Source organism: Onychomys torridus, chromosome 19 (genome assembly GCF_903995425.1).
Source record: "Onychomys torridus chromosome 19, mOncTor1.1, whole genome shotgun sequence".
Classification (NCBI taxonomy): Eukaryota; Metazoa; Chordata; class Mammalia; order Rodentia; family Cricetidae; genus Onychomys; species Onychomys torridus.
In genome coordinates, this window is record NC_050461.1 from 65880132 (window position 1) to 66005817 (window position 125686).

At 38.7% G+C, this 125686-nt stretch overlaps 2 protein-coding genes and 1 pseudogene across 2 annotated transcripts; all 3 read right to left on the bottom strand.

Annotated features, from left to right (window-relative positions):
• Nucleotides 1-4814: 4814 nt before the first annotated feature.
• LOC118570348 lies at nt 4815-6876 on the bottom strand (annotated as a pseudogene).
• Nucleotides 6877-16144: 9268 nt separating this feature from the next.
• On the bottom strand, nt 16145-98755 carry LOC118570349 (vomeronasal type-2 receptor 116-like). Its single transcript, XM_036168725.1, has 9 exons — nt 98567-98755; nt 97788-98325; nt 74687-74765; nt 42349-42534; nt 29114-29405; nt 28001-28807; nt 27091-27309; nt 25509-25632; nt 16145-17073 (listed from the first exon to the last, which is right to left on the bottom strand). The coding sequence occupies exons 1-9, from the start codon at nt 98753-98755 to the stop codon at nt 16145-16147; spliced, it is 3363 nt and encodes a 1120-aa protein (XP_036024618.1).
• Nucleotides 98756-104428: 5673 nt separating this feature from the next.
• LOC118570475 (vomeronasal type-2 receptor 116-like) lies at nt 104429-118328 on the bottom strand. Its single transcript, XM_036168995.1, has 6 exons — nt 118321-118328; nt 112666-112957; nt 111502-112308; nt 110628-110843; nt 109217-109340; nt 104429-105357 (listed from the first exon to the last, which is right to left on the bottom strand). The coding sequence occupies exons 1-6, from the start codon at nt 118323-118325 to the stop codon at nt 104429-104431; spliced, it is 2373 nt and encodes a 790-aa protein (XP_036024888.1). The 5' UTR covers nt 118326-118328.
• Nucleotides 118329-125686: the final 7358 nt, after the last annotated feature.

Below are 125686 nucleotides of genomic sequence, written 5' to 3' on the forward strand. Positions count from 1 at the left end.
TTGACTCTTCAACCAAAGAGCTATGTAACTTGTTTTCCATCCTGAATGTTCGGACTGGATGTAATGAATAGCATGATTAATCATTGTATAGTACAGGGCAGGCATCAGAGGCATGTTTGAGATGGAAGATATTATTCTTCCATGTAAAATCTGCATGCAGATATTCATTTAACATGAAAAATACACTACAAGGAATGTCTGAATTGTTGATAAAAGCATTTTCAAGATTCATATCAGTGCTTAAGTCCAAGCTACTAGAAATGAGAAATAATTATACCATATTTCCTAAGAGTAAGTTTGACAGAGAGTGCCGTAGTATACAAGTTGACTTTTAGAATAAGGTTTTTGAATCACAGAATGTGTGAGTACCAAAAGGCATTGAAATAATAAAAAATAAGTGTAAGTAATTTAAGGAAATCTCTAAAACAAAAACCAGATTATATATTTTTATCTGTTTCCATGGAATTATAACACATGAACTTTTCCAGTTGCTCCTGTCAAGTACTGATTGATAATATTCCAAAGAAATGCAGATGCTGACACAAGAATATAAATAGAGCAAGAAGTAAATTAGGTTTAACAAGATAATAACAAAACATATCAAGAAAACATCAATATAGTTGGTTTTGTTAGTCAGTTTATAGTGTAACAGGAAATTTTATTTTAGAAATCTAAAATTGATATTTATAATTTTATTTAAACTTTGTAGATCACATATTGTTGGGGGAGGCTACCCACCATCACCATATTTCTCCAGAGTGCTCTAAAGAGGGAGCAGCAGGAAATATTAGATAGAAGGATTTAGAGTGTGGAGGTAAGTTGATAGAAAATACAGGATAGACTCAGGAGGTACTGGAACATATTCCATCAGGCCCTGACTGTTTCTTCCCTATGGTATTTATAGAAATGCCAAAGGGTGGAGCAAAAGACCTCACCTAGTAGAGCCAAGTGCAGACCATCTCAGACACCTGTACTCAGGCCAGTGGCCTAATAATCCTCCTTATGCAGACCTGCTGGATAAAGCCATTAGGGAACATCAAAATGGGCTCCCACAGGTCGCCCTTTCTTAATATATAAAAAAAAACTCCTCATTAATGGCTTACAGCAATCTCCATAGCTGTCACACCTCCCAGTATAGAGTAGAGTATAATAAAGATGGCATTTTTTTGGTGGATTGGGTCCAGGCTGACTCCAGCAGTCTTTAGCTGCATCCAGCCCTTTCTAAACCAAAAACTCTTAATGCAATTGCAAACTTAAAAAGTCCCTTACCTTCATCATTATTATTAACATAAATATTACTATACATAGTTCCAATTCAATTATTTCAATCTTACATCTCAAAGTAAACTTTTAATTGAACCATTTGAATTAACATAAATGATGCTATATATAGTTAGAATTTTTTTCAATCTTACAATTTAAACTGTTTTTTCTCTTTGCTTTGCACTAAATAGCTTTTTAAAAAAATATATATTTATTTAACTTTTTTCATACACATATTTGTGTTTTAATTTTACATATCAGCCATGGGTTCTCCTGTCCTCCCCCATCCCATTTCCACCCCCACCTTCCCCCCAGCTCTCCCCTCCATTCCCATCTCTTCCAGGGCCAAGACTCCCCTGGGGATTCAGCTCAACCTAGTAGATTCAGTACAGGCAGGTCCAGTCCCCTCCTTCCAGGCTGAGCAAAGTATCCCTGCATAAGCTCCATGTTCCAAACAGCCAGCTCATGCACTAAGGATAGGTCCAGGTCCCACTGCCTGGATGCATCCCAAACAATTCAAGCTATTCAGTTGGCTCACTTATCCAGAGGGCCTGATCCAGATGGGGGCTCCACAGCTTTTGGTTCATTATTCATGTGTTTCCATTAGTTTGGCTATTTGTCCCTGTGCTTTTTTCCAATCTCGGTCTCAACAATTCACACACTTACAGTCCCTCCTCTTTCTCAACAACTGGAGTCCTGGAGCTCCACCTGGGGCCTGGCTGAGGATCTCTGCATCCACTTCCATCAGTTATTGGATGAGAGCTCCAACACAACAGTTAGGGTGTTTGGCCATCTGTTCACCAGACTAGGTCAGATCAGGCTTTCTCTCAACCATTGCCAGCATTCTACAGAGGATATATCATTGTGGATTTCTGGGGACCTCTCAAGCACTCTGCCTATTCCTGTTCTCATGTGGTCTTCATTTATCATGGTCTGTTAAAACAAAATCTTAAACCTAGATAGAAAAAAAAAAAAAAAAAAACTTACACAACTCCTACAAACCCATATATAAAAGCAATATTCTAAATCTAACCATTAACACTTTGAAAACTTTTAGCAAAACATCCAAAAGCAGTTTTACACTTTAAAGTAATCTCTTAGTACACCCATTTGTATTTCTTTCTTTTTTTTTTTTTTTTTGAGCTGAGGACCGAACCAAGGGGCTTGCACTTGCTAGGCAAGTGTTCTACCACTGAGCTAAATCCCCAACCCTCCATTTTTTATTAACAAAACATAACATTAATCCACTCAAATAACAGAAAAGCATTTTCAAAATGAAATAGACTATGGAATATTAACTCCCCCTTTTTGTTATAAAGCTTTTAAATAAAATCTCAAGCCTAGTTAGAAGACAACCCAAACTTTTCCATTTAAACAGTTCCATTTGTAACACAAAGCCATGTATATAAGTAATTCCATTTGTACATAAACAGTTTCATAAAATAGTTCCATTTTTAACACAGGATAATTTATGAATCACCAGCATATATATTCATACACAAAATGGCATCTTGAGCCTAGATGAAAAAAATAAATTTCTTCATTTAAACTGTTCCTAGGTTATTACTGTTGACAGTCTAAGTAAATATAAAATTGTCCCATTGCAATGAAACCATTGTTCATTTCATTTCCTAAGTCCCAAAATTCAAATAATAAGTTCTGGTACCAGCCTTCCAAATATGAAGAAATTCATAGCCAAAATCTTTTTGTAATTTCATCTCTTTTTTAAGTTCAAAAAGTTCAAAAAGTAAATTCTGGTTCTAGACTTTTACTTCCAAATATGAGTAAACATTTTTATAATCAAAAATTCTTTGCAAGCATCTCTACCACTTTCGTTCTCAAGCCAAAGACATGTTTAGTTATAGAAGCCTTTTAAAATCGCACCATTTTTGCTCATAGCTCAGGTTTTTCTGTGTTGCGTTGATTTTCCAATGGGTCTAAATTGCTGATGTCTGTCTGTGGTTGTTGTACTGTTTCTGGCATCCACCATTCTTAGCTTCTTAGAGGCTTCTGGAGCTTTTGAAAGTGCTCAGACTGCCAGCTTTGCAGTCTGCTTGGACACTACCTTCTATGTCACAGGTTCCTTGACCATGAACATTAAGCACAGACTCACAATCAACATTTACAATTTTCACAATCTCACATTCAACATACCTTGCAAAGCATTTAAACTCACATTCAAACATTTATACTTTTTTACAAACTCACATATAACATACTTATTTATCTTTTTCTTACATGTTAATATTCTTAAACTATATAGGACTACATTAGCAAATATACTTATATATTCACTTCTTATATTCTTATTTAAACTTACATTTAAAACTAGCATCATCCTTATATTCATTTTATTTGAACTTACATACTTCTTATGAGCTTATTATAGGACTACCTTAGATATTCTTAAAGAAACTCTATAGGACTAACTTAGCAAATATCTAATATACTTCTTACTTAAACTTACATCAGAGCCATGTTTACTTCTTACAAGCTTATTACTACATGTCTTAAAGAAACTCTATAGATCTGTTAGCAGATATTTAACTTAACAAACACCTAAATAGTTAACATTTTCTAACAAGGCAGAGTAATTTTCTACTTCTTACTCTTGATTATTATCACTATCTCTATTAGAAAGGCCTTCTTAACAAGACAGAATCTTTTCTAAAGATGCAAATCATTTCTAAAATTCAAAGGTTATCATTCTGAAAGTTCTCGACCATTTGAAACAAAAGTCTGATTTTTTAATAACGCTCTCAATTCTGTGATTTAATGAGTTCTGTTGCTAAACAATACTTTATGCATTCTAGATCTTTTTCATTTCTTGCCTTCACTTCACACTGGACAGATTGCTTCAACTAATAGGAACTCACTCTCACTTTCACCAAACACCCTGTAATAAATCTAAATATTACTATTATTATTTTTTCTTTGTCTTCAGTCCATATTCATGATGCCATTTTATGCAGTGGTGGTACCCACCACCCCACACTTCCCCAGAGTGCTCTTTAGTGGGAGCAGCATGAAGTATTAGATAGAATTTAGAGTGTGGAGATAAAAAGATAGAAAATACAGGATAGCCTCAAGAGGGCCTGGAACCTATTCCTTTGGGCGCTGACTGTCTCTGCCCCAGGGTATTTATAGAAATGCCAAGAGGTGGAGCAAAAGACATGCCCCCCCAGCACAACCAAGTGCAGACCATCTCAGACACCTGCACTCAGACCAGTGGTCTAATAATCTTATCTATGCATACCTGCTAGCTAAAGCCACTAGAAAACCTGAAAAATGGGCTCCCATAGCATATATAACCAACAACCTGACAAATACATTGCATGAAATAGGGTAAACACAACCTGAGAGAGAGTTTTTATGCCCTTGCATAAACACAAGTATATTAAAGCACATACACACATTACAACACAAAAGTTGAGGCATGCACACCAAAGTTGTTATGTGATAACTGTCCTCAATGTGCATTCTAAAGTTAGGAGGATTAATTAAGAAAGATGAAGAGGCTTTCAGTTAATGTTTTTAATCATAGCAGGGTATTATAAATTTCTCATCCAGGAAATACAGTGACTGGACATTAGGGAATAGAGAGTCATGAGTCAAAAGGGACTCACAGCTGAGAAACTCCATGAAATGACTATGGATGTGTTTACTAGGAACCAGTTAGGATTATACAAGAAGACCAGGATCAGTTGAAAGAGGTAGGTTATTATATAAAAGAAAATAAATGTACTAACCTGAAGAAGAATGGTTTTGATAGCCCTTGACTCAGTGGAAGATCTTGGGGAAGTTTTGATCCTGGGCATGTGTTGCATTCTCTGCTTATGCCTACACAATGTGAGAATAGTTGATATGCTTTCCCAGACTTTGAGGCCGACACATGCAGCATCAGGGAGAGGCAGGAACACAGCATGGGAAGTTTTGTCAAGAAAAATAGGTCAGTAACCAAAGTCTTGTATACTTGTCATGTTCCTGTCTCCCAATTTTCTGGTCATGTAGAGGATATTTTAAGATCTCACAGAGATGCTCAAAATGCAACACAAGTCTAGGAAGAAGCCAATGTGCTTGAATGTTTTGTCTTTAGACTCTGCCCACCTGAAATCCCTGTCCCTGACATTGATGACTTGGAAGAAACTCATTAAGCTACAGCAGCAAATACATGAACCCCTGTCCAATTTATGAAGGTAGAAAAAGAGCAAAATCAGTTATGGAAACTTTCAACACAGAAGCTGTGTGGTCTGGGGCACTCCTTTACACAGCAGAGTTAAGAAATTGGCTACAATAAAGTAGTTCAGAATCCAGTCTGTAGAATTCAGCTTGTACCTTGTGAAGTAAAGCAGTAAGTAATTGTAGAAGATAGAAGAGTTGCCCAGAAGTCCAAATCTAGTTTGTGATATGATCATTCCTAGCCAAGGCTCCCATCCGGACGATCAGTGATTATCTGGGATCATACCAAGGGAGGCCTGCCCCTAGGTCCCATCCCTGGGCACCAGCCATTCCTGGGGAAGACCCACCCAACTTGGCCCCAGTTTCTGGACATCAGGCAGGGCCACCAATGGAAGGTTCCCTCTCCATGCAGATCCTGCAATCTATATGCCCTGCCCCAACACCCATCCACATGAGAAACCCGACACTTCCTGAGACTTGGAGAGCAGCCCCCAGCTCCCATCAGGATCAGAGAACCCAAGTGGACCCGACAATCTATACACCCTACCCCCAAACCCATCTGCCCTAGACCCCACACACACACTTCCGGAGAATTGGAGACTAGACCCCAGCTCCCATCCACCCCAGAGCTTCCATCCAGACCAGAGGTGAGTGTCTGGGGCCATATCCAGGAAGGCCTGCCCCTAGGCTTCATCCCTGGGCACCAGCTATTCCCAGCAAAGACCTGCCCAACTTGGGCCCAGTTTCTGGCCATCAGGCAGGGCCACCAAGGGAAGGTTCCCCTTCTCCAAGACCTCCTAGAGACCTTACAATCTACACACCCTTTCCCAACACCCATCCACTTGAGACCCCTGCCACTTCCTAAGACTTGGAGATCAGCCTCCCAGCTGCCAACTGAACCAGAGCTGAGTGTCTGGGGTCATACCCAGGGAGGCCTGCCCCTAGGTCCCATCCCTGGGCACCAGCCCTTCCCAGGGAAGACCTACCCTATTTGGCCCCAGTTTGTAGCCATCAGGTGAACACTTATGGGAAGGGTCCCCTTCTCCAAGACAATCCTGGCAGACCCTGTAATCTACATGCCCTGACCCCAACACCCAACACCCATCACCCAAGACCCCCACTACTTCCTGAGACTTGGTGACCAGACCCAGCTCCCATCTGGCCCAGAGCTCCCATCTGGCCCAGAGAGCTCCTATCTGGCCCAGGGAGGTCCCATCTGACTCAGAGAGCTCCCATCTGGCCCAGAGAGCTCTCATCAGGCCCAGGAAGTTCCCATCCAGCCCAGAGAGCTTCCACCCTGCCCAGAGAAAGAGAGAGCTCTCATTGGACAAAGAGGCATCATTGGTCCAAGAGTAAACACAAGAGACAGGGAATCTGCCAGCCCTGATTAGACCAAGAGTGGCTTTCTGAGAAGCAAAATTTACCATCTCCCATTGGACCAAGAGAGGCTTCCTGAAATGCCGAATCTGTCAGATCTGATTGGACCAAGAGCACTGATAAAACCAAGAATGAATCCATGAGAAGATGGGCAGATGTCAAGGCAGAAATATGTACGACAATATACAGAGCAATACAGCAAATACAGCATCACCAGAATGTAGCCCTCCTCCAACAGCAAGACCTGAACATCACAAAATGGAAGAAGCAGAAGAAAGCAACCTTAAGAACAACATTGCTGGGCAGTGGTGGCACCTGCCTTTGGTCCCAGCACTTGGGAGGCAGAGTCAGGCAGTTCTCTGTGAGTTGAAGGCTAGCCTGGTCTACTAAGTGAGTTCCAGAAAAGGCATAAAGCTACACAGAGAAACCATGTCTCAAAAAAAAAAAAAAACAAAACAAAACAAAAAACCACAACATCATGAAGATGCTAGAGGTTATTAAAGGAGAAATAAAAAATGAAATGGAGGAAAAGACAAACAAAAAAGTGGAGGAAATCAAGCAGAAGAAAACAATAAACCCCTTAAAGAAATCCATGAAAAAGCAACGAGACAGGTGAGGGAAATAGTCCAAGACCTGAAAAGGGAAATAGAAACAATGAAGAAGACAGAAACAGAGGGTATGCTGGAAATAGAAAAACTGAGTAAATGAACAAGAAACACAGATGCAAGCATAACCACCAGAATACAAGAGATGGAAGAGAGGATCTCTGGTGTAGAGGATACAGTAGAGGAAATGGATCCATCAGTCAAAGAAAATACCAATGCCAGAAAAAAAAATTATAACACAAAATGTCCAAGAAATTTGGGACACCATGAAAAGACCAAACCTATGAATAATAGGGATAAAGGAAGGAGAATAATACCAACTCAAAGGTACAGAAAATATATTCAACAAGATCATAGAAGAAAACTTTCCCAACTTAAAGAAGGAAATGCCTATGAAGATACAAGAAGCCTAGAGAACACCAAACAGATGAGAACCCCAAAAATGTCCCCTCACCACATAATAATTAAACAACTAAATGTAGAGAACAAAGAAAGAATATTAAGAGCAGCAAACGAAAAAGGCCAAGTGACTTATAAAGGCAAACCCACCAGAATAACACCAGATTTCTCAATGGAGACTTTGAAAGCCAGAAAGACTTGGGCAAATGTAATGCAGACACTAAGAGACCATAGATGCCAGCCTAGACTAATATACCCAACAAAACTTTCAATCATCATACACAGAAAGAACAAGACATTCCAACACAAAGCCACATTTAAACAATACTTATCCACAAACCCAGTCCTACAGAAAGCACTAGAAGGAAAATTTCAACCTAAGCAAGTCAGATACACCCACAAAAACACAGGCAATAGATAACACCACAGCAGTAAACCCCCCAAAAAAAGAGAAGTACAGACACACTACCACAAAAAAAAAAATAAACAGGAATGAACCATCACTGTTCATTAATATCTCTTATTATCAATGGACTTAATTCACCTATAAAAAGACACAGGCTAACAGAATGGATACAAAAGCAGGACCCATCATTCTGAAGCATGCAAGAAACATACCTCAAATTTGAAAATAGACACTACCTAAGAATAAAAGGCTGGGAAAAGACTTTGCAATCAAATGGTCTTAAGAAGCAAGCCAGTGTAGCCATCCTAATATCCAGCAAAATAGACTTCAAACTAAAATAAATCAAAAGACATCAAGAAGGTCATTACATACATAACAGGAAAGATTCACCAAGATGAAGTTTCAATTCTGAACATTTATGCCCCAAACACAAGGGCTCCCACATATGTAAAAGAAACATTACTAAAGCTTAAATCACATATAAAACCCCACGCATTAATAATGGGAGACTTCAACACCCCACTTTCACCTTTGGACAGATCTTTCAAATCGAAATTTAACAGAGAAATAAAGGACTTAACTGTTGTTATGACTCAAATAGACTTAATCGATAACTACAGAACATTCCAACCTAACGACAAAGATTATACCTTCTTCTCAGCAGTCCATGGAACCTTCTCTAAAATCGACCATGTACTTGGCCACAAAGCAAATCTCAACAGATACAAAACAATTGGAATAAGCTCCTGTGTTCTATCAGACCACCATAGTTTAAAGTTAGATTACAACAACAACAAAACTACAGAAATCCTACCATCTCATGGAAAATGAATAGTGCTCAACAGAATCACCAATGGGTTAAGGAAGAAATAAAGAATGAAATTAAAGACTTCCTAGAGATCAATGAAAATGAATACACCACATACCTAAGCTTATGGGACACTATGAAAGCAGTGCTAAGAGGGAAATTCACAGGACTGAATGCCCACATAAAAAAGTTGGAGAAATCACACACTAGTGACTTAAAAGCACACATGAAAGCTCTAGAACAAGAAGAAGCAAAGTATCCCAGGAGGAATAGATGCCAGGAAATAATCAAATTGAGAGTGAAATCAATAAAATACAAACAAAGAAAACAATACAAAAAAATTAATGAAACAAACAGTTGATTCTTTGAGAAAATAAACAAGATCGACAAGCCCTTATCCAAACTAACCAAAAGAAAGAGAGAGAAAGCATCCAAATTAGCAAAATCAGAAATGAAAAGGGAAATATAACAACTAACACTGAGGAAATCCAGAAAATCATCAGTTCATACTTCAAAAATATCTACTACACAAAATTGGAAAATCTAAAAGAAATGGATAATTTTCTGTATAGGTACCACATACCAAAGTTAAATTAAGACCAGATAAACTATTTAAAGAGTCCAATAACACCTAAGGAAATAGAATCAGTCATTAAAATTCTCCCAAGCAAAAAAAGCCCAGGAACAGCTTGTTTCAGCACTGAATCCTAAGAGATCTTCAAAAAGGCGTTTATTACCAATACTCTTTAAATTGTTCCACACAATAGAAACAGAAGGAACATTACCAATCTCCTTCTATGAGGCTACAATTACCCTGATTCCTAAGACAAATAAAGATGCAAACAAAGGACCAACAAAATACTGTGAAACTAGTGAAGAGCTTTCTACCCTGCTCCCTTGTGCTACTTCCTTCAGAACATAACTAGGAATGGTAATCTACTAAGCTATTGCTTGTGGAGACATTCTCCTTGTGTAATTTTCAGCTTAACAGTAATAGATAATACAGCATTCCATATATACAATTGTCTGGGTAACTAAACTCTGATTCAAAGAACTGCCTTCCTTTTGTTGTTATTTTTGAGGCAATGCATTAATTAGAATATGTCTACACAAAGGGCTCTTTTCCTGAATTTTAGGACCTTACTCCTCATATTGGGTTGCCTTACCCAGCCTTAGTACACGAACAAGTGCTTATATTTATTGTAACATTATAGGACATGTTCTGTTGACATCCATAGGAGATCTGCCCTTTCCTGATCAGAAAAGGAGGCAGAGTGGATTTGGGTTTGGGCAAAGAGAGGGGGTGGAGGGAGGATCTGCAAGGTAGGAGGAAGGAGAGACTGAAACCAGGATATAGAAGAAAGAAGAAAGAAAGAAACAAGGAAAGAAAGGATGAAAAAATGTTTCTTCTTCCCTTTCTTTAATATTTTCTTTATATCATGCCCTGATCTTCTAATTCAAACTATCCTTTTTGAAGAATTGTTATCACATGTACATATATATTCAGATTCACATAAATAGCATACTGAGGATATGTAACCATACATGTATGCATATTTACAGGACTAAGCATTTGGCACTGAGCAAACACTTTGTATACCTGAAGGGTGATACCGCCCATGATCCTAGCTTTACTCATTTGTCTGTAGTTATTTGTGTAGGGTTGAGAGTCTTATTGATGCCCTACATGGCATAGTAACCCAATGAGTGCTAGAGTGACAGAATTATCTTGGCAGTAACAAACACATCTCTAATTAGTCTCAAATCTAGCTCAAACAAGAGAAATATCATGCCAACAAACTGCCTCTTTGGGAATTGTATTTATTAAAGTTCCCTTGCAAAAATCTTTGAAGCTGAGCATGTTTACCATTATAAACTGTCAAGTATGCATGTGTCCTAGCAAAGGAAACATACACAGAGAGAGAGACAGAGACACAGAGATAGAGAGCTAGTGATTGATGGATAGAGAGAGAGGAGGGAGGAAGGGACAGAGGAAAAGAAAGAGTATTGAAGAAAATTAGACAGGAGGTTCATCTATGTGTCTAAGAGCCCTAATCCCTCCTGAAATAGACATTTCAGGTGCAGTCAGGTCCACACACCAGTGTTAAGAACTCCTCATCTCTATTCTGTAAAGAAGCCCAGTAGATGCAGTAGGTCCACAGCATGGATTTTAGAGGAACTGAACCTGTGGTTCCTAATAGTACCTTAGAAGGGGTAGATGTAGCTTATGGCTTCCTTTGGGAATGACATTTAGCAACAAAACAATTTTAAAATTGTTTATGGTACTTTCTTTTTGAGAACATGGATTTTGTTATTTTAAGTTATTTTGGCTTGAAGGAAAGTACTTCCTTTGTAGATGCTCCTTGTTGAAAAGCACTAGGGTGTTAGAAGAATGTTAGGTTGACCAGTCCCAAAGTAAAATTAATAAATTATTATTCTCACCTTTGGCACAGCCAAATCTAAAAGAATGGCAGAAGTCATAAAGCCAGCACAGCTGCTTGACAAAGATCCAGCAGAGCTGAACCACATGATGGCTGCCATGTCACCTTTGGTTTTCATCTCCACCTGTTACATACTTGAGGTATGTTGGATTTATGGAAAATTCCTTATGAATCATTTATGCCTTTTCCCAGGAATGCTGCTGCTAAGCTTCTCCAGGAAAGTCCTGAACATACTATCCCCCAACCCCCACTTTTAGGGCAATATTCTTATCTATTTGAAGGTCTTCCTTACACCTTGGAGGTTGTGACACATAAAGAAGCCAGAGTTCTCTTCATGAGGTTATGAAACATTCTTTAAACATCTGTCCCTGTACTTACACTGGAACAAGATATTCAAAACAACGTAAAATTTAAAAGGTCAACAAGAAGCAATGGGCTAGAGGAATTGTCTGCAGTTGAGATTACAAGGCTCTTCCCACTGTACACTCTGAAAATTATGTGGCATACATAGAGACATATTGATAAGTAAAGTATGGAGTGGAAAGATGATAAAATTATGAGGTGTTAAGACCTCCCTCTTTTAGAAGTTAACTCATGTAAAGCCACTATAATGACATATGACCAAGGAACAACAGAACACCAGCATTAGACATATATAAAGATATAAATGTGAACAATGATTGTATTATTCCAGAATTTAAATAATAACTGCATCAGTTTTAGCCTGAAGATTTTTCCTGGGCAATCTGACCATTAACAGTTAATAATACATTGCTTGAGACATAGCAAAATGCTCAGGGTGGTTGACTGATTTTGTTTGGGTCTAGTGTCCTTGAAGCAGCCAAAACAACCAGCCTGAGCACAGGCTGTCATATGCCTCTAGATTCTCAAAATATGGATTATGGGTTTTATGAGTAAGAACGATAACTCTGTTTAGTAATGATGTCAAAACTTGAGGGAAATGATTGGAAATGATAACTCTGTTCTGTCATAGTTTATTAATAATGACTAAAAGATGAGCAAAAGGAAGTGAAACACATGTCCCAAACCAAAAAGGATATGATCTATGTTTTGAACATCATGAATGTATCCGTGTTAACTAAATTCTGTGTAAATAAAGAAACACTCTAGATGCTAGTCAGTCAGGCTGCAAGATTCTCCCAACCACCATGGCCTGGCTCACTTCCATCTGGTGCCAACTCCTTACATCCTTTGCAGGACCCATTCACTGCAGGGGAATGACTCTTGGTACACCATGTTTCTAAAACGTAAAATGTCTATACTGTGAGGAAATTTTGTCTCAATATTTACTATTAGATCAAACCTGAGAATAAAAAGAAATATCTCCCTGCATTCATTGTCTTTCAAGTATGAATTAATTTATTTCCTAAATTTTATTTGAGGACAACTCTTTAAAGATATGATTGATGTAAATTTCAGAACATATCTAATTACTTAGTAAAAAAAACTAAGAACAAATTTAAAAACATAGATGACTTATATCAATTTTAAATGCCAATGAATAGAAAAGCATTTTTATTTTTGAGATTATGGTGAAATCACATCATTTTCCATTCTCTTTTCTCCACTGAAAGCTCCTGTATATGCATTCTTTCTCACTTTCAAACTCATGAATTGTTTTTTATAATTGTTATTACATGTATACATGTAGATATATATAATAACTACATAATATATAACTCACATGCACAAATAACCTATGCATTTAATAGAAATAATATATATATGATCCATATATATGTACACACACACACACACATATATATATAATCTTAAATTTTGTATGATCATCATTTTGTCATACAAATTATTTAGTTTGCTTTGTCCCGTGGTAGATTTTTTTCTTCCTCTGTCTGTAGCACAAATGGTTAGAAGGTCTTACTAATAAAAAAAAAACCAGTGCCTGTCATAGGGGTGAATGCTGAAAGATCAGAGAAGCAGAACAAGCTACAACCATGAACGATCTTTCCTAGAAGAGAATACCTTCACAACAATTGCTCCCCACCATTTGTCTTACCAAACTTTTCCAAATTGACCTTTGCTGATGATTTCTTATAACATGATGGCCCTGGCAATTCTTCTCTGAACAAGCAGTAGTAAATCCTTCATCCCAGGTAGCAGCATCACCACAGTAATCAACATGATAAGAAGGAGCCAGCAACTCAGAGCAGCAGCCTCTGCCTACATGGTCCCACCACCGTTGTGGCTTGGCCCTGGCTAAAGCTTCTCCTTAGCAAGCCTCTTAGGCTGGCCACCAACTCAGGATCCTCCTTCCTCTCCCTCCTTCAGTAAATCCAACCAGTGTGCCAATACAACCAGCAATGTGTAGCTCAAGTCTGAGCTGGGGCCCCCAAGGCCACTGTCAAGTAGCTTTTTCTCGAATTCATACCACAAACGTTGGGCACCAGATGTAGCATGAATCTTAAAAGTCTTATCAATGAAAATAAACCTGGAGCCAGGTATTGGGGTGAATGCTGGAAGATCAGAGAAGCAGAACAAGTGACAACCACCTCACCTTGCCAATTCCTCAGCTGATCCTGATTCCTCAGAATGGAAGTCTCTGAGTCCTCATCTGAATGGACCTCAGTTGAACTACTGCTAAAAGCCTAAAAGCTTAACCATCTCTAGTTCCTGGTTTTTATGCCTTATATGCCTTTCTAGCATCACTTCCTGTGATTAAAGGTGGGAGTCACCATGTCTGGCTGTTTCCAGTGTGGCTTTAAACTCACAGAGACCCTTATGGATCTCTGCCTCCCAAGTGATAGGAATAAAGGCATTTGTGCCACCATTTTCTGACATCTATGTCTATCTAGTGGCTGTTCTGTTCTCTGATCCCAGATAAGTTTATTAGGGTGCACAATATTTTGGGGAACACAATATCACCACACTCTGTCAACATTACTTTATTCACTGTTCTTTATGGTTGAGATCCTGTAAGATTTTTCCCATTCACATCAGGTTGCCAACAGTTGTGGTCCTAGTTAAGCTCATATTTAGGAAGTCATGTTTATCAGACTTTAACTATCTTTATGGGCAAGGTATGACATTCCTAAGAGACATAATCTCACAGCAAACTCCCTAGTCGTCAGACTCTTACATTCTTTCTATTCCATCCCCCTCAGTGAAACGTGAACCTCAGGAGTGGCAATAGTATTTAGAACTGGGATCCACAATTCTTCATTTTGATTGGTTGTGAATTTGTATAATTGTATGCATCTTTTCAATGACATGCCCTTAAAGAGATGTGAGGAACAGACTTTAAGTGTATGTATTGAGAATCTTTAGGGGCTATGCTGCTTTAGTCAAATGGCAGTAACAGTTTCTCCTATGAGATCCAAGGCTTCACTACCTCTTGGTAGTTGGTTTGTTTTTCATAACTAGGCATGGTTTCACTCTTGATCAGCAGGAAATCTGTTCATTTACAGCTAACAACTGCATTTGTGAAAAGAGCCAGAACTAGGATAAATCTCACAGTAGTAAAGATCAAACAATTTTATAGAAATTTACTTTTATTTAATGATGTGCAAATGAAAAATATTTCACTTAATATATTGTATGTATTTTGTATATTGTATTAATATATTATATGTGTATTTAGGAACTGGTGATGAATTCTGGAAAAATGTGAAATAATAAATTTGCACATGGAAACCTATTCATGACTTTAGATAAAGAATACATACCAATTCAAGGAAAAGCAGTGAACTGGAAGAAACTTTCTAGTAAATTATGTGGAAATGTCCAGATTTAAAGAGAATTGGGGGTGGTCGTCTAACCTTAAAACAATTGGAAATGTTACATATGTCATCAGAATGTAAATAAGGAAGGGATACATGTAGTTAGACCTAGTTTTGTGTGCTGAGTGACTGACATTTGTCATTGAGTTACATAATTCTTACTAAATCTACATTATAACTTAGCATGTGATATGTTATGCAATGACTGATGAAGTATTAAATTCACCAAAGATTACATTTACATTTTGAAAATTCTGTGATTATTCTGCAGAATAATCACAAAACCCCAAATGAAAGCATGATCATTTACTAAAGGGCCTTGAAGAATTAAAAACAGATTGATGATCTTGTACAAACCTAGTCTATTGAAAGTTGACCTTAAAATTATATTAAAAATAAAATTATAATCTACATATTTTACCACAGTGATTGGAAGGCAAGATAAAAATTTACTAGGATCCACTTTTAAAATTTAAAACAACATGTGGTTAACACAATTGGATAAGAAAATATGCATGGAGCTCTTAAGAAATTTAAATCTATAACATGAATATTAACAGTCTATATTAGAGAAGAATGCAGTGTGGTGATGTGACTGGCTATCTTAAATCTCAGAAGAGCAGAGGCAGGTCTCTATGGGTCAAAAATATCATTATAATCACAGAAAGTTTCAGACAAGCCAAGATGTACACTGAGGTCCTGCTCATATGAAAATACAACCTGAATTTCAATCATAGATAACGTCATTGGCTCCAGTATAAAGAGGCTATAATGCAATTGGTTGAAAACATAATAGCTAAGTGAATCAAACCCATACTATAATGGTGTAACACAATTTGCACAAAATATCAACTGGACTTCATCTTTGAAATTCATCCCTTTTCATAAGAACTATGTTTAGCTTTGAACTAGGTTTTGAGAGGGTTTTTCCATTCAGAATGTGGCCTATTCCTGATATGATGAATAGAATTCTTATCTGGCCTTACTAAGATAATGTAACACTTAGGGCCAAAATTGAAGCCCAGGAGGGATGCACTAGAAACCAAGATAGAGAAGACTTCCATAGCCACCATGACCTTCCCCTTGGTGCTGTGGTAGACAGGGAGGAATGTGACCCAAACACAGAAGAACACCAGCATGCTGAATGATAGGAACTTGGCTTCATTGAATGTGTCTGGCAGATTCCGGGACAAAAAAGCCATAACGTAACTTCCAAGTGCCAAGGAGCAGAGGTATCCCAGTACAGCATGGAAGGCAAAATCAGAGCCCTTGTTACATACAAGGATGATATGTCCATGCTGAGCTTGAACATCTTTGTCAAGGAAGGGAGGGGAGGTTCCTAGCCAGATTCCACAGAAGACAAGGTGGACAAGAGAACATATGGGGATTATAAAGTTTGGAGCCTTTGATATTATTAACCACCTCACCACCTTCCTTGGAAAGGTGACCTTGAAGGCAATAACCACAGTGATAGCTTTGGCCAACACAGTGGCAAGAGCCACAGTGAAAGCACCTCCAAATATGATCTGCTGCAGGATACATGTGGTAGTGTTGGGACGGCCAATGAAGAGCAAGGAACATAGGAAACAGACATTGAGTGTGATGAGCAACATGTAACTGAGTGTCCTATTATTAGCCTTGACAATTGGAGTGTCTCTGTGCTTCACATATAATGCAAGAACCACAGTTGTGAGGACAAAGAAGCACAGAGCTATGATTGTGAGAGACATCCCCAAGGGGTCCTCATGATCAAAAAATGTCGTAGTTTTCTGGAGGCACTCTTTCTTCTCTGTGTTTGCATAATGACTGTCTGGACACTTTATGCACTTTACCATATCTGATAAAAAATAAAAGTGATATTTAGTTCAAGCTGAAGTTATCCTTATAACTGTCACCTATTTCTCTGTACCTGTTAATAGGACTGTTATTTACACCAGTTTCCTTTTTCTTGGGGACAAAGAAGTATGAACTCTGTAGTGAGTACTTTCATATTCATACCACCAATCTTCCATATTAGATATTTCAGTTAATATTTATATGCACATATAAATTCTGTTTTCCAACTCAGCCCTTTTTCACCATGCTCCATTTCTCATGTTCTCCATCTCTTACTTTATTCAAGTTTATGTGCTATCTATGTCTTCTTTTTACATTTTAATAGACAGTGAGTCTCTTCAGTGATGCTAGTAACTACAAGTTTCAGGGGAATCTACTGGAATTTGGGTAACATTTTCAGAATCCACAACCTTAAATAAAAGTGATATCCCTTTTTTGTACATAGTTATCAATTACCAGTAGCTTCTCATACAACCCCTCTTCTTCATAGTGGTATAAATTAAATGCACCTTTTCTTTCTTACATTCTTACAGTGCCTCTTTTGCTATTGGTGTATCTCTTTTGGAAGTCTTTGGAATTCTGAGTTACAGTGCATAAACCTCCTTTATGTCTGATAACACATCATTAGTTACATCAATGTTATGAATTTGAATAGTGCAAAAAAGGGAGAAGACCCATTGAAATTATTTTCATAAAATCCTGTTCTTAAACATAGGTTCCCAAATTTCTTATCATTATAAAATTGTTTCCATTTTCTAAATTGGCTTTATAGGCATTATTATATTTTTAGAATATTGAATAATGTACTAGTGACCTGTTGTCATTCCCATTGGAGAAAGGTCAGAACTATTTTGGAGTATGGAATAAAATAGTCCTAAAATATTCTGCTCTTGAAAATTTGCAAAATTCACCATGAATTTGAGGTAATTAAAATTGATTCATGCAATCTACACGCTGTGCCCCCACACCCATTTGCCAGAGACCCCTGCCACTTCCTGAGACTTAGAGACCAGCACCCAGCTTCCATCTGGCCCAGAGAGCTCCCATCAGGCCCAGAGACTCGCATTCAGCCAAGAGAGCTCCCATCCCACACAGAAAAAGAGAGAGCTCTCATTGGACAAAGAGCCGTCATTGGACCAAGAGTAAATTCAGGAGGTAGTCTGCCAGCCCTGATTAGACCAAAAGTGGTTGTCTGAGAAGTAGAATCTGCCACCTCTCATTGGACCAAGAGAGGATTCCTGAAATGCCAAATCTGTCAGCTCTGACTGGACCAAGAGCACTGATAAGAACAAGAATGAATCCATGAGGAGATGAGCAGATGTCAAGGCACAAGTACATACAACAACATAAAGAGCAATACAAACATCACCAGACCTTAGCCCTCCTCCAACAGCAAGACCTGGACATCAGAAAGTGGAAGAAGCAGAAGAAAGCAACCTGAAGAATAGTATCATGAAGATGCTAGAGACTTTTAAAGAAAAAAAATCAAAAATGATATGGAGGAAAAGATAAACAAAAATGTGGAGGAAGTCAATAAAGAAAATGAGAAAACGTCCAACAAAAAATGGGAAGGACTGCATTAAAAAAAAAAAAAACTAGAGGACAAGACAAATAAAGCAGAAAAAAAACAATAAATCCCTTAACAAAATCCATGAAAAAGCAATGAAATAGATGAGGGAAACAGTCCAAGACCTGAAAAGATAAATAGAAACAAAGAAGACAGAAACAGAGGGTATGCTAGAAATAGAAAAACTGAGTAAATTAACAGGAAGCACAGATGAAAGCATAACCGCCAGAATAAAAGATATGGGAGAGAGGATCTCTGGAGTAGAGGATACAATAGAGGAAATGGATTCATCAGTCAGAGAAAATACCAATGCCAAAAATATTTTAGCACAAAATGTCCAAGAAATCTGGGACACCATGAAAAGACCAAATCTACAAATGATTGGGATAGAGGAAGGAGAAGAATACCAACTCAAAGGCACAGAAAATATATTCAACAAGATCATAGAAGAAAACTTTTCCAACTTAAAGAAGGAAATGCCTATGAAGGTACAAAAAGCCTATGGGACAGCAAACAGACTACACCCCCAAAAAATGTCTCCTTGCTACATAATAATTAAACAAATAAACCTACATAATAAATAAAGAATATTAAGAGAAGCAAAGGAAAAAGGCCAAGTGACTTATAAAGGCACACCCACCAGCATAACACCAGATTTCTCAATGGAGACTTTGAAAGCCAGAAGGATCTCGACAGATGTAATGCAGACACTAAGAGACCATGGATGCCAGCCTAGACTAATATACCCAGCAAAACTTTCAATCATCATAGACAAAAAGAACAAGACATTCCAAGACAAAGCAACATTTAAACAATACTTATCCACAAACCCAGACCTACAGAAAGCAAAAGAAGGAAAATTCCAACCTAAGGAAGTCAGATACACCCACAAAAACACAGGCAATAGATAACACCACAGCAGTAAACTCCAAAGAAGATTAGTACACACATACTACCACCAAAAATAACAGGAATGAACCATCACTGTTCATTAATATCTCTTATTATCAATGGACTTAATTCACTTATAAAAAGACAAGGACTAACAAAATAGATATGAAAGCAGGACTCATCTTTCTGCTGCATACAAGAAACACACCTCAAATTCAAAGATAGACAGTACCTCAGAATAAAAGGCTTGGAAAAGTCTTTCCAATAAAATGGTCTTAAGAAGGAAGCCAATGTAGCCATCTAAATATACAGAAAATAGATTTCAAACTAAAATCAATCCAAAAGGATTAAGAAGAGAATTATCACAGGAAAGATTCAACAAGATGAAGTTTCAATTCTACATAGTTATGCCCCAACAAAAGGGCACCCCCCATATGTAAAAGAAATATTACTAAAATTTAAATCACATATAAAACCCCACACATTAATGGTGGGAGAATTCAACACCCAACTTTCACCACTGGACAGATCTCTCAAATTGTAACTTAACAGATAAATAAAGGACTTAACTGATGTTGTGACTCAAATGGACTTAATCAATATCTACAGAACATTCCATTCTAACCAAAAAGAATATACCTTCTTTACAGCAGCCCATGGAACCTTATCTAAAATAGACCATGTACTTGGCCACAAAGCAAATCTCAACAGATACAAAACAATTGGAATAACCTCTGTGTTCTATCACACTACCATGGCTTAAAGTTAGATTTCACCAACAACAAAAACTACAGAAAACCTACCATTTCATGGAAAACGAATAATGCTCAACTGAATTACCAATTAGTTAAGGAAGAAATAAAGAAAGAAATTAAAGACTTCCTAGTTAAAATGAATATACTACATACCCAAACTTATGGGACACTATGAAATCAGTGCTAAGAGTGAAATTCATGGCACTAAATGCCCACATAAAAAAAGTTGAAGATATCTCACACTAATGACTTAACAGCACATGTGATAGTTCTAAAACAAGAAGAAGCAAACTCACCCAGGAGGAATAGATGCCAGGAAATAATCAAATTAGGAGCTGAAATCAATAAAATAGAAACAAACAGAACAATACAAAAAAATTAATGAAACAAATAGTTGGTTCTTTGAGAAAATCAACAAGGTAGGCAAGCATGCATCCAAACTAACCAAAAGGCAGAGAGAGAGAGAGCATCCAAATTAAAAAAATCAGAAATGAAAAGGGAGATACACCAACTAACACTGAGGATATACAGAAAATCAACAGGTCATACTTTATTTAAAAAAAATAATAAAAAAAACCTATACTCTACAAAACTTGAAAAATTAAAAGAAATGGATAATTTTCTGGATAGGTATCACATACCAAAGTTAAATCAAGACCAGATCAACTATTTAAATATTCCAATAACCCTAAGAAAATATAATCAGTCATTAAAAGTCTCCCAACCAAAAAAAAAGAAAAAAAAAAAAAAGCCCAGGACCAGATGGTTTCAGCACAGCATTCTACCAGATCTTCAAAGAAGACTTAATACCAACACTTTTTACATTGTTCCATACAATAGAAACAGAAGGAACATTACCAATCTCTTTCTATGACCTACAATTACCCTAATTCTTAAACCAAAGATGCAACAAAGAAAGAGAACTACAGGCTGATCGCCCTCCTGAACACTGATACAAAAATACTCAATAAAATACTGGCCAACAGACTCCAAGAACACATCAAAACAATTATACTCCATGATCAAGTAGGCTTCATCCCAGGGATGGAAATGCGATTCAACACAGGAAAGTCTGTCAATTTAATACACCATATGAACTAACTAAAAGAAAAAAAAATGCACGATCATCTCACTAGATGCTGAAAAGGCATTTGACAAAATCCAACACCCCTTCATGATAAAGTCTTGGATCGATCAGGAATACAGGGAACATACATATACATAATAAAGGCAATTTACAGCAAGCAAGAGTAATAAGAAAAAATAAGCAGATCAAGAGGATACAAATTAGAAAGGAAAAAGTCAAACTTTCCCTATTTGTAGATGACATGATAGTATACATGAGTGACCCCAAAAATTTGACCAAGTTATACAGCTTATAAAAAAAGCTTCAGCAATGTAACAGGATACAAGATAAACTCAGAAAAATCAGTAGCCCTCCTATATACAATTGACAAACAGGCTGAAAAAGAAATCAGAGATACATCACCCTTTACAATAGCCACAAATGATATAAAATACCTTGGGATAACTTTAATTAAGCAATGGAAGGACCTCTATGACAAGAACTTTAAGTCCCTGAAAAAAGAAATGGAAGAAGATGTCAGAAAATGGAAAGATCTCGCATGCTCCTGGATAGGTAGGATTAACACAGTAAAAATAGCAATCTTACCAAAAGCAATCTACAGATTCAATGCAATCCCCATAAAAATACCAACACAATTCTTCATAGACCTGGAAAGAACAATACTCAACTTTATATGGAAAAACAAAAACCCAGGATAGCCAAAAGAATCCTGTACAATAAAACAACCTCTGGAAGTATCACAATCCCTGACTTCAAGCTCTACTATAGATCTGCAGTAATAAAAACAGCTTGGTACTGGCCTAAAAACTGACATGTGGACAAATGAAATCAAATTGAAGACCGTGATATTAATCCACACACTTATGAATATATAATTTTTGACAAAGAAGCCAAAACTATACAATGGAAAAAAGAAAGCATCTCCAACAAATGGTGCTGGCATAACTGGATTTCAGTGTGTAGAAGGCTGCAATTTTGTGCACCATGCACAAAAATTATGTCCAAGTGGATCAAAGACCCCTACATAAATCCAGTTACTCTGAACCTGATTGAAGAGAAAATAGGAAGTAATCTTGAATGCATTGACACTGGAAATCACTTCCTCAATATAACACCAGTAGCATAGACACCGAGAAGCTTTTGTAGAGCAAAGGACATAGTCATCAAGACAAAGAGACAGCCTATAGAATGGGAAAAGATCTTCACCAACTCCACATCTTACAGAGGGCTGATATCCAGAATATATAAAGAACTCAAGAAATTAGACATTAAAATGCCCAACAGTCCAATTAAGAAATGTGTTATAGAGGTAAACAGAATTCTCAACAGAAGAAGCTCAAATGGCTGAAAGACATTTAAGGAATGGCTCAACATCCCTAATTATCCAGGAAATGCAAATCAAAATGACACTGAGATACCACCTTACACCTGTCATAATGGCAAAGATCAAAAACACTGAAGACAGCTTATGCTGGAGAAGATGTGGAGCAAGAGGAACTCTCTTCCACTGTTGGTGGGAATGCAAGCTTATACAGCCACTTTGGAAATCAACATGGCACTTACTTAGAAAATTGGGAATCAATCTCTCCTAACACCCAGCTATACCACTCTTGGGCATATTCCCAAGGAATGCTCAATCATACCACAGAGGCACATGCTCAGCTATGTTCATATCAGCATTGTTTGTAATAGCCTGAACCTGCAAACAACCTAGATGCCCTTCAACTGAAGAATGGATAAAGAAAATGTGATACATATGCACAATGGAGTACTACTCAGCAGACCAAAGCAATGACATCATGAGGTTTGCAGTCAAATGGATGGATCTAGAAAAATCATCCTGAGTGAGGTAACACAGACTCAGAAAGACAAACATGGTATGTTCTCATTCGTGGGTTGATACCACATATAAAAGAAAGGATGACTAGACTGCTTCTCACAACTCCAGGGAGGCTACCTAGTAAAGAGGATTCTAAGAAAGACACAGATCATGCAACAACAGTCAAATGGATGTGATCTACATGAGCAAACTGGATGTGAGGGGGAGTAATTAAGGGCATGGTTGGGGGAAAGAGATCTTAGGGGAGCTGGAGATCCCAGCTGGATCAAGAACAGAGAGGGAGAACAAGGAAAGATAGCTCATGATTAATGAAAACCCCATGGGAATAGGAAGAGGGAAAGTGCTAGAGAGGTCCCCAGAAATCCACCAAGATACCTCCACAATGGACTACTGGCAATGGTCCAGAGAAAGCCCAAACTGACCTACTCTGGTGATCGGATTGCCAAGCACCCTAACAGTCATGGAAGAACTGTCATCAAATGACTGATGGAAGCTGATTTAGAGATCCATGTTCAGGCCCCAGGTGGAGCCCTACAAGTCCAATTGGTGAGAAAGAGTAGGGATTATATGAGCAAGAGATGTTGAGACTATGATTGGAAAAAGCACAGGGACAAAGAGCCAAAGTACTGGAAATACATCAACTATGAACAAATAGCTAAGCAGCCCCCAACTGGATCAGGCCCTCTGGATAAGTGAGACAGTAGATTAGTTTGAACTGTTTGGGAGTCACCCAGACAGTGGGACTAGGACCTGTCATTGGTGCATGACCTTGATTTTAGAGCCCGGAGCCTATGCTGGGGCACTTTGCTCAGCCTGGGTGAAGGGAGGAGGGGACTGGACCTGCCTCAAATGAATTTAACAGGTTGAGCTGAATCCCTAGGGGAATTCTTTCCCTGTAGGAGATAGGAATGGGGGCTGGGTAGTGGGGAGGGGGGAACAAGAGTAGGGAGGACAGGGGAATCCATGGTTGATATGTAAAATTAAATTAAATTATAAAATTAAAAATAATAAAATTGTTGTATGTATACCAGATTACCAATGTCATTTTCCTGTGTATATAAAAGAAACATATCCCTAGACTGTTAATTCTATTTTATGATGAATTTTATTAACATAATATTGAACAAACTTCAGTAGAACAAATTGTATTTTATAAATCTTATAAATATTGCTTCCTTCAGCTATTGTGACACATTGTTATACCTGTTGTCAGGATCTACTTTCAAGGTATTTCCTCAGACCCTGTTATTTCCTTCTCTTTTATGTGGAAGTATTTATTTTCTTTTGGTGTTCTACATTTCAATGGATGACTAATATGTATAACTCCATTCCTTGCTAAAGGCACATGGTACATGTAATAATAACTACTATATATAAAATAACCATATTATTACAAGATACTATAAAAATTTTTGATTGAATTGGTAATCTATTCTCAAATATCTGACATAATTGAGCTACATAATTTTAGGAAGTATACTAATTAATTAGGAGCTGTGAAGGAATTTTCATGGATAAATGAACCATTCCTAATATATATGAATGTGTACCTTGTGTGCATAGATATTCACTAAAGGAGTTTTAAAAAGAGTAACAGATTGAGGGTAGTCTATTATATCTCAAGGTGAGATATCCATGGAAGAAGTTGCAGAAAGATTCTAAAAGTCAGAGGTCTTGAAATACTGGAATAGAAGTTTCAGACAAAAGCAGAGCAGTTAAATATATAAATGTAGGTATGATATCATGCATATAATATGAGAAAACCCAGGGAAGACCAAATATCATCAGGCATATAAGGTTGGCTGGCATAAAGTACTACCCTTAACTGAGAAGCTATTTGGCCTCATAGCTGCTATAAGAGGAAGACACATTAATCTTTAAGAGTGTGGCCAATGGTAATTAGTTTATACTCCACCAGGGGACTGGACCTGCCTGTACTGAATCCACCAGGTTTAAATGAATCCCCAGGGGAGTCTTGGCCCTGGAGGAGATGGGAATGAGGGGAGGGGCGGGGGGAAGGTGGGGGCAGGGGCGGGAAGGGTTAGGACAGGGGAACCCATGGCTGATGTATAAAATTAAAACACAAATATAATAAAGAAAAAAAAGGAAAAAATTAAGTCAATTATAATTTTCAATGCATACTCTGCACTATTTCAAGACATGGTGATGCACATTTAATACCCTAAATAAGAGAAGGAATAAATTTGTCTGACTTCTCTCTGCATATTTTTCAGTTTTTAAGATAATGCAGAATTCTGTAGAAACGTGGAACCATTTCTGTAAGATTTCTGCTTACCTGTCTCATTGGAAATCTCATTGTCTGCACAAGGAGTGCAATCATAGCAGCAAACAGCCTTACCCTCTAGGGAAATTTTCCTGAATCCAGGTCCACAGTTCTCACTGCACACAGAATGAGGAATCTGAGAAAAATGGGAGCAAAGTTAACAAATGTTCATGGTTTATTGAAAACCTGATTAATATTGCTTTTTAATATCACATAATTTGCAAGATTGATTCCTATAAATGTGGAAGAAGAGTCTGAACATTTGTGATCTATACAAGAAAGTTCTGAGGATTATCACACTGTTAAAGTATGTGAAGCATAATGAGGTAGGGAAAATTATGATGCAGGTAGGTCATAGAAGCCATGACCTAGAAGGTCAAATCGTCCTGTCTCTATACTTACTTTCTAATGTGCTGAAAAACTTTTATTTTCAACATGATTGTGGATCTTGCTAGTCAACTTGACAGGACTTATAATCACCATGGAAAGAAATTGTTGGGCATCTCTGTGAATACTCTTAAAGAGAAGTTTAAGGGGTTCACTGTATAGGTTGTTGTGTCTGAATGATTGACAACAGGAAAAAAGGGTATATGTGGTATTTGCTTTTTTATTGACTGAGGATATGATGTCATCAGCAACCTCATGCTCCTAGAGGAATACATTTTCAAAGATAACGGCTGCATTTTCACACTGTCAGCCAAAAGAAATAATGTCTTAAGTTTTATTGGGTATTGAAGCAGCAGAGTAGGAGAGAAAATGCTCACTAAAACGTTTTCCATTTAAGCAGTGAATAAAAAATGGTAATTGTTTATGGTCTGTAATTTTTAAGCATGGGATCAACATGAACTGCTGTAGCTTTAGATACAGTGAGTGAATGCTAATAGGGACAGTGTATTGGTTTGAATGAAAAGTGGCAAATATAAGCAGAAATAGGTGACTACATATTTCCTTAATGGTGGTGCTGTCTTGAGAGTTATTGATACTTTAAGAGTTGCAGACCTATTGGCGGAATTATTTCAGAGGTGGCAATTTTGAACATTTATGAGCCTGAGCTAATCCAGTATTCACTCTCTGCTTCCAGTCTGCGAACTGAGACATTTTGTTTCAGGTTCCTGCCATCACTCCATCAATGACACACATTGGCATGCTTCCTGACCATAAAGGACCCTCAAACCTCTAGAAGCATAAGCCAGATAAACTCTTTTTTCCAAAAGTCACTTTGGTGATAATGTTTGATCATAGCACAAAAACACAACTTATTCAGTTTTGTGTTTTGAAAGTAGAGATTTTCTACATCAGAGTGTCCAGGGAGATATTATGAGAATTGCTTGTACCACTTCTCAGGTGTACTTAATTTGTGTCAACTTGACAAAAACTAACCCATGCATCAGTTAAACAATCATTTAAAGCTAAGAACTTCCATTTTTAAGAATGAGGGAATGATAAAACATGGTCTTCTTTTAGTTTTATTTTGTCCCTCTCTACTCAGAGTTTTATGGTAATATGATTTCAAAACCAGAAGTTATTATGCTGGGGGTGGATATATTTGTGTTATTGTGATAATTCGAATACACTGTGAGAACATATAACCCACCTTGGAATATATTTTTGGCCATTGTACCATCTGCTCAGATAAAGACAACTGTTGACCACGGGGAGCATTGGGCAAAAAGGTTCCTACTTTCACTTTTTGTCCAAGACCCTTTGGAAAATTCCAAAAGTTGAGAATATCATACTTATTATCATCTAACTTCTGTTTCCATTCTAAAGCCATGTTGACTCCCACATGGATATTCCTCAAGAAAGGATGCAGCTGAAAGTGAGGCAAGAACATACTTTAAAATGGTTGTGAGAAGTTGATCAGAAATGAATTATAGAGGGACTATCACTGTTCATAATCTCTGGTGTAAGATACAATATTTTTGTAGTATCACTGAGGGTAAGAAATGGTTACCTAAGTTAATGGAATGCTATTCTACCTGGGAAGGACAGTCATCCAAAAAAAAAATCTTCTAAACAAACTCAGGAAAAGAATCAATGAGCACTGATTAAAGCAACTTTCAATTTCTTTAAAATAAACTATGCCCATTTACATTAAGGGTGTATCCCAAAGTTCAGTCTATAAAATGTTGGTACAAATGACTAAATGGTAGTTAAACAAAATCATTTCATACTGACACCTTGTGGTAATGAGATGTCATCATTTCATTTACTGAGAGAGTTCTTAGTTTTCTAATGTAATCTATTACCACAAGAAAATTGTGAAAATATTAGTGACAAAATTTATATTCCCTAAAATCATTTTCTCCTTATCACTAACACCCTATTCCTCAGCAACATGCACACAAAGATCTGCACTGACCTGAAACAAAAGATAACAAATGAAGATTTTCCTGTGGATGTAAAATGTAAAGTGTCGATATCTGTAATACCCAGTTTTATGCTTCTGAAACCTCTCAAAATATCACATTCTTGATGCTCTAATACAACAGAAGGGATATTACCTGCCAGGGGAAGAGCACCATGCTTTCCCTATTTCCAAATTGTTGCATTTGTACTTGCTGAATACTCATCTCATGGAGACTATGGGCCACAGTATAAACAGCCTTGTATGTATTGTAGCTGTCTTCATTCATTGATATATCAAAGATATGTCTAGGTAGGAATTCCAAGGAGGCATTGGGTTGGCAGTTCTCCAAAAGTTGACAATCAAGCTCTGAAAATGAACACTTGAAGAACAAAAACCACAATTTAGGAAGGTAATTGTCTTTTGGGTATTTATAAGGATTAACTGTTTGGATAAATTCTTTAAACTCAATAACCTGCTCATGGTGTTGTGAAAAAATGAGACTTCCATGGAATGAATCTAGCAAGAAAAAATCAGCAATATTAGTAAAGTCCCATTGAGAGGTCATAACCCAGACTTTCCTTGTCAAAATCTGTTGCCCTAGATTTCTCATTAAGCCTTGTAGTGAATCATTGTCACCATAGATAATGATGATATTGGCCAATGACTCCTTGACCATGCCAAGACTTTTCCAGTATTTGTACGGAAATGAATTCCAGGTGCTTTGGATCATTTCAACAAAAGCTAGGCAGACTTGATTATTCTCCACATTTTCTGTGATATCTGATAGAAACTGAGTCCCTCTGTGGTCATCTGAGATAAGCAGACCAACCCAGGACCAGCCAAAATGAAGCATCAAAGAGACCATGGCAAGAGACAGAGATGTGCCTTTGGGTGCCATCTGGTAGAGAGAAGTAAACTGACCTCTGTCACTCAAGATAGGATCAAAAGGACCAACAGTGAGCTGAAGAGAAAACAATTGGGAACAAGAGAAAGAACAATGGCATTAGGAACAATCCTTAATCTGCAGAAATATATGGAATGGTCAGCATAATGATGGATTCATCCTGAAATTAAAGGCAAGTTTATCTGACAGAACTTTTCAAAAAATTACTGGCCTCTCCTCCACTTTTATTAATCCTCCTTGTCTACTCCATCCTCCCCTTTCATTCCTTTCCAAGCTAACTAATTAAAATGTCTCATTTTTACTTTTGCATACCCAAAATGTCAGCAAAGGAGATCTGGCTCTTTTGCCCACACAACACCTCACCTGTGGAAATTTGTAGAGCTGAAGCAGTGTCCCAATATGGGCGGATTTTGCCCATGATGGTCCTGTTATTGCAGCAGTTGACTTTCTCTCCTTTACACAGTTATAATTAAGGTAAGGACTATTCATGCCTGTGAGCCAAATAAGGGCATTGACAAGAATGTTTTTCTCACTGTATGGGACATTATAAAAATCAAATCCCAGAGATATGTTGGGTAAAATGTGAGGGTTCCTGTTGATCTCCTCAATGCCAAATATGAGGGACAGAACCAACTCATATATTTTAAAATTATACCTGCAAAAATGGAATAAAATTATACCTGAGGAGAATACAGACCACACAGAACTGAGGATTTTGTGCAATGATTTTCTAGTTCAAATATTGTTTATATAAAATACACATTTAAAATTCTCCACTGGAATTCAAATTACTATGTTACCTTGTTAGGATTGTGTAAGATCCTGTAGGTGTGACCCACATAATTGTCAGTCGCATGACTGCTCACTGTACTTTCTATTGTATTTGGTACATTAAAATTCTACCCATAAATGTAAAAACAGTCCCTTACAAAATACTCTATATCTTGCTTCATTGTTCTTTAATGTTTATCTTCAACAATTAGAGGAAAACAAATAATCTGCTATTAAGACACTCAGCTTTCCAAGATAACATCTTAATCAAAGAATACTACTTGAATAGTGTGATTCATCTTTATAAATAATTGTGATACCTTGACAATATTATCTTTGTGTAAATTGATATTTTGTATGATTTATGTGTGTGTATGTGTGTGCTCCACTGTGTGTAAAATGTTATAATACAAATGTTATGATTGCAAGACAGAGAACAACCTCCACAAGCAGTTCTGCCTATAATGTTCCTTTTAACAGAGGCTTTACAGTTTCCATTGCATTTGCCTGGATATCTTCATTGCATACTTCCAGGGCTTCTTGTGTAAAAAGTCTCATCTCCTCTATATGATGCCTAGATCACAAATATTCAGTCATGAAATTTCTGAACTCAGGGAATCACACTTTTACCTGAAGCATTTTTACCTTCTTAGGTTTTCCTTATTTTATTGGCATTGCCTGAAATTCATTAGAATAGCATAAAATAAGGGTTAAATAACCCCATTGCCAGACAATGGAAACCTTTTTTTGAATTGTTGTTTTTAGAGGAGTCCAACAGACTTCCTCCAAAACTGTAGGCTGATGCCCATGCCCGTCATGCCTTTTAGAAAAAGAAGATAATTTCTTATTGCTGAAGACATCACACACTTCAGACATTAGGTGAAATGATTAATCTGTTTTTACCAGCCTCCCTACTGAGGACTGGCTCCCAATGTTACAGAAGGAGTCATACAACCTCACAATGAAGAAAAGCTACCAGTAATCCTATCCGTCTGTAAGGACAGTGAATGACAATTATAGTAAGCTGTGTCAGATATTCTGATAGGTGTAGTAATGACACTTATATTCCTGAATAATTCACAGTTACCTAATAGGACTTAAGGCATTATGGGATATGAAGGAGGCTATGCCTGTAAGTGTAATTGTACATATAGACAAGTACCTATGCCAAAAAGCATGGACTCTAGAGAAGAACTTACTACTGTCAATTTTCTTAACTAGTATCATCTATACTATAACCTAAACTTAATATTATACCCACAAATAAGTATAGTTCCCTCCCCTGTATAAAGAAGCTTCCTTATATGGTAGATACAGATCATCACAGCATTAAATAACTTTTAATAATACTGCAAAGTGTCTACCCCCAACGAATATATTTACCATACAATGCCTAAACTTAAAGTCCAGGAAACTTCATAGAAGATGGGTCAAAAAATGTTATGAGACAGAGGCCAAGACAAATGTTGCAAGATATTATTTTCAAATTAAGAGAGATAACATGAAGAGGAACTGAGGAAGTGAATTTAAAGGATTTGGTTGGAAAAGTCAGGGATTAATATAGCTGATATATATTATTTGAAAATGTCCAAGTCTTAATAAAATTTTTTTATTTAAAATATGGTATTTGTTCTTCCAACACCTGATGAAAAGATGGTATTGCTGAAGATAATAGCTGATTCACAGAATAGGGAGATATCAGGCTGCTACTTTACTACAATCTTCATCCCTACTGGATAACTTTCACAGTTCAACTACTGTAATAAAAGCCCATGCCTTAGTAGATGCTTAGACCTTAGCATGACTCTTCAGTGATGGAGATGCCATTAAGGCTGTAAAACTCAGCATATAGAAAGTACTACCTGCCAAATATGAACACAAAGATGTAATTTATCAAAGTCCATAGTTCTGGAATGTCTCTAAATGTACTAACTTACTTTTGGCTTAGGTATTCTGCTTCTGTCTAACTGGTCTTGTGAACTGAAATATATCAACGCAGAAGATTACTTTTGCACATAATAGTTCATCCTGATAACATTTCAGTGCTAAACTGAGATGCTGATCACATAGCATAGTTGTAAGCTAGCTAATGACTTTCACTTGCCTTGAACTCATGTCCAAACAGTATTCTATGGCTAATACCAACAAGGTTCTAGAGGGTCCATCAACATATCAGAGCAAGACCTTGAAACATAAACTCCCTCCTAGCCCTTCAAATCAAGGAAGAGTTCAGGGGTCAACAAACTCATAGGAGGTGTGCTGCCAGAGGTCCATGTACCCAGGATTTCCTTTGATCAATTTCTACCTAGGGAATCTAAGGAATCTTCACACAAAATGAAACAAATTAGAACGTATCTTGGTCTGTCACCTCTGCAGGTAATTCTGATTAAGGTGCCTTCTGTTTGGAAACATAGTAGAAAGGTCAGATACGACTGCTGGCCAAGTGTCCAGGAACCACGTGAGATGACAGTGTGTTCCCTTTGTCTGTTCAGTTGTATGACTGTGTCGTGGCCAATCCAAGTTGCTTTTAGTGTGTGTGTGTGTGTGTGTGTGTGTGTGTGTGTGTGTGTGTCCTTCTATGTGTTTCTGACAGTTTAGTTTTGTTTCCCTGTATTCACCCCTGTATCTTTCTGTGGTGTGACATCCTTTCCCAACATGTCTTAAGACCTGTGCCTTCTCCTGTTGGAGACCCAAATCCTTTTGGCTCTCCTAGGGCCCTCAGGGAAACAAACAAGCAAACAAATAGTTCCATCTGTCTCACACTAGGAGCAGGAACACTTTTTCTTTCTTGTTTTGCCACCCAGCTGGAAACAGATATTACACAACTTTAATGAACTTCAAAGATTCTAAGTTGTATAATTTAGGTATTAGGTGTTGGAGGTATCTCAAAGTGTGATTAACAATAAGGAATTGAGTGGGGATAAGCCATTTTGCATAAACTGAAAGCCACTATCATTTTGAATCGTGAATGACACTTTCTATAACCCAGTACTATCTGAGATTGCATGGTAAAGAATAATGGTCAGTGCATAATTAAATGTTGTTAGAGGATACCAGAGGTAAAGGTCATTCTCTTGGATATAACTGTCTGGACACTGGTAACTAACCTTCACCATGCTACTCACTCATCTGGGTACCACAAAACTTTCTGATTTGTTCAGACCAAGGTATGTTATACCTCTACCAGGCACACTAACATGGGATATCTCAGCCATCTACCATGTTTGTGTTAAGTAAAATGAAAACAGAGAGCACTTACCCAGTAAGGGGTCCAAATAACAGAATAGCACCATGTCAAACTTTGGAAAATTTTACTTTAAACAATATCTGGCTTGCAGGATGAGGATAAAAATACTTTCAACTTCCTTGAAGATACCATTTTTAAGTGATTAGAAGTGTTCCCCACCTAGACTAAAACTGCTCTAATTGTAGCTAAAAAATGAAAGCAAGAAGAGGTGCTCTGATTTGGCTTCCTTCTAGCAATAGGGTCCAACAATTGCCTGATATTCATACCCCAAACCCTCTTAAGTAATAGCTATGAATATTGACATAGAGTGAAAACTTCACATTTAGACCTCAGAGTTCTGAGTTGGTAGAAAGAATGAAAAGGACATTGAAGAAAACTCTAACAAAATTCTCATGAGAGTACAGAGAAAGATGAATAGACCTCCTACTTTGCCTCAGTTTACTGCATCCCATATTGGGAGGAACTAACAACCTTTGAGATTATATTTGGAAGAATTCCTCACCTGCTTCCATGGCTCAGAGATAAGCAGTTTACAAAACTCTAACCATTCCCTTATCAAGTCACTAATGGCCTTCCAGGTCCCCATACTGAATTATCTGACAGAACAAGCCAACCTCTGTGTCCACCACCAATTTCACCTTGCTGAAGTAGAGTGATATCCTCGGTTTCAAGTGAGCAGCCAAAGGGACACTGGAACTAATCTGGAGAGACCCTACAAGGCGATTCTCTCCATGCTTCTAGTGGTGAGATAGGTGCTCTAACACCATAGAGCCACTACACCCAGATAAAGAAACTGGAAGCCACAGATGCTGCTTTCAAATGGACTGTCTCTGAACTATTGTCCCATTAACAATAAAGTTTTATAGGTCTTCAGGCCCTTCCATTACATGCCCTTATACTTCTTACTGAATCTTATGTTTTCACTATGGATATGAACACAGGGTTATGGTCCAAACCCCACTCCTCTCAGGGTTGGACTTGAAATTGTGGAACATAAATACATGGAAGGTATAGCTAGTGTGGCTACAGACCAGCAGACTTCATCCCATCTTGACCTTTACTTGCTGATACCTACTTTAAGTGTTTGGTTTTATTCAAAAAATGAAAGATTTTGGAGTTTATTTTTAGATAGGAATCCAGCTTTTATGATTCCATGAATGTCTTGTGTCTTGGTCCCCTAGTTGCCAGGAACAAGTGGGTTTCCATTGTAAAACTACAGTTTCCTACAATGATGGATTTAAAAAGATTCCGGTCTTTGGGAAATAGAAATAACCCAAGGAATCAGAATTTATCTTGCATAAAAGGACTCTAGGGATAGAGCTAATCATTCACAGCCAAAAATCAGCCAGGATTGATTTTTATCCTTATACACCTGGCACCCCATTCTACATAGGAATATACTTTAAACAGTCAGTCAGCCCATTGCTGACAATACTTACAGTAACTGGGGGTATCCTTAATTAACATTAAGGGAGTTACAAGGGTGAAGAAATACAATATGCCAAACTTTTAACCTACATATTTTCCTTTATTCTGATAGCTGCTATTTAGCATAATGGGTTAATTTATATGCATAGAAGCAATATTACTGGTCTTCTTAGACTACTTGGCGGACTTGTACTAATAGTTTGACTAAATGGCTCTTCCAATGCTTTCCAAACTAAGTAGGTAGGTTGACCAGGACTTAGAGGCATTAAAAGTTCCAGTCTCTGAGTAAAATTACCTTAGATTCTTTTGCAGAAATGATCCTACAAAATTGGGATGCTTAGAGGTCTCATGTAACAAAGGAACATATGTATGGATTTGGGAGAAGCCTGTGTTCTCTTTGCTAATTGATAAGGAGTAATTAGAGAAGCTCTTGGCATGGTTGGGAAAATGGTGGGTCCCTCTGGCTAACTACTCAGCTATCAGCACTGGCTGGGCATCTAACTTATTCTATTTGTAGTAAGAGTAGGGCCTGCATCATAAATTAGAATAGTTCTGATTTATCTCATACACTAAGATCAGTGGTGAATGTAAGTTCCCCTGTACTTAGTAGGCCTCCACACCTTAGCACAACTGACTTCACAGTAGCCATGCCTTTCAACTTGTAAAGCTCAGCAAATAGACAGTACACCTGACAAAAATGGGAGAAAAAAACACATAGTGTTCAGAAGGACTCTATATGAAATAAACTTGGTTTTGGCTTCCATAGTTCCACTTCTAGCTAACTTTTGACTGATACATGTTAAACAAGAACATGTTTTTTGTACTTAAAAGCTCATCTTGAGAAATTTCCATGCTAATCTGGGATCCTGATTACCCAGTATAGTTGGAGGCTCGTTAAGAAAAATTTTCTATTATTTTAAACCATATTCCAGCATTATTATCTGGTGAATACTCCAGAACATTAAATACTGCACATAAAACCAGGAATAAAAGGTAATCAATAATATCACCAACCTATGAACCCTGCAAGATTAAAAAACAACTGACCTAATAAGACATGCCCTCTGGTGCAATAGCAAAAGAAATAAAACATGAATATTCCAGTAATTTTCTGTTTTAATCTAGGGCATGTTCCATGAGAAGAAGCTCATTGGTAGCATAGTTACTTGGAACACAAGAAGAAAGTGCCTATGAAGGTACAAGAGGCTTACAGAACACCAAATAGACTGGATCCAAAAAAAAAAGAGAACCCTCACCACATAATAATCAAACCATGAAATACACAGAATAAAGAATAAAAAATATATTAATAGCTACAATGGAAAAAGGCCACGTAACATAAAGGCAGACCCATCAGAATAACACCTGACTTCTCAATGTAGACTCTGAAAGCCAGAAGCTCCAGGACAGATGTTATGCAGACACTAAGAGAGCATGGATGCCAACCCAGAATATTATATCCAGCAAAACTCTCAATTGCCATAGATGGAATAAGCAAAATATACCATTGTAAAACCAGATTTAAACAATACCTACCCACAAATCCAGCCCTACTAAAAGCACTAAAAGCAAAAGTCCAACCTAAGGATGTTAGATATACCTATTAAAATACAGGCAATAGATAATCCCACACCAATAAATACCAAGAAGAGAAACACACAACACTACCAATAAAAAATACCAGGAATTAACAATCACTGTTCATTAATACACATTAATATCAATGGTGCTCCAAGTGGAATGAGAACAGAGTAGGAGAGCAAGGAAAGAGATAAAATGATAAATGAAGACACCATGGCAATAAGAAGAAACAGAGTGCTAGGGAGGTTCCCATGAATCCACAAAGATGACTCCACCATAGACTACTGGCAGTGGTCAAAAGGGTGCCTGATCTGGCCATCTCTGGTGATTAGGTGGCCTAATGAATACCCTAACTGTCATCATAGAACCCTCATCCAGTGACTGATGGAAGCAGATGCAGATCCAGGGCTGTGTCCCAGACAGACCTCCAGGAGTCCAATTGATGAGAGATAAGAGGGATTCTATGAGCAAGAGATATTGAAACCATGACTGGAAAAAGTACAGAGATAACTAGCCAAACCAGTGAAAACACATGAACTGTGGACCAATAGTTGAGGAGCCCCTATGGTACTGGACTAGGCACTCTGGATAAGCAAGACAGATGTTTAGCTTGAACTGTATTGGGGGCACTGAGACAGTGAGATCACGACCTGTCACTAGTGCATTTGCCAGGTTTTTGGAACCTAGTGCCTATGGTGAGACACTTTGTGCACCTTTGTTGCAGGAAGGAGGGTCTTGGACATCCCTCAAATGAATGTGCCAGACTCTGCTGACTACTCATGGGAGACCTTGCCTTGGAGGAGGTGTCAATGGGAGGTGGGTTGGGGAGAAGTCTGAGGGGCGGGAGAGGGAGGACACAGGAATCTTTGGTTGGTAAGTAAAATGAATAGAAAAATCTCTTAATAAAATATTTATTTTTAAAAAAAAGTGTGACTAGTGAGGACATAGGCCAAAGCAGAGAATATAATAGAATTATTCTGCTGAATGAACATGGAATTAACATGATTCCAAATAATTTATTTGTGAAATCACAGATCAAAGCATTAATCCATCTTTGTCAGAGAAACTTCTCCTGGGAGATATAAATTATCAGAGACTTTCAACTGGTCATTGTGGAGAGAATCAGGCACTGGATAATGCTCAGCTCTGGACAGGGAATATATGTCAAACTCTATCACAGAAATCTCTGTAATCTTCCACAGATTGTAAATAATTACAGGTAAATTATTTTTCAGAAAGAACAGAGTCATTATGCATACAAATGCATGGTTTTTGTGACACCAGACATGCCAAAGCTCATGCTAGAAAAAAATCCCAAGAATGAAGAAGAGAGTTAAGTTTGAAATCTCACCACTAGCCATGGAGATTTTATATTTGATAGGTTTTTTTTGACAGTTAGCTATTATCAAAATTTTGATGTTTGGTAGATTTACCACAGTCCAGAGAAGGCTCAAGTCCTATGAGAAACTCAAAAATATAAATAGGACTCTTTGAGGAAAAAGAAGAAATTTCAAAGTTGGGTGAATAGGAGCGTTAGTGTGGAGAAGTACACATGCATGGAGTTAAAGGAGGCGTGATTACAATCAAAACACACTGTACTTAATTTCTCAATTAAAAACCAACAAGAGGCCGGGCGGTGGTGGAACCCATTTGTAATCCCAGCACTGTGGAGGCAGAGGCAGGTGGGTCTCTGTGAGTTCAAGGCCAGCCTCGTCTACAGAGCGAAATTCAGGACAGGCACCAAAAAGCTACAGAGACACCCTGTTTCAAAAAAATAAAATAAAATAACCCAAAAAACAAAAACAAACAAACAAACAAACAAACTCCAACCTGGATGGGCAGTGTAGTACATTCCTTTAATCCCAGCACTTGGGAGGCAGAAGCAGGTGGATCTCTGTGAATTTGAATCCAGCCTGGTCTACAAAGCAAGTTCCAGGACAGACTCCAAAGCTACAGAGAAGCCCTGTCTTGAAAAAACAACCTTTGTGTCATTCTATGGAAAGATTTTCTTCTGTTATTTCCAGTATTGAACTTTTGACTTTATAAAAATCCTAAAAAGGCTCAGATTTCTACACATAGTTTTAAGTCAACTTGAAAATTCTGAAATAGTCATAATAGATTGAGAGGACTGGCTACTTTTTTGGGGGTTATCTCTGCATCTGTCATCAAAGAAGATATTCATATTGCAGGTAAGTGATAAATGAACAAAACACTAGGTGGGGAGGCTTCAAATTTGGTCCACCCACGTGGTTATTTGTTTGTTTGTTTTGTTTTGTTTTGGTTTGGTTTTGGTTTTGGTCATGTTTCTTGATTTAATATGTAGATGTGCAAAAACTTAGGCCTTGTTATTACAGCAATTTAAGAGAATTGTATTCAGGCTGGTTGGATATTCTTGACAACTGAGGCAATCTAACAAAGACATATAGGGAACTGATATGAACAAAAAAACAGTCCAGAGAATAAATGAGGAAGAACTGAAATCTGTTTAAGAAGCCTGGAACCAAAAGAAAGTGCAAGGATTGACTTCTTTGGCCCACCACCCAGGGCTCTGTGTGTTAGGTTGTAGTGGAAATGAGCTCTAGGTCTGTTTTGCTATAATTTACCCAGCTAATACTTGGAAAATCTGGCAAGTACAACCCTTTATATAGAATATGGTATGATTGTTGTACTGCCTAGTTTTATGTTAACTTGACACAAGCAAGAGTCTTCAGAGAAGAGAAACCTCAATTGAGAAAATGCCTTATAAGATCAGCTGTAGGCCAGCATGTAGAACATTTTCTTAGTCAGTGATTGATGTGGAAGGTCTCTCAAACCATAGTGATGGAGCCATCCCTGGGCTGCTGGTATTGGTTCTATAAGAAAGCAGGTTGAGCAAGCCAGTTTTCAGCACTCCTCCATGGCCTCTGCATCAGGTCCTGCCTCCAGGATCCTGCCCTGCTTGAGTCCCTGTGCTGACTTCCTTCAATGATGAACAGTGCTCTGGGCATGTCAGCTAAATAAGCACTTCCCTTCTCAAGTTGCTGTGATCATGGTGTTTCATCAGAGCAATAGCAGCCCTCATTAAGACAATTGCCATTTCAGTTAAGGGACCTTCTGGACATTTTTTTGCTGTGGGCTGTTTTGCCATAGCATAAGAGTATGTTGCAAGGGTAAATACAACTAAATAAAATTGTTCAAAACTTCCAAAAAATTGATTTTGGATTTGAATATATTTCATGCATATTTATTTTAAGACTTTTCACTGATACGTAATCCCTAAGAAATTGGTAAAAATGGGGAGAAATAAAAATACAAGATTCTGACTCTACAGAAATATATTTTAGTATTGTCAATGGGTGATAACTATAGATGATGGACAGACATACTGGACAACTTAGAAATCTTAGAATGTGATATAGGAATTACTGTCCCTGAATCATGTAATTTCCACTGGACATCAGAGATGTCATTATTTATTTACTCAAATATATTAAATACAAGAGTGACATTGGATAACTTAATATTTTTTAATCTTATCAGACAAAATCAATCCAAAATCATCTGAATTATTACTGAACGTGAATGCAGTGTTAGATAGACACATGTATTTCTGGAAGTGATACACTGAGATAAATATTAAAAGAATCACCACAGTGCTAAATCTGACAGCCATCAATACTACAATAGCATGAAAAACATTCTAACACCAGGTATGTTTGTGTGTATCTGAATGGCTGCCTGTATGTGTGATTCTGGCAGTGTTTTAATATATCAGGGCAGAATACACATTCTTTGTGAAACACCCTAAGAAAAAGGAGGCTAGCACGTAAGATCTCAGTGCGAATGAAAAGTACATACTGAGGATGAACAAAGCACAGTGGCTACACCCAAACATCACCAAAGAAGGGCTTTTAAAATAAATTAATGCAGTCCACATAGACTTCACAAAAGGATGTAGAGAACATTCAGTGGTCACCCCGCTGATATGAAGAGAAAAGGCCACAAAGCTTCAATTCATGGAAAGAGGGAGAATGATTATGAGGCCACAGGTGACATTGGAGGGAAGAGCTCAGAATCATGACAGAGTTAGGTGTAGGGACATTTTCACTGCTAATACTCAGAAGGAGGACACATTGGGAAAACATACAGGGTGACTTTTTTTCTATATGAGTTATGCTTCAGAAAATTGATAGTTATATCTCTTTATTGCTTGTTTTTAAATTCTGGAAAAAAGGTTCTTATATTTATATGTATACAGTGTTACTCTTAACTATTTGTCCTAAAAGGATAATAAAACCATTTATTCCTATTATTAAAAAGCAATGTTAATAAACATTTGTCAGTCACAGTTAGAAAATTTATTCAAAAATTTTATAATTAATGTCTCATATTGAAAATTTTGTGAGCACAACTGCCTAAACCTGATATAAATGAGGAGAGTATTAAACACACCAAAGTGGTTGGGAGAAAAATCATAAGGGCTTAATCTTAAACAAAGAACTATAGGCAACTAAGGAATGTGAAGAATCAGAGAAAGACTATTCTACAGAAAAAAGCAACCCAATCGAATATCAAATATCAAATGGTCACCCACAAAAATATAAAATGAGGTAGCTTTATATATTCTGAACTGCCTGTATTTAGGAACATATATATACATTTATGTGTTTGTGTACAAACATATGTCTATGTAACATTTTTTAAATAGTATACGAATATGAAAGGGAGGAAGCAGAGTTATGTGGGAAAGTTTAGAGGTAAGGAACGAAAAGAGAAATGTTCCAATTATATTAAAATTTCAAAAAAAAATGAAGTGATAAAAATTTTTAAACAAGCATCCTATTGCAAGATATTTTAGAATAAGTAGCAAGAAAATGCTTTTGGATCATGATGTGTGAAACTTCACACAAAAGGGCATATATTTATAGTAGAAGAGAAAAATTCTTAACCTCCAAATTGTGCAAGATAAAATTCACAAGATGCATGAATTTATATTACATCATAAACATAAGAAATGTTTGTAGATTTGGGGAAATCAACTTTGACATAACAAGTCAACCACATTTTTTAAGTAAATTGGAGGGACATGATCTTCATCTCATACATTTCTAGAGATAATATCAATTTTAATTTGTAAGGATAACAGTGACCGTGTATAACAGGATTTGCCATATGGGAGAAAATATGGTTCACCCAGAGAAAAATCCTGGCATTGAGTATGGGATGAGTTTGATCTTCACACACACATGGTGGGAGGTGAAGTTGTCCTTCCACAGAATTTCTCTCTCCTGCATGTGAGACCTAAGGCATGAGTGAGCATGGACACGCTCAAAATTTGTGGTAAAAAATGCTTTGGAAAGTCTGTACCATATGCATTCCAATAGACTAAGTCTTGTTCCCCCTAAAAGATAATTTACATTAATCTGGAAATTGATATGTACTTTTAATGTTCATATATCATATTATCTGAACTGTTATGAAAGTCTTAAAGTAGAATCCAGTTAGTAATTTAGAACACAAAAAACAAATGAAATGGAGCAAAATTTCTGCATCTAACTTACAAGTTTTGTCATCTTGATAATTAAGATGATTATTTCTAGGCATGTAAAAATGCAGAAACAATTGAAGAAAGACAAAGAGACAGAGCCTTAGAGAGATGACACATTCCCTCTTTGAAAACAGATATGCATGCACACTGTTAAAAAGGGTGTAATCAGAAGCCCTAAGAATGCTTTCAGCCTTGACATACATATAATTCTTGTACCTGAAGTTGTATGAAAAAAAATTTAGGACAGGTGCTACATAATGGTAGATTTTGAGGGAGAAAAGGAAAGGGGAAAAGACACATATTAATCTTTTGTAGTAACAAAAATATTTCCCTATCACAAACTCAGTTTGATTTTATTTCTGAATTAAAATGAAACAGTCCTATGTGGCCAAAATCATGTCAATGAGTATTATGTACACACTCATGAAAATGAGATAAAAACTTAATAGAAATGTATGGAACAACCATATAAAAAGGGAAAATGTGTCTGAAAGTAAAAGATTAGCAAATAATTTAATTGAAAAACCTTGAAGATAGGCAGAGATATTTTGATCATAATGAAATATTTCCAACTTATAACTCTGACACCTGTACTCCTACATGAGTGGCATGTAACAGATGCAAGCCTGTGACCACCATATCCCTTCACAGTAACAGCTTTCAAGAACATCACCTCTTTTGTCAGCAGTACATATAGATTTCTAGACTGCTCTGAAGAGCCAGGTTAAACTAGATAAAACCATCCTTCATCTAAAGACCTAACAAGAGAAACATGTTGCAGTAAAGGCATGGCAAGTAAGATCAAAAGATTGCAATTATCATATTTAGAGACAATAATCAATAAACAAACAAGCAAACTTATTTTATCATCTTTGAGAAAAGAAAATAAATGTAGAGTAACATAAAATTAAATAAGGAATTTTGGATTAGAGGAGGGTTTATATGATAAAATAAGTAGTATAGAAGTTTGAAAATATATATATATTCACCTGGGTCATATATAATATGAAATCTGAAATGGGATAAATGAACAACAACACTTACTGTGTGTGAATGTCGGTATAAAAGTATGGCAGGTAAGGATGTGGAACTTTGTTGCCTGTGTAGAAAGTATGAACTGGGAAAAATACACCAAGGACCACATCTCCTTCATGGTGAAAATCTTCTTTGATTCTGAAATAACACTCAGAGGAGCTATAGGCATATGCATGGCTGTGATTAAACAAGATCCTGAAAATAATATCCAAAAGAAAACATCCTACCAACATAGGTGTCTGCTCAGACATAAGTCTGATGGATCCAGATCTCACATTGTCCTGCAGGTTTATACTTAGCTCAAGTGTCTGTGACCACATGTGCTTCTAACTTAGTTGATGACTGAGCCTGTCCCAATGATCACTCTGAGCACTTTTTGATACCTCCTCCACTACCACTGAGAATTCTGGAACTCTTTCTACCCTTGGGCTCCACATCTGAGGCTCTGCATTCAGGTGAAAAACAAGCTGGAAAATATGTTTGTAGATTTTCTTCTGTACCCTTAGGCATCATGAATTCAGGTAAAACAACAGGCAGTAAGAGATCAGGGATGAACTTCTCTTTATCTAACTTGGCCACAAGAATGAAGCAAGATACTTTTCATGTGAAAACAACTGAGGTTTGTGTAAACAATTCAGATCAGAGGATGACATTCTAAATGTGGTAGGAAAGAGAAAAGCCCAAAATCTCATGCTAGACAAATCACACAAAGTGATAGAGATATCATGATTTCCCAAACCAAAGGAAACCAGTGGATTCTACCTGGTTACTTAGTATCTGTGTCTTAAAGTTTCCTTCCTTCTATGATACATATGTATATGCATATCAGTATAATGTCCACACTCAATGCAACCAATCTGTTTCTCACTTTGAAAAAATTAATGGCCCTGTTAAATTATTCAGTTCTAAATGTGCCACCTAATTGAGAAATGAAGTTTGCAGCTTAGATTCTTGAGCTACTGTACTCCTACTGTCCTAGTTAATCCTCAGTAAACCATTGAGTAGATATATTATTCTAATCCACACCTAGTGGATTTACCAGCTACTTACCCTGTTCTAGGAACATTAAGGTTATGGGAAATCCTTCTCTTTTCTGTAGAAAGCATAATAATGCTTCTAAATGTATCTTTCACCTAATACAAGGAAGGAAGCTGTGCTGAGCAGGGCTCTATTTCCTAGTTCACAGGACAAAGTAAGACAATAAAGTACTTTGTCTTATATTGTATCAATGAATGCATGCTTCCACCCATAAATAAAATCCCCGAGGAAAGGACGGAAGAGTGGATTGAATGACAACCCATAGATCCATCTTTGAGGATTGATAAGCATTATCATTTCTTTCTGATTCATGTGTAGTAGGAGGAAGACTGATACATCTGAAATAATTCATTTGTCAGTGAAACAGGGAAAACCCTCCACCACTTGTGCTTCTAATCAAGAACAGAGCAAGCATTAGGAACTGAGATAATCAGACAAAAATGGTGGACAGGTCCCACCCCTGGGCACCAGCCATCCCGGGAAGACCTGCCCAACTTGGTTCCAGTTTCTGGCCATTCGGCGGGTCCTGCAAGAAGGTTCCCCTTTTCCAAGACTGCAGAGAAACCCTGCAATCTCCACACCCTGCCCCCACATCCACCTGCCCCAGACCCCAGCCACTTCCTGAGACTTAGAGACCAGCCCCCAGCTCCCATCCACCTCAGAACTCCCATCTGGATCAGAGGTGAGTGTCTGGGGTCACGCCGAGAGAGGCCTGCAACTAGGACCCAGCCCTGGGCACCAGCCATTCTGGGAAAGACCTGCCCAACTTGACCACAGGTTCTGGCCATAGGGCAGGACCCCCCACAACCCTACCAAGAAGGCTCCCCCTCTCCAAGAACTGCCAGCGATCCCTACAATCTCCATGCCCTGTCCCCACACCCATCTGCCTGAGACCCCAGCCACTTCCTGAGACTTAGAAACCAGCCTCCAGTTTCCATCCTGCCCCTGAACTCCCATCTGCACCAGAGCCCCCAGCTATCATCCCACTCTGGAGCTCCCATCTGGACAAGATACAGAGACCCCAGCCACTTCTTAAGACTCAGAGACCAGCCCCCAGCTCCCATCCCACCACAGAGCTCCCATCTAGACAGGATAAGGAGATCCCAGCCACTATCTGAGACTCAAAAACCAGCCCCCATCTACCTTCAGCCCCAGAATTCCCATCTGGACCAGAGACCACAGCCGCTTCCTGAGACTCAGAGACCAGCCCCCACCTCCCAAACTGCCCTAGAGCTCCCATCTGGACAAGATACTGAGCTCCCATGTGGACCGGATACATAGACCCCAGCCACTTCCTGAGACTCAGACACCAATGGCTCCCAACGTGGCAAGAATTCATTAAAAAACCGCTTGCCTTGGCAGTGGGTCCCACTTCCCGCCCGGGCGGGCCCGGCTCCTTAGCTCAGGCTTAGCCCCGGCCTAACCCGCGCCTAGCTCAGCTTAGGACTCAGGCCCAACCTGCCTTAGCTATGAGCGGTAACAGCCGCAGCTGGAGTTACTTACTTAAAAAGCCGGTGCTACGAACCACTCAGGCCTGCAGGAGCTACTGCTAATTGCAGTAGCTACACGCAACTGCAGATAGGCTGCTTTTGGCTGAAACGCCAGCACACGCGGTCGGTCGGAGCTTAAGGAAACCAGAGCCCAGGCTCTACTCGGCTCAGACGAGAACATTGAAGCGGTTGGATTCAAGCTTTTAGCCAGAACGTGGCTACGCTTTCTCTCTCTCTCTCTCTCTCTCTCTCTCTCTCTCTCTCTCTCTGGATTCCACCTCGGATGCTAGGTAGCTGTTTGGAAATTCCCTGGGATTTCTACTGTTCTGCGCAGAATTGGTAAGTCATTTATATCAGATATTTTAAAGGAAACTATTTAAAAGAGATTTTTTTCACATTAAAAAAAAATGGGTTTTATGTGTACATTGGAAGAAAATAGGGCTTTGTTTGAAATTTTAGGCAGTATGGTAATGGAACAACTATATGAGAAGATTAATGTTGATCGAATTATGTATATTATTAATCTTCTTATCCTTATTTTACTATTTAAAAAGATGGTCAATTTAAGTGCCAGGATAAAAATTTTAGAAAAACCTGTTAAACCTGTTAAACCTGTTAAAATGAATTATAGAGATATTCAGATTCAGACAGAAGAAATTAACAGTGAAGTTGTTTCAGGATTGGATTATAAGGTTAGAAAGAAAGCCTGTTTTCACACAATCACCCTTAATTTATCTAGTAACCATACAACAGCAACCTGGTCAAGTGACTACACAAAATATTTGGACTCCAGTTGAAATGTTAGACTTACGAAGGTTTAAGGAAGCAATAGTATCTTATGGCATGCATTCTCCATATGTAAAACAAATGTTAAACTCCTGGTCAACTTATAATAGAATTATACCACAGGACTGGCGGGAGCTGGCACAGGCGGTTCTGGAACCCGGACAGCAGCTCCAGTGGCAAATGTGGTTCAAACAGGAAGCTAAAAACATAGCAAAACAATGTAGTGATAGAGGTATACAAATCTTCCAGGATCAGCTTGTTGGAGAAGGCCAATATGCTGCAGTACAAACACAATGTTTATATGATATGCAAACTCTAATTCTATGTCAAATGGCAGCCTTGAATGCATGGGAGAGATTTGAGGAACCAGGGAAGAAAACTGAGTCATTTACAAAGGTTATACAGGGCCCAAAAGAATCTTTCACAGATTTCTTACAAAGACTGACTTCAGCAGTAAAGAGAATGGTCCCAAAATCAGAAGCTAGCCAGATAATAATTGAATCTTTGGCTTTTGAGAATGCAAATGAAGCATGCAAGAGAATAATCAGGCTGTTAAAGGCGAGATCTGCACCCTTGGAAGATTGGATTAGAGACACGGTTAATGTTGAGGCTCATGATCATGATAATATGTGGGTAGGAGAAGCAACTTCAAGAGGTTTGAGGAATGTTAAATGTTTTGGATGTGGAAAGCAAGGACATTTGAAAAGGGACTGTAAACAGGGCACTTCTAGAAACAATGTTTCTTCAAGGAACAATGGCAACAGAATGCCCCTTCCTTCAGGAGTATGTAGAAGGTGTGGTAAGGGAAGACATTGGACCAATGAATGTAGATCAACAAGGGACAGACAAGGTAATACTTTGCCTCAGTCTTTGGGAAACTCCCAGAGGGGCCTCAGGCAGGCCCCTACAGTGAATCCAGTTCAGACCTTTCCTGCAGTCGTAGAGGAGACCCCTACTCAGAGCAGTTAAATGACCAAATGCCTATTGGAATAAACCAGGCTACTCAGAGTAATGGAACAACTGAGACAGAGAGAACAGAAAATTCAGGAGAGACCATAAAGAAAATTTTTTGGCAAACTTCTATAAATGAACAAAGACCAAAATTAACAATAAAAATAAATGGTGTTTTGTTGTCTGGTCTGGTAGACACAGGTGCTGATGTTACCATAATTGCACCAGAATTTTGGCATCCATCTTGGCCTCTTCAGGAGGTAAATGTTCAACTGTTAGGAATTGGAACATTATCTCAAGTTAAACAGAGTGCAAGATGGCTCGAATGTATAGGCCCAGAAGGACAGAGAGGCAGATTAAAACCATATGTGGCTAACATAGCCATGAACTTGTGGGGTCGAGACCTGTTACAACAATGGAATACTCAGATTAACATCCCTCCAAACTCAGAAATAAATAATAAACTAGCACATGTTTCTGAGAGAAATATTAGAAGGTATTATTCTAATGAGTGGTCACCAGCCATCCATATTATACAAGAACAGGGCAGAAAAACTGATGATCTTCCAAAGGCACCAACAGCTCTACCTTTAAAATGGTTAACAGACAAGCCTGTATGGGTTCATCAATGGCCTTTAACAACAGAGAAACTCCAGGCTTTAGAAGAGCTGGTAGAAGAACAGTTAAATGCCCAGCATATTGAAGAATCTACTAGCCCATGGAATTCTCCTGTATTTGTTATTAAAAAGAAATCTGGTAAATGGAGAATGGTAACAGACCTTAGAGCAATTAACAAAGTAATTCAGCCAATGGGCTCTCTACAATCTGGAATTCCTTTGCCTACTCTGTTACCTAAAGGATGGCCTCTCATAGTTATCGATTTAAAAGACTGTTTCTTTTCAATACCCCTATAAGAAAAAGACAGAGAAAGATTTGCTTTCATGGTGCCTACTTACAATAATTCTCAACCGGTTAGAAGATTTCAATGCAGAGTCCTCCCACAAGGAATGTTGAATAGTCCAATCCTGTGCCAATATTTTGTACAACAGCCCTTGAAAGTGATACGTAAAAAATTTCCTAAATCTATAATTTATCATTATATGGATGATATTTTACTAGCTGACTCAAGTGCAGATACTTTAGAAAGAATGTTTGAAGAAGTAAAGAAAATATTGCCTTGCTGGGGATTACAAATTGCTCCTGAAAAGATACAAAGAGCCGATTCTATTAATTATTTAGGATATAAAATAGAGCTACAAAAAATTAGACCTCAAATGGTACAAATTAGGAGAGATCGCCTACAGACTCTTAATGACTTTCAAAGATTATTTGGGGACATTTCTCATTTACAAACTATTGTTGGGGTAAAAAATGATGAACTGAATAATTTGTTCAAAACCTTAGAAGGTGACAAGGACTTAAATAGTCCAAGAGAATTATCACCTGAAGCTGAGAAAGAATTGGCCTTGGTAGAAAAAAAAGTACATGAAGGACATGTAGATCGTATTGATCCAAAGCTGGATTGCATTTTGGTTATTTTACCTTCTAAGCATTCTCCTACAGGAATATTAATGCAGAGAGAAGATATTATATTGGAATGGATATTTTTACCAAATAAACCAAATAAAAAATTAAAAACTTATGTGGAAAAAATCTCTGACTTAATTTTGAAAGGAAAATTGAGACTTCGTCAATTAGCAGGAGTAGATCCAGCAGAAATTGTTGTACCTTTAACTAAAGAGGACATTGAAAAATTATGGACAGAAAGTGAACCTTGGCAAAGAGCTTGCAGTAATTTTTTGGGAGAAATTAACAGCAAATATCCTAAAAGCAATAGAATTGATCTTATAAAGAGAGCTGATTGGATCTTGCCTCGAATTGTACGTGAAAAACCCATATCTGGAGTTCGGACATTTTATACAGATGCCAACAAACAAGGATAGGCAGGTTACAAATCAGAAAATTTAAGTAAAGTGGTTCAAAGTCCTTATAATTCAGTTCAAAAATCGGAATTGTATGCTATTCTGTTGGTATTAATGGATTTTTCAGAACCTCTCAATATAGTTACTGACTCTCAGTATGCTGAAAGAGTGGTATTACATATTGAGACTGCAGAATTTATCCCTGATGCTTCAGAATTAACTTCACTATTTATTCAATTACAAGATACAATCAGGGAAAGGAGTCATCCTTTATATATAACTCACATCCGATCCCATACTGGTCTGCCAGGCCCTCTAGCACAAGGTAATGATGAGATTGATAAATTATTGATAGGAAATGTGCTGGAGGCCTCAGAATTTCATAAGAAACATCATGTCAATAGTAAAGGTTTAAAAAAGGATTTTTCCATAACCTGGCAACAAGCCAAGGAAATTGTAAAGAAATGTCCTACTTGTTCCTTCTACAATCAGACACCATTACCAACAGGATGTAACCTAAAGGGTACTCAGAGGAATGAAATCTGGCAGATGGATGTGTTTCACTTTGCAGAATTTGGAAAATTGAAATATGTACACCTTACTATCGATACTTATTCAGGATTTCAATGGGCAACTGCTTTGAGTTCTGAGAAAGCTGATTCTGTAATCACTCATTTGCTAGAAGTTATGGCCATCATGGGTATACCTGTGCAAATTAAAACTGACAATGCTCCAGCATATGTCTCTATTAAAATGAAACAGTTTTTTGCTTATTATAATATAAAGCATATTACAGGTATACCACATAATCCTACAGGCCAAGCAGTTATAGAAAGATCCAACAGAACTCTAAAGGACATGATAAATAAACAAAAAGGGGTAACAAAAACCCCCAGAAATAGACTGCACAATGCTCTATTAACTTTGAATTTTCTCAATGCTAATGAGAAAGGAACAACAGCTGCAGAGAGACATTGGTTAATAGAAAAAACAACAGAATTATATCAGCCTATAAACTTCAAGGATGTGCTGACCTCAGAATGGAAACCAGGGTATGTGTTATGTTGGGGACGAGGTTTTGCTTTTGTTTCTGCAGGAGAAGATAAGCTGTGGGTACCATCAAAACTGATAAAGGTTCGATTTGAACAAGAGAGACCTCTTAATTAGAAGAGGTGATAGTTCATCAACCAACATGACCATCCAGTTTAAACTCATTTATACCATTAATACATGCCTTTTCATTTAATCAGATGTAACTTGCCAAAAGGGGACCTCCCCAAAATTAGTCTTGGAGAAGGGTTTTTGTTTTTGTCTTTTAGGAGAATGAAGGCTAAGGAATCTGTAGAACACTGGACAAATGAGACAACTGAAGAAAAAGGACAAATCATCTGTTCCAGGAAAAAAGAGTAAAATGGCCTATTGGTATATCATCTACAAAATTTCATAAATCTTCCTAAATGTTTGTTTCTGCCCTTCTCCAAAAATTTAATACTCTTAGTCTTCTTGTAGTCCCAGTTCAATTAAAGCTTCAAGCTGATTTTGGAGTTGGAGAATGGCTCTCTCCTCCTTTAAACTCAAGCATTTTGTTAAAAAGAAAATGAAAACTCCCTGTATCATACCAGAAGAAAGAGCCATCTTCTGACATGGGACAGGAGAAAAACCAAATTAATTAAGGGACTATTCTATTACTAATCTCAATTCTTTGATTCTATTCTGATTCTTTAAACTTTTCTTAAAGTATGAATTTTATATCAAAATTTACAAGATATATATATATATATTTTAAACTTTGTTAAGATAATAATGGTCATATAGAGTACTAATAAATTCTAGAGAAATGGCTTCGATTAGCTGCCTATACATGTCTTTGTGTTCGAGTCTCTTTTCAGTTTTCTGCCGGAAATCACGGCCAGGCCTAACATCAACTGAAATCTCCAAGAAGAAGATGGGGCCCCACAATGACAATTCCACGTGGAAAATAATATCACTAAGCTGACAAACATCATCTACAGATCAGCTTTGGACTACAAAGTGCTTAGAGCCATTCTGAGATGGCTAGCTGAGATGATCCAGTTTCAAAGACTACTTGAATAAGGACTTGAGATAAACCCTGAACTTTGGCATTATGGATAACAAAGAATATAGTTATCTTTCCTAGGATTTGTCAATTAACCCAAAATTTTTCTTTTCAGAATAAAGATAACTTCACCCATACCCAGCAGGAAGCAATTTTAAGAATTCAATGCCCACATTCCCAAAGGGGTGGTGTGGGGTGGGTGGTGTTTTGGTCTTTTTATGGGTATTGGGTCTGGGATAGTTTTCATTGTTTAGGAGGGTTGGTTACAAGTTGTTGTTAAGGGTTAGGAAAAGGGCTAGGCAAAAGGTGCTTGTTTAAAAAAAAAAAGACAATTACTAGTTTTAAATACTTTACATTCAATTGGATTATTTTATATTGTATACAAATTATTATTATTGAGATTGAGATTGTTAGAATATACCATACATGTATTTCTAATTTTGTTCGCGATATTGTATTTATACCGTTCATTTGACAATGTAATGCAATTTGCTAATCCTTGAATGTTAGTATTACCTACTATTAGGATATATAGAAATGAAAATTAGTGGTTAGACATTACAATTGAACTTGTAGTCATATTAGGTGTGTTTTCAAGATCAAACAGATATATTTTAGATAGACAGGTCATCTTCAAACCCTTCAGAGATCTACAGAATATGGCATTTAAAATGTTTTAATAATTTAATAATTTTTCTTTTTTGCTATGACTATGAGACATGACAGCTCCTGGCAGTACCAATCTACTTCAGAGAAAATATGAGCATTGAAGAAACTGCATATGGAGCTAACTTTCATTGTGGCAAAAGTTAGCCACTGGACAACAAAGTATCCTCGAATCAACTGCTGACAAACAGGACAGACAGGACATGAAACCAAGGACTACCAATTCTTGCCAAAACAAGTGTGGTTGTGGCTTTAACAAAAGGCATCTTCTGAAGCCAGGACAATATCGCACCATCCCTGAAGTGAGTGACCTTTGCAATCTGGAAAAGGTACCGTGCCCTTTTCTTCGAAGGCAGCTGAACAGGGAGTGGGCCAATGGCTTCTGATGTGCAATGGAACAGCAGATGAAACAGTTATTCTTGAAGAATAACTAAGCTCACCCCTCTCAATAGTAGACTGGTGTTTAATAGAGAGATGTGGAGAAGAACGTGATGCCAAGATGAAGCCACATATACACAGCCAAGAAAAATGGACAGCTGAATTGAAAAAACATCAATAATTTCCAGAATTTAAAATCCTGAATCGTGACATGACACTATTGGAATTCAGGTGTTTCTGGTACATGGACTGCTCTCACCAAATGTGAGGTCAAACTGTTGACCTTATATACATCCTAGTTCACAAAAGAGTCTGTCAGATACACTAAGCCTGTAGGCTGAAGATGATGCCCCAACACTGCGGAGAAACCTCAGGTGACTGTCCAGGCAGCTGGTTGTTTCTGTCAACTCACATTTTTTTTTTGGAAGCTGCTTGCATGCACTTCTTGTTTTTATTTATTTTTTTTTTTAGGTAGTATTATTTCCTTCTTGGGTCTCTGAGGGAGTTGAAGATCAGTTAGTTATAGTTATAATTATCTTTGTTAAGGATTTCAGAAAAACTCACTAAGAGCTGTAAGTGTATAAGTTTGAAAGACGTTATAAGACAGTTCTGTTAGCTATATAAGTTAGGATAAAAAGTGAATCAGGTACATTCTGGACTTACCAAAATAGGATAGATAATGGAATTATTTTCTCTGAATTTGTCAATTACAAATGGACTAGACATTGTTTAGGTATTTATTGTTTGTATATATGGTATATATAGTTATTGTACTTTTGTATATAGTTTTTCTTATATTAGTTATAACCTTTTCCTTTTTTCTTTTTATTAAAATAGAAAAGGGGAAATATAGTGATATTTTATTTGTATTGAAATGTGATTTTATTTGTATGTCAATAAAGTTGCCTTGAGGTCAGAGCAAGCCAGAGCAGAAGCTGAGCATTAGTGGGGCATGCCTTTAATCCCAGCACTTGGGAGGCAGAGCTAGGCGGATCTCTGTGTGTTCAAGGACACAGCCAGCATGGCAGACACACGCCTTTAATCTCAATACCAACCATAGAAGACCTGGAGGTCTGTATAAACAGGCAGTGACAAGGAGGTCATGTGGCTGGGTTTACAACCAATGAGAAAACAGAACAGAAAGTCTTTAAATAGACAGGACGCACAGAAGTAGGTCTCTGGCGGAGAGGAGGAACGGCAGAAGCAGTGAAGGGTAAGGTTTTCCGCTTTTGCTCTGACCTCTTGGTTTTTAACTCTGCAATCGGTTCTGTGTTTCTTATTTAACAAGCCGGTTACATCTACACACCAACCCCAAGCTCCCATCTGGCTAGCACTCCCATCTGGACCTAAAGCCTCCATCTGGACCAGAGCTTCCATCTGGACCAGAGAGAGGCTCCCTAAGTCTATCAGCTCTGTCTGGACCAAGTGCGCTGATAAGATCAAGAACGAACCCATGAGGAGATGGGTAGACTTCAAGGCAGAAGTACATACAACAAAATAAAGAGCAATACAGCATCACCAGAACCTAGCCCTTCTCCAACAGCTAGACCTGAACATCACGGAATGGAAGAAGCAGAAAAAAACAACCTTATAAATAACATCATGAAGAGGCTAGAGCCTTATATAGAAGAAATAAAAAAATGAAGTGGAGGAACAGACTAACAAAAAATGGGAAGAACACTACAAAATCTAGAGGAAAGGACAAGTAAAACAGAAGAAAATAATAAGTACCTAAAAGGAAATCATGAAAAAAATAAAAAAGCAATGAAACAGATGAGGGAAATAGTCCAAGACCTGAAAAGGGAAATAGAAAAAATGAAGAAGACACAAGCAGAGGGAATGTGGGAAATATAAAATCTGAGTAAACAAAGAGGAACATCAGATAACATAGAAGCAAAGAGAATAATACAAAAAAAATAATGAAACAAAGAGTTAATTCTTTGAGAAAATCAATAAGATAGACAAGCCCTTATCCAAACTAACCAAAAGAGAGAGAGAGAGAGCATCCAAATTAACAAAATCAGAAATAAAAAGGGGGACCTAACAACAGACAATGAGAAAATCCAGAGAATCATCAGTTCATACTTCAAAAACCTCTACTCCACAAAACTGGAAAATCTAAAAGAAATGGATAATTTTCTGGATAGGTACAACACACCTAAGTTAAACAACAGATAAACCATTTAAACAGTCCAATTACCTACCCTAAGGAAGTAGAATCAGTCATTAAAAGTCTCCCAACCAAAAAAAGCCCAGGATCAGATGGTTTCAGTGCAGTGCAGAATTCACCAGAACTTCAAAAAAGACTTAAAACCAATACTCTTTAAATTGTTCCACACAATAGAAGCAGAAGAAATATTACTAAACTCCTTCTATGAGGCTACAATTACCCTGAATCCTAAACCAAACAAAGATGCAATAAAGAAAGAGAACTACAGAACTATCTTTCTCGTGAACATTAATGCAAAAATACTTAACAAAATACTGGCAAACAGACTCCAAGAACACATCAAAACAATTATCCATCATGATCAAGTAGGCTTCATCCCAGAGATGCAAGGGTGAGTCAGCATATGAAAGTTCATCAATGTAATACACCATATAAACAAACTCAAAGAAAAAAACATATGATCATCTCACTAGATGGAGAGAAGGCATTTTACAAAATCCAACACACTTTCATGATAAAGGTCTTAGAGTGATCAGGAATACAGGGTACATACCTAAACATAATAAAGCCAATTTACAGCAAGCCAACAGCAAGCATGAATTTAAATGGAGAGAAAGTCAAAGAAATACCACTAGAGTCAGGAACAAGGCAAGGCTGTCCCATATCCCCATACTTATTCAATATGGTACTTGAAGTTCTAGCCAGAGCAATAAGACAACATAGGAGATTAAGGGGATACAAATTGGAAAAGAACAAGTCAAGATTTCCCTATTTGCAGATGACATGATAGTATACATGAGTGACCCTAAAAATTCAACCAAGGAACTGATACAGCTTATAAACACCTCCAGCAACATAGCAAGATACAAGATCAACTCCACAAAAATCAGTAGCCCTCTTATATTCAATTGACAAACAGGCTGAGAAGGAAATAAGAGATACATCACCCTTTACAATAGCCACAAATGATATAAAATACCTTGGGGTTACTCTAACTAAGTATGTGAAGGACCTATATGACACAAACATTATGTCCCTGAAAAAAGAAATTGAAGAAGATGTCAGAAAATGGAAAGACCTCCCATGCTCATGGATAGGCAGGATTAACATAGTAAAAATGGTGATCTTACCAAAAGAAATCTGCAGATTCAATGCAATCCCCCATCAAAATACCAACACAATTCTTCACAGATCTGGAAAGAATAATACTCAACTTCATATGGAAAATCAAAAAACCCAGGATAGCCAAAAGAATCGTGTTCAATAAAACAATTTCTGGAGGCATCATGATCCCCAACCTCAAGCTCTACTATAGAGCTACAGTAATAAAAACAGCTTGGTACTGGCATAAAAACTGACATGTGGACCAATGGAATCGAATTGAAGACCCTGAAATTAATCTGCACAACTATGAACATATAATTTTTGACAAAGAAAACAAAACTGTACAATGGAAAAAAAATATCTTCAACTAATGGTGATGGCATAATTGGATGTCAACATGTAGAAAGCTGCAAATAGATCCATATCTGTCATCAGGCACAAAACTTAAGTCCAAGTTGATCAAAGACCTCAACATAAATACAGTTACTCTGTATCTTATAGAAGAGGAAGTAGGAAGTAGTCTTGAACGTATTGGCATGGGAGATCACTTCCAAAATATAACACCAGTAGCACAGACCCTGAGAGAAACAATCAATGGGAACTGTTGAAACTGAGAAGCTTCTGTAGAGAAATGGACAAGGTCAACAAGACAAAGTGACAGCCCACAGAATGGGAAAGGGTCTTCACCAACCCTACATCTGAGAGAGAGCTGATATTCAGAATATATAAAGAACTCAAGAAATTAGACATCAAAATGCCCAACAGTCCAATTAAGAAATGGGCTATAGAACTAAACAGAGAATTCTCAACAGAGGAAGCTTAAATGGCTGAAAGACATTTAAGGAATTGCTCAACATCCCTAATTATCCAGGAAATGCAAATCAAAATGACTCTGAGATACCACCTTACACCTGTCAGAATGGCTAAGATCAAAAACACTGAAGATAGTTTATGCTGGAGAGGATGTGGAGCAAGGAGAACTCTCCTCGACTTCTGGTGGGAATGCAAGCTTGTACAGCCCCTTTGGAAATCAATATGGCGCTTCCTTAGAAAATTGGGAATCCATCTCCCCCAAGAGCCAACTATACCATTCTTGGGCATATACCCAAGGAATGTTCAATCATACCACAAGGGCATTTACTCAGCTATGTTCATATCAGCATTGTTTGTAATAGCCAGAACCTGGAAACAGCCTAGATGCCCTTCAACTGAATAATGGATAAAGAAAATGTGGTACATATACACAATGGAGTACTAATCAGCAGAGAAAAGCAATGACATCATAAGGTTTGCAGGAAAATGGATGTATCTAGAAAAAATCATTCTGAGTGAGGTAACCCAGACTCAGAAAGACAAACCTGGTATGTACTCACTCACTGGAGGATACTAGATGTCAAACAAAGATGACTAGACTGATACTCACAACTCCAGGGAGGCTACCTAGAAAACGGTACCCTAAGAAAGACACAGGGATCACCCAGTGACAGAAAAATGGATGAGATCTACATTAATAACTTGGACAAGAGTCGGTGTAATGAAGGGCAAGGTTCGAGGGACACAGAGCTTAGGGGAGAAGGAGATGCCAGCTGGATCAAGAACAGAAAGGGAGAACAAGGAATAACAGACCATGATAAATGAAGACCACATGAGAACAGGAAGAAGCAAAATGCTAGAGAGGTCCCCAGAAGTCCACAATGATACCTCTAATATACACTACTGGCAATGGTCAAGAGAAACCCTGAACTGATCTTGTCTGGTGATTGGATCGCCAAACACCCTAACTGTTATGCTACAACTCTCATCCAATAACTTATGGAAGTGGATGAAGAGATCCTCGGCCAGGCCCCACCTGGAGCTCCAGTTGTCTAATTGTTGAGAAAGAGGAGGAACTGGAAGAGTGTGAATTGTTGAGACCAAGATTGGAAAAAGCATAGGGATAAATAGTCAAACTAATGGAAACACATGAATTATGAAGCAAAAGCTGTAGAGCCCCCAACTGGATCAGGCCTGGATAAGTGAGACAACTGAATAGCTTGAACTGTTTTGGAGGTATCCTGGCAGCGGACCCAGACCTGTCCTTAGTGCATGAGCTGGCTGTTTGGAACCTGGGGCATATGCAGGGACACTTTGCTCAGCCTGGAAGGAGGGGACTGGACCTGCCTGTGCTGAATCTACCAGGTTGAGCTGAATCCTCAAGGGAGGCTTTTCCCTGGAGGAGATGGGAATGGAGAGGAGGGGTAGGGGGAAAGGTGGGGCTGGGGGTAGGAGGGGGGAGGACAGGGGAACCCATGGCTAATATGTAAAATTAAAACACAAATATAATTTAAAAAGTGGACACTATAAATTACCTCCAAGGAATGTGCTACTTATGACACAACCCCCTGGATTTTATCACTTAGATCTGAGCTCACTTCCACTCTCAAGGGTGTTTATCCTTTCTTAAAAGCTCTTCATTTTGTTTCCCTCCTCTTGTTTCTAGTATATTTATTTGCATCATGAAAAAAAAAGCATTATCTGGAAACATGGAAGCTCTGAATGCAGATCTCCAATCTTCCAACAACCAAGATAATGCTTTTTAAGTTATTTTAATTAATGTAATTTATTTATTGATTCTTTGTGAATTCCACATCATGCACCCAAAATCAACTCACTTTCCAGTCCCTCAATGTCTGATTCTCTTCCTCCACCATCTGACACAAATCTCTTTTAAAAAATTTTAAAAAATGAAAAAATTCCAATCAAAACAAAACAAGCAAAACAAACAACAAACACCAAAACAAAAGAAGAACAAAAGAACCCATCTTTGTTCCTAAATTTTTTACCATATCTCCATCATCTCTTTTGGCCCTCCATCATCACTGGATTATCACCAAAACTTCTCAGATATACCAAAACCACTGAGATTCTTGGAGATCTTGAGATTATCTTCCATAGGACCAGTCCCTTCATGAGCTCTAGCAGGACTTAAATGGGGTGAATTTAGGGTGGGCCAACCTAGGGAATGGCTGTGTGCCTGAGTGGAAACTGAGTTGATTAATTAATCAGAATCACTTGGGCTTCCCCCCTCAAGTGAGGGGCATAGCCACCTCTCTTATTCCCATCCCTCAGGCCAGCTCTCCCTCACACATGGTGAATTGTTGGGCCACCTATCCCAAATGCAGTGGTCAGCTCTCCATAATGGTTGTGTCAAGATCTCTTCCTATGTGCACAGTGAGGGGCCAGAACAGCTTTCCCAATTCCAGCAAACGGCAGGACCAGCTCATCATGGCTATCTCATGTCATCATGCATGATTACTATGGACCTCTCTGGTAACCTGGGCCATAGAAATGAAGAGTCTAGCTATAGCAGGACCACAGAGTCAGACATGGCTCTCTAAAGCAGCTCAGGACAGATGACATCATGGCTCTGGGTGACAGTACAGACCACTCAGATCAGGATGACTCTGGAGGTGACATACTCTTGGACACTAACAATTTCATGTTTTTACCCAGACCCTGGGTTTCTGTGTAACCTTTGTTGGCAACATGTGCCTTGGACTTTACACAGACCCTAGCTGAGATAGGACTATGGACCCACACATGGTCCTAGGTAGCAACAAGGTCTGGATGTCATCATTGCTCCAGGTGGTAGTGCAGGCCACTCAAATTGTCATGGTCCCAGTGGTTGCATAGTATTCAGAAACTAACATGGCCCCAGATGGCAGTCTAGACCTCAGGCATCTGCATGTCCTTCAATAGTAACAATAGTCACAGACATCAACAAAGACCCTGGCTGTGGTAGGGCTATGGAACTGACATGGCCCTCAGTTACAGCTTTGGTCCAGATGTCACCATGGTACCAGATAACATCACAGACCACCCAGACTTGTATGGTCCCAGCTGTAGCATGGTCCTTGGACACCAACATGATCTCAGGTGGCTGGTCAGACTGTGGGCATCCATGTGGTGCTCTGTGTTAACAGTAGCCATATATGTCACCTCAAACCCTGGCTGCCCTAGGGCCACAGAACCAAACATGGCCTTCACAACAGCATGACCCCAGGCAGCAGCACAGGCCACTCAGATCTATATGGTTCTGACTGCAGCAGAGTCTCTAGACTCACACAAGTCCACTGGTTGTAGCCCAGACCTCAGGTTTCCATTTGGCTTTTGGTGGTAGCACACTCTCTAGACTCAACACAGACCCTGGTTGTGGTAGGACCATGAATACAGACATGTTCCTCAGCAGCATCGTGGACTTGGATGTCTCCATTGCCTCAGGTGGCAGTGCAGACTACTCAGATTAGCATGGCCCCAGTATCAGTATTACCACTGGAAACTGACATTGCCCCAGGTGGTAGTCCAGACACCAAGAATCTGCATGGACTTTGATGGAAACAGGAGCCACAGACATCAATACAGTCCCTGGTTGCAATAGGGCTATAGATATAGACATGGCCCTCAACAGCAGCTCTGGCCTAGATGTCACCATGGCACTAAGTACCAGTATTCATTTCCTACAGATTGTCTTTTTGGTGCTGTGCAAAATCCAACAGTTCTTGTTCTGAAATTCTGAATCTCCTCAATAGTTCTTTAACCTCCATTCCTAACTTAAAATGTCTGACTTACCCTTTCTTCTACTGACAGTTTCATGGTCATCAGCTTGCTTGTCCTGATGTTTTATGCCTTGAACTTTAATAAATTTGTCCACCAGAAGCTATGTCTATGGCTCTGAGGACTCCTTGATCAAGAAGTTTTAATATGATAAGTTGTTAGTTTTCAATCTATTACTCTGGATACTCAGGCAGTTGGAGAGCCCATGGAATACAAAGGACAAAACAGTGAGGATGTCCAGGCTAACAAGACACAAATAAAGGTTTTAGTTTCTTTGGTGGTATGAATGGTGGTTTAGTGTCCTACAGGGAAAGGGGAACAGAGCAGGAGGTAGAAGATGAAACTCAAGTTTATTTATTTTTTTTTAGTGTGTGCACATGTATGTGTATGAATGCAAAATATATTTGTATTAATAAATGCTCATCACTGCCCACATGTGGAAGAGAAAGGACATTTTTATGGAGAACTTTCCCTTCTTTCATATTTAAATATGTTCTGAGGATCAAATTCATGTTACCAACCTGTTTTTAACAGAGGCTTGATTGATTAAGTATCTATTGATTAGACATATTGTATGGGACTGGAGAAATGGCTCAGAGGTTAAGAGCCCTGACTGCTCTTGCAGAAGTCCTGAGTTCAAGTCCCAGCAACCACATGGTGGCCCACAACCATCTGTAATGAGATCTGGTGCCCTCTTCTAGCCTGCAGGCAGAACACTGCATACATAATAAATAAATAATTTTTTTAAAAAAGACATACTATACGACCATAAATTCCCAATGCACTTTCCTCATATCCTAAGAAATTGAGGGAGGTTGAATTAAAGAGAAATTGACCAGAGACAATGATAAGACAGCATCACACTTGAGCAGGTAAATTTAGCCACTCACTAATCTGATTAAGGAGTAAAATGAGAAAAACAAGATGTAGAACAAAAGTATGTGAAAACTGGTTAGGAAAGTAATGTGAGAATGTTAGGTTGGCAAATAATTTGCCACACATCTGAAAGTATTAGATCTTAACACCATTATAATGAAAGTTCATGTTCTGTATCGGACAATAGTAAAGATTGAACCTAATGTCATAACACAGGTCATATAATGTTCAACATTTTATAATGTAATTCTTTGGAAATAAGAGAGCCTGAGATGGGGATGTTCATCAAATAGTTCCTTTAACTAAAGAACTATCTGAGGACATTTTTCTTTGGGATATCAAACAGAAGACACAGAAACTGTGGCCTATGTAGCCAGGCTGTCTTCAGCTGGCAGTGAACATGATAATAATTTATATGTTGCATTGCTTGGCAGGAATATCAGAGTCTGAGAATTCACACTGCAATGGACTGTCTAAAGAGGTCTAGCTAGCTTCCTCAACAATTTGTACTATCATTAAAGCTGTTGGAGAGAGACAGAGAGACCAGAAAGAGGCAGAATGAGACAGAGACAGAGAACATATAGTCAAAATGAAGCTTTAGAAGTAGAGAGGAGATGTCAGGAGGGCTAAACCCTCCATGTCTTAAGAGCCTACTTCCTTAGTCACACCACTAAGGAAACCAAACCTCAAAGAAAAAACCTAGAAGAGACTGCATATGTCCAAACTCCATTAACTCATATTGAATTATTATGCTACTGGAACAAGAATCTTTAACATTAAATGTTTTAACAAATTTATAATGAGAGCCATGATTTTCTTCCAAGGACACTTCATAGACTACCATGATTTTATGGTATTCTCACATTAATTTCAAAGTCCATTCCTGAGATTATTTTAAAATAACTTCTACTTCCCTTGTCAAATATTCAATACTCTATTTATTTTAGAACAAAATTAAATAACTTTCAATTAATTACATTTCCACTATACTGTCTCCTCTATACATTATAGTAATTCCATCTTCCTCAATGACTATTTCTGAACTAATCTAACCGTGACTGCTTCCATTCCAAAGCACTATGCTCATAAAAGTCTATCTACTAACCTTACCAGTGACTAATTGTTTTAGACTATTCATTTAAGATGTGTTATATTTGTTTATATTGTGTAATATTTGTTTAATTATTCAAAGAAGTATTACATTCTTTTATGTTGCATTTGTTTAACTCCTTTAGCTGTGTTACTTTGCCTGTCTAAAACACCTGATTGGTATAATAAAGAGCCAAATGGCAAACAAATAGGCAGGAGAAAGCCTAGGAAGACCCAGCAGGCAGAGAGAATAAAGAGGAGGAGAAAGCAATGAAGAAAAGATTGGGAAGAAAAGGAGGAGGGGAAGATGTAAGGAGCCAGCTACCCAGTCACACAGCCAGCCACAAAGTAAGAAAAAAAGAAAGAGATATAGAATAGAAAAAAGTAAAAGCCCAGAGGCAAAAGGTAGATGGAATAATTTGAGAAAAGCTAGGTAAAAATAAGCCAAGCCAAGGCTGGACATTCATAAATAAATATAAGTTTCCATGTATTTATTTGGGAACTGGGTGCTGGACTCTAAAGATATGAAAGATTAAAAAAATACTAACAACATATTGACAGACCAATATGAGGCTCAAATATCCCTAGAGGCTGAGAAAGCTGAAAATCCAGATACAGTTTCCTTTAGGAAACTGCCTTATAGAACAGCACTTTAAACAGCCTATTCTAGGCTAAATAGAAACACAAAAACTAAGTAAAAAAAAATGCAGAGAACTGGCATTCCAGAACCTGGTTTGAATACAGTTTTAGATCATGCACCTCTGACTAGGCTGTGAGCTATAGGCATGCCTTTGCAAACAAAGAAGTGAGTGGAGCCAGACACCAAAGCTGCAGGAAGGTCTTAGCCACACCATAAAGTCTTTTCCTCATGAACAAAGGCTAGAGATCTGTTATAAAGACAGATCCAGATGGAAAAAAAAACTATAAACAGAGTTTCAGTGTGTTTAACAATGTACGAAGGCTTAAGAAAAGAAAAAGGCCATAGATATTAATAGAAAGAAATAGTTAAAAAAGTCTTTAAAGAGCAAAGTAAAATAATAAAAAAGAAGGATAAGCTATGTAGAGATAGGTGTGGTCAAGGACACAGCCAAAATTGGTAACAAGAGCCTTTGATCCCAGTACCAACCATAGAGACATAGAGACCTGGAGGTCTGTATAGACAGGCAGTGATGAGGAAGTCATGTGTCTGGGCTTAAAGCCAATGAGAAAGCAGAACAGAAAGGCAATAAAAACACAAGTCACACAGGAAGAAGGTCTCTCTGGGGAAGCTAAAGCTAGCCAAGGCTGGTAGATGTAACCATCTTATTAAATAAGAAACACAGAGCCAAATGCAGAGTTAAAAGCCCAAGAAGTCAGAGCAGTAACTAAGAGCTCATACTATAAAACCTTTCTTACCCTTCACTGCCGCTATCATCCTTCCCCTCAGAAAGAGACCTACCTTCCTGTATATCTGTCTTTTTGTTGACTTTCTGTTCTGCCTTCTCATTGGTAGTAAAACCAACCACATGACCTCCTCACCACTGCCTGTCTATACAGACCTCCAGGTCTACAGTTGATATTGAGATTAAAGGCATGTGTCTCAAGGTGGGCTGCCTTCTTGAACACACAGATTTTGCCTGCCATGTGATCAGGATTAAAGGTGTGAGCCACCATCACCTGCCTTTTTTTATGGCTTGCTATTAGCTCTGATCCCCAGGGAACTTTATTTATTAACATACAAATAAAATCATTTTTCAGTACAAATAAAATATCGTCATATTTCCCCTTTTCTATTTTAATAAAAAGGAAAAAAGTTATAACTAATATAAGAAAAACTATATACAAAAGTACAATAACTATATACAATAAATACAAGAAATAAATACCTAAACAATGATTAGTCCCTTTGCATTTGACAAATTCAGAAAAAATTCCATTAACATATAACAATGTCCAGTCCATTAACATTTGATAAACTCAGACAAAAATTTTTCATTACTTATCTTATTAAACAAGTAGTTCCTTTTTAAAGGCAGATTCAGTAATTGACCTTTTTTTGGTTTGGTTTGTTTTGGGTTTATTGTTTTGTTGTTGTTTTTTTGGGGGGCAGGTACTAAAATATAATTTTATTAATATTTATTTTTTTATTTTATTATTATTATGTGTTTTAATTTTATACATCAACATGGGTGCCCCTGTCCTCCCCTCTCCCGCACCAACTCCCACCTTCCCCTCAACCAATCCTCTCCATTCCCATGTTCTCCAGGACCAAGACACCCATAGGGATTCATTTAAACATGGTGAATTCAGTAGATGCAGGTCCTGTCCCCTCCTTCCAAGCTGAGCATGTGTCCCTGTGTAAGCCCAAGGTTCCAAACAGCCAGCTCATGCACTAAGGACAGGTCCTGGTCCCACAGCCTGGGTACCTCCCAAACAGATTAAGCTATTCAGTTGTCTCCCTTATCCAGAGGGCCTGATCCAGCTGGGAGCTCCACAGCCATTGGTTCATAATTCATGTGCTTTCTTTCGATTGGCTATTTGTCCCTGTGTTTTTGCAATCTTGGATTCAACAATTCACACTCCTGCAGTCCCTCCTCTTTCTCAACAGTTGGGCACATGGAGCTCCACCTGGGGCCTAACAGAGGATCTCTGCATCCACTTCCATCAGTTATTGAATGAGAGTTCTGAGACAACTGTTAGGGTGTTCAGTCATCTGATCACCAGACTAGGTCAGATCAGGCTTTCTCTTGACCATTGACAGCAGACTACAGAGGATATATCATTGTGGATTTCTGGGGACGTCTCGAGCACTCTGCCTAATCCTGTTCTCATGTGGTCTTCTTTTATCATTGTCTGTTATTCCTCATTCTCCCTTTCTGTTCTTGATCCAACAGGGATCTCCTGCACCCCTAAGCTTTCTTTCCCTCAAACCTTGCCCTTCATTACTCCCACTGTAGTCTAGGTTGTTCAGGTAGACATCATCTATTTCTCTATCACTGGGTGATCCCTAGGTCTTTCCTAGGGTCCCGTTTTCTAGGTAGCCTCCCTGGAGTTGTGTAGCAGTCTAGTCATCTTTGTTTTACATCTGGTATCCTCCTATGAGTGAGTACATACCGTGTTTGGCCTTCTGAGTCTGGGTTACCTCACTCAGGATGATTTTTTCTAGATCCATCCATTTGCCTGCAAAGCTCATGATGTCATTGTTTTTCTCTGCTGAGTAGTACTCCATTGTGTATATGTACCATATTTTCTTTATCCATTCTTCAGTTGAAGGGCATCTAGGTTGTTTCCAGGTTCTGGCTATTACAAACAATGCTGATATGAACCATAGCTGAGCAAATGCCCTTGTGATATGATTGAGCAATCGTTGGGTATATGCCCAAGAGAGCTATAGCTGGGTCTTGGGGGAGATTGATTCCCAATTTTCTAAGGAAGCACCATATTGATTTCCAAAGTGGCTGTACAAGCTTGCATTCCCACCAGCAGTGGAGGAGAGTTCCCCTTGCTCCACATCTTCTCCAGCATAAGCTGTCTTCTGTGATTTTGATCTTAGTCATTCTGGCAGGTGTAAGGTAGTATCTGAGTTGTTTTGATTTACATTTCATGTATAATGAGTGATGTTGAGCAATTCCTTAGTTGTCTTTCAGCCATTTGAACTTCCTCTGTTGAGAATTCTCTGTTTAGTTCTATAGCCCATTTCTTAATTGGACTGTTGGGCATTTTGATGTCTAATTTCTTGAGTTCTTTATATATTCTGGATATCATCCCTCTGTCAGATGTGGGGTTGGTGAAGAACTTTTCTCATTCTGTAGGCTGTCACTTTGTCTTGTTGACCATGTCTTTGCTCTACAAAAGCTTCTCAGTTTCAACAGGTCCCATTGATTGATTGTTTCTCTCAGTGTCTCTGCTACTGGTGTTATATTTAGAAAGTGATCTCTAGTGCCAATGTGTTCAAGAGTACTTCCTACTTTCTCTTCTATCAGGTTCAGAGTAACTGGATTTATGTTGAGGTCTTTGATCCACTTGGACTTAAGTTTTGTGCATGGTGACAGATATGGATCTATTTGCAGCCTTCTACACATTGACATCCATTTATGCCAGCACCATTTGTTGAAGATGCTTTCTTTTTTCCATTGTACATTTTTGGCTTCTTTCTCAAAAATTATATGTTCATAGGTGTGTGGGTTAATGTCAGGGTCTTCAAATCGATTCCATTAGTCCACATGTCGATTTTTATGCCAGTACCAAGCTGTTTTTATTACAGTAGCTCTATACTAGAGCTTGAGGTCGGGGATCGTGATGCCTCCAGAGGTTGTTTTATTGTACAGGATTCTTTTGGCTATCCTGGGTTTTTTGTTTTTCCATATGAAGTTGAGTATTATTCTTTCCAGATATGTGAAGAATTGTGTTGGTAATTTGATGGGAATTGCATTGAATCTGTAGATTGCTTTTGGTAACATCGCCATTTTTACTATGTTAATCCTGCCTATACATGAGCATGGGAGATCTTTCCATTTTCTGACATCTTCTTCCATTTCTTTTTTCAGGGACTTAAAGTTCTTGTCATATAGGTCATTCACATGCTTAGTTAGAGTAACCCCAAGGTATTTAATATCATTTGTGGCTATTGTAAAGGGTGATGTATCTCTGATTTCCTTCTCAGCCTGTTTGTCTATTGTATATATGAGGGCTACTGATTTTTTTTTAGTTGATCTTGTATCCTGCTATGTTGCTGAAGGTTTTTATTAGCTGTATCAGTTCCTTGGTTGAATTTTTGGGGTCATTCATATATACTAACATGTCATCTGCAAAATAGGGAGAGCTTGACTTCTTTTCCAATTTGTATCCCCTTAATCTCTTTATGTTTTCTTATAGCTCTGGCTAGAACTTCAAGTACTATAGTGAATAAGTATGGGGAGAGGGGACAGCCTTGCCTTGTTCCTGATTTTAGTGGTATTGCTTTGAGTTTCTCTCCATTTAATTTGATGTTGACTTTTGGCTTGCTGTAAATTGCCTTTATTATGTTTAGGTATGTTCCCTGTATTCATGATTGTTCCAAGACCTTTATCATGAAGGGGTGTTGAATTTTGTCAAATGCCTTTTCTGCATCTAGTGAAATGATAGAGTGTTTTTTTCTTTGGGTTGCTTTTATATGGTGTATTACATTGACTGACTTTCGTATGTTGAACCACCCTTACATCCCTGGGATGAAGCCTACTTGATCATGGTGGATAATTGTTTTGATGTGTTCTTTGAGTCTGTTCGCCAGAATTTTATTGAGTATTTTGCATCAATGTTTATGAGGGAGATTGGTCTGTAGTTCTCTTTCTTTGTTGCATCTTTGTTTGGTTTAGGAATCAGGGTAATTGTAGCCTCATAGAAGGAGTTTGGTAATATATATTCTGCTTCTATTGTGTGGAACAATTTAAAGAGTATTAGTATTAAGTCTTTTTTGAAGATCTGGTAGAATTCTGCACTGAAACCATCTGATCCTGGGCTTTTTTTGGTTGGGAGACTTTTAATGACTGATTCTATTTCCTTAGGGGTTATTGGACTATTCAAATGGTTTATCTGGTCTTGATTTAACTTAGGTATGTGGTACCTATCCAGAAAATTATCCATTTCTTTTAGATTTTCCAGTTTTGTGGAGTAGAGGTTTCTGAAGTATGACCTGATGATTCTCTGGATTTCCTCATTGTCTGTTGTTATGTCCCCCTTTTCATTTGTGATTTTGTTAATTTGGATGCTCTCTCTCTGTCTTTTTGCTAGTTTGGATAAGGGCTTGTCTATCTTTTTTATCTTCTCAAAGAACCAACTCTTTGTTTCATTAATCCTTTGTATTGTTCTCTTTATTTCTATTTTATTAATTTCAGTTCTCAGTTTGATAATATCCCAGCATCTGTACCTCCTGGGAGTCTTTGCTTCTTCCTCTTCAAGGGCTTTCAGGTGTGCTGTCAAGTCACTAGTGTGAGATTTCTCCAGCTTCTTTATGTGGGCATTCAGTGCTATGAATTTCTCTCTTAGCACTGCTTTCATAGTATCCCATAAGTTTGGGTATGTGGTGCATTCATTTTCATTGATATCTAGGAAGTTTTTAATTTCTTTCTTTATTTCTTCTTTAACCCATTGGTGATTCAGTTGAGCATTATTCAGTTTCCATGAGATTGTAGGATTTCTGTAGTTTTTTCTGTTGTTGAAATCTAACTTTAAACTATGGTGGTCTGATAGAACACAGGAGGTTAACTGAATTGTTTGTATCTGTTGAGATTTGCTTTGTGGCAAGTATGTGGTCGATTTTAGAGAAGGTTCCATGGGTGCTGAAAAGAAGTTATATTCTTTTTTGTGAGTGAAATGTTCTGTAGATACCAATTAAGTCCATTTGAGTCATAACATCAGTTAAGTCCATTATGTCTCTGTTAAGTTTTAATTTGGCTGATCTGTCCAGAGGTGAATGTGGGGTGTTGAAGTCTCCAACTATTAATGTGTGGGGTTTTATATGTGATTTAAGCTTTAGTAATGTTTCTTTTTCATTTGTGGGTGCTCTTGTGTTTGGTGCATAAATGTTCAGAATTGAAACTTCATATTGGTGGACCTTTCCTGTGATGAGTATGTAATGTCCTTCATTATCTCTTTTGATTCATTTTAGTTTGTAGTCTATTTTGCTGGATATTAGGATGGCTACACCAGCTTGCTTCTTAAGACCATTTGATTGGAAAGTCTTTTCTCAGCCTTTTATTCTTAGGATGTGTCTGTCTTTGAATTTGAGGTGTCTTTCTTGTATGCAGCAAAAAGATGGGTCCTGTTTTCGTATCCATTCTGTTAGTCTGTGTCTTTTTATAGGTGAATTAAGTCCATTGATAATAAGGGATATTAATGACCAGTGATTGTTCATTCATGTTTTTATTTTTAATTTTTGGTGGTAGTGTGTGTGTACTTCTCTACTTTGGGGTTTACTGCTGTGGCGTTATCTATTGCCTGTATGTTCATGGGTGTATCTCCCTTCCATAGGTTGGAATTTTCCTTGAATTGCTTTCTGTAGGGCTGGGTTTGTGGATAAGTATTGTTTAAATCTGGTTTTGCCTTGGAAGGTCTTGTTCACTCCATCTATGTTGATTGAAAGTTTTGCTGGGTATATTAGTCTAGGCTGGCATCCATGGTCTCTTAGTGTCTGCATTATGTCTGTCCAGATCCTTCTGGCTTTCAAAGTCTCCATCGAGAAATTGGGTGTTATTGTGTTGGGTTTGCCTTTATAAGTCACGTCCTTTGCCACCCTTAATATTCTTTCTTTATTCTGTACATTTAGTTGTTTAATTATTATGTGGAAAGGGGATTTTTGGGGGGTCTAGTCTGTTTGGTGTTCTATAGGCTTCTTGCATCTTCATAGGCATTTCCTTCTTTAAGGTAGGAAAGTTTTCTTCTATGATCTTGTTGAATATATTTCCTGTGCCTTTGAGTTGGTTTTCTTCTCCTTCTGTCCCTATTATTAATAGGTTTGGACTTTTCATGGTGTCCCATATTTCTTGGACATTTTGGGTCATGACTTTGTTGGTTTTAGTGTTTTCTTTGACTGATGAATCTATTTCTTCTAATGTATCTTCAACACCCGAGATCCTCTCTTCCATCTCCTGCATTCTGATGGTTATACTTGCATGTGAAGTTCCTGTTTGTTTATTCAGATTTTCTATTTCCAGCATTCCTTCTGCTAGTGTCTTCTTCATTTTTTCTATTTCCCTTTTCTAGTCTTGGACTGTTTCATTGCTTTTTCATGATTTTCTTTCAAGGATTTATTGTTTTCTTCTGCTTTAATTGTCCTTTCCTCTAGTTTTTTAAAGCATTCTTCCCATTTTTTGTTTGTCTGTTTCTCCACTTCATTTTTGATTTCCTCCATATAAGGCTCTAGCCTCTTCATGATGTTACTTTTATGGTTGTTTTCTTCCACTTCTTCCATTCCGTGATGTTCAGGTCTAGCTGTTAGAGAAGGGCTAGGTTCTGGTGATGCTGTATAGCTCTTTATTTTGTTGTATGTACTTCTGCCTTGACGTCTGCCCATCTCCTCTTGTGTTTGTTATTCATCTTATCAGTGTACTTGGTCCAGAGAGAGCTGACAGATTTAGGGAGCCTCTCTCTGTTCCAGATGGAAGCTCTGGGCCAGATTGGAGTGCTGGTCCAGATGAGAGTGCTGGCCGGATAGGAGCTGGGGGGCTGGACTCTGAGTCTTGGCAAGTCCCTGGGGTCTCCTTATTTTGTCCAGATGGGAGTTCCAGGGCAGGATGGAAGCTGGAGGCTGGTCTCTGATTCTCAGGAAGTGGCTGAGGTCTCTGGCAGATGTGTGTGGGGGCAGAGTGTGGAGACTGCAGGGTCTGCCTGCAGTTTCTGGTCCAGATGGGAGTTCTGGGGCGGAAGGGAGCTGGGGGTTGGTCTCTGAGTCTCAGGAAGTGGCTGGGGTCTTGGACCTGACCAACTTGGCCCCAGTTTCTGGCCAATAGGCGTACCCTGCTGGAAGGCTCCCCTTTTCCAAGACTGCAGGCAGACCCTGCAGTCTCCACACCCTGTCCCCACACCCATCTGCCAGAGACCCCAACCACTTCATGAGACTCAGAGACCACCCCTCAGCTCCCGTCCACCCCAGAACTCAGAACTCCCATCCGGACCAGACGTGAGTGGACAGGCCATCCTGGGATGGCCTGTGTCCAGCGTTGGGACCCTGGGGCAGTTGCCTCTCTGGCTATAACCCCAGGCACTCACCAGTAATTGACCTTTTTATCTGATCATATCCGTATTCTCTTTTTCTTTTCATAATAGATTCAATAATTTACCTTTTGCCATTTTTGTATATAGTGATATTTTATTTGTACTGAAATGTGATTTTATTTGTATGTCAGTAAAGTTGCCTTGAGGTCAGAGCAAGCCAGAGCAGAAGCTGAGCAGTAGTGGGGCACGCCTTTAATCCCAGCACTAGGGAGGCAGAGTTAGGTGGATCTCTGTGTGTTCAAGGACACAGCCAGCATGGCAGACACACGCCTTTAATCTCAATACCAACCATAGAAGACCTGGAGGTCTGTACAAACAGGCAGTGATGAGGAGGTCATGTGGCTGGGTTTACAACCAATGAGAATACAGAACATAAAGTCTTTAAATAGACAGGATGCACAGAAGTAGGTCTCTTGCAGAGAGGAAGAACAGCAGAATCAGGAAGGGTAAGGTTTTCCGCTCTTGCTCTTACCTCGTGGTTTTTAACTCTGCAATTGGTTCTGTGTTTCTTATTTAACAAGCTGGTTACATCTACATTTGTATCTTCCCTTTTTTCTTTTTAGAGTAGATTCAATTATCTATCCATTTGTCCTATTATTTCTTTATTGTTTTTTTTCTCAGAGTAGATTCAATGATCTACCTCATATTTGTATTCTCTTTTTTTTTAAACAAAAACGCTGAATCTAGTCTCTTTGTTCAGCTTTTTTCCTGACCATTAACAATTAACAACTTGTAAACAACCATCATTAACAATGACAATGTCCATAACTTATTAAACAACCAACAACCACCCACCCCACCTCTTGGGAATGTGGATGTAGTTTTCTTAAAATTACTTCCTGCTTTCTGAGGGTGAAGGCATCTTTAGGGAATCCAGAAAAGAAAATTTTTGGATTAATTGTCAAGTCCTGTATCATTTGTTCAGGTGCTGCATAATGAGAAAGTGCAGGGCTTATTTCATGCCCTTGTTCAAGTAGTCTGTGAATCTGGATCATCTCTGATAGCCATCTTGAAATTGTCCTGAGCAGTTTGTAATTCAAAGCCAATGTTTTGGTGGTGTTAATCAGCTTAATGGTTTTATCATATTCCATGTGGAATCATCATTGTGTCTCCTATATAAAAAATACATAGTTTTAAAAAATAAAGTCTTTAAAGAGACAGTAAAATTAATATAAAAATAAGCCACAAAAGACGGATTTACAAAGAGAATCTGGAATGTGTTGCCTTTGGGATTTTTAACTGCAGAAAAACATTTGATCATAAAAGCTTTTGAGTAAAGCCAATATATATATTTTAAAGGTACTTTGACTTCAAAATTTGGATCTAAGGATAAGTTGCTTTTGAAAGGAGGCTCTGCTTTTGTTTCCACAGAAAGCCAAAGGCTATGGATTTTCCAGATTAGGATACATTTGGTTTGACCAACCAAGACACCCTGAAAGGTCTCCAATGACACTGTAGCACAGATGATCCAACATCCAGAACAGTTTCAAGGCAAGTGGCTCACACAATACACTCTCACGGACTACTTCATAATCCTAAAATTTTCTTTGTGTCCCCATAAGACACAGCATCCCCCTCCAGCAGGAATTAGTAAGAGAAGCTATGCCCAAATTCCCAAATATATCAAGCTGGCTTTGGAGATGGAATTGGTTCATTCCTTGTCTAAACCCAAGCATATTTTTAAAAAATTCTTTTTTCATTAACTATTTTTTATTATTATATTTGTGTTTAAATTTTACACATCAGCCATGGGTTCCCCTGTCCTCCCCCCTCCCGCCCCCACCCCCACCTTCTCCCATCCCCTCCCCTCTGTTTCCATCTCCTCCAGGGCCAAGACTCCTATGGATTCAGTAAAGGCAGGTCCAGTCCCCTCCTTCCAGGCTGAGCATGTGTCCCTGTGTAAGCCCAAGGTTCCAAACAGCTAGCTCATGCACTAAGGACAGATCCTGGTCCCACAGCCTGGATGTCTCCCAAACAGTCCAAGCCACTCAACTGTCTCACTTATCCAGAGGGCCTGATCCAGCTTGGGGCTCCACAGCCTTTGGTTCATAATTCATGTGTTTCCATTCATTTGGCTATTTTTCCAAGTGCCTCTCCAATCTTGTTCTCAACAATTCATGCTCTTACAGTCCCTCTTCTTTCTCGACAGTTGGACTTCTGAAGCTCCACCAGGGGCCTGGCTGAGGATCTCTGCATCCACTTCCATCAGTTATTGGATGAGAGTTCCAGCATGACCATTAGGGTGTTTGGCCATCTGACCACCAGACTAGGTCAGATCAGGCTTTCTCTCAACCATTGCCAGTAGTCTATAGAGGATGTATCATTGTGGATTTCTGGGGACATCTCCATCACTCTGCCCATTCCTGTTCTCATATGGTCATCATTTATCATGGTCTGTTATTCCTTGAGATTCTTTTGTCCCATGTCAGTAGATCCATCTGGTGTGGTACAGAGAAAAATCAATATTTTTATTTAAATCAGGTTGATTATAAATGTGATCTTTTTCTAAAGAAGAAAAGGGACTATGATATAGATATGATAGGATGAAAGTGTAGATTTTTTAATTTACTTTTAAAGAGCAACTTGTTTGAAATGTCTTACATTGCTATGGATTTTAATTTATTGATACAAATTTAAAGTTAATTTTGTTATACTGTATGTGTATTTTTATTCTTGTTTAAAGTATTATGTTTATATAATTCATTTAAATTTTAATGGAAAAAAGTATTCCATGATAGTCAAACTTATAGTCATGTTAAGTTTTCTAGGTATACATAGATATATTTCAGATAGGTAATCTTCAAATACTTCAAAGCCCTACAGAAGATGGCATTTAAATATTTTAAAAATTTAGACATTCTGGACAATGAGACATGTCTGCTCCTGGCAGCACCAATTTACTTCAGATAGGAGGATAGGCATTGAAGACACTTCATATCTTATCTTCACCTTGGCAAAAATATCCATTTGGGCAAGAAACTGTTCTTGCCTGGACTACTTGATCGACTGGACATGCAGGACCCATAGGAAGGTGACCACTGGACTTTGCTTGGCAAAATGGTCATTCAGGTTCCTGCTTCAGAGAGAAAACTGCAATATATTCCACAGGACACAGAGAGAAGTGACTGAGAGACTCTAGCCCTGTGGGCTGAAGACAGATGCCCCAATTTTACAAAGGAACTTTACATGAATGTCCAGGCTTCCAGGTGTCTCTGTCTACTCTTGCAAGACTCCCGAGAGTTGCTTGTGCCCTCCCATTTCTTAGATAATAGTATGTCCTTCTAAAGTCTTTGATGTAGTTTAAGACTAGATAGTCATAATTTGCTTAGTTATGATTAAGAGATAAGTTAGATATTAAACCTTAGACTCACAAATATAAGATAGATAGGATATCTTCTTTAATTTTGCTGAATACAAATAGACTAGATATTATAAATAGACAAGATATTGTAACTGTAATTCTTGCTTGATAATTGTTTTGTTATATGTAATTTTACTATGATAAAGTTAAAACCTTCTTTTTTGGAAAAAAAAAGAAAAGGGGAAGTGCTGTGGATATCACTCTGTATAAATAAAATTCTGATTGGCCAGCAGCCAGGAAGGAAGTATAGGCGGGACAAGCAGAGAAGAGAATTCTGGGAAGTGGAAGGCTGAGGCAGAGAGATGCTGCCAGCCACCGCTATGATTACCAACATGTAAGATACTGGTAAGCCACGAGCCATGTGGCAAGATATAGATTTATAGAAATTGGTTAATTTAAGATATAAGAGCTAGATAACAAGAAGCCTGCTGCTGCCATACAGTTTGTAAGCAATATAAGTCTCTGTATGTTTACTCAGTTGGGGACTGGCATGTGACAGAGATTTGTCCTGACTGTGGGCCAGGCAGGACTGGAGAAAACTCCAGCTAAAGTGGCTCTCAGATCTCTTTGGCTATTACCTCTGTATTTGTCTCTGTGTTTCTTATTTACTAAGACTGTTCAGAATTTTGTCTACATTAAACCAGCTTTTTGATAGAGAGTCCAATTGTCTTCTCTTGACAAAAGACACCAGCATAAGGTAAAAGTACTTTCAAATCCCTGTAATTCCAAGAACCTAAGAGATCAATAGTCCTTAACCTCTGCATTTTCAAGATTTCTCATTGTAGGTCTGGCTTTGTTCCATTTTGTCTTCTGTTTTCACTCATTAATAAAAATATTTTTTGATCCTTGGTACATGGCACAAGGGAAATCTTCTTAATGGACTCCAGCCAGATATATTACATCCATTCTCATTAATCATTTTTAATTAATAATTTGGTGCATGGAAAACATGCACCAAAATTTATCCTAAAGGAGATGACATTTATGTGAAAGACAAACAAGTAAACAGCTTTGCAGAGCTTCACCTTCAAGAGTGAATTTAAAATGGGAAGGACACAGAATAACTAAGAAAGCAGGAATTGTGATTGTCTGTTTGAGACCCTTTCTTTGTAGTACAGGTTGGTCTCACACTCATTATAGTCTTCCTGATTCACACTTCCCAATGTTTTGTAAAGACAATAATCAGCCATGAATCCTAAAAAGATTTACATTGCTCAGAAAAAAATCAATCAAACACAAAATATCCTTGACAATCTACCATATAATTTGCATAATCTGACACAGAATGCTTTTAGTCATATTGAGGAATTATTTCTCTTTTTACTAAGGGTATAAAATAAAACTATAAAATTAAGGGTGTGGTGGTCTACACTTGGAACTCTAAAATTGAGTAGTGGATGCAGGAGAAAACAAATTTGAGGTCATATACAGATATAATCAAAATTTGACACTAGTGTGGTTTACACAAGATCTTCTGTTAAAATGAAATGAAACAAAATAAATCCTGAGTTGGTGATTAGATGCTGTCAAGTCCTGTTCCATAGCCACTGAGGCAGCAATTTTGTTTTATTATTATGGTTAATTGTATCTGGTAATTTCTTCATGATTTAAGATTGATTCTTTCTATCATAGCACAAAGTTTGGGTCTCATTTCCAAAGTCCTTGGATTACCATCACCAGAAGTCATGAGCATTGTGCATTGATTTTCTAGTCAAGCATTTTGTTGTTTGTAGTATGAAAGCAAGACTCAGGAGTAAGCCAGGCAAGCACTTTATCACTGTGCTCTATCCAATCACTGAATTTTTGGGAGATATAGCCGGGTCTGTAGTCCATAGCTGGCTTTTAAATCTCTAAATGCCTTGTGTCTTGCCTTTGTGATGTGAAAAACTACAGGTTTAGGCCACCAGACTTGGCTGGCTATCAATCCATTTTCCCATGTTAAACCCATATTACATTGCTAGATGTATTGTAACCTTGAATTCAATTCTTTCATTCCTCTTGGTCATTTGTATAGCTAGTTAGAAAAATAAAAGGATAGACTGCATGAAAAAGAAAATTGGGGACAGGGAGGCCTTAGGATGGGGGAGGTAAGCAAATAGACATTCATATGAATATTTAATTTCAAGTATAATCTATGACACACTTGTATGTGGACACAACATAAAGCCATTGGTTTTTATGTATATTTTATAAGGAATACATTACTTAAACATTTTCATTGTAAATCCTGAGGATGTAGCCCAGGGCCTATGTCTTTCTAGACAAGCACACTTGAACAGCACCACACCCTTCCTGCCCTTTGATCATTCTAAACTTTCCTATTGCCTAGTGAATTGAAACACCAAATGTAAAATGATAAAATAATCGAAAGATACTCAACTTCTTTGCTGAGCTAATCCTATCTCTCACACTCTGTGACTTCTGAAACATCCAAGAAGTCACCTCAATCCCTGCCTGCAAGAATAGTGAGAGATTAAAATTCTCTGTTTGAGGCAGGAAAACATAGGAAATAATTATGTGGTGCTCCATTTGATTTGAGTTGGGCACACTCTCCTCCTGATAAAATCATTTGGCTTCAAAGCACCTTCATATGCATGTCCCAGGAACATGTAGCATTTTCCAAATAGTGCACCTTCACATCCCAAACATCCTTGGTGCCCTACTACACTTGTTGCTATGTCTGAACAATAGTTTTCATTCATGCATCCAAAAGTAATGAAAAACCTAAGCTGTTTCTATTCAAGTATACTATTTGTTTTCTTTATTTTCAGTCATATTTAATGTGATTACAGAGCATCTAGCTTGAATACCCTGGATTGCAATTTCATGTCAAACCAAAAATCTCTTTCACAGAAAAACAAATCTGTCTCTTTCTCATTGGTTTAAAAATTCTTTGAACATCCTTCACTGAACAAGCACACATTCAAGATGCAATAGAAGCCTAGGCTGGAGAGACAGGAATGGTATAACTTGAATTTCTAAATGGTCTTTTTGTTTAAAAAAAAACACATGGATCCTGATATTGGGGTGAATGATTACTCATCAGAGAAACAAAGGAACATGAAACCTCTTCTCTCTAGAACTTCTCAGCCTGAAAAGCTTTCCTCAGCTGAAAGACTTTAGTTCCTGTCTCTTCATGCTGTATATGCCTTTCTACATCAAACCATATTATTTCCTCTCTCAACTTCCCTAGTGCTGGAATTAAATGCATGTGACTCCCAAGTATTGGAGATAAAGGAGTGTGCCACCACTGCCTGGCTCTATCTCTTAGACTGTGTCAATCTCACACAGTCCAGGGTGGCTTTGAACTCATAGAGATGCAGACAGATCTCTGCCACTAAAATGCTAGGATTAAAGGGATGTGCCACCACTGCCTGACATCTATGTTTTATTTAGTGTCATGTTCTGTTCTCTGATCTTCTGGCAATTTTATTAGCATACACTATGTATCACCACAGAATATGAATAACAATCTACAACATTTTAATGCAGAAAGTGTTCTGGGCCTTCAGCCACATTGATGAAACAGCTCTGTATATTTCAAGTCTTAAAGCCACAGACAGGACTTTCCTGAACTTGAACCTGGGAACCAGCTAAACAATTTGTTGGCTGGTATGGACACTCCAGAGTTCTCAATCAGGTTTGCACTGTGTGAATGTTTCTTTACAGCTACCATTCTCGAGAAACACTAAATAATCAGCCCTTCCATAAGAAATATATACAAAAATATAATTGTCTCTCTGACCCCAAAACATTTAGGTTCTGCACATTATGCATTCTGACTTTGAAAGATATATAACCTCTCATCCCATTCTTCTCCATGTCAACCTCAGTCCATGTGATCTAAACACTTTGCACAATACTTCCTTTAATGTATGTTGAACATTATGTGATACCATATGCTCTGGGTCCTGTTGATGAATGATCCAACCCTGGACTGACAAGACCTGCACAGAATTGAGGCTGAACTCACGTGGTTGCTGGTGAAAATAGAAACCATGAACATGGGTACAGAAATGCAGAGAGAAGATGGGTTGTGTGTTCTCATTGAGAAACAGCAGCAACCCCCAAACTCAGCACATTTATTATATGTAATTGAAAGTAGGAGCACAGCTACCTAAACTGGGGGACCCTGTTTGTGGTGATACATTGTAAACCCTAATAAAGTTTGCCTGGGTATCAGAGGATAGTGCCAGCTACTAGATTAGACATAGAGGTCAGACAGTGGTGGCACATACCCTTAATCCTATCATTCCACAGGCAGACATCAACCTGGATCTCTGTGAGTTCCAGGCAACACTGGAAACAGCCAGGCAGTGTTGGCACACAGCTTTAATACCAATACTGGGAAGCACACACACCTTTAATCACAGGAAGTGACAACAGGGTGGAGAAAGTTATGTAAAGCTTGAGCAAACAGGAACTAAAGCAGTTCAGATGAGACTCTTTCAGGTGTAGACTCAGAGGCTTTCAGTCTGAGGATTCGTGGAAACAGGATTGGCTGAGGAGTTGGTGAGGTGAGGTTGGCTGTGGCTTGATCTGCTTCTCTGCTCTTTCAGCTTTCACCCCTGTATCTGGCTTTGGGACTTGTATTATAAGACCATCTAAGATTCAAACAATACCTTTGGTAAACAGTTTCAAGCTACAATTATCCTATTGAACAATGTAGACACTGATAATTTCTTTACAGATTCAATATCTGTCCCAAGACCAGGGAAAGAGCTTGCCTTTTCTGTGGCTCTGAGGCATTGTGATCCTTGACATGCTCGTGCTTTTAATATAGAATTTGCATATACTTACTGCTTTATACTTTATACACTCTAGGCTTCCATTTATCAGGATCAAGAAGCAACTTTCTCTAATTTATGCAAAATCTGTTCTCCAGTTCATATACATATGATGGACAACATTCATAGCTGATGCTTGTAACCAAAGTGACTGTTAGGGAGACCTTTGTCCATAAATAAATCTCATAGCTCATTAAAAAATTGATTAATTCTACCCATTCATACTTTGCCCCCAGGTACAACATTATAGTACTCTAGATGGGCAGGTTACAGTCCCCAGGTAGGCTGTTTCAGCTTGACTCTTGGGGGTAGATGTTGATTCAGGACAGGTATCAAAATGCTCTTATCATACAAATTTTAGCTAAAACCATTGGTTCTGGGCAGGTAGGAGGTCAGTGAACTGAGGATCCTCCATGTAATACCACTCCAATTTCACTGTTTTCAGGGTACTCTCCTTCCAACAACTGAAGTCAAGTCATAATAAAGATTCAGGCAGAAACTATAACTGATGAGGAATCTCAAAGTAGATGTAAGTGACTTATTCAACTCAAATTCAAATCCAGATATGGGATAAACGTTTGTAGTACTAGGTAAAAAGGATGAAGAAGGCATGTGTATTATGTCAACAGAACCCACCAGGTATATACCTATGTGGACAGTGTCATGAAACAATCATCTAAACAGTAACACAAGAATGGCATGAGCCTGATTTCATATAGTTCTTGTCTATCAGGTACCGGGCCCCTTGATTAAACCTCAGCAAGATGGTTAATCCCAGCATTCTGGAGGTAGAGACAGGCAGATTTCTGTGAGTTCAAGGCCAGCCTGGTTTACAGAGCAATATCCAGGACAGGACCCAAAACTACATGGAGAAACCCTGTCTAGAAATGCAAAGAAACAAATAAAAAAAATCCCAGCAAGCTAAGAAACTTGTAAAAAAAAAAAAAAAGCCTTGTAAACCGGTAATCCCACCACTGTGAGACCTGGGAAGAGAAGTTCTGTGAGATGAATTTTTGTGATGTTGTAGTTCTAGGCCACAGGAGATTCTGGAAGATTAGGAAATGAAAGAGAGAAGATAAGAGATGAAAATGGAGGAATTAAAAATGGAGGATAACACCATATAAGACAAAGGTCTGTCAGCCCATCACTGTGGAGTTTGAAGAAGGAATAATTTCTTCCAAGTCATGCATGGCTAGAATTCACCATATCTTAAAGACCATTTTAAGGGACTGGGGTATAGGCCTGTGGTAGAACACTTACCTAACATGTGCAAGGTCCTGAGTTCCATTTCCAAACTATATATAGTCACTAAATAGAGATATACATGTAAAGAAAAATCACTGAAAATAAATTTTAAAAAGAAAAACCAGAATGAAGAATTCTCTTGCAGCTTTATATGTTAGACCGCATCCTGAATTACCCAAAATGAATTAGAAATTTCTGTTTTTTATTGTGATAGGGTCTCCTGTAATCCAGATTGTCTATAGAATCCTTGTCCATATAGCTGAGGATGGCCTTGAACTCCACATCTCAAAATATTATAATTTTTGTATGTAGAGAGACATATGTATAACTCCATGTCTATTTCAATAGTTTCTGTGAATCCAACCAAGGCTTCCTGCATGCTGGGTAATCACTCACCCATTCAGCTCCATTCCCCTGTCAACCATAGATTCCTATTCTCAGCCCTTGTGATCACACCAAATAAAAGATCAGTTTAAAATAACCCATGTAGAGTGCTGGAGCGATAGTTCAGCCGTTAAAGTCTAGGCTTACAACCAAAAAATAACCCATGTAGAATATTGCCTTCCTAGATATTTTAGGGTTTTCCAGACACTGGGTTTTGTTTTCTTTTGTTCTGACTTTTAATGCTGGGTCTGACCACCTATGGCAGACCACTTTTGCACTGTAGGTCATCTACCTCGGCCTCCAGAACATCGGTACTCTCTTAAACACAGCAAAATCGGGCATTCTGATGTAGTATCTAACAATCAGTTCCAGAAATTTCCACAAATAATGCTGTTTCAGAACTTAGATATTTCCCCAGTATGTAAACTGTTCTAATTCAATAATCCATACATCAGCTTCACATTCTCCTTGGAATTTTCTTTCCATAATTTCATTGGGTCATTGTTTCAGGATTCTGAGGACAGCAGTTAGTGCAACCAATGTACTATGGACGAGCTCATCTCATGGGAATGGTCATGCACACCTGTAATCCCAGTATCCAGGAGGCCCATTTGGTGGGTCTTCATGTATTTGAAACCATCCTGTTTCTATATAATGAGTGCCAGAACAGCCAAACCTCTGTAGATTTCCTCTTTTTCTCAAAATGGCAACATAACAGAACTCTACACTGTCAGAGAAGCAGCCATAAGTCACTCCTCCTTCTTAGCATCCTTCATGCTGCAATACAAATTTAACTTTCTCCCAATAACTGTGAGAAGAGGTAAAGGCTCCCTCAGCCATTATTGCATCCCTCTTAGAAACCCTGCAAAACTAGAAGCCTATTCCCATAAGGATACAGCAATGCTCCATGGGTTACTAACAGTTTTCCTGAAGATGCTGTCGTCCCTTTACCTCACTAAGATAGGATCACATCACATGGACACCTGTTTGGACCTCTTAAATATGCCACACCTTGCTTTGAATTCCCGAGTCCATTGCCTTCAAATTTAAAAACTAAACTGTGACTGCTTCTGCACTAATCTCAATAGTTCCCTTCTCATGGTCAAGCACAAAACCAAATCAGTGGACAGATGCTGTCAGCAGGAGTACATAAAGGACCACCCCTGAGAAAACTAGAACCATCCTTGGTGTGCCAACCTTGTACTCAATGAGCTCTACCTCCCTAGCATAGCCTCTGTCCTATTCAAAGGCCTTCCCAGTGTCCCTAGCCACTGTTACTCAACTTCCTTATACTCAGCACCTACTTGTGCTCAGATAGCCGCTAAACCACAGGAATCAGAGAGAGATGGATCCTGTTCACAGATCTGAGGATGGAGGTGTCAAGGGGCAACATGTGATATAAGCACACACACACCTTTTGTAGATCAATTTTCCCTTCATCTGATTCCCAAGTAGAAAATTTTTCTAGGGCAAGGACACATACATGACAGCATAAGGTTACTGAGGTGACAATTTAAGATGCTAGAGTAGCAGAAAGATTCCTATTTCAGCCAGGCAGTGGTGGCGTACGCCTTTAATTCCAGCACTTGGGAGGCAGAAGCAGGTGGATCTCTGTGAGTTCCAGGCCAGTCTGGTCTACAGAGTGAGTTCCAGGACATCCAAACCAGGACTACACAGAGAAACCCTGTTTTGAAAAAATAAAAAAGAAGGAATCCTGTATCAATTCAATTTCACATCAGTGTGAACTACAGAGTGCACTGGAATTCACAGGTGTTCAGCAGTGTTTATTGTAACCCTCAAAGTCTTGGTTCTGGCTGGTAGAGGAAGCTCTCAATCCTTCCTTATTTGAACACTAGTTCCAGGTGTTCATTCAGGAAGTTGACTTCCAAATATAGATGCTGTAGATTGTTGAGTTTGGAGAACAGAGGAATGATCTCTATAAAACACTAGTCTTCAATTCTTTGGTATCCAAGCTATACCAGAGTATGTGTACTTCATTGAGAAGTGATTCCTAAAATTTTCTCTCTTGGTCCAGGTAAGGGCTATCAATGCAATAGTGACCACATTTCTGCATGAATTTATATCCAATTCCTGTATAGAGCCTGTCCTTATTATGTCCAGAAGCTCTGGGAAATTATATACTGCATTGAACCTTTAAGCTTTTAGGCTTTTAGCAGCAGTTCAGCTGAGATCCATTTTTGAGGAGGACTCAGAGGCTTCCAGTTTGAGTAAACAAGATTGGCTGAGAGGTTGGCAATGTGAGGTTAGCTGTGGCTTGTTCTGTATCTCTGATCTTTCAGAATTTACCCCAATAGCTGCCTCTGAGTTTTTTATTAATAAAATCATTTAGCAATTCATCTACATCTTCTTTATGACATTTGATGAGAAAATACCATCCACTGTACCAACCCATACATTCCAGAAATTCTGTTGATCCTACTGAGAATTGAGCACTTATAGTCTCCACTTCCTGGGGGTAAAAAGGAAGGAGATTCAGATGTCAAGAGACCCACTTTATAATCTACTTTGACCTCATATCTGAAATTCCCTTTATTCCATTGCTTGAATCCAGTATGTTTCCCCATCTACTGGCCGCATTGTTAGGAACAGAGTACTTTCATATAGATGGCATCTATTCTGGCCTGTGCTCTACACACCATTAGCCTTTTCCCATTATCTGATTTCTGCAAGCTAGTGGCATCAGAAGGCTCTAATTCATATTGGACTACATTCTGAACTCTGTATTCACTTTCTTCCCTGCATACACTTCCCCTGCATGCTACCTTAGTCTCAATTACCTTGGCTGAACCATTTGTGCTATCACAAATCTGGTTCCAAAATACAGCCTTCATCAGGGATCCCAAAGGCAGGCTTGGGAAGTCCAGGTTACCACCGTCATTTGGATGTTAGTTTCTGTGCCAGTAATGGTGCCCTTGAACAGTGGTGGGACAGGGCTAGTACTGCAGAACCAAGGTTGCTAAGGCTTTGTCTTTCAGCACATTACTTCATTCCAGTTTCAGCAAAGAGGTTAGGTTCTGGAAGCTCTTCTTCACCCTACAGGAAAACAGATGCTGTAGAAACATGCACTGAAAGAAATACTTCAGGCAAAACACCATTAAGACACTATTTTTGTCATCTCATTATAAAAACCAAGCAAATCCTCAGTCTCTGCTGTGGCAATGGTGGTACAGTTGGTTTTCCCATTACTCAGTGTCTGTCATTATCAAAGTCACAGTCCCCTCACAGGCCTCCTATAGGATTTATAGGCTTCTACTTGAGGACATCTTTAGTGATATTCTGCCCCAATTGCAGCCATCGCACCCAGAATCCTATTCCATTAAGATCTGGGTAGGAGGAGGCTGAATTTTTTGTGGGCAATTATACAAAATGTATACATTTAAATTTCTTGGAATGACTTACAGGCTGCAGTCCAACAGTGGCTAATTCTGATTGGAAGTCCAAGAATCTAGGAGGTGCTCATGCCTGTGAAGTTGGGTGTCTCTGCTCATCTGCTGAGTTCATGATGAAGCAATGTGTAAGATAATGGAGATGGCAAGCAGGCAAAGAACCACATTCCTTCTTCCATTGTTCTTATGTATCATTCCAACAGAATGTGTGGCCCAGATTAAAGTTGTGCCTTTCAGCCTCAAGGTCTGGATTAAAGGTGTGTGTTGTTAACCAGCTTCAAGGTCTGGATTAAAGACCTGTGTCAGCCAGCCACTGGATCTGGATCAAAGGCTTGTTTTCTTTCATCCTCAAGATCTGGATCACAAGTGTGCCTTCCGTATCTGAGTTATAATTCATTCCAGATATAGTCAAGTTGACAACTAGGAATAGCCATCTCTCATTTCATCCTAATATGTATGGTTTTTTATTGTTGCTATTATCTGTATTTGTTTGGTGTGACCATATTGAAGAAGTAAACGTCACATAGCACAGGCTAGCTACGAGTCATGAAAAAACTCATGATTCTACCTCTACTCTTGAATTCTGAGAACTTTAAACTGCCTTGTGCTCTTTATAGAGTACTGGGGATGCAACTTTCAAGGACTCAGGGAAATTGAGCATGCACTATATATGCAGGCCACCATCTGTAGGTGTAACTTAAACATTTTCAATTAAAATGATTATAGATTTACTAAGTAAAAATGAAGAAAATACTATAACAGAGGACACTAGGCTGTGGATCCCAGCATAACATCAAATTTACAATTCCCAGTCCTCAGTCTTGTAAAGGACAGAGCCTGATATAGGCAAACTTACCTAAAAGCCCTAGGTAGCCCAGACTGGCCTTAACTGTCTGATCTTCCTGCCTGTGTATGGCTCAAAATTACAATATATCTTGTAAATCTGGAAGCCAGGGAAAGCTGTAGATTACCAGGATTCACTCACTGACTCAATCAAACCCCATTTTTATTAAAAGTTTTGATTTCATACAAGAAGTTTTTATTCAACAAAACTACCTTAGAAAAAATACACTTAAAAAAATTTAGTCAATAGAGACTCAATCTCCCAATCAGATGGACCCAGTTCTTGACACACTGGGCTACACAGAGATGGTGTGAGGGGAAAGGAGTATAATAGGGTCAGAGGACCCCTATAAGGCCCTCAGAGTCCTGAAATCTTGAGTCACAAACTGCTGGGAACAGGAGCCCTATCATGTGCGTCCAGAGCAGATAAGTCACTTACCTCCATTAGAAGGCCTCTTGCATGCTGGAAAGGCTTTATTAGCAATACAGCTACATTTCAAGATCCTATATTTAGGAAGGGAAAACAGAATTTGAAGGTTGTTTTGGTTTTGGATTTGTTTTTTGTTTGTTTGTTTGTTTGTTTTTTTCCAGACAGGGTTTCTCTGTGTAGTTTTGGTGCCTGTCCTGGATACATGTCTGTAGAACAGGCTAGCCTCAAAGTCATAGAGATCAGCCTGGCTCTGCCTTCCAAGTGCTGGAATTAAAGGTTTGCGCCACCACTAACCAGCTGGATTTGGTTTGGTTTTGATTTGATTTTGAGGTGTAGCTTTGGTGTGGTTTTGCTTTAATGAAAAATTCTTATGGATTAGAATTTACATGTTAGTATTTTTATTCATTTGAGGTATTTTGGAGATGGGGACTCAGATAAGCAAGGCTGGCCTTGAACTCCAGCTTCTTCTTGATCTGTATAGTAACCTTGGCTCATTCTGGAGTTCAATTTAGGATCTGTCTTAGATCAATTTAGTTAAATCCTCTATAATCCCTTAAAGTATGTTTCACAGAATAAAGTTTTGCAGTTTTTTTTTAATTGGAAATGTCTTCCTAACTGTAGATTACAAAATGTCCTGGGAACTACCAATAGTGTCATGAACATAAGCTGTAAATCTCAGCTGATCAAGGAACCGAGACTTCAGAAATGTGGTTGCTTTAGACTTGACTATTTGATATAATATTCTCTGAGAGAAAAATTGAAAAAAAGGGATCCAGGTAGCAAACACCAGTCACACCTGGAGAGTGAAATTAAAGTCCTGAATACAGAATATCCCAGATTCAGGCAAGACATGGCTGAATTTATCGTATTTGTTTATTGGGCTCAAACCCAACAACCAATCCTCCTAGATCAAGATATTTCATGTTATATTTTATTTGATATTGAACAACATGCAATAGCCTGAAGTACACTATTTATATTAGACTCCCTTGGAATCCTCCTGACTCTTCCTTGAACATGCTGTCATTGCAGGCAACTGCTACCATGCTTGTCATCTACTCAGTGTTTTAAGAGGAGAGTGCATTAGTCAGACATAGGAGCTGAAAAATAACACTGCCAGTGATAGGAGCACATGCTTGGATGGCATAAGGTCTTCTCTTCAACTTTGGGAGTATAAGCAATTCCACTCAAGCCTCCACTGTGGGCAAAATTATTTTCAAAAGTAAATTAAACTACATTTTTCCCTACTGTATTTCTTAGCCAATGTCATGGACAGCCTTGTGAACAGAGTTGATTAGTAGCTACTATGGGCTACTGTAATAAACTTTCTGTGTCAACAGCATGTCTACACCATATGCAAGCTTGCAATATCAGAAGATTTATATATACATACATATATATATATATAAAACAAAACAAAACATGCACACATATGTGCATATAAAAAACATACAACATAATTCAATCAAGCAATGAATTAATGAACTCTTTAAATTCTCCTCAGTTTATGTATTTTTGTTTTCACACAAGCAGCTATAACTCAGTCAATATATGCTAAGTAAAATAATCAAAAGAAGATTAAGTGTGTGAACCATCAATCTCCCAGTCATAAGTATTTCCTTGGGAGGTGTGGTCTAGAGAGGGAAGGTGTGAGAAGAAATGAGTGTAAAAGGATACAGAAGCTCAAGAACTGAGCTACTTGTGAGATTCTCTTCAGTCCCTCCCATGTAGACTGAACACATGGGATGGAGAACAGGGGAGGATTGTTTATGTGAATATAGCACTCTCTTTGCAAAAGGGTCTTGAAAGGTTATTGGCCTTAATTTGCTCCAACAAGAGGCTTGTCTGAATCCTGGCTTCTGTATAATTTTTCCAAAGGGGAATGCAATTCTGAGGAGTGTAACTTAGTACCTGAGGAGACAATGCTTAATTTTTGCCTGTTTCAGACCTTCTGAGATGATCCACATGCTGAGAGGGATGAGGATTTGAGATCACCAGATATTACAAGAAGACACACTGAATAATCCACTATTGCCAGATCAGGGACTCTGGACTTTCTGGGGGATGAATCCTCTGATAAATGAGACTTACAAATCCTAAGACACAGAATGAAAATATGACTCCTGAATATTTTGCCAGGTCCTTCTGTCTGAAGATCAGTCAAACTGAGTTTTGAAGCCCCATCCGTACTCCTGAGACTGGCAGTGAGGTATCAACTGAGGAATGAGGTGCAGAAGCTGCCCATGGAGGTCTTCCCATCCCTGTTCAAGGACTCCTTCAACAGCAGACATATGAAGATACTGACAGCAGGGGTGGCAGTATGGCCCTCCTCCTGCCTCCCTGTGGGAGCAACGATGAAGGTCTCTGATTTGGTGATATTTCAAGCTGTATTAGATGGTGTTAGACATGATGTTGACACAGAAGGTTCACCTCAGGTAAGGCCAAAGGAGAATAGAACAGTAGTCACCAGGTTAACTGTAAGGGAAATGTGGAGTCAAGTACATGGTGAATTGGAGGAATTTGATGATCTTGCAAGTCTGTAGAAGTGCAAGGCTCTATTTTTAGTATGATTAATTATGTAATCAATTTTCAGAAGTTCAGGGCACCTCAGTTTAGGTGTACTCATAGTAGGAATAGCCTTCTCTTTCCTCTCCTCCAAGATATAACAAAATAACACAAATGTAACTGAATGTAGGGCAGCAGAACAATTTTCCAGATGTAGCTCGTGCAAAGACAACTTCCTTACGGGTGTTGCTGAGATTAGACAAGTGGAATAAATACTGACTCCATTTGGCTCCTATTCTTTCATTGTTACACTTCATCTTTTTCTTTCACAGAAGGTCAAAGCTTTGAGAACTGGACCTGATTAATGTGCACATGGTCTTCTGGGATGTATGGCCTGGGCTAGAATATGGAGTCTGCTCAACAGGCACAGTAAGTAAGGAGACAACAGGGAATGACCTTCCTAGATATTCCCTGAGGTAACTCTTGAAATTGGTTACTGCCTTTGCTTTAAGAGTTCACCTGAGTGAACACCAACAATGTTTGTTGCAGTGGGCCCAGCAGTGGAAAGGTTCTGTGCAGCTATTCTGAATGAAGATGGCAATCTGTGAGATTCCTGTGGATATTCTCAAGATGGCTTTGTAAACTTTCAGCCATACTTCATCAAGAAACTGAAAATATCCACAGGCTGGACTTCAGTTTCACTGAGTCAGTTTGCCCCTTGCTTTGGCCAGATAAGAAATTTGTACAATCTCCACCTAGTACACGTTTTCCTGAACACCAACGATGATGAATATACCTTGGCAGACATAGAGGAGAAGTATGACACTAGGTTCATTTCTGAAATCTCCAAACTCAGTGGTCTCCAACATCTCTCTGTGAGTGGCAGCTACTTTTCCAGTAAGTACAGGAAGCAGTTGTTTATGTAAGGAAAGATAGAGACCTGTTTTGCCTATCATAGAATACCTTCCTCTGTTATATTAGAGATTAGCCCCTTGGATTAGCCAGCCACTATGAATTCACAATTATGGGCTGATTACAATATGTGAGGATGGTCTGGATTCCACCTTAACTGGGTCAGAATCTTAATTTTCCACTGACCACTTATCAATAAATTGCTAAGATATTTTTAATGCCTTGAAGAGAGCTTTCTTAGTAGTAGACACACTGTGTGGTTCACATAGCATCTCTCTGTGTGTTGTATGTATTCTTTGTTGGAGTCAGTCAATCCTGAGGGGACAGAACAGGGAAGAGCAGAGGGCACTAAGGTGGGGAGGAGCCATTCCTGCAATTTCCCTTGGGATCTCTGTCCTCATATCTTTGTGAACATGAACTATCTTGTTCCCATGTGCATCTTCTGTCAGGTTTTAATATCCCATGATGGATGGATGATGTGAGCACAGATTTGGACATAGTAGATACAAAATTGGTGGTTATAGGGTGATGGTTGATTTCAGTAATTGATGCACTGAGAATGGGGACATAGTCTCTTTAGCAATGTGGGACTGTAATTATATCTGCAGGACACAAGCCAAGATGATGTCAGAAACATTTGTGAGTATACCTCCTTTGGTAAGTCCTTCTTGGCTATGATGGCCAACTCTGGTTCTCTGACATGTTGGGAATGAGAAGCTGCATCACTCAGTTCTCAGCATATCAAATGTGATGGTGATGGACTTCAGAAATCTATGATATGACTATAGTGAGAAGACACTAACAGGCTATCCCTTGGTTATTTAGTTCCCACATAAAGACACATTGACTTGTCTTTCGTGGTATGTAGTTTTAGCTAATTATATATCAAATTTACACCGGCTAGAGCCACCTGAGAGTTGGGTACTTAAAATCAGAAAATGCCTTCAAACTATTGGCCTATAGGCAAGCCTGAAGAGAATTTTTGTGGTAAATGATTGAGTTGGGAGGGCCCAGCCTATTGTGATTGAAGCCCTCCTTAGGTTGGTTGTCTTTGGTTCTACAAAATATAAGTTGAATAAGATATGGAGAGGAAGCCAATAAACAGCGTTTGTGCATGGTCTCTATGTATAACTGCTACTTTCTTGTTGTTGCCATCTTTGAATTCCTGTCCTATCCTCCTTCAGTGATGAATTTCTTATCAACATTGAATTCATTAGTAAATGTATGATATGAGTTTCAAAAGCTACACAAATAATAATTGAATCTCTGCTTTTAAAAATGATAATGCACAATACAAAAGGGTAATTACACCATTAAAGGCAAGATCAGCACCCTTGGAGGAATGGATCTGAGCTACAATCAATACTCAATCTCATATCCATGATGATGCTTGGATAGGAGAGGTGATTTCTAGAGGTTTGAAAAAAATCAAAATGTCAAATGATTCAATTGTGGGATAAAAAGTCACTTAAAGATGGATTATAAACAGGACATTCTTAGAAACAATGATTTTTCTAAGAATAATCCCAACAGAAATTTCCTTCCTTCTGGATTATGTAGAAGGTGTGGCAAAGGCAGGCATTGGACAAATGAATATAGATCAACAACAGAGAGACAATATAAATGTTTGCCATTAGGAATTGCCTTGAGGAGCCACTCCCAGGGCTCCATGTCAAATGTGGCTCACTTGTTTCCTGTCATCATGGAATAAGATTGCCAGAGCAATTAAAGAATGTGATATCTGAGGTCTTCCAAAAGATGATGTGATCCCACAATGATAATTCCACATAGGCCATGACAATGCTACTACACTAACAAATATCACCCAAAGATTGGCTGTGGACTACAGACTGCTCAGGGCAATTTTGAGGTAGATAGATGAGATAAGGAAGCCTCACAGACTACTCTATCCAAGGACTTGAGACAAGCCCTGCATTTTCTAGTTATGCAGAGACTGGACAAAAATAATACAACTACCTCTTCCAGGACATGACAATTAGACCCAATTTTTCTTTTTAGGATCCCTGGCAGATGCCATTGCCCGCAGACAGCGGGAAGTAAATTTAAGAACACAATGTCCACGTTCCTAAAGGGTGGGAAATATCATTTTTGATAATTCAATGAGTTATTGATATTATTCATTCTTTAGGGTAATTGGTTTCAAGTTTTTATTGGTAATGATCAGGAAAAATGCTGAAGAAAAAGGATTAGATTCAGGATTCTTTCTGAAAAGAAAAAAGAGGGATACAGATATGATAGGATAAAAGGTAGATTATTAAATGTAGTCTGAAAAAAAGATATAGAAAAGATAATATAAAGGTGTGGATTATTCAATCTATTCTCAAAAAAAAAGATAAGATAAAAAGTAAATTATGAGGCGTTGGGGATTTAGTTCAGTGGTAGAGTGCTTGGCTAGCAAGCACAAGGCCCTGGGTTCATTCCTCAGCTCTGGAAAAAAAATGTAAAAAAAAAAAAAAAGTTTTTTAAAAGTAAATTATGAATCTACTTTTAAATAGCAACTACTTGTTTTAAATATTTTACATTGGATTGGATTTTTGTATATTGAATTTAAATTTTATGTATTAATACTGTAGCTGGAGAGTATAAAATAAACACACAGACATTTATATTATTTAAACTATTTGGCCTAATGGCTCAGGCCTCTAGATAACTGTTCTTATATCTTAATTTAACCCATTTCTATCAATCTATACTTTGCCATGTGGCTTGTGGCTTACTGGTACCTTACATCTCCCTTGTCATGGAGGCAGCTGGCAATGTCTCCCTGTCTCAGGCTTCCAATTCCCAGAATTAGCTTCTCTTATTGTCCCACCAATACTTCCAGCCTGGCTACTGGCCTATCAGTGTTTTATTTATTAATCAATTAGAGCAACACTTTTGACATACAGAATATCCCACAGCACTTCCCCTCTTCTTTTTTCAAAAAGGAAGGTTTTAATTTTCACGTAGTAAAATTACAGATAACAAAACTATTATCAAGCAAGAATTACTGTTACAACATCAAGTCTATTTATAATTACTAGTCTACTGGGCAAAATTAAAGAAGATATTCTATCTGTCTTATATTTGTGGGTCTAAGGTTTCATATCTAAGTTATTTCTTAACCATAACTAAGGAAAATTATAATGATCTCTAGTCTTCAACTACGTCAAAGACCTCAGAAGGATATACTATTACATGAGAAATGGGAAAAGAATGCAAGCAATTTTGGGGAGTCTTGTGAGAGTAGACAGAGACAGCTGGCAGCCAGGACAGTCATCCAAAGTTCTTTTGTAAAGTTGGGGCATCTATCTTCAGTCCACAGGGCTAGAGTCTCTCAGTCACTTCTCTCTATATCCTGTAGATTGTCTGGCAGTTTCCTCTGGGAAGCAGGAACCTGAATGACCGTTTTGCAAAGCATAGTTCAGTGGTCATCTTTCTTTGAGTCCTGAATGTCCAGTCAATCAAGCAGTGCAGGCAAGAACAGTTTCTTGCCCAAATGGCTATTTTTTTGCCAAGAAGATAAACTCTATATAGAATATCTTCAATACCCATCCTCCTCTCTGAAATAAATCAGTACTGCCAGGAACAGACGTGTCTCACTGTCTAGAAAGTCTAAAATTTTAAAACACTTTAAATGTCATATTCTGTAGTCTTTGAAGTATTCAAAGGTTACCTATATCTGAATATATCTATGTATTCCTAGAAAACTTAACTAACATGCTACAAGTTTGACTATCACAGAAGATTAATTATTAATCTGTATTTCTTAATTATCCATTACAATCTAAATGAGTTATATAAACATAATACCTCAAACAAGAGTAGAAATATATAGAGAGGATAACATAATTAAATTTAAACTTGTATCAATAAACTAAAGTTCATAGCAATGTAAAACATTTCTAAACAAGTTGTTACTCTTTAAAAGTAGGTTCATTAATCTATTCTATCATCCTATCATTATCCAACCTATCCCCCTTTCTTCTTTAGAAAGAGATTGTATTTATAATCAACCTGCTTTAAATAAAAATAATGTTTTATTCTCTGTCCCACACCAGAGGGCTCTTCTGATATTGGACACAAGAATCTTTCAACCTTTTTTTTTTTTTTTTTTTTTTTGCAATACACTTGGGTTTAAAGAAGGAGTGAGCAAATTCCATCTCCAAAGCCAGCTTGGTATGTTTGGGAATTTGGGCATAGCTTCTCTTAATAATTCCTGCCGGAGGGGGATGCTGTATCTTACGGGAACACAAAGAAAATTTTAGGATTATGAAGTAGTCCATGAGGGTGTATTGTGTGAGCCACTTGCCTTGAAACTGTGCTGGATGTTGGATCATCTGTGCTACGGTGTCATTGGAGACCTTTCAGGAGGTCTTGGTTGGTCAAAGCTGATGTATCTTAATCTGGAAGAAATCCATAGCCTCTGGCTGTCTGTGGAAACAAAAGCAGAGCCTCCTTTCCAAAGCAACTTATCCTTAGATCCAAATTTTGAAGTCAAAGTACCTTTAAAATATACATATTGTCTTACCTGAACAGCTTTTACAATCAAATGTTTTTCTGCAGTTAAGATTCCCAAAGGCAACACAATCCAGATTCTCTGTAATATCCATCTTTACATGGCTTATTTTTATACTACCTTTGCTGTCTCTTTAAAGACTTTATTTTTAAAAACTATATATTTCTTTATATAACTGTATATATTCCTTCTTTGTCTCTTTCAAGCCTAAGTATATTTTATACACATTGTAAACTATTCCATCTGAATCTGTCTTATTGTGAAGCTATTGCTTTAAACTGCAGCATTCTATGACTGAAACAGCCACTGTGGCTGCTGGCTCCATCCACCTCAGCTTCCCAACATGGCAGTGGTACAGTTTCCTGCCAGCTCTGGGTCTGGAGCCATGTGTACCATCAACTATGCCAAGCAGTTCTATCAAAGCAGCGCATAGCCCAGAAACCTTTTCTTTTCTTTTCTTTTTTTTTTTTTTTGTACTAGCAAGGGCTAAATCCACCAGACACCATGTTGTGCAGCTTATCAAAACCTCTGTTTAACAAAGTGGGTATAGGTCAAGCCCACATGTTGAGAACCTGCCATATGGAGTTTACTTAAAAAGTTAGCCACTGAGAGAGAAAATTCCCTTGCCTTAACTGCTGACAGTATGCCATCCAAGTGGGACAAACAGGACACAAAAGAAATGACTGGTGAACTTTGCCACTGTAACGTAAGACAGCCCTTCTGAAAATTCTGCTTCACAGATGAGTCTGTCAGCTATCTTTGGCATATATTCTGAAGATGGATACCTCAACATTTCAAAGGAACTTTGGGTGACTATCCAAGCAGCAAGGTGTTTCCTGTCATTTTGGAAATCATTTACTTGTACTTCCTGCTTACTCAGTTAATATTATTTCCTTCTGGGGTCTCTAGAGTTAAAGACTAGATAGTTATAGCTATAGTTTTCTGTTGCAGTTGTAGCAGAATGGGTGTGTGGGTTCAAATGGATTCATAGAAGGAAGACTCAGAGGCACCTTAAGAATGAATCTAGCTTTTCACGGCTGCAGGGGGGTCCAGCCTCTAAAGACTGAAGCCTTTCCTTTCACCTAGGGCATTTTTCTCTCTATTTATAGTTTATCCAGTTAATTTTCATATTCTCAAAACAACCTGTAAGGAACTCTCAAAAATACAGTGCCAAGTACAAATTCGTCAATTTCTCAGGTTCCACGTTTCCCAGGTTTTCTGAACCACGTTTTGCCTAGGCCTTTGATCCCTGGGGGACTTTCTGATCTTGAACTCACATACAAGATTCACACAGGGTAATAAGAGAAACAAAAGTTATTGGTTAAACAAAGGATAGATTAAGGCTAGGTGCTACTCTCTGGAGTCAGGCCAGGTGTAGCTCAGCATGAAAGCAGCCACAGTTTTCCTTATTAACATATTCAGAAAAGAAACTCATTACAGAGGTGTAAAGTGTGTACATTTGATGACAGACAACAAAACATATTTTGAGTTGGTAATACAATTATGGATAGTAAGTGAATTAGGTACAATATTTTGTACTCACCAAAGTAGGATAAATAATTGACTTTTTTTTCTGAATTTGTCAAATGTTAATGGACTAAATATTGTTGATGTAATTAATGCCTATATATTATATACAGTTTTTGTAATTATTGTATATATTTTTCTTATATTAGTTGGAAACTTTTATTTTAGACAAAAAAAGGGAAAATATCATGATATATTTTGAGTATGCTAGGACAGTAAATGCTTGCCTGAATATCAGAGGGCAAAGTCAGCCAATAGTTAGTCACAAAGGCCATGCAGTGGTGGCATACACCTTTAATCCTAGCACTCAGGAGGCAAAGGCAAATAGATCTTTATGAGTTCAAGGTCACCCTGGGCCACAAAAGATTGATGCAGTTTAAAAGAGAAACAGAGCCTGGCAGTGGTGGCACACACTTTTGATCCCAGCACTTGGGATGTCATGCCTTTATTATCAGCACAAGGGAGATAGAGACAGAAAGTGATATGTTTGGGTGGAGAGAGGAATAAAAGGAGGGAGGAGACAGGATCTCAGCCCACTTTCAGGCTGACAATTTCTTAGAGGTAAGAACTAGTGGCTGGCTACTCTGTTTCTCTGATCTTTCAGCATTCACCCTAATACCTGACTCTGGGTTTTACTAATATGATCAATTAGAAGTCAAGTTATACAATTGCTTTAAGCATTTCTTCTTGCCAATAGATACTAATTTGAGACTTTACTGATTCAATTGACAGAATCCAGTAAACTTTAGTTGTCAACTATTCACAGCCATCTTGTTTCAGGTAGAAGTTTTGATGAAAACCTTTTTGTGGGTGGAGTTAAGTGCTGCCCTGTGGGGAGATAAAAGAAACCAGGAGACAGTCCTCTACATTACATATAGATTTATGTAACTTTGTCCAATGATTGCACTTTCAACATCTGGAAAACTTAGTTGGTGGTCTTTGTAAGTACTCTTGTTCTGCACTGAGTAGTCTCTCTTAAAATGACCCATTTGTTACCATGAACAAAGGGGCACTAAACTATAGGGCTTCTGCAAGAGTGCTTTAAAGACATTGCCGTATATATCTGAGTCACTATTTTGAGACATATCCCAATCCAATCATCCATTCTTTATTAGACCTAGCACCATATGAATCTCTACTGTGTTCCTGTCATGAGCAAGTTGGTACAACAGCATGCCAAAAAACACAGCATGCTGCACTTTCCCTTTAGTAAAAGGTTCAGTAGGTCCCTCTCTTAAATCTTTGAAATGTACTGTGTCCACTCAACAGGGCATATAGCCTTTCAGGTTCTGATGCACACTAACAAATTTGATCATAATACTAAGGAAGTTCATGAGCCTACTCAGCAGGCTTTGAGAATGATCCTCCACCCTGTGGCATATCCACATTCAATGGTATGCCTGAGTTTCAATTGCTCTCACCCAGATATTCTGATGGACACTTGTGATTCAATCTTAGGGTAATAGGAATTTTGTTTTAAGGTCAGAATAACTTGTTTCTATGCCCCGGCCAGCGGGGTGTCAACGGGGCCACCAATCCTGTGGGAGAGAATGGAAGGACAGGGCGACACAAAGAGACAGCAGCAAGACAGTATTCTGATCAAGCCACCAATCTTTATTGTTCTCCACATGGTTTATATAGCATAAGAGGGGAAGGGGCAGGAAGGAGGGAAAGGGAAAAGGGGCGTGTAGAACATGGAAGGGGTGCAAGACGTGTGAGGCAGATAGTGCACCTGCAAGATATCGGCTAAGGTCACTGGTCAGGGGCAGTATATTCTGTTGCTAGGCTGCCTGACCCTGAAATGCTCTTTATCTTTGGTTGTCATGGCACCTGACTGTGGGATGTTCTCTTATCTTGGGAGGCCTCTGGTTACTGCTCTGGGAAGGGGCTTATGAGTTGTTCTTTGGTTTAGCTAGTACTTTCTATGGTTCATGTTTGGTTCCTGACATCTTGGTCCCTAACATCTCCCCCTTCTATACATATAGCAAAACAAAGAAAGGAGGCCCAAATCTTTTGCCATGATGGGGGAGGGGTGACAGAGGCTCCATCCCTGTTGAGTTTGAGTTCTTTTGTTAATCAATCGGTTCATGTAGGCGTCCCCACATGTCCCGAAGGAAGCTGGAACAATGCAGTTTTTTACAGGGGGCGGGTTTTAATCCGGGAGGGAAGAGTATAGGGTCTGCATAACCGCCGTGCAATGGAGCATGTCATCCAAGGCACCCAGGATGGTGGAGCACTTTAGTCTCCCTGCCTTCTGCAGTCCCAGCTGCACCCTCAATCCCCTAAGCAGTGGGCTCCAGCTCCCAGGCACAGGTGCATCCTCCCCTGGGCAGAGGGGTCTGTGCTGATATGGAGTCTGTATCTGGTTCATTGAGACCTCGTTCACGGAGGTCAAGGTGATGGTAATGAACCTGAATTTGTTTTGCCTGAAGTTCAGCCAGCTGACTGCGCACAAATTGAGTTAGTCGAGACAAAGCCCAAGGGCCGAATGTCAAGACAAGAATGAGACCAACCAAGGGTCCCAGGAGGGACGGCAGGAGGGTGCTTAGCCAGGGAGATGCAGAGAACCAATTTTGGAACCAGCCTAACTCTTGGTCCCTTTCTTTTTTGCGCTTCTCTAAGCCTTCACGGACCTTAGCCATGCTATCTCTTGCTACTCCTGTGTGATCAGTATAGAAGCAACACTCTTCCTTAAGAGCGGCACAGAGGCCTCCTTGCTGTAAAAAGAGGAGGTCAAGCCCTCGGCAGTTTTGAAGGACCACCTCTGAAAGGGAGGTAAGGGAGGATTCAAGGGAGGAAATGCCTCTCTCAAGCTGTGCTATATCTTCATCTATGGAAATTCTAAGCTCTGAATAATGTTGATTAGATAAGACCAGGGAAGCTATGCCCATACTGGCCCCTGCAGCCCCCACCCCCAGGAGCACGGCTAAAGTGACTGCAGTCACAGGCTCCCTTTTCAAGCGATGGGGGGGTGCGAGGGCAGCTGTCTCTGCCAGAGTCTTCTCTTCCCATCTTCTGGAGAATTGATCTGGAGAATAATAGGTTAGCCTAGGGATAAGCTGAACCAATATGCAAAATAAAGGGGCAGAGGGATTATTTAAATGAAGAGAAATGCATGGTGTTAGGCCATCAGTACAGGCCCACCAAGTATCATTGGCAGGGAGAAGATATCCAGACTTAAGGGAAGTACTTAGGTTGTCTGTGACATTGCAAAGTGGTTGATAAACAGGGGGAATGATAGCGCCTTGGGTGACAAGGCAGCGGCCTGAGCCCATAACTTGGGAGAGTGTAAGGTGAGATGTGGGTGGCTGTTGCCAGCGACAATCATGTGGGTCAGTGGTTAGGGAGAAATCTAAATCAACAGCCACTCCTTCATAAAATGGTGGGGCAGAATGATAGCAAAGCCAGCAGGAGTCAACCAAATCAGGCTTGGAGGTATTAAGTACCTGGTAGGTTTTTGTGATAAGGGTGGTAATCATATCTTTGGTAGTTGGTGGGGGAGGTGGGAACATGGGAGAAAAACACATGGATATCTGAGATATATTGGTTGTAGGAAAATCATTGTTGCCAAGAAAAGAGTTGGGACCTATGGCAACAGCATTAGGGGAATTAACAGGCTGTTTTAAAAGTTTGATGAAGAAGATGACACCTGAATTACGGCCATCTTGGTAGAGTAAGAGGCCCCATTCATAGCCCCGCTCCCAATTGGTAGCCTTCTTTCCGGGGTCAGTAAATCGGATCCTAAGAGGATGACACCATGAATTAACGCACTCAGGTCTAATAGTCCAGGGATTCTTAGGGCGGGAGTAATTGGCCCTAACAGTTATAAAGTCCCAGGATGAGGAAGGGCCCCAGTATGTATCACCGGTGGTTTCACAACCCCAGGCCTTGCAATGGTGCTCAGGGCGACCACCACAAGTGTAATGACTCGAGCGGGGACGATGGTAACCAGGGCAGACATAGAGGGTGGGCCTAGTGAGGCGGGAGCGAAGGAAGGCGTTGCTACATCCAGGCGGGGCACGGGCCTGTAGGGAGCGGTTACGTGGTGTGTGGGGAGGCGGGGAGTCGCTTTCTAGACCCCAAGGGGCCGTAGAGCCTGATGCGAGCTTACAGAGGTCTGGAAACAGGTCTGGCCACCAAGGGCCAGGGGTGACTAGGGAGGTTTGCCAGATGACATCCTGTCGCTCCGTCAACACCTGCCAGGTATAGTTTAGAGGCTGGTGGCGATTGATATTTTGTGATGGGCCAGAGAGGCTGAGGCTCGGGAGGAGGAGTATGAGACCCCAGGCAGCCAGCTGACTCACAATGGGCAGCTTCGTGGGTGATCTCCATCTCTTTGAGTTCTCAGTTTTTGATGGTAGCTTTAGCATCTGAAAGAGAAGAAGGAGAGTCCTCAGGGGGAACAGCCTGTCCCCTGGGAATGTTAGGTAAATTTACAGATCGGACCAGGCGCTCAGGGAGCCAGCGTGGGGCATCATGTGCCTGATCAAGGATGCAAGCAGAGCCATGGCCCCAGATAAGTACAGGATCTGGACCATTCCAAACGCCTGTAAGGGTGTCTCGCCACATGGACAAAGGGTGACTGGCATCTGCTGAGGGGTGCCAATGACGGTCGACCTTCACCATCCAGGGTGAGGAAGTTAAGGACAAAGAGAGCATGGCTCAGGCGGTCTCGGGGGGAGACAAAGGAAAGCTCGGACATCTTTTTTATCATCTAGTTTAAGGGTAAGTGTGGGTTGAGAGTGAGAAATAGGCTGAACCCAATAAGCCTCTGATGAGCCAATCTGAGCAGCTCCTCGGGGCTGGGCGGACTGAATGGGGTTGTCAGAGGAAAGTGCAGGGAAAGTAACCAGGCAAGCAAGGCAGGTGCCACTGGAGATGGCAACAAGACCCTGGAGTGCTGAGGCCAAAATCTGAATCTCTCCTGTATAGTCATTATCAATAATTTCGGGATAGATCTGGACACCTTTTAAGGTGGAAGAGGCACGGCCAAAGATAAGGGCATGAGTGTCTGGGGCCAGGGGGCCCCAAATCCCAGTAGGGATGACCTGGGGGCCCTGTAATGGATCTAGTATTGTGTGGGTGGCGGCACAGAGGTCCAGTCCTGCGCTGCCTGGGGTTGCCCCTTGGAGGGAGCAGACAGTTGGGGAGTGGCCTGTGAAGCCCCATGGAGCACTCCCCGGAGCGGAGGGAAAGTTTCCCGACAGGCGGAGAGGGAGCGGGCGACCATGAACATCGGTTTTAGATTTACATTCCCTCGCCCAATGAAAACCATGGCCACATCTAGGACATGGGGTGGTTGGTAGTGGCCGAGTGGTGACGCCGAGCTGGGGCACTGCAGCCGTGCTGCACTAATAGCCAGACCGATGGCGTGGGCGGAGCCAACTCCCGCACAAAGGAAACCAAGCCTCAGAAACCAAGCCTCGCTCTGGTTTTCAAGCAATGCAAGGGTAAAAGGAGCCTTGGGGAAAGAAGCAGCAAGGTCACTTCACCACCGACTAGACACTGCGGACCTGGCCGCCGCCGCTGCCACTGAGCCGTTTTAATGGAGTGCTCCGGCTGGCTCGGCTCTTTCCGCCAAGGCGAAGGAGCCGCGGAGAGGCGCCGCGCTCTCTCATCCCTCAGCCCTCCCAGCTCCCTTCCCCCTCCGACTTTTACCGCGTGCGAATACAGACACACACAAACAGCACACAGCACATACACACACATACATATATACACACACAAACAAACAAACATCCAGCACAGTGCACAACTCACACCCTGCCAGAGCTGCTGGCTGCCTTTTCTCTCTCTCTTTTTTTTAGCATTTTTCATTAATCGTCCCTTCTTGGGGAAAACAGTTACAACAATCCTCTAAAGTGACTAAAGAATTTTATGAGGTCTTTTTATTACGAACCCTTATCCCTTGTGTCTGGAGGGCATCTTTAATGCCCTTTACGAACAAGTCCTGAGAAGTTCCCTGTCCCATGGTGAAGTCTATAGCTCAGACTCACCTCGTCCTTCCCGCTTTCCCCCGGATCACCAGGATGCCGAGTCGGGTGGTCTTGACGGGTGATCGCTTTAAATCTCCACCAGATGTCTGGACTTTCCTGGAGAAGGACGTTCAACTCCCGACAAGGCAAGGGTCGAGCTGCACGTTGGGCACCAGATGCCCCAGCCAGCAGGGTGTCAACGGGGCCACCAATCCTGTGGGAGAGAATGGAAGGACAGGGCGACACAAAGAGACAGCAGCAAGACAGTATTCTGATCAAGCCTCCAATCTTTATTGTTCTCCACATGGTTTATATAGCATAAGAGGGGAAGGGGCAGGAAGGAGGGAAAGGGAAAAGGGGCGTGTAGAACATGGAAGGGGTGCAAGACGTGTGAGGCAGATAGTGCACCTGCAAGATATCGGCTAAGGTCACTGGTTAGGGGCAGTATATTCTGTTGCTAGGCTGCCTGACCCTGAAATGCTCTTTATCTTCGGTTGTCATGGCACCTGACTGTGGGATGTTCTCTTATCTTGGGAGGCCTCTGGTTACTGCTCTGGGAAGGGGCTTATGAGTTGTTCTTTGGTTTAGCTAGTACTTTCTATGGTTCATGTTTGGTTCCTGACATCTTGGTCCCTAACATTTCTATTTACTGCAAAATCAACTTTGACTTTCACATACTGTACTCTAAAAAGTTAAGGTGTTTTGTCAAGTAATCTTGAGATACTCTGTTTTTGCAATGGAGCTTTACCCACATGTACTTCATCCTGAGAAGATATGGTACTCTGACATGAATTCTTGATATATTCTTCAAAGATGATCTGTCAGTAAGTTTTATGAAGGCATCCACTTCTGGTAATAGTTCTGATGTGTTCTTATCTGGGTCAGAGAGGTACCTGATAAAGTACATGAACCAGAGTGTAAGGTAAAATTATAATTTCCTCTGTATACCTTTTTTATATTATTATATTATTTTAGCCTAGTTCTTGGTCCATAGTGTCTAGTTGTCTCTCTCTCTCTCTCTCTCTCTCTCTCTCTCTCTCTCTCTCTCTCTCTCTCTCTGTGTGTGTGTGTGTGTGTGTGTGTGTGTGTGTGTGTGTGTGTGTGTGTTTTCTTTTTATTAATTATACTGATTCCATTGTCTGTTCTTGAGGAAGCTAGAGGGACAGAAATGATGGGAAACAAGACTAAGAAGCTTGAGACTATTCTAAGCTGTGTTTTAGGAAATTTTGACCATCTTTACCTATCTTTAATTAAAGGAGAATTATGATTATCCTTTCACTAAGGATTACCTCTAATATTTTATTAAATGGAATGGCCTTCTTTCATGGTTGAATGGCCTCCAAAGAACTTCGTTGAAACTCTGGTGGTCTGGACCAATCCCAAAACAAACCTTGGTAATACTGGACACCTAGACCAGATTTTATATGTACCTGAGCAGAAATAAGATGCAATCATCACATGAATGAACATATGGTCCATGATGGGGCCATTCATATTTCTTTCACAACAGATAATAATTTAGGGCTTTACTGATTCAATTGGTATAGTCCTGTAAACATTATTTTGTGACCTATTCATAGATATGTCATTTGTGATGATTATATTGAGGAAAGACATGGCTTCCATGTGAGAAAATGAAAGCCAATGGACAGCCATCTGCCTCACATTTAGATTTACATTCTTTTTCCCAATGATTCCCCTGACAACATCTGGGATACTTAGTAGTGTCTTTGTGGATATCCACCTGTTTTGCATTGAATAGTATCTCTTGCAATGCCCCATTTGTTGGCATGACCAACAGGGGTACTATTCTGTAGGGCTGCTGTAAGAAGTCTGCAATCACTTTGACAGTAAATGTCTGATTCCCTAATTTATGACACATCAGAATCCAATCATCCATTTTTTATCATACCTAACACACTCTCCATCTCTGCTGTGGCACCATCAAAATCAAGTTGGTATAACAGTAAGCCGGCCACCTCAGTATGCTGTACTTTCCCTTCCGTGGATCTTTATACCTGAGTCAAATATTTAATAAAAGTTTTGTTAGGTCTCTGTCTTATGTCTTTGAAACTCACTGTATCCACTGAAGAGGGCCATAGCCGTCTAGGATCTGTTGTCACACCAAAAATTTGGTCTAAATACTGAGAAAATTCCAGAGCCTGCTAAACAGGAGGTGATATTTATCTTTCCCTCTGTAACACATCCACATTCAATGCTGTTCCTGGGTTTCACAATCTTTCAGCCTGAATTTCTAGTAGACCAGCCTGATTCCATGTTATGGTAAGAAGAAATTTTGTTACAAGGTCAGAATAAGTTGTTTCTGTTTACAGTAAAATGCAATTTTTACTTACACCTACTCTACTCTAAAAAGATAAGGTATTCTGTCAAGGCATCTGAAGATGTTCTGTTTTTGGAGTGAGGTTAAGCCACATGTATTTCATCCTGATATGATAAGGAGCTCTGTCCAGGAACTTTGTCATATACTACCAAGTTGATCTCTCAGGTAATCTATTCTGTTATCTGCTTCTGTAAAATTCAATTACCAAATCTTTGTGTTACAAAATACCCAGTTTACTCAATTTTCAGATAAAAGGAGGTCTGAAGTGTTAACCCACACTCTACTATTAATTCTCACTTTGGAGAGTAAGTCCTATGTATAGTAAATAAATCTTGCTTAGTTGATTTAATTTGGGTGGTGGTTTTCATTCTTGCTTTGTGGGATTAAATATCTTATAGGCCCCAGTGAGACTAAACTCCACACCAGTCTTGGGGATTGTTTTCCTCCCATTCTCTAGCACTTAAAAACTACTTTCTTTCAAGGGGCACACCTTGACAAAGTCCCAGGGACTTCAAATGAACTCTTGGTTCGACAGACTACTGAGGTGAAGGGCAGAGGAAAAAAAATCAACCAACAAATTTCTCCCTGAGGAGGCTTCTACCATTAAGTTATAAGAAGGCCTACCCTCCTATGACATCCAGTATTAGTTTTAATGGGATCATGCCTGGAGACAGAAGGGTACCTGATAAATTATCTGGACCCCTGTTCAAGGTTAAATTGATTGTCGCTCTGCCCATCTGTTTTCTGCTGTTGTTGTTTGTTTTGCCTTTATTTATTTATTTCCTTCTTTCTTTCCTCCCTTCCTTCCTGCCTTCTTTCTTTCTTTCTTTTTTGAGGCTATTTCTTGATCACTGGTATCTTGTTCTGTGTTTTGTGTGTCTCTTCTGTTTCTTTATTGTAAATCTTCTATGATCTGGGATTGGTTCCACTGGATGGACAGAAAAGATTGACAAGAGGACTAAGAAGCCTGATACTCCTTTAAGCTGTGTTTTATTAAATTTTGACATGCTTTTCCCTCCTATAAATAAGCCCATAATATGGTTATCCTATGATCAAGAATCACCTCTGATTGCTCTGTGAAGTGAATGGCTTCCATTTGGGATGTCTGACCTCAAAGGGCACCTTTGAATCTCAGGTTACCTGGGCCATAGACTACACAATCCCTGGTATTCCTGGTTACTAGTCCAGACAGTGTATATTCTAAACTGGGCAGAAGGATGATCAAATCCACCCTCATGGATAAAGGTTTGTAGGAATATAGATAGATACATAATATAACTACATAGTATATCATTTATATTGTATACATATATAGCCTATACATAAAATTTAAATTATAATGTGAAATTTATACAATTCGTATGTGTGAATATATATACACATATATATGCACACACTCACTCATATATGGGAAAATGTAATTATAAGATTGTAAATTATAACCAACTCATGATTTTAAATGAACAATACATACCAATTCAAGGAAAAGAAGTTAATTAGAAGAAGCATTCAGATGAAAGGCATGTGAATGCCTATGTTTAAAGAGAAGTGGCAGTAGTCAGCTAGTCTTAAAATATGTTATCACAGTATAAATTAAGGGTCCATATAGTTAGTCCTAGATACTTGTTCTGATTGACTGACATTATGAGCCAGGTGTGGGGCTGGCCATCTTTAATCCCAGAAGAGTAGGGACAGATATAGGAAGATCTCCATTAATTCAAAATATCATGGTCTTTGCAGAAGGTCTCAGGAAAGGACAGATAAATAATGAGGTCCTGCTCATATCAAAATCTAACCTGGATTTTATGCCTGAAAATTTTCAATGACTCCAGTATAAGGAGTCTCGAATACAAGTGGATGAACAAAGAACAGCCCAGAGAATCAAACCCACACTATTATTGCATAGCACATTTGCAATAGAGATCAATTGGTCTTCATCTTTGCAATTCATCTCTTAAAAAAAGAAGTATGTTTAGTTTTGAACTAGGTTACGAGAAAGGTATTCCTTCTAGAGTGTAGTCTGTTCCTGATATGATGAAGTGAATTCTTCTCTGGCCTTATTAAGATAATATAGCACTTTGGGGCAAAAATGAAGCCAAATAAGGCTGCACTAGAAGCCAAGATGGAAAGGGCTTCCATAGCCACCATGACCTTCCCCTTGGTGCTGTGGTAGACAGGGAGGAATGTGACCCAGACACAGAATAACACCAGCATGCTGAATGACAGGAACTTGGCTTCATTGAATGTATCGGGCAGATTCCAGGACACGAATGCCATAGTAAAGCTCCCAAGTGCCAAGGTGCAGAGGTATCCCAGGACTCCATGGAAGGCAAAATCTGAGCCCTTGTTGCATATAATTATGATATTTTCATGTTCAGCATAATAATCTTGGTCAAGGAATGGAGGAGAAGTCCCTAGCCAGATTCCACAGAGGACAAGGTGGACTAGAGTACATATGGGGATAATAAAGTTTGGGGTCTTTGATATTATTAACCACCTCACCACTCTCCTTGGGAAAGTGACTTTGAAGGCAATAACCACAGTGATAGCTTTGGCCAACACAGTGGCAAGAGCCACAGTGAAAGCACCTCCAAAAATGATCTGCTGTAGGATACAGGTGGTAATATTGGGCCGGCCAATGAAGAGCAAGGCACAGAGGAAACAGACATTGAGTGAGATGAGCAACATGTAGCTGAGGGTCCTATTATTAGCCTTGACAATTGGAGTGTCTCTGTGCTTCAAAAAGAGTCCAAGAACCACAACTGTGAGGAGAGAGAAGGACACAGCTATGGTTGTGAGAGACATCCCCAAGGGGTCTTTAAGGTCAAGAAAACTCACAGCTTTCTGGAGGCAGTGTGTCTTCTCTGTGTTTGCATAATGACTTTCTGGACACCTCATGCAATGATGCACATCTGATCAGAAATGAAAATCATCTTTATTCCAAGCTGGAGGCATTCATTTTTTTCCAAGCCATTTCTCTGTGTGTCTTGACACGACTATTACCTATATTACTTTACTTTTTCTCAAGTACCAAGAAATGCAAACTCTGTGGCGAATAATTTCTTATTTATACCACCCATCTTCTTTATTAAATATTTCAGTTATTATTTATATGTATATATAACTTGTTTAAATACAACTAAGCTCTCTTTCCTCCTGATCCAGTTCTTACCTTCTCCCACTTTTCCCTCACAACATAGTGTGCTCACTTTTTCTCCTATTGAGATATTAATATACAATGAGCCTATTCAGTGATGCTATATACATTTTGTGGGAGGACTTCCATAAATATGAGTGACATTTCACAGTAAAGAAAAGTGCTGTCCCTCTTTGGGTAGTAGTCATCAATTTCCACTAGATTCTGTTACAACTCATCTTCTTTATAATGATATAAATCTAATGCACCTTTCACTTTTTATCTCTTATGAACTTTCACTGCCTCTTGTGCTATTGGTGCATCTCTTTTGGAAGTCATTAGAATTCTGAGTTACAATAATACATAACCCTACTTCATTTCTGATACCACATCATAAGTTATATCAACATTATGAGTACTGCAAAAGAGGAAGAGTTCCCTTTGAAATTATTTTCATAAAATGGTGTTTTTAAGCATGAGTTCTTAATTTTCTTATCTTTATAAAATACCTGGACTATTCTCCATTGAAGCTTTAATGAATAGGTATTACTACATTGTTAAATGCTTGAATAGTTCACAAACAACAGTTCTTATTCCTATTGGGGAAAGGTCAGACCTATTGAAACAGTTTTAAGATGTGAAATAAAATACCTTAAAAATTAAAAATTACAATCCTGTAATATTCTGCTCTTGGAAATTTGTAATGTTCCTCTTGAATTTAAAGTACATGAACAATGATTTACGTGTGCCAGATTTTCACTTTATTTTTCCTGAGTATTTTTAAAAACTTATCACCAGACTTTCAATTTTATTTTGTTGATAAAATTTATTAACAGATAATACAATTCAATTTAGTAGAATAAAACTTATTTCTATGGGGCTGGAGAGATGGCTCAGAGGTTAAGAGCACCAACTGCTCTTTCAAAGGTCCTGACTTTAATTCCCAGCACCCACAAGGTGGCTCACAACCATCTGTAATGAGATCTGGCACCTTCTTATGTGTACATAATAAATAAATAAATAAATCTTTTAAAAAAAAACTTATTTCTATATATCTTGTAAATGTTGTTTCCTTGAGGTACTGTTACTCATTGATATATCTGTTCTCGGGACCTAATTTCAAGGTATGATGTCATGCTCTGTTACTTCCTTTTCTTTTATGTGTAGATATTTATTTTCTTTTGCTTTTCAACTTTATACTAAATGACTGACATATATAATTCCATCCTTTACTAAAGGTAGATAATAAACACAATAAAACTTATATATATACATATATATAATATGTATATACATATATATATATATAATCTATTTTAAGCTACTGTAAACTTTTTGTATGTTAAATCAGCAATTTCAGCTTCAGGAGTCTAACATAATTGAGCTACATAATTTTGTCATGTGTATGTATTAATTAGGAACTATGAAAGACTTTGGGTAAGTGAAGCATTTCTAATATTATACATACACACACACATACATATATATATATACATATATATATATATGTATATATATATACACACATACATTCCTATATAAATACACACATTTTATTGAAAAATATATGTATACATATGAGTTGTGTGTACACAGATGTTCAGTAAAGAGTGTTTCTTATGACTAACAGTTTGAGGGCAGAGTCTACTATATCTCTATGTGAGAAATCCATGGAAAAAGATACAGAAAGACTATAAGTCAGAGGTCATGAAATACTGCAAGGAAAGATAAAATTCAGACACAGGAAGACAGTGAATATATAAATTCTAGGCATGATATTATGCATACAACATGTGAAAACTAAGGCCAAACTTAATATCATCATGCATAAAATGTTGGCATGAGATCCTACCCTTAACTGAGAAGCTATTTGACCTCATAGCTAATGTAACAGGAAAACTCAATGTTTTTATTTATTTTTATTTTTTGATTAACTTCTTTATGTAGTGGGGGATTATCTAGATTCTTTTTTCCCTTATTTTATTTAAGAAATGTTTTATTCATTTTACGTACTAACCATAGATATCCTGTCCATCCATCCTTCTGCTTTACCCCAGGCCTCCCCTCCCATAGGGCAAAGGCTCCCATAGGAAATCAGCATTTTGTTGAGACATTCAGTTGGGGAAGGACAGTGTCTCTCCCTCCTGCATAAAAGCTGAGCAAGGCAGTCCACCAGAGGTAATAGGCTCCAGAAAGCCAGTTCATACATGAGGTATAGATCCAGTTCCCACTTCTAGGTGCTCCTAAAACAGACCCAGTTACACAACTGTCTCCCATATGCTGAGGACCCAGTCCAATCCCATGAAGGCTCCACAGCTGTTAGTCTAATGTTTGTGAGTTCCTACCAACTTGGTTCAGTTGTCTCTGCAGATTTCCCCATCATTATCTTGACCTCCCTTGCTCATACAACCCCTCTTGGAGAGCAGTGGATGAGATTTCTTGATAGAAGAAGATAGTATGAGGTTAGGAAGAAACCAGGTGTTAGGAAAATTCCTGGATAACCCTAGATTAGACTAACCAATAGTGGAAAAGATGCCTGAACAGGTCTATCCCAGAAATTAGATTTGTGAATACCCTAACTGTCATCATTGAGCCTTCATGTGGTAACTGATGGAAGAAGATCCAGAGATCCACAATCAAGCACCAGGCTGAACTCTGAGAGTACATCGAAGAGAGGGAAGACTCAGTCTTTAAGAGTGTGGCCATTGGTAATTAGTCCATACTCAACAAGTAGTCCTGCGCCAAAAGGTATTGGGGTAGCAAAAACTGAATTCAATGAGTCTTCTTATTTTTTTTAAGAGAGAGAAGTTAGATAGGAAGAAAAGTGGAAGATTTCAGAGGGTGTGAATATGATCAAAATACAGAGTATGAAATTCTCAAAGAATAAAAATTATTTAAAACTTCAAAATTGATATAACCCTGGTCACAAATTTCTTATTGCATATGGAAAAACCAGCTTTTAAAAAAATTTTATTCCCAGTGTAATATGCTGTGAACAGGTTCATGACCTCTTATTCAAAATGGAGATTCTATATTCCATTGCAGTTCTTAGGTCTTGGTACAGCTCTCCATAACAGATTATATAAACTGTCTTGAGGATATTGTTTCACATACCATTTCTCAAAGTTGGAAAAGAAAAAAAGACATAATCATACTCACAAAGAAAATTGAAATTTTGGTTACACTTTACTGTCAAAAATTATATATTGGGTGTATCAAACACAAATTTCTAATCTTCTGTTCTGTATGAAAAAGCTTGCTAGGAAGAATCATTATGTCAATAACCTATCCTAGACTTAGGTGAGTCCAAATCATTATTGAAATACAGTTAGTAAAACATCCAAGTTTGCTACTTTATTAACATGTGTTAAAATATATGGGGGAAAAAGCATGTTGTGCATTACAGAGGAAAGGTGTTTCCTGTAACAAACAATATATGGAGTTGATCACAAACATAAATCAATTACACATTTCTATGCCTATCTGCACTATGTCAAGACATGGTGATGTCCATTTCATATCATAAATAAGAGAAGGAATAAATTTTTCTGACTTCTCTCTAGATATTTTTCAGGTTTTTAGATAATGCAGAAGCCTGTAGAAATGAGGAACCATTTCTGTAGATTTCTGCTTACCTATCTCATTGGAAATCTCATTGTGTGCACAAGGAGTGCAATCATAGCAGCAAACAGCCTTGCCCTCAAGGGAAATTTTCCTGAATCCAGGCCCACAGCTCTTACTGCACACAGAATGAGGAATCTGAGAAAAATAGGAGCAAAGTTAACAAATCCTAAGGGTTTTTTGAAAACCACAATAAAAATTGTTTTTCAATATAACTTAATTAACTTGCAGGTTTTATTTTTATAAATGTGGAAAATTATTTTGAGCATCTGTGTCCTATGCAAGGTTGGTCTGAGAATTATCATAGTAACAGACAGATTGTAGCTTACTGAGGTAGGAACAAGTTTCATGCATGTAGGTCAGTGAAGATATGACCTAGAGGGTCAAGTGGTCTTTCCAGATGGATTACTGAGGATATGAAGTCATCAGTCACCTCATGTCCTAACGCAATATATTTCAAAAGATAAAGGCTGAATCCTCATGCTGTCATCCACAGAAACACTTTCTTAAGTTATATTAGGTACGCCTTTATTTGCAGTAGTAGAACAGGAGAGAAACACACACACACGCACACACATGCACACCCTAGTATTTTCCCTTTCAAGAGATAGGGGAAAGACAATAACTGATTATGGTCTGTATCTTTTAAGCATGAAATAGAAATGACCTACTCAATTTTAGATATAGTGAAAGACTTCTAATGGAGACATGTACATTGGTTTGAAGGAAAAGCAGCAACTACATGGACAGATATGTGACAACACATTTCCTCAATGGTGGTGTGATCTAAAGAGTTATTGCAACTTTAAGATGTGAAGGCTTATTGGTAGAATTATTTCAGGATTGGAGGATTTTGAACATGTATGTGCCTCACCCCACTTCTAGTTTCACTTTCTGCTTACAATGTGTGGTCTGAGACACTTCCTTTCAGGTTCCTTCCCATCTTTCCATGGATGCCACACACTGGCGTGCCTCTGGACCATAAAGGATCCCTTGTAACTCCAGAACAATAAGTCAAATAAACTCTTTTTTCCAAATGTCACTTTTGGTAATGGTGTTTAATCATAGCAAGAAAAGATAACTTACTCAGTTTTGTGCTATGGATGTAGAAATGTTCTATATCTGAGTTCCCTGTGAGACATTATGAGGATTATGCATACCACTTCTCAAGTGTACTTAATTTGTGTAACATTAACAAAAATCTAACCCATGGATGACTGAATATTAACAGACATTTACAGCTAAAAACTTATATTTTAATTATCAGGGGATGATAGAACATTGTCTTGTAGTAGTTATTTTTTGTCTTTCTCTACTGGTAGTTATATAGTAATAGGCTTTAATATCAAATCAGGAGTTGTTATAATGGGGGATATATTTGTTGTAATGATAAGGATAATTAATTGAGATAATATATAACCTCACCTCTGAATATTTTTCTGGCCATCTCATCATCTGTTCAGACAAAGACAACTGTTTCCCCTGGGGAGCACTGGGTGAAAAAACTCCTACTTTCACTTTTTGTCCAAGACCTTTTGGAAAATTCCAAAAGTTGAGAATATCATACTTACCATCTGACTTCTGTTTCCATTCCAAAGCCATGTTGGCTCCCACATGGATATTCCTCAAGAAAGGATGAAGCTGAAAGTGAAGCAAGAACATATTTTAAAGTAGGTCACATGTTGATAAAAATGGATTATAGAATTACTCTCATTGTTCATAATCTCTGTTGTAGAACATAACATTAATGTAGGTTTCACTATGGCTGAGCCATAGTAACCTAAATTAATGGGATGCCATACTTCTGAAGGACAGTCAGCCTCAGGAAAATCTTCTAAACATACTGAAGGAAGGAATCAGAGAGTATTGGTTGAAGTAAATCTCAATTATTTTTTAAAACAAAGCTGTACCCATTTATATGTAGGGTGTGTCCCAAAGTACAGTGAGTAAAATGTGGGTACTGATGACTAAATGGTAGTTAAAAGAAATCACTTATGTACTAATAACTTAGGATGAGCTGTCATTGTTTAACTTACTAATAGAATTTTAGTTTTCTAATGTAATCAATTAACTTGAGAAGATTGTGCAGCTATTTGTGACACAGATTTTATATTTAGTAAAATCATTTCCACCTTGCCACTCGTACCCTATTCCTCAAAGATCAGCACTGAGAGAAGATTTTCCTGTGGAGATATATATATATATATATTGCTAAAATACGTAATACCTAATTTGGTGCCTCTGAAGATGCAGAAAATATCACATTGTTGATAGTCTAGTACAGTGGAAGGGATATTACCTGCCAGGGATAGAACACCATTCTTTCCCCACCCCCTAATGGTTGCATTTGTTCTTTCTGAAGACTCATCTCATGGAGACTGTGGGCCACAGTATAAACAGCCTTGTATGTATTGTAGCTGTCTTCATTCATTGACATATCAAAAATGTATCTAGGCAGAAATTCCAAGGAAGCATTGGGTTGGCAGCTCTCCAAAAGTTGACAATCCAGCTCTGAAAATGAGCACTTGAAGAACAAAAACCACAATTTGGGAAGGTAATTATCTTCTGGGTATTTATAAGGATTAACTGTTTGGATAAAATTTTTAAATTCAGCCACCTGTTCATGGTGTTGTGAAAAAATGAGACTTCCATGGAGTGAATCTAGCAAGAAATAATCAGCCATATTAATAACATCCCACTGGGAGGTCATGACCCAGACTTTTGCCATCAAAATCTGTTGTCCTAGATTTCTCATTAAACCTTGTAGTGAATCAGTGTCACCATAAATGATGATAATATTGGCCAATGATTCCTGGACCATGCCAAAACTTTTCCAGTGTTTGTATGGAAATGAATTCCAGGTACTTTGAGTCATTTCAACAAAAGCTATGCAGACTTGATTATTCACCACATTCTCTCTTATATCAGACAGAAACTGAGTTCCACTGTGGTCATCTGGGACAATAAGTCCAATCCAGGTCCAACCAAAATGAAGCATCAAAGAGACCATGGCAAGAGACAGAGATGTGCTTTTGGGGGCCATCTGGTAGAGAGAGTGAAATTGATCTTCATCACTCAAGATAGTATCAAAAGGACCAACCGTAAGCTGAAGAAAAAGACAAATGCAAACAAGAGGAAGAACAGTGTCATAAATCACCATCTCTGTTCTGCAGGCACTGATGGCAATGGTCAGCATGAGGATGGGTTCCTTCTGATTTTAAAGGCAAAGTTCTCTCACAGAATTTTTCAGAAATTTATTGGCCTGTCCTCCACTTTTATTAATTCCCCCTGTCCAGTATCCTCCCCTTTCTTTCTTTCCCAAATGACTGAAATTAGATCTGTCTTCAATTGTCTGGGCACTTGTCATCAAGAGCTAAGAAATCCAAGTGTCCCTCATACCTTTACATGCCTCTGAAATGTCAGCAATGGAAATCTGGCTCTTTTTTCCCACACAACTCCTCACCTGTGGAAATTTGTAGAGCTGAAGCGGTGTTGCAATATGGGTGGATCTTGCCCATAATGGTCCTGTTAGTGCAGCAGCTGACTTTCTCTCCTTTATACAGTTATAATTAGAAATGGGAATACTCAGGCCTGTGAGCCAAATAAGAGCATTGGCAAGAATGCTTTTCTCGGTGAATGGGACATTATAAAAATCAAATCCCAGAGTTATGTTTGGTAAAAGATGAGGGTTCCTGTTGACCTCCTCAATGGCAAATACCACGGCCAGAACCAACTGGTATATTTTAAAATTATACCTGCATAAATTGAAGAAAAGTACACTTGATATTATAGATCACACATAGTTACAGATTAATGCAATAATTTTCTAGTTCAGATATTAGTGTTCATATAAAATTTACATTGAAAATCTCTTAATAAATGCCTGGAATTCAATTTATTGTGTTACTTTGATATGATGATATAAGATCATGTGAGTTTGACCCTTATAATTGGCAGTCCCATGAGTGCTTACTAAACTTTCTATTGTATTTGGTACATTAAAATTTTGCCCATGAATTTAAAAAAAAATGACCTTACAAAGTATAATATTTCCTGCTTTATTGTTCCTTGTTGTATAATTTCTACACATAAAGTAAATATTCCTCCATTACGACACACAGCTTTTTAGGAAAATATCTTCATTAAAGAATACCACTGAATTATTGTGAGTCATATTTGTGAATAGTTGTAATTCTCTGACAATATTATCTTTTGTGAGTTTATATTGATTTGGTACCATTTGTGTATGTTGTTTGCATGTGTGTGTGTCACTGTGAAAATGATTGAGTTTTAAATGTTATGATCACAAGATAGAGGACAACCTCCACAAACAGTTCTGTACAGTAGGAGGTGTACTCATGAATTTTCTCTGGATCTGAACTCAGGTAATCTCACTTGCACCTGAAACAGTTTTACCTTCTGAGATATTCCTTATTTTAGTGTCAATGTCTGAAATTTGGAAAAATAGGTTTCATTAGAATATCATAAAATAATAATAAAAATCCATTGCAAGGCATTGAAAACCTGGTTTTTAATTGTTATTTTTAGGAGAATCCAAGAGACTTCCTCCAAAAATATAAGCTGCAGACCATGTCCTTTGTGTTTTCCAGAAAAAGACACACTTCAGACAGTAGGTAAAAGTATCTATCTGGATTTACCTGGAAGCCTCCTCACTGAGTACCAACACCCATAGTTACAGAAGTCATTCAAGCTCACAATGATGAAAGGCCACCAGTAGTCCTCAGTAGTCCTGTCCATCTGTAAGGTCAATGTGTGACTACACTAGTAAGCAGAACAAAATGTTCTGACAGGTGGAATCATGACACTTGTAGCCTTGGGTAACTGTCAGTTATGTAAATGGAGTTAAGGCATGACGGGATAGGAAGGAAGCCATGTCTTTCACTGTATTTCTACATATAGACAACTGTCCACAGCTGAATATGGACTCTGGAAAAGAATAGTTTTCTAAACTATTATAATCTCTAATTGTAACCTAAACTTAGCCTTATAACTACAGATAATATAGCTTTTCCCCTGTATAAAGACACTTCTTTATATGGTAGACACAGATCATTATAGGATGCCACAACTTAAATAAAAAACAATATGTTTGTCACAAAACTCCTATACTTAAAAATCAGGAAACTTTGTAGTAGAGGGGTTGTAAGACTCTTATGAGCAAGAGGACCAGGGAAACTGTTGCAAGACATTGTCTTCAAATTAAGAGAGACAACATGAAGACAAGTTAGGGGAGTGATTTTGCAGGATTTATTTGGAAGTGTCAGGAATTAATGTGGCTGAGATAAATTATTTGAAAATCTACATGTATTAATAAATATGTTTATTCAAAATATTTTATTCTGAATAGTTGTTTTGTTCTTTCTGAACTTGATGGAAAGATGGTATTGCTGAAGACAATATATGGATGAGTCATAGACCATGGAGTTATCAAGCTGGTACTGGACTGCACTCTTCCACCCTAGTGCATAACTTTCACAGTTCAACTAGTGTAACAGGAGCCCAGCACTTAGTAGGCCCTCAGACTTTACACAACTGATTCAGTCATGGAGGGTTCATTATGCCTGTAAAACTCAGAAGGTAGAGAGCACCAGCTTTCAAAAAAGAAAACAAAGACCTAATCCAACAAAGTCCATTGTTTTGGGAATGTCTCTAAGTATACTATCTTTCTTTTTGCTCGGGTAGTTTCACTTCTGGCTAATAGCTCTGGTTAACTGAAGTATGTAAACTCAGAAGATGATTTTTGTGCTTAAGAACTCATCCTGATAAAGTCTTAGTGAAAGACTGAGATCCTGAGCACCCTTTATAGTAGTAAGCCAGCTAATAGAGACTTTCTATTATGTTAAACTCATATCCAAGCAGTGATATATGGTGAATATCTACAACATTTCCTGAGGTTCCACCAAGACATCAGAACAAAATCATGGGACATAAGGTGTCTATACTTTGCCATGTGGCTTGTGGCTTACCAGTACCTTACATCTTCCTTGTCATGGTGGAGGCTCGCAGTGTCCCTCCCAGCCTTCCACTTCCCATAATTCTCCTCCTCTTTGTCCAGCCTACCATATCCTTCCTGCCTGGCTACTTGACAATCAGCACTTTATTTTACCCAATCAGAGCAACACATTTGACATACAGAACATCCCACAGCAAGACACCATCCCCCAAACTGGCTTAAGACATGGGCTTCCTGCTGTTCCACTCTGGGTGCAGGAGCACTTTCTCTTTTTGTTTGTTGTTTGATTCCTTCTTAAAGTACAGACTGGTCGAGGTTTGGGGATAGCAAGGATTCAGGCCTCCCATACAGGGTCTCCTGCATCTAAGCAGAATGAACACAAGGGAGGAGGAGTTGTTCTACCAGGGGAACATTCCCTCAACTCTTAATCTGCTCTAAGCAGTCCTGCAGATGGAAAAATTCCTCTGCACTGAGCCTGAAGGAAAAGAGAAATTTCTTCTCATTTCCCCTCATGATTTATATCTTCTTATTAATAAAAAATCCAAATAACTTAAAAACTCTAAACCCACATGTGGTGATAATTTTTCTGTGTCCCCCAATAAAATTTATCTGAGGATCAGAGAATAAAGGTCAGCCACTATTAGTAAAAACAGAAGTCATGCAATGTTAGCACATGCCCTTAGTCCTATCACTTGGCAGGCAGGGGGTCTGTGTGTTCAAGGCCACACTAGGGAACAGAGCCAAGCATGGTGACACAGGCCTTTAATACCAGTACCAACCATAGGGACCTGGAGGTCTGTACACAAGGAAGTGAGGAAGCTGAGCTAAGAACAGATGAGAGGGCAGAAAAGCAAGGCAATAAAAGCATGAATAGACAGGAAGTAAGGCACTGTGAAAGCTGTAGCATGGTAAGGTAAGGTTACCTGGTGGTGGTTCCAATTCCTCTGATCTCTGTCAGATTTTCACCCTTATTTTTCACACTTATATCTGGTCCTGTGTTTGTTTGTTTTGTTTTTGTTTTTGTTTTTTTCATTTAATAAGACCACTTAGAAATTTGTCTATACCAACAATTCTCCCTAAAAAATTAAATAAAGGTTTAAAAACCCCTGTGATGCTGGTCAGGGGAATTTCTGCCAGAAGGACACAGCATGGACAGAACAGATTCACCATTCTGTCCAACATTGACCAAAGAGCTTTATATAACTTTTGCTGGGTACTTTTTCAGTGATGACAGACAGCTTCTAAAAAGATTACTTTTGTCTCCCAGCTGGCATCAGATATTAGGAAAAAGTTATAAAATTTTTAATATTAAGGTATACTTAGGTTCTAGTTGCTGGAGGTAATTTATCCTGTATTTAACAAGAAGGAACTGAGTGGGAAAAGACCTTTTGCATAAACTGAAAGTCAATGCCACCTTCTCTAATGATGCCATACAGACTTATAGAAATCAAGCATAATTTTGGTGTCTTGCCTTCTGCCAGAGGAAACTAAAACCAGTCCTACAGGACTGACCCAACACCAAGTTCCTATGATTGTTCGAACAATTGCTTCAGTTAGCTCTGTCCAGACTAAACGATATATAATGTCCTTGGAAGCAAAAGGGAAAGTTAAAGCCCATATTGAATGATGAGAATAGACAGGCATACTGGTGTCCTGTCAGTCACCCTGGAATACTCCTCTCCTGCCTGTAAAGAAACCTAGAACATATGATTTTCCTGAGTTTGCTTCCTACAGAGAAAAAGGTGTATACTCTCCTGGTCCTGAAAGATGTATTTTTCAGCCTCATATTGGCAGAGGTAAGTCAACCCATCTTTGCTTTTAAATAGACAGACCCAGAGGGAGGTCTATAAAGGGAAGCTTAACTGGATCAGGCTGTACCAAGGATTTAAAAAGTCTCCAACCCTGTTTGAGGAGACACTAAATGCTAACCTCCTGCCATTCCTTTATAGGGTTCCTGGGAAAATAATTTATAAAAGGACCATTGAGTGACTATTACAAGAGTTACAGCTTTTGGGATACATAATGTCATCTAAAAAAGGCCAAATTTGTCTAATCCTACTTCTCTTGGCTATAAGCAGAAGGGAAGGAAATGCAGAGTATCTCAGCAGGATTGCTGCCATCCTTCGGATTCCAACTCTAAAGGCTAAGGGAAAGGTTCTAGAATTCCTAGGTGCAACCGAGTATGTTGGCCTCTGGATAGCAGAGTTTGTGGAAATAAGAATGCCTCCATATACAAGTACAAAGCAGGGAAACAAAGCCCTTAATTTTGACTGAGACTAAACAAAAGGCACTCAAGGCTTTAAAAAGTGCTCTGAATTTAGCTCCAGCCCTGAGACTTCCAGATGCCACAAAACCTTTTCATCTGTCTGTCCATGACACAAAAGACAAAGGGGACTTTACCCAAGCATTGAGGTCATGAAAATTCCCTGTGTCACATATGTCCAAATGATTTGATCCTATCACCACAAAATGGCACACCTGTCAAAGATTTGTGGAGACTACTGCTAGCTTGTTAAAATAAAGCAAATGAGTGAATGGTGTCAGAATCTGATATTCAAAGCATCAACTGCAGATGAGGTCTTCTGAGGAATGAAATAACACCAATTGTTTACTGACTCTGTGGCCCAGTGCAAGACCCTACTCCTGGCTCCACCTTGAGTCTAGTTTGTCATCAATCCCGCTATCCTCTTGCCTGGTGGTGACCTTCAGGTGCTCATGCATGATTGTCACCAGATGAAAGATGAAACTAGGTTCTTGGAAGACGCATTACTTACTTTAATTTTTCCCCAACCCTGTACCTCTTTCTAGTGAGAAGTACTGATTGATCTTATCTAGGATCTCAAATAGGGAAAATATAGTCTACTATTACATACATGGACCATTAGTTGGTGTACTTTGACAACTTAGTATGTCAACTGTATGATCTATAGATAACGAGGGCTTCTCAATGCTGGGAAAAAGGACATAAAATAATCTTGGCCCTCATAGGGGCTATGTGGCTTTCTGTAGAACATGCTGTGTTCCATTACCAGGCAGTTGATCTCACTGTCTGACAGATAACTCTAAGACCAGTTGTGCCTATCGATGCTCTGATGATACAAACCATATATTCACAGTGTACAAAAAGATATCCCCCAGCCTAACTTCATAAAGAGATCTCTGGCTTCCTTATATGTGTCACCACTTCTAAGCTACAAGGAAGACCTTCAAGTAGATAGGGATATCTTCCTGGAAGGGGAGAGTATTATGTTTAGGACTGTCCCAGAGAAGCTTAGAAGCATTACACCTGGGACAAGGCATAAATGATTCAAAATAAATTTTCCATAAATCTAATATACCAAAATTGTACTAGTATTAAAGTGAGGCAAGTATGCAACAGGTAGAGATGAAAACCAAAGGTGGTGTGGGGTCATCATGCAGCTCATCTTTGCTGGATCTTTGACAATCAGCTATTCTGGGTTTATGACTTTTGTTCTTACCATCAGATATGGCTGTGGCAGACATCAACCAAGATCTGTCCTGCTGTGGGAGGATAAAAATACTTGCTACTTTCTTAAAGTTACTTTTTTGGATGGGTAGAAGTTTTCCCAAGTAGACTGAAAGTATTCAAGTAGTACCTAAAAAACTCATGCAAGAGGGGTGCTCTGATTTTCCTCTTTCTAGCAAAATGATCCATCAGTAGCCTGATTTTCATAGCCAAAACCTTCTCTATTATTAACTGTAACTTTAGACATAGAGTAAAAACTTCATTGTATAGCTAAACCTCAGAGTTCTTGGCTGATAGAAAGAATGAACAGGAGATCAATGGAAACTCTAGCAAAACTGTCATTAGAGTCCAGAGAAAGATGAATAGGCTTCCTTCCGTTACTTTGCCTCAGTTCCCTGAACACCATATTGTAAGTGATTAACCCTCTATTAGATTATATTTGGGAGAATTCCCCACCTACTTCCCAGCCTTAGAGACAAGCTGCTGGAAAAAAAATCTCTCTAACCTTGCCTTTTTCAACCAAAGACCCTCCAGTTCTTTGTACATGCTATTCAATGAACTATCTGAGAGACCCAGGCAACCCCTGAGTCAGCCAGCAAATTCCCCATGTTTACATCCAGTGAATCCCTCTTTGTCAAGTGAGTAGCCAAAGGGACACTGGAAGAAACATGGAAAGGACCCTACAATATGTTTCTCTCAACTCCTATAGTGGTGCATGTCTTCTTACACCATAGATGCACACACCCAGATAAAAAGTGGAACGCACAGATGTGTCTCTTAAATGGAGTGTCTCTGGACTATAGACCCACAGCTACTAACATTCCATTGGACCTAGCCTCCTCCAATCCCTGCCCCTGTACCTCTTACTGAGTCTTGTGTTTTAAACTATGGATATAAACACAAGGTCAAGAACCTCACCTCACCATTATCAGGTATGGACTTGAAACTGAGGAAAACTAATACTCAAAGGTATTAGCTAGTGTGACTACAGACCATCAACCTACATCCCATCTTGGCCTTTTCTTGTTGATCCCTACTTTAAGTATTTGGTTATATTGGAGAATGGAAGGATGCTGGACTTTGTCTTTTTAGGCATAAATACAGAGTTTATGATTTCATGGGCACCCTGTGGCCTGATCCCCTAGCTGCCAGATAAAAGAAAGTTGCCTTTGAAAAATGAGATTCCTAAAAAAAAAATGATTTAAAAAGATTTTGGACATTGGGAAATAGGAATAACCTAAGCAGTCAGACTCTATCCTGAGGGAAGGGACCCTTGGGATAGAGTTAATCATTCCCAGGGAAAAATCAGCCAGGATTGTTGGTTATACTTAGACACATGGCTGCATAACACATAGGGATATGCACTAAACCAACTGTCAGCTTATTTACTGACAATACTTATAGTGACTGTGGGAAGCTTTCATCAACATTAGGATACTTACAAGGGGCAAAATATCTTAGATCCAAAACTTTTAACCTACACTTTCCCTTATTCTGATAGCTGCTATTTAACCTAATGGGTTAGTTCATATGTATAAAAGCAATATTATTCAGCCTCTGAGAACACTTGGTGGACATGTACTAATGGTTCGACTAAATGAATCTTCTAATACTTTGAAAACTAAGTAGGTAGGTTGATCAAGACTTAGAGGCATTTAAAGTTCCTGGTTCTGAATTAAAATAAGCAGATTCCTTTGCAGAAATTGTTCTATAAAATTGGAGAGCCTAGAGTGCTCATAAAATAAAACAAAGTATGTATGGTTTTGGGGAAAACCTGTTGTCTCTTTGTTAACAAATCAGGAATAATTAGAAATAATCTTATCATGGTTGGGAATAATTGGTCCCCTTGTCTAGTTACACTGTATCAGCACTGGCTAGGCTGATAATTCTCATTCTGATTGGAATAAGTATGGAGCCTGCATCATAATCTAAAATAGTTCATGATTTAACACATTCACTAAGACTAGTGGTGAATGTACCAGTGCTCCAGATTTTAGTAGACCTCTAGACCTTAGCACAACTGACTGCATGGCAGGAATGGCATTCAGTTTGTGAAGCTCAACAGACAGACTGCACCACCTGACAGAAATGCAAGTAAAGATGTAATCCACCAATGCACACATTTGCAGAAAGTTTCTAAGTGTAGCAGACTTGCTTTTGGCTTCTATATTGCCACTTCTGGCTAATTATTCTTGTTTTCTGATGTATGTTAACACAGAACACTTTTTTTTTTTTTTACTTAAGACTCATCCTGATAAAATCTCCATGCTACACTGGGATCCAAATCACCCTATATATTTTCAGGCTGGATGTGAAATCCTTTCTGCTGCCTTAAACCATGTTTGAGCAGTCTTCTCTGGTGAATATCAGAAGGAAAAATGGTCAATATCATCTAGTTATGATCCCTGCAAGATGCAAAAATAACTGACCTAAGAAGACTTGCCTTTTGATGCAATGGCAAAAGAAATGATTCTTGAGTATTCAAATAATTTTCTGTTTGGGTCTAGGGCCCATTCCATGAGAAGAAACTCATATAGCATGTTTATTTGAAATATAAAAGTGTGACTAGTGAGGTCCTAGCCCCAAGAAGAAAATACAGTAGTATTACTCCTCTAAATAGACTTAGTATTAAGATGATTCCTAATTAATTATTTGTCAAATCATAATCAGAGCATTGATTCACCCTTGTCAGATTAACTTTCCTGGCAGATGTAAATTAACAGAGACCTTCAACTGGTCATTTTGGAGATAATGAGGCACTGGATAATGCTCAGCAGCAGACGGGGCATACATATTGTAATCAGCCCCAGAAATCTCTGTGATTATACAAAGGTTATAGCTCATTACAAGAAAATTATTTTCCAGAAAGAACAGAGCAATTGTGCATATAAGTGCATAGCTATTGTGACACCAGACCTGGAAAAACTCATGCTAGGGGGAAAAAACAAGCATGGAGAAGAGAGTTAAGTGTGAAATCTCATGAGGAGTCATAGAGATTTTGCATTTATAGTTTTGTTATAGTCAGTTATTATGAAAGCTTTGATTTCGACTAGGTTTAGCATAGTCTAGAAGAGGCTCCAGTTTTATGAGTAATTCAACAACATAAACAGGCCTCTTTTGGGGAAAAAAGAAGGAATTTCAAACTTGGGTGAAGGAAGGTCAGCATGGTTAAGTACATGGTGAAGGAGTTAGGGGAGGAGTGAAACAATGGCCTTGGAAGCAGCAGGGAAAGTTGACACCCATACTGAATGGTGAGAATAGACAGGCACACTGGAATCCTGTCAGTCACCCTGGAATACTCCTTTCCTTCTGGTAAATAAACCTGGTAACACAGATTCTCATGAGTCTGATTCTTCCAGAGATAAAGTTTTATACTCTCCTGGTCCTGAATGATGTATTCCTCAGCCTCACATTGGCAGAGGTGAGTCAACCCATCTATGCTTTTAAATGGACAGACCAAGAGGGAGGTCTACAGTGGGAAACTTACCAAGATCAGGATACACAAAGGATTTTAAATACTCTCAAATCCTGTTTGAGGAGACATTAAATGCTGAATTCCTACCATTTCTTCAGAGGTTTCCTGGGAAAAATAATTTATAAAAGGGACATTGAGGGACTGTTACAAGATTTACAGACTTTCGCCTACAGAACGTCAGCTGAAAAGGGCCACTTTTGTAGAATGCTACCTGTCTAAGCAACAAGCAGAGGGAGGAAAGAGGAGACTGTCTCAGTAGGATTGCTGCCATCTTTCAGATTCCAGCTCAAAAGACTAAGGGAAAGTTCTAGAATTCCTAGGTTCTCTGGGAATTTCAGCCTCTGGATAGCAGAATTCAGGGAAACAACAATGCCTCTATATACAAGCACAAAGCAGGGAACCTAAGTGCCTAATGTTTACCAAGAGTAAACAAAAGTCATTCAAAGCTTGAAAAATAGCTCTAATTTTTATTGCAGCCCTAGAACCTCAAGATACCTCAAAACCTTTTCATCTGTCAGTCCATGACACAAAAGACAATGAGGATTTTACCTAAATGATAGGACTATGGAAATTCCCTGTGACACATCTGTCCAAATGATTTGACCCTGTAGCCACAGAATGGCACACTAGTCAAAGATTTGTGAAGACTACTGCTATGTTATTAAAAGAAAGACAATGATTTCACTGTATCATGATCTGATACTCATAGGATGGCACAGATGATGTCTTCCTCCAAGGAATAAAAGATCACCAATTATTGGTGAAATTATTAAGGCCACTCCATGTAGTTAAAAGAGAGGTTTATTTAGTGGCATAATAGGTTGCAGGGTCTGGGAAAGGTATGTCGCAGTCCAGTGGTGTTCTCCAGAGAACTCTGCTTGGTCTACCACCAGCGTCCAGGGACCAGGAACCAGGAGAGCCCCTGCATCCAGAACTAGGGTCCTCAGCATCCTCTCTTAGCCCCACATTGTAGGTGTGACCATTACCAAAGCCTCAATGGTGGTTGGAACTTCCAGGTCAAAGCTGGAATGGCTACCCACTACAACCAAATATTTAAAAATTTTGTGACCCAGTATAAGATCCTATTCCTAGCCCCATCTTGAGTACAGTTTGGCATCAATACAATTATCCTCTTTCCTGACGATGATATGCAAGTGCTCATATAAGACTGTCACCAGATGAAAGATAAAATGAGATAATAGTGGGTTGGGGATTTAGCTCAGTGGTAGAGTGCTTGCCTAGCAAGTGCAAGGCCCTGGGTTTGGTCCTCAGCTCAAAAGAAATTAGATAATTGGGAGATGCAGTAGTTACTTTAAATAAAATGATTTGTTCCCCAACCAGGTACCTAATCCCAGGTAGAAGAACTGATTGATCTCACCCAGGACCTCATATGTGGAAAAGGAAAGTCCTCCACCATACACATGGACCATCAGTTGGTATGCTTTTGCCACTGGGTATGTAAACTGTATAGTCAATATAGAAAGATGGCTTCTCAATGCTGGGTAAAAGAACATAAAATAATCTTGGCTCCCTTAGGGACTATGTGGTTCCTCCTAGAAATTGTTGTGTTCCACAGCCGGGCAGTTGAACTCCCTGTCTAACAGATGACTTTAAGACCATTTGGGCCTATTGATGCTCTGATGACATAAACCAAAACATAGTGCTACCTGAACCTGCATAGTAAAGAAAAAAATGTACAGATCAAAGCTATATGATAATGGAGGACACTGGAAGAAAAGATCATTCTCTCAGAAGTAGCTGCCTGGATTCAGGTAACTATCCTTCACCAGGCTTTTCATGTGGGGACCACAAGACTTTCTGAGCTGTTCAGACCTAGGCAAATTATACCTGTACTGGACACAATAGCATGGGATTTCGCAGTCATATATCAGGTTTGTGCACAAGTAAATTGAAATTTGGACCCAGAAAGGGGTCCAAATGAGAGACCAACATGCTGGGAAGATTTGGAAAGACTAACTTCTGCCAGAATCCAGTTGCAAATGAGGGAAGGATCTGAAGATGGATGGATGTAAGTGTGGCCATGGGAAGAATGAGATGTGGGACACTTCTCAGTTTTGTTTTAGGATAGATGGACAGAGAGGAAGCACACCTTGATATGGCTTGTCCTACTCTGATGGGAGCCTAGTAGGACATGTTGCAGTAGAGGATGTAAGGAGTTGGCAAGGGAATGAGGTGATCCAGGTCATAGCAATTGGGTGAATCTTGCAGCCAGAGTGTTTCTTTATTCATACAGAATTTAATAAGCAGTGATATATTATGATGTTCCAAAACATAGACTATATCATTTTTGGTTTTGGACATGTGTTTCACTTCCTTTTACTCATCTTTTAGTCATCATTAATAAACTATGACAGAACAGAGTCATCATTTCCAGTCATTTTATCTAAAGTTTGATGTCATTAATGAACGGAGTTATAATGCTTACTCATTAACCCTGTAACCCAATTTTTTAGAATCTAGAGGCATATGGTAGCCTGTTCTCAGGCTGGTAGCTCTGGTTTTTTTAAGGATTATAGACAAAAACAAAATTTCCAAGCCACCCAGAGCATATTGCCATGTCCCAAGCAGTGTGTTATTGACTCTTAATGACCAAAGTGCCCAGGTAAAAACCTGAGGCCAAAGCTGCTACAGTTATTATTCAAATTCTGGCATAACACAATGTTCACATTTATATCTTTATAAAATTTGTTTGTAAGTCTAATCCTGGCATTCTATTGTTCCATTGTCAAACACCACCATAGTGGCTCTGCACGATTTAATTTTTCTAGGAAGGGGAGGTCTTGTCATCTCATACTTCTATAATCTTTCTACATCATTCTTTGCCTGTCAGTATAAGTTTCTGTGTAGGGCAGAAATAAATTCAGTTAATCTAACTTTGTTATTATATATCCAAGTAATTGTCTGTGGGAATTGTGGGAATGGGCTTGTAATTTCATCTGTGGCTAACTCCCCTGGCCAAACAAATCTTGTTGACCTTCTAAGTTTACTTTGCTTTGGTTATCTTGTTTTTGAATAAGGGACAGATGTTTCAAGAAAGTCTCATAGCTCTGGCTTCTTTATGTGTGTCAAAATCTCCAAAGTGTAAAGAAGACCTTTCAGCAGATAAGGATATCTACTTAGAAGTAGGCATAGGGGTGTAATAGTATGTTCATGACTCTCCTGTGGAACCCTCAAAGTAGTATTCCTTGGGGAAGGCATAAATGATTCATAAGAAATTTTCCATGTAACATCCCTAAACTGTACAAATATTAAAAGTGCTCCTAGTATGGAACAGGTGGACATGAAAAAAGAAGGTAGCATGGAAGCCATCACACAGGTCAGCTTTTCTGAATCTTTGTCAATAAGTTGCCCTGGCTTTATGACTTTTGCTGTTCCCATCAATAGCTTTGGCAGACTTCAACTAAGATCTGGTCTGTTGTGGGAGGATAAAAATACCTGCTACTTTCTTAAAGTTACCTTTTTTTGGATGGGCAAAAGGTTCCCACCTAGACTGAAACTACTCAAATTGTAACTAAAATCTCTCTCGG

Coding starts and splice junctions, on each gene's coding strand:
- LOC118570349 (XM_036168725.1), bottom strand. CDS start 98,755: ATGGTGAAGGTCGACCGTCATTGGCACCCCTCAGCAGATGCCAGTCAC. Junction 42,535..74,686: donor AATGAGTGTGAGACCAACCT/GTACTACAAAGA, acceptor TATTATTTTCAG/GATCTTGTTTAATCACAGCC. Junction 25,633..27,090: donor GGCCAAAAATATATTCCAAG/GTGGGTTATATG, acceptor CATTTTTCTCAG/ATTCCTCATTCTGTGTGCAG.
- LOC118570475 (XM_036168995.1), bottom strand. Junction 112,309..112,665: donor AGCTCTACAAATTTCCACAG/GTGAGGAGTTGT, acceptor CTTTTTCTTCAG/CTTACGGTTGGTCCTTTTGA. Junction 105,358..109,216: donor TGAGATTTCCAATGAGATAG/GTAAGCAGAAAT, acceptor ATTTCTGATCAG/ATGTGCATCATTGCATGAGG.